Genomic DNA, 140723 nt, shown 5'->3' on the forward strand with positions numbered 1-140723 from the left:
AGCAGAGATTCCCCTGCCGCCCATGGTGAAGACCACGGTGAGGCAGGCTGTGACCCTGCACCCATGGAGGTCCACAGTGGAGCAGATATCCACCTGCAGCCCCTGGAGGACCCCACACCGGAGCAGGTGGATGCCCGAAGGAGGCTGTGACCCCGTGGGAAGCCCGCGCTGGAGCAGGCTCCTGGCAGGAGCTGTGTACCCATGGAGAGAGGAGCCCACGCTGGAGCAGGTTTGCTGGCAGGGCTTGTGACCCCACAGGGGACCCACGCTGGAGCAGTCTGTTCCTGAAGGACTGCACCCTGGGGAAAGCACCCATGCTGGAGCAGTTCGTGAAGGACTGTATCCCATGGGAGAGATCCCACGCTGCAGCAAGGGAAAAGCGTGAGGAGGAAGAAACGGCAGAGACAACGTGTGATGAACTCACCACAATCCCCATTCCTCGTCCTCCTGCACCACTCAGAGGGACGAGGTAGAAAAGTCGTGAGTGAAGTCAAGCCCGTGAAGAAGGGGGGGAGGTGTTTTTCAGATTTGTTCTTATTTCTCATTATCCTACTCTGATTAACTGGTAATAAATTAAATTAATTGTTTTGCCCATGATGGTAATTGGTAAGTGATCTCCCTGTCCTTATCTTGACCCACGAGCTTTTTGTTGTATTTTTGTCCCCCTGTTCTGTTGTGAAGGGGCAGTGTTAGAGCAGCTTGGTGGTCACCCAGCAGCCAGTGAAGGTCAACCCACCACATGGTTAAATGTGGTATTTAGTATGTGATGTGGACACCTACACCCCCTTTGGGGCAAGGTCTGAGCCTCGCCTATTTACTTCATGCAAGCCTTTGAATGATAACGTGGAAGAGAAATGCTTGTAGTCAGTAACCCCATGGTTTGTATTGGAATTAGTGTTTTCAAGAGGAAAAAGTCTCCAAAGTCTCCACATCCCTTTACCCAAACCCCTTACCCATCCCATCCCACTGACCTGGGCCTGGACTGCGATTGGTGTCCTAGGAATGAACAAAGAGAATCCATATGCTATTCTCCTTCTCAATGGTATCACTTACTGGCAACTGGACAGACTGCATGTAGAATGCTGCTGGCATCTGAGCCACAACTGGGGAGGAGGCTGGGCTCTTCACCATGTGGGCTGTGCCTTGAACTTGTGCCAAATTCACCCCTGTGGTGAGAGGAGGAGCTTCCTGTGAGGATGCTGGAGCTGAAGATGATGATGGGGAAGCAGCATGGGCTTGGGAAACAGGCTGGACCACGGCTGGCATTCCCCGGGATGTCGGCACTGCTGCAGCAATCTGAGCCAAACCCAGTGCTTGGGCTTGGCCTGAGCCCTGCTGCCGAGTACCCACCACCTGCACTGGGATGTGTGGTGGAGGCTGCTGCGTTGCTGACATTTTGGCAGGCCCAAGCTGAGGTGGTTTAATGGGGGTGACCAGAGATTTTGACTGAATCGGAACAGGTGACTTGGTGGCTGGCTGGCAAGGACTGTCCTGCTGGAGCTGCACAGGCTGTGGCTGGGACTGCAACATCGGTTGCACCACAAGGGTCTGAGCCTGCTGCTGGTTTTGAGATGCAGCCTGCTGCTGTGGAGGCTGAGCTTGCTGCTGCTGTTGGGTCAGAGATGGTGCCTGCTGCTGTTGCTGCTGTTGGGCCAGCTGAAGGTGGGTGGCTGTGTGGAGGAGCTGGGACTGGCGGTGCTGAAACTGCTGCTGGTGATGAATGGCGATCTGCTGCTGGATCACCACCTGCTTCTGCAGGTGGATCTGCTGCTGCTGCTGGATCAGCGAGTGTGGCTGGATCTGCGTATACGTGGCTGTACAAACACAGAGTGGGAAAAGAGGAGAGCACAAAAGTTAGCAACAGGGCAGCTGGGAACAATAAGAACAGAAAAAGGTAGGCAGCCGCTGCACTGGTTTGAGTCATTAAGCTCCAAAATGACTGATAGCTTACTGGCAGAGGACATGAGGGGCTACATCAACTTCCTTTGCTAATAGAGAGGGATAATCCCTAGAGACAAGCCTCCAGGAGCCCAGAGGCTGGGAGGCGTGTTGTTGGAAAACCTCTCACCACTGGGCTTTCAAATGGCCCTCCTGCAAAAACCCAGTGGGCTCGAAGAGAAGGAACAGGTCTGCACCTACCTGAGCTGATCAACGTCTGGCTGGGTGCTGGTGTAGCAGTCCTGGTCAGGTTCATGCCCACCGTTTGCTGTCCACCACTGTCCGTTTCACCCTTCTTTGTGGCTGCATTCTCTGTCTCAGTCTGGCTTCCCTGGCTGACAGTCACGGCCTGGGCAGCTGCTACCGGTAACGGCTGAACCACCCCCGTGCCTTTCCTTTGGCAACTGCCAGCGGCGCCGGCCGAGGTCTGGCTCAATCCTGTTGAGGTCTGGCTCCCACCACTTGCCACCACACCCCCAGAGACACCATTGCTGCCTGCTGCTCCCTGGCTCAAGTTGAGGGACTGGCCTGCGCTGCCAGAGGAGGCCTGAGCCACAGCCAGGGTCTGGCCCGTGCTGGTAGCCTGCGGTAAGCCCGAAGCCTGGGAGCTTCCTGGCAGAGCTGCCTTCTGAGCAGAGCCTTGGAGCTGGGCGTTAGCGGCTGAGGTCTGCTGGCTCCTCACAGCCAAGTTCTGCACCTAGAAACACATATACAAAACAGGATCTGTTTGCTTTACGTACGTTACTTGCTGGAAGTTTGGCAGAGAGCACATAAGCAACACGCTCTATTGGGATGCAGGCAAAGTTGATGCTCCACGTCTCACATGGGGAGCTGGCTAACACTGCAGGGCAAAGCTCAGGCACGGCCCTCCCCAGGAAACACATTATCCTGAACTCCCTCCTGTCCCCATCTCTGATGGAAGTTAAAGATCTCGTGGCACTTTCTGAACAGCACATGAGGACACTGTCATTCTCCGAGGCACGGGACAGCCTTCAGACCTGCCTGCCGTGCCTTTGCATCAGTAGGACCCAGTTTAGCACGGCTCTAAAAGCGCTGAGATACCCCTTTAAAGACCAGTCATTCCTTTTCAATTTTTGGGCCACCTGCCTCCTCCCCCTGTGCAGGGCTTTCCACTCAGCAGGCCCACAAATCTACTCATGGCCTGCAGCCCTTCTGATTTCACCAGCTCCTCTGCATTTTGGTGCTGCCATCCTCTGTATTTACTCCTCCTCCAAATGCAGTGTTATCTTCAAGTTTGATCATGGGTGATTTTCCTTCAACGAAAGTGCTCCAGACAAGAAAAATATGAAGTAGCTGGAAATCCCCAGAATGACTGGGATAGGACAAGGAAAACAGGAGGCCATGACAGCTCCCTGACCCAGAGAATTACTTATAGATGAACGCAGGAGCTAAGACCTTGTGGCCTGTTCAATCTTTACAACAACAAACCAACTGGGTGAAGAATTACTACCGCTGGCAAACACTCTTTATCGCAGAGCGACTGAAAACTGGACATAGAACTTGACAATTCTTTTCACGCAAGGACAAATCGAGAAACTGGGAAGACGGGATTGATCCAGCCTGTGGCTCACCCCAGAAACTTTAAGCAGCAATGAATCCCATCTCTGGAGGCAAAAAGCAAACATGAAAAAACAGTGGCAAGAGAGAACAGAATCTCCTGCCTGCACAGGGACACAGGTTGGGGATAAAATAGAGCTATTCTGCTATACAGGGATGGCTGGAGACAAAGACCAGAGTGTGGGGTGACGGAGAGCAGGGGAAGGGGAGGACTCTGGGAGGGTGTGTCACTGACCTGGTCTGTGTCTGCATGGACCCCAGGAGACTGAGTGGATGGTACCTCCTGCTGGACAGCGGCCACAGCCCCGTTGGGCATCAGGATGAGTTGGGAGGCAAGAGGCACATTGCGGCCCAAGGTCCGGTTTACCTGCAACAGGTTCCCCAGCTGTGGCTGTTGAGGGAGGGTCAGGTGATGTGGAGTGAAAGGAACGGAGGGGAAGAGAGAAAGAAAGACAGCGAACCACAAGCAAACAGATTACAAAGCAACACTGGGCTGCAATGTCACACATTGCAAAACCCCCAACCCTCCCTGCACTGTAACACTGAACATAACCCTCAGGAGCTGGAAACTCCAAAGCTTCCTTGTGGAAACAAGCAGTATTCTATGAAACATGGGCCTGGGCCAACTCCCACGGACTGCCCAAGACTGCCTAAAAGACTGGGGTATCATTGAATTTTCAGATGTATATCCGGGACTGGTTGAGAAACAGTGATAAAAGACATACATCCAAGACCCCGGTTGCTTGAAAAGAAGGGGATTACAATCTGTATCTAAAGTCAACTGAGGCACAGAAAATATTTTTCAAGTAGGTAGCCAAACCCCAGACTGACCATATAGTCAAGCCTAATGTTTTCTATTTAGCAGCACCTTGAAGCAATTAGAAGGATGACGTATTTGTTCATGTTGATTTAGTTTCCAGACTTAGGTGAATTCTGACTTACATCCCTGAGCTCAGCAGTGATAGAAGAGAGTAATTTACCATATATCTGTTCCAGCATTGAACCAGAAGAGTAGCTTTATTTCTGTGAGCTATGTCCTACAAGTCTATATATTTCACATTCACACTCTAGTGAGAAGTGCCATGGGATCTTTAACATCTATGCAGAGCAGAGACAAACACAGTTCTTAATGATCTCACCTGAGCCACACAACACAAAGCTCATCTACCCTCAAAAGCTGAGCCCAGAGTCAAACTTGTTTCAGGGACAAGAGCTTCCCCACCTGAATTTAAAATATAGCACATCATCCTTAAAGCTAGAGTTAGTCCAAAGGTGTTGGTAATGCCAAGCAGTGAAACACTGAAGTAGCTAGGAAGTGGGGTTCGTGGTCAGGACACGTTTTTTGTACATGTGTCTTACCCGGAGATACATCTGGGCCTGTGACTGGTTGAGAGGCGGCGAGGTGGTATTCCCAAGGAGCACAGACTGCGTCAAGGTTGTGGCGCTGGGGGAACTCACGCTCTGTGACCGACTGATCAGCTGAGCAGCTGATGTGGTGGCTAGGTTGATCTTAAAGCAGAGAAAAGCCCCAAATCATATATGAAGAGATGGAGGCAAAGTAATAAGTACAAATACACTTACTGGGGTACAGCCAGAAGAGACATTTTACAGTTTTTTTCCTGTATCCCCCAGGAGACCAAGAAGAAAAAAGTTCTTGTCTTAGAGGCTACGCAATCTAAACTAGCCAAAGCCCTGGATGCTAACCTCATTTGTATGCTGAGCCTGAGTATCGCTGTTAGCATGCAACTGCAATAAGAGATCCAAAAGAAATACATCATTTTCTCCAGCCTCTCAAGTAAAGAAAAAAAACCCTCAAAGTAATCTCTACCCTACCGACTCATCTACTTTCTGAATAAATCCCTGTTCCTCAATACTCACTACAAAACCAGACTTCCTCTCATTCAACAAACTACTACTCTGCCCAAGAGAAAAAAAAAAAGAGCATTCCCTTTCAGGCTGCTCATGACTCCTTCTTCTTAGAAGTCCTGATCCTTTTCTAATCCATGACAATGTATCCCCAAAGCCTCAGCAAAGAGAGATCAGTGTCTACCTTTCCAGCTAAGAGGCTTCTCCTACTCAGAAACCTTCTCTGGTCTCCTCAACCCCCACCAATAATGATAGCACCCCAAATCCTCAAAGTTGTGTGCATCTTGTGGATTCCCAGCATTCTTGGAAGCTGTGTTTCCCTGGCTGACTGCCTTCCTAAAAGACAAAGGGAAGAAAGAACAAGGCAGGGGGTGGGAGGGAGACTTCGCTATGTGTGTGAGGGAACAGTTACTTACAGAGGCCTGGGTGGTGGTGGTCTGTTGCGGGGTGCTGGTGTTGGGGGAGCTGGCCTGTCTACTGGCTGCAATTGTAGCCTGAAAGAGAGATTGACAGAGAAATGAGTACTGGGAACAAACTTTTCAATCCAGCCCAAATATTTAGCTTTGTCAGAACACCTAGTCCCATCATCATCTTCTCTCACTCCTGAGAACAGGAGCACAATCTAACCACTACGAATCTCTGCCGTGCCCTACAAATCAGGTGCAGCAACTCAGCAAGGTACCTCCTCTTCCCCAACCAGTTCAGTCCTATACACTACCCAAGGCAGTGGACAACAGACCCTTACAGTGGATGACCTCCAGTCCTTCCACCCATGGGTACGTAACCTACTGTTGCCCCAGGCTTGTCATACTACACACTGCAACCCTCATCCTGATGCTGCAATCCACTGATAACACCCAGATGTTCCCCACAATATTAGTAATTTACTGGGCTAGTTAGGCAGTTTAGTAACAATGCAGTGATAGCGCTCCAAGTAACAAATTTCAGATTACAGCACATACGGTTCGTGCAGGAATGTAAATATTGTTAGATCTTCTTTCCCCCCCCCTATGATCCCATGGGAATTCCACTGTACGAGTTTAGTTAGTTTTATAACAAAGATTTGTGCAAAACTGGTGAGAGGATTCTATTCCCTCTGTGCTATAAAACCGCAGTTAGGTATTTTGAGAACAACTAAATCCTGGACTAACAGCCAAGGAGTACAGCTACTGATGGACATATTGTTACACAGACAGAACTGTATTCACATCACACATAATCCATCTTCAACTGATGATAAAGTCTGGTAGGTGAGCAAAGTTGCTAAAGAAAAAAATACTCAACAATTACGCATGATAAAATATCTTGATTTGTATAAGCATATCTCAATTAGAGAAACACCCTCCTGGCTGAACAAGATCCACCCCAGATCCCTCTTGCTAGTAACTGGTAAAGAAAACATGGGCTACTAAGTTTCAGGACAGAAAATTTAGAGGATACCACCTGAAATTTCACACACACAAGACCATGTTTATTCTCAGAGAAGTAACAATCCATGGTTCATTTTAACACAGTTTTTAAACACAACTGCATCCACTGCTGATTTAACCACCCATCTTTTATTTAAAGAAGGTGCAGGAGCTAGTCATAGGCCTCTGAAGTGCAAGTTCCCTGATGGGCATGCCAAATGTTATCTTCCCCTGCTCTATACCTGAAAACCAAATGAATCTTTGCATCAGACTTCCAGTTTACTAGCTGTTTGTATCAGCTTTAAACAACGTGCTTATAAACTCATTGTCTCATCATGGATCAGGATGACCTTGGTGCATAAGTCTCTGTATAAAGAGAGAATCTCTGGATCTTCCCCAGAGAACAATCTAATTCCTCTCCTTCTGCCCCTCGGCAACTCACCTGCTGGACCGCAGCCAGGCTGTGAAGCTGGGCACTGTTAAGCTGCTGCTGGAGCATAAACTGATGAAAGTACTGGGCTGCATTGGGCTGTCTCTGGAGTGCCTGCAGGGCCTAGAGGAAGAGGAAAACCCAATTGTCAAAAATAGCATGCCCTTGAAATGCGATTAGAGAACAATGAAGAAATAAATAACAGCCAGGAGACCATCCCTAGACCCCATGAAAAAAAGCAAAGTCACTAGATTAGCACATCAAAATACATAGTACAGCTACAAATTTGGTAACAGACTGAATCACAGGTGTATTCCAGGACAGCGGGAAGCACACTTGCAAGACTTCAGTAAACTCCAGGAATTTGGCGATGCGCGTGCTCAGGCAGGCAGACAAGTGTTCCAGTACAGTATGTATATGGAGCATATACGCTATATAGAGTAAGTGGGATGATAAACTGGATGACTTGCTCAGAACACCAGGCTAAAATCAATCTATTGGATCACAGTACGGATTAAATCTAAGAGGCTGGACACCGGAGGAGTAACCTATAAAACACGAAACACAGTATCGGGCCACAGGAACTAAACATTGGGCCTAGCACAAGAATTTCTAAATCTGAAAACATGACAGTCCTTCGAGCATGCTCCCACCTTGACACACGACAGCTCAGAGGAACATGAAAGGGCTCACCACCACCTTCCACTGACGCACGTGCCATCCCGGAACATAACCGCGCCTCACCTGCACTGCCTGTCGCTCATAGAGAGACATCTGCGATATCTGAGGACGGGTGCTTCCTCCAGAACTGGAGCTCCCGCTGGTGGAGCTGGAGTTCTGCTCACTTTCCGTCTCCATGGTGACAGGATCCCAGGAGCTCCGGATGAGACGGACTTCAGATCTACATCCAGAGAATTGGAAACTAAGTCAGGCTAGAGAAAGAACCAAACTGTATTTCACTGCATTACGTAGCTTTTTTACTGGACTATCCCAGTACCAGGCTCCTTGCAGAGCTTTGCTACATCACAGGGGACCGGGGATGCTGGAGTTCTGAAATCACCCAGAAATTATACTCATGTTTTAAATCTTTTACTACCACAGTCAGAAATGTAATGCACACATTCTCATATTTTTATTGCCACGCTCCAGTTGGAAGCTACAGCATCCTGAGCTCTTAAAAAGGCAGCAGAGTGAAGGAGCAGCTGCAGCTCATTCAGACAACCATTTGGTTACAGACCTGACCACCTCTCCTTCAAGAGAGGCTACTGAACTGAGGCGAATTGCACCGGGCTTCCAGTCTCCCACTGTGCCTTGGCAACTCCTGATCCTCTCTTCCTCCAGTCCCACAAGAGGCATAATTATCCCACAACCCCGCTGCCCTACCGCAGATATACCAACTCGGTCCCTCCTTCTCCCAGTTTAGCCCCCAGCCCTCGACCGTTTCTTTCTGTCTCTGATCACGGGAGCTTCCTGCCCACTTCTTGTTCCTGACAGATCGTAACTTGAATATTCGACTGGAAGCTGGTATCTGTGGTGGCAAGTTGCTTTCAGGAGGAAGAGTCAGAAGCAGAGTGGATGAAGGGATCACTGGCAACGCTTGTGAGGGGAAAGCTGCTAAAGAGGTCATGCAGAGCCAGAGAGATCTTCCAGCAGCAGAAAGATGAGTTGCAGTGAACTGCAGGACTGAGAAAGGACTGGAGAAGGCCTTCATCAGCCAAGAGGAAGAGAAGTGAGACTGAAGAGAGTGCTTAGCAGAAGAGTAACACGCTGGGATGATCAGAGAGTTTCCTGCAGCAAGAAACATGGGCTACACAGGGAGTAATGGCAGGAGGGGTTAGAGTCAGAAAAGGGAAAGCACCAAAGTGATTATTCAACAGAATTCCACTGAAGAAAAATTGACTTTTTAGAAGGATATCATTCCATGTAAGATTAAAAAAAAAAAAGCTTCTGATAGTCTCAATATCACTGACAGCCTGTTTGTTTCCAAAACACCAGCTGGCTCCCCTGCAATGTATCTGAGAGCCCTCTAAATGAGACCCTTCAGGCTTCCAGGATGCCACAGCGCCAGCACAGCTCCCGAATCTAGACCTTTTCAAATCCAGAGATGTCGAGCTTCACAGCCTTCACCAAACACAACTTTTTCCAGGTGCGTAAACAAACAGACCGGCACAGCAGAAAAGGAGGTGCAACAATAGTCTCAACTAGGCAACTTTTTAAATTCTGGAATGGTGTTAAGGGCAGCAGATGACTTAAAAGTAGGGCAACAGCATTAACACTGCAGAGGACGGCTGGCTAAATCAGGGAACTGCTACTCCAAACCTGCTCCGCAAAATCTGGAAAATTCTATAATTGACAACCAGACAGCTGCTGCTCTGGTCCTGGCTTCCCCACGCATCTTTACCTCTGCCCTCAAGTCCTGCCCAGGCATCTCCCTGATAATCCAACACTGGCTTCCTGCACTGCTTCAGCAGTGGCCGTCATAATTCTGCCCGGCAGTCATCTTCTCCTCAGCTGAGACACACCACCTCCTAACTGGCCACTGCTCTCTTCAGGCACAACTCTATTACAGCTAGAAACACCTGGGCAATAAACCTATCTAGAATATAAAAGCTCTGGAGAAGACAATTGCCTTAAAGATCTTCCCCAGGGGACAGCACCACAAAAAGTAAATGAAGCCTGAAAATAAACAAATTGAGAAGGGAGAGAAGACAGACTTTTTGAAAGAAAGAAACTGGTAGATAAATGGGGTTAAAACGCAAGTCAGAGTGAAGCTATGCACATTCAACAAGTTATCTAGCAGCTCAGCTACCATCGGGAGACAATTTCTGTTCCCTTGCCCACCTTCAACCTCCCTGTGCAGGTTCCTCCCAGCATTTACCTCGCTTCTGGGGCTCACTAGATCAACTTCGTTAACTTTGCAGAAAAGCTACCCTAAACATCATTTTCTGCCAGATCAGTGAGTTGAATTAGCTCACTCGTGAAGCCACAAATGCCAGCGAGAGAGAAAAGAAGGTAACTATGGTTCAGCTTAGCTGCAGCACGTACCCTCACCCTGAACAGCTGATCCAGAAGGAGAAACCTGGCTTCTGACTTGCTGCTCTGCTCCACCAATCTGTGTTTCCTCAATAAACAGCACCACTGATTCTTAAGATTTCCAGCATTTTTAAGAGTTCCACATTGATCTAGATCTTCTTAAAATCAGGTCCTAGCACAAACAGAATCCTACCGAAACACCTCTGGGATGAGAGGCATCAAAAAATGTTGGTCTCTGTGTAAGCAGAAGGCTTTTGGGGGGGACAGGGATAGGGAAGCATACTCTCCCTTTGCAGAAGGGCGGTAAGGATGTCAAGTCACTCACAGCAAGCAGGGTTATCCAGCAAAACCCCTTCCAAACACAAAAGTGAAAAGGCACAGTATTTCCCCAGGCAAGTTCATCTAAGGATGCAGCTCCACGTTAGTGTAATCCGATCCAAACACAGGCTATTCCCACTCAAAATAGCAGGGATTACACCCTCTCCCCTCCTCCGAGCACATCTTCCAGCACCCTCCTGCTACAAAAACCCAGTGATCGCTGGGCTATCGGATCACTTGATGCAGCCAGCTGCTCCATGAGATGGATAACCTACTAAAAATGATTAAACTATGGGTTTTCCAAAAGATTGATTTAACCAACTCACCTTGCAAATGTAATCGGTAGCTCCCAAGCAAAAAAAAAAAAAAAAAAAAAAAAAAAAAAACCAACCCACAGTAACAATGTGGCCGTTACTGGAAATTAATCTTTGAACAACAGCTAGAATTGCACCCCTAAAAGGCAGACACGGAAGGGTACAAAGGCCTATTAACAGCACGGCAGGAATGACAGCAGAGCAGAAAGGAAGGGATGGAGAAGGGAGAAAACCAGCCTACGGAGCAGTACAAGGATGAGAGCAGAAAGGAAGGGATGGAGAAGGGAGAAAACCAGCCGGCGGAGCAGTACAAGGATGAGAGCAGAAAGGAAGGGATGGAGAAGGGAGAAAACCAGCCGGCGGAGCAGTACGAGGATGAGAGCAGAAAGGAAAGGATGAAGAAGGGAGAAAACCAGCCTGTGGAGCAGTACAAGGATGAGAACGTGGGCCGGGCCAGAGCCTAACATACGCTGCTGATCTCAGCGCAGACCAGGACCACCACAGATGGCCCGTCTGCAAGTTCCTCACCTTCCTCAAGCGCCAGAGCAGAAGAGTCAGGCCAAACATCTCCCAAGTCACTAAACACCAGGTAGGAGGTAGAAAAGTTTTCCTCGCTCACCCCATCCATTCCCCCTGGCACGCCACTGCTGCCTGCAGAACGTTTTCTAACCTTGTAACTGGTTTTGTCGCTTCACCCTTGAATTAGCGAACAAGTTAAGATTTGCACAGGTTCGCCCACAGGTTTTGGGGAGCAAAATGAGCAACCAGGACTACAGTACACCCCTCGCTCCGTCACCGTAGTTTTCTACGACACGCTCTCCAAGCTACGCGAGCGGAGGCGTGAAGCTGCCGGGACACGTTAGCTCGGGATGCTCCGGGATGCTCCGGGAGCAGCAGTTGGGTGCGACTTGCGGGACCCTCGCACCGCCCGCTCCCCCCGCCCCGCGGTGCCCGCCCCGCCACCCGCCTTTCCCCGCCAAGCGCCTCGCCGGGCCGGCGGGGCCGCAGGGGCCCGGGGGCGAAGCGGGGTCGGGGGGGGGGGGGACGGGCAGCGCGGCGGCAGCCCCCCCCCCCCCCCCCCCCGCCCCGGGCCGGCGGCAACTCCGGCAGCAAAGTTAAGGCGACAGAGAGTGTGCCGGCGCCGTGGCCGCAACACGCCTGTACCGTGCGGGCAGCCCCGCCGCGGCGGGAGGCGGGGAGCCGCCGCAGGATGCCCGCCGAGGGGAGCTAAAGAAAGGCGCGTGTTTCACGCCCGGCCACCGGCGGGAGGAGCGGCGGCTGCCCGGGAGGCGGGAGCGGGGCTGCGAGGAGGAGTTGTTGCCGGCCGCTGCTCCCGGGGCCGGGCCGGGCAGACAATGGCTGCTCCGCCGCCGCTGTCAACTTCCAGCCCGCCCCGGCCCCGGGGAACTCTCCCCGCCGCGGCCGCCCGCGCCCCGGGCCCGGCCTCACCTGCAGCCGCCGCGGCACTGCCCCGCTCCGCTCCCGCAGCAGCGGCGGCGGCAGCACGGCCCCCCGCCCCACCGGGAGCCCCTCCCCGGCCCCGCGCCCGCCCGAGGCACCCGCGCTGCCGGCGTTACCGGAGCCCCCGGGCCGCCGCCGCCGCCGCCTGACACGCCCCCCGCGCGCGGGCAGCCAGGCCGGGCCCCGGCCGGGCGGGGCGGGGCGGGGCGGGGCGGCGCCCGGGGGGCCCCGTTGTTGGGGGAGGGCGGGGCCGGGGGCGTTACCTCGCGGCGGCTCCCGGCGGGCCCGGCCCGGCCGCGGCCTGGCAGGGCAGCCCCGGGGGGGGGGGCCTGGCGCGGCCACGCGGGGCGGGGCGGCGGGGGCGGGGCGCGGCGCGCCCCGGCCGGTTCCGCCCCCCCTTTTTTTTCCTTTTTTTTTTTCTTTTTTATCTTTTTTTTTTTTTTTTAAATCTCGGCCTCTGGGGCTCCCCGCCGCTCCGTCACTTCCTCCCTCGAGGCGCTTCCGGGCACGTGACTCCCTTCCCCGGGCGCCGCTTGCCGTTGCCCTGGTGACGGCAGCCGGGGCCTGGCGGGACGCGGGTTCGGGAACACCGGGACCGGGGTCTCGCCTGGGGCCGGGGCCTGCCCCGCTCACCCGCCCGGCCCTGCCGGGGAGAGGGGCTCGGTACCGCGGTCGCGGCCTCCTGTCCGGGAAGGGGACGAAGGCATCAAGATGTTGATAAGCGTCGTCCCGCCCTGGGTGTACCGCGGGCGCGGAGTGCTCCTGGCCGTTCAGAGCAGCCGCCCTCCTTGCTGGAACACGCTTTGCGATCGGTCCTTCTGGAGGCTGGTTAACCGTGTTAAACATGAGTAGGTTTACGTAGGTTGCAAAATGTTTGTCTTGGTACCTGGAACAAGCTTTGATGAACAAATGGGACACAGCGGTCACAGAATCACTAAGGCTGGAAAAGACCTGTAAGATCATCAAGTCCAACCATCAACCCAACACCACCATGCCCACTAAACCATGTCCCACAGTGCCACGTCCACACGTTCCTTGAACACCTCCAGGGATGGTGACTCCACCACCTCCCTGGGCAGCCTCTTCCAATGCTTCACCACTCTCTCAGGAAAGACATTTTTCCTAATATCCAGCCTGAACCTCCCCTGGTGCAACTTGAGGCCATTTCCTCTTGTCCTGTCACTTGTCACTTGGGAGAAGAGACCAACACCCACCTCACCACAACCCCCTTTCAGGTAGTTGTAGAGAGCGATGAGGTCTCCCCTCAGCCTCCTCTTCTCCAGACTGAACAACCCCAGCTCCCTCAGCCGCTCCTCATCAGACTTGTGCTCCAGACCCCTCACCAGCTCCGTCGCCCTTCTCTGGACACGCTCCAGCACCTCAACGTCCTTCTTGGAGTGAGGGGCCCAAAACTGAACACAGCATTCGAGGTGCGGCCTCACCAGCACCGAGTACAGGGGCACGATCACCTCCCTGCTCCTGCTGGCCACACCATTTCTGATACAGGCCAGGATGCCGTTGGCCTTCTTGGCCACCTGGGCACACTGCTGGCTCATATTCAGCCGGCTGTCGACCAGCACCCCCAGGTCCTTTTCTGGGTCATAACGGCGCCGGGGAGGTTTTCTGACGAGGTCACATAGAGCGCAGGTGGAGGTGCACAGTGGAAACCTGCATAAACAGGGTGAAGAAACGACAGTGCCACAGCGTGCTGGCGGCCTTTAGAGGAGAAGCTGCACTGTGAGGGCAGTTGGGCCTTGCTTCCCTTGATGACTCTCGAAAAGCATCAGTTCTTCTGTCAGTTGCCTGGCTTAGGGTAAGAGTGGTAGATTAGGGTGAACTTACTCATTTTTAACAATAGTGGTGTCATCAGCGTGACTGCTTCTACGAAGAGGAGAAATGCACTGTCGGGTCAGCCCAGGGGCTCATCTTCACGAGAGCTGGTGAGTGTCCATCAAGGATGATGGCCCACTCACTGAGGACGGGTGGGAAGAAGCAAAAGACAAGCAGAAATGAACCGTGCTCTGTCCCCAGGTACAAGGTGCAGAAGCTGAAGCACCACTGAGGCGATGAGCATCATAAATGCTCCCACAAATGACACGTTTGAGCTTCGTGTTTGCAAGAGCATTGCATCTGGCTCAGTAATGAAAGTGCTGGACTATCTATTCACAGGAGATCCGTTGACTTAGAATCACAGAGTGACATTTGCTGCTGCCTGAAAAGCAGCAAAACACACTGTACAGGAGGGCGTTTGGGCTGTTACCAAACACACCTGCTCTAAATGCTGCTTTAATTCAGATGGAAAACTCTCTGGCTGATTCTCTTAAAAAAAAAAAAAGCTATAGGAGATATTTAAGGCTATTCAAAATACAAGGTCAGATAGTGATCAAAGGAACAATGACAAGGCAGGGAACCCAGCTCACGTAATCCCTGAGAATCAGCCACTCCTAAAACCCTCAAGGACTGGATGAATGACTAAACCATTTGTCCCTGTTGCAAAACCCACTGAAGTCGATTCAAGGGAGGAAACTCTCTGGAATCTATGCAAATGAAGGGGAACTACTGCAATAAAGAGGCTTTAGGACTTACTGGGGGGTGCTTCAGAGGGAGGGAAGTTGGAATCCATAAAGAGAATTTGAGGATTTACAAGACTACACCGGTATGTTTGGGGCAAGAATCCCAGGCGGGGAAATGGAGGGATTGAGGTGGATCAGAAACAAACCAGCCTGGGAAAACAGAGAAAAGAGAGGGATAAACTAAGCTGGTCAAACGCAATCAGGATGTGTGGACAAGTTTTGCACCTGATCACCACAGTCTGTACTGTATTCATTGCAAATTATTTTAATTATTTCCTGTGTGATTGTGCTCTCTGTTACACGCGTGTGTGTGTGATCCGATAACAAACTCAGGCCTGTCTAGCCAGCAAGCAGGACAAAAGGTTTGGGGGGCCAGAAACCCAAGAAACCTATGAAGGCGCATTTCTCTGAGCGCTGATCCTTAGAACAGGATCAGGCTACTAACGCTGTCTGTGTTTGTACGTGTGCCTTTGCAGTGCTGCCTCCCGTCAGTGTTAACCTGTGTGTGCACCGTCTGGTGTGAACTTGCACACCACCCTGCTACTGGTGGGATGTGAAACAGAAGTAAGAAGCTCCCGCTCGTCTCCATCATCCCGGGAAGGAAGGAAGCCTCTGGATCTTTCAGTCCACCAGATTCAGCTGCCCTTAATACTTTTCAGGGGGAGCAGGTGCACCTGGCCGGTATCTGCAGTCCATTCCCCTTGTTCTAGTCCCACATCCAAGCACGGTAGTAGGGATGGTGGAGGATACATCACAACCTGTTCCCTTTGGTACAGATTGGTTTTCCATTAGTTTGTCTATGAGCTTTTTGAACATGCTGGTATTATTGACTCCTGTAACTCCTGTACACTAGGTTTTTATAGCATGAAGTACCTTTTTTGTTTGGTTTAAATTGATTAGCAACTAGTTTTATCACATGCCCCCAAGTCTGCCATGGAAAGATTTGCTAAGAACGGTTTTCCATTCACTTTATCCACCACCTTCATTATTTTTGTAAATTCCAATCCCTCATCTGCTCACCAAATTCTGCTCACTCTGTTCACCAAATGGTGGAATCCCAGCCTTTTTAGTGTCTCCTGATGAAGCACTTGTTCCATCCCATAATTGTCACCGAGGCTCATGCTACAGTTTCTAAGACTGGCTTATAGCGTCTGGCTGGAAACTTGTCAAGCGCTATATCTAAATATAAGCCAGGATTCATTTCATAGGTCGCATCGCTTGCTCACATTTTAGGTGCAGATCTTCCCAGCTCTGGGCTTCTCAGCAAGAAGCAGCCCATTTTCATTCCAATTATATATTTTTTTTTTTTTCATTCCAACCCATTTTAGCAAAGGAGTTTTGCTGGAGAAACGGCATCTTGCAGAGCAAGCCACGGAGCGGTGGTGACACTCTGTGGCCCTGCAGGAAAAGTGCACCTTCTGAGTTCCCCGTTTTTCCAATTTATCAGGAAGGCGGTGGTAGCAAATGAACCCCATGCACAGGTGAGTAAACAGCTCTTTAGCATAAGGATGGGTCTGCATACGGTGCCCTACAGATTCATATAGTACAAGCACATAAATGGACACCTAGCCTACGAATCTGCATTTGCCTTCTTTCCCTTTCTCACACTCATTTACTCACTTCAGTCTGGAAGTGAGACCATCACCTTCAGGTACCTCAGAAGGAAAACTCTCTTGTGGTGGGGAAGACTGGAGTTTTCATATGCACTGTTAGGGAACATGGCAGCTTGTAATGTATTCAGCCCCAGCCACCAAGAGCTAATCCTTAGGTCTGTACTATGGAGGTGCAAGGGGACCCAGAAATCTGGTTCAGACCGACCTCCAAGCCTGGGATGCCTTCCTGCTCAGAGAAGAGGTTGACATTAGTCCCAATTTACCAGGACATATATGTGGAATAAGTCTACATTGCAGTTACTGCAATGTACTTCTTACAGGCTGCCCAGATCTCTGTTTTTGGTGTCCACACCTTCCCACACACAGACACCAGCCCATCCACAGCCTCACCACGACGCTGGATCTCCTCAACAACCTCCTGCTAGCCCTGGCCAGTCTGGCTGATCACCATCTCCAGAAGGAAGAAGCTGGACAGGAGATGATCATAGCAACCCCAGGGTCTAATTGCCATTCTGTCCTGTCTCTGAGCAAAAGCTCCTCTGACTGTGCTAGTTTCTAAGTCCTCCTCCGACCTGTCCAGCCCGGCATTTCAGACAAGCCTTTATATACCACCACCTCTCCCATATCCCTGCCCTACACGTTATTTCCTGCGTGACTGATCCTAGTGTGAATCTGCGCTTCCTACCTTTACAAGGTTTCTCCAAGTTTGCAAGCTGAGAAAGTAGAGAGACTGCAACCACATGTCTCCTCATCTTTGTTTCCCATCCCTCAGAAAACAGGTCAATGCATGCCAAACCACCTTCCTGCTCCCTGCAGAGGGTGGGAAGTTAGAACACATAAAGGGAAGATCAGAATGCTTTGTCTGTGGGTGAGGAGCCAGCACCAGGGGTCAGTTACCTGCAGTACCCTGAAGGCACCCAGCTCCTCACCACCACCTTTAAGATGTGAACTGCATATGAAAAGAAAGTCAGGTCAAAAAGCAAAAGCTCTTGAGTATGTCTACTTCCAAGTGTTACTGGGCCTGGCCATCAAGACAGTATCAACTACATTGCTTATCAACATAAGAGAGAGTGTGGGAATAAGCCCACTGTGTGGCAAACTGTACATCACAAGAAGTCACAAGTTTTAGAGTTTTTCTCAGGAAAGAAGCCACTTTGAATGTCAAAGGTAAGCCACATTCCAGGGCCTCTACCCTTAAGTTGAAACAAACCACATGAACAAAAGAAATCCAAGCATGCTTTAAAAATTACTTACTCATTTATTGCATGTCTTGGATTTAACTGAGGGTTGATACAAACACCTTGATGCAGCTATTTGACCTTGGTAGAAAACTAACCTATAGGATAAGATTAAAAATTAGCAAGCCATCACATGTGAGTCTACAGGTATGCTTACCTTGCACACAGAGACAGTACAGATCGTGAGATGGATCCATGGAGTTTCACATGGTTCTCAGTAGTAGCTACTTTAAAAGTCTGTTATTATCCTGCAGCTACAAGAGAAAAATCTAGGTCAATGTTCACCTCAAAAAGGAGGAAAAAAAACTTGGAATAAACCTTAGACTCTGTATACATTGTCAACAGTCCCCAGTAAGAAGCCTTACGATTTCAAACTACAGCTCTGCAGTTTTGTATTTCTTTCCTGTTTTGGGGCAAAAAATCAGAGAAATACGGAAGGCAGATTCACAAACCATTGCTCTGTCTCCAAACTGGAGCATGTCAGTTGAGCATACACTAATATGCATGAGTCAGGAAAGAAGGCATGTGTCCAAGCTTCCGGGAGAGTTTGCAACTGAGTGACAACAGACAACTCATTCATCCTGTGTCCTAACTTCTCTCTGGATGAGGGCTTCTTTCAGTTTTCCCTACGACCATTGCAGAGGCTCTGTGAAAGCCTACAAAGCTGATCTCTTCTGCACCCTCTAGAAGCAGTGTCGTCTTTCAGTCCTATTTGCACAGTACTGGCAGATAACCACAAAGGCCCAAATAAGCCATAGATATCAAACCTTTACAATTTATCAATGCTTCAGCAGATCCATACCTGTTTATTGTACAAACTGTCTTCTTCGAGTATAGATATTAAGTATGCTATATATTTTTTGTAATAGCATCCTAACAAGGTCAGAATCCATTTGGGGCCATCTCATGTTCTTACAGTCCTCCTCCTTTTAAGGGGCCTACTTCCCACTCCTTTTAAGAACTTTTCTTTGCAGAAAAATCCCTTGCTATCTGAGATGCTAGTTACCAGATTGCCTGTTAGCTGCCTCCTGTCCTCTTCAGGACTTTCTTTTTTGCAGGCTGAAGCTGCAAAACTTTGCAGGAAGTTTCTCAATTGCCTCCAGGCCATCCAGGCAACCAAGACCCACACAGCGGCTGTGATGAGGTGATGGGAGGAAGTCTCCCGGCCATCTGGCAGCTACTCATACCCCACTGTTGCTTACACATAGCAAAGGTTCCTTTCTTGCACTGGAAAATGTTTCCTATGGATGTCACCAAGGACAGGGAGCACCTTTCTACAGCCAGCAGAACTGAGCAAGCGTCAGATTGCGCACCCAGCACAGTCTAGCCACTTACTGCGCTCCCTAATGTTTGCTCCAAGAGGCGAAGACCTCACTGACTTCTACCGTACACTCCTATCTTAAGGAAGCTTGCCACACAGCAGCTCATTTTCAACCCTCTGCTTTTGCCAGCTTCCTTGGCCCCTCTCATAGGCAGCTGGACAACATCGATCTGATTTGAAACCACAGCCTGGAAACATCTGTTTGTATTCACATTTCACATGCTTCATTTCCTTACTTACCTACCCCACACAGGTACAAGATGGCAAGACTTCCTATCATCAGAAGGAGAGGAAGCTTGATGGGTCTGTTTCTATTTAGATCTAATTTCACGACCATCTGATGACATAGACTGTAAAACAGACCCTTGACACGTCCATTTAGAGGCAGGAGAGCCTGGCTCATGGGCACACTGAGTGCACTGGGTTACAGCCTTCGGTTTTTATTTATAACCTCCCTACCTGAAGTTCAACCAGATTAGAGGACCTTCCTCCTGAAGCTCCTTCAGTCCAGCCCAAATACCCAGAGGAAGAAACTTGCCAGGAAGGCAACGGGGAGATTGTAGGACCCACTTTGCTCCCTTGTCGTTTCCTGTATATTGGCAGAGCACCATCAAACAGTACCTATTGACTTTCACGATGTCTTGGGCAGGAGCAATGCTAGAGGAACGCTCCTTGGAGGCCTCTTCCAGTTGCTTCATATTTTTGCTTGCTTGAACTCAGCCGTGTCCTCTTTTTGTATCAGTTGTCCACAGAATGACTTGGTTCCTTGGGTATTCTACCTCCCCTAAATGCTTGTTAGGAACTGCTGTGAGACTTTTATTTTCCTTTTTTCCTGTCCCTTCTGGACAGCCCCAAGAACAATGATGAGGAGCGGAGGAAGGGCTGGGTCTGCCTACTTTATGGACATATCGCTTTGAATGGTCAGAGAAAAAATAGATTTACTGTCCTCTTGCAAGCTATGTTGATCAGGCAAAGGGCTGCTACACAGGGATCCCCCAAACAACCCTGGTCACATCATTTGCTTCACTTTAGATTCCTTTTTCCCCCTTTCTTCTCTCCTAGGTACTTCCTCTTTAGAAGCATTGCCACCTCCCAAACACACAGCCAGTCTTGTTCACTTTTTCTCCATTGGTCCTGGGCTTGTTGATGTCAAAGCCTTGTTTCATATCTATGGCGTGACTGTCCTGGTAACTTCTCCCTAATCAGCTCTATAAAACAAGTACCCATTTTTTCTTAGCTACTATCCCACCTTTTATGCGTGTGTATTGGGTTTGCATGGCAAGGTTTTGGTAGCGGAGCGGCTACGGGGGTGGCTTCTGTAAGAAACTGTTAGAAGCTGCCCCCATGTCTGATAGAGCCAATGCCAGCCGGCTCCAAGACAGACCTACTGCTGGCCAAGGCCAAGCCCATCAGCGACGGTGGTAGCACCTCTGTGATAACATATTTAAGAAAGGAGAAAAACAACTGCGCAACAGCAGCCGGGGAAGAGAGGAGTGAGAATATGTGAGAGAAACAGCTCTGCAGACACCCAGGTCAGTGAAGAAGGAGGGGAGGAGGTGCTCCAGGTGCTGGAGCAGACATTCTCCTGCAGCCCCTGGTGAAGACCACGGTGAGGCAGACTGTGCCCCTGCACCCATGGAGGTCCACAGTGGAGCAGATATCCACCTGCAGCCCCTGGAGGACCCCACACCGGAGCAGGTGGATGCCCGAAGGAGCCTGTGACCCTGTGGGAAGCCCACGCTGGAGCAGGCTCCTGGCAGGAGCTGTGTACCCGTGGAGAGAGGAGCCCACGCTGGAGCAGGTTTGCTGGCAGGGCTTGTGACCCCACGGGGGACCCGCGCTGGAGCAGTCTGTTCCTGAAGGACTGCACCCTGTGGAAGGGGCCCATGCTGGAGCAGTTCATGAAGAACTGCAGCCCGTGGGAAGAACCCACATTGGAGAAGTTCATGGAAAACTGTCTCCCGTGGGAGGGACCCGCTGGAGCAGGGGAAGAGTGTGGGGAGGAAGAAGTGGCAGAAACAACGTGTGATGAACTGACTGCAACCCCCATTCCCCATCCCCCTGTGCCACTTGCGGGGAGGAGGTAGAGAAAACTGGAGTGAAGTTGAGCCTGGGAAGAAGGGAGGGGTGGGGGGAAGGTGTTTTTAAGATTTGGTTTTATTTCTCATTATCCTACTCTGATTTTGATTGGCAATAAATTAAACTAATTTCCCCAAGTCGAGTCCGTTTTGCCCGCGATGGTAATGGTGAGTGATCTCCCTGTCCTTATCTGTCCCACGAGCCTTTTGCTGTATTTTCTCTGACCTGTCCAGCTGAGGAGGGGAGTGATAGAGTGGCTTTGGTGGGCACCTGGCATCCAGCCAGGGTCCACCCACCACAGTGTGCTGCCTTGCTCATGGCACTGCATATCCCAATGAGCCATCTGCATACACTCTACTCTCCTGTTGCGTGTGTTGCAACCTGAAATTCCTCAGATTGTTATTTTTTTTTTAGTAGTGCCACAGGTAAGGATTAGCCATTTGGGTTAAGGTCTTAACAGGATGGGACTGGGTGTTGCCAGAGTCTAAACAAGCACAGTGACTGAGGCTGTTGAATGATCCATCCAGAAGGCCTGGGCACAAGTAGTTGAAATGGGAAAACTAAACTCAGTTTTGTGGGAAGTGGTTATGTAAGTCGGAGTCCAAGACAGGGAGATGATGATCTCCAAAGAAAACAGGAAGGGCCTGTTACAGTCACTCTGCATTTTTTCCGAAAAGAAGCGGGGGGAAAAGGAAAGTGATACCACAAATCCCACCTATAAAGACAGTGATTTCTGATTGTTTACAGAAAAAGATGAACGTTGAGTAGTGGTGCAGGATATAAAAGATGATAGTAAAGAAGATGTAGTTAGGACTGAATATATAGTTCAATGTGGGATGCCTGGCAAACAAACAAAAGGGGACCATTACAATTCAGAGGGACAGATGACAATGAAAAGGACACCAACTGCAGAAACATACACTATGTGTGAAAATTTTCTTTGACTAAAGGGGACACAGAGACATGCAAAGTAAGAAATGAACTAAGAAAAGACAAAAGTAGAATAGAAAACAAGAGAAAGTGTAAGCAGGGGTCTTGGACAGATGGGAAAGAGGCATATACGGCAGACAGGAGGGTTAGGTCAACTAGGGAAATACACATTTGCTAACCACTAAAGTGAAGAGAGAAGAAACACCGGAGTGGACAGAATGCTTGGGCAGGCAGAGAATTTTGGAAGAGGCAGGGACCTCTTGGGGAGCAAAAGTGCTTGGGACAAGCAGCTCTGGCAGCAGTTTAGGCAGGCCACGTGGGCAATGGGGACTGGCAGTTGGGGTTACAGTGTGGGCAGTGGAGGAGCAGGGCAGTGTGAGGGGGAAGCGGAGAACCAGGAATCATTGCTCCTCGGCTGCATGTAGGGGTTGACAAGGAATACTGCTGGGCAGAGGAGAGAGTGTCCCAGGACCAGGGGGTGGGCTGGAGCCTTCGTGAGAGTGTTAGTGGGTCTCAGAGCAGGAGACACCCTGAGAGAGAGAGGATCGTGGCACAGGTGGTAGAGGGAAGGAGAAAATGAGGTATGTGAGAAGGGGAAGGAAGGGACTGGGGGAAGTGGGGGTGAAGGCACAGACACTAAGACCAGGCAGAGGTCTTAGGGCAGCTTGGCAACCAGAGAGGAGGAGACTAGCCACATTGGCAGGGTGTGGGGGAAGCAAGGTTTTGCCTTGCTCCTGGGTTCCCCAACACCTAGAGCTCCATCCCAATGTCCCTACTCACCCAAGAGGGCCCTGTCTCCCTTCCCCAACCTACGTACCCACACAGCCCACCTGACCCAAGTCCCCAACCTCTCCCTCTCCTCCTCTCTCCTCATTTCCCCCCTCTGCTGCAGGATCCCCACTTCCAAGAGGGAGGGAGAGAGGGAGAGGAGCAGTTGGAAAAGGTTTATTCCTGGGTCAGGGCTGGTTAGTTTTAGCCAGGTAAGGAGAATTTCCACTGTTGGGTTGTTGGGGGGTTTTTTTGCTTGGTTTATATGGTGCTGTTCAGACCCCTAAAAGTGTTATCAAGGTATGTCCTATTCTTTCTCAGCCTGTGATGCTGCTATCACGCTCTTTCACGGCCAGGGTACATAATGAGTTGTTATCTTTTTTGGATTCCAAGGCTATTTTCCAAGTATATCAGGAGTTGGTGTGTGCAGACGGAATTCACCCACACTGCAATTTTCAGGCACCAGCAGTAAAAGTGGTGGGCAAGCCCCCTACAAGGCAGAAAAGGTGAATTTGCAGGTACAGTCAACTGCATATGGGATTGCAATATCTTTTCTCTGCTGTCTCCAGCTGAGTTCAGGTCCACAGGTGGGATGTGGATTGAAAGGTCTCTGCCTGCCTCTGCCACTCCTCCTAGCTAGACTGTGTCAACCCCAAGGGCTCTTCTGCAACTCCTGGACCCTTTCAGACATGTAGGCCCTTTTTTCATCTTCCAGGCTCATATCTCCTGGGCATCATTTGTTGCTCAGTTTGTGTCTTGAGGGAAGAGCGCCCTTTTCTAGCCCCAGCTCCAGGACCACACCCGCAGTGCGGGACCTACGACGCCATTCAGGTACTACCCCAGTCCTGGCGTTAGAAGATGGTGACATGCAGCATCATTCACACAAGTGTTAGTCTACCCTATATCCATAGTATATGCACATGATCTTCATCTGCTAGCTTTCTGAGGTTGTCTTAGCTAGCTGCTTGATCCCCTTCCACAAGACAGGTATATAGAGGAAGGTGTAAGGACATCAATACCCATTTGCCATGTCATCAGGAAGGTAACTGTCATAACCTCAGGAAGATCATAGACAGTTCACTACATCGTAACATCTACTAATGTGTTCTGTTTGCATTAAACTTCTACAGCAGCTTTAGCTTTGCATGTCCTGCATGCACACAGAGTCCATCACTGCTTCATATTGCTATTTCTTCTTATGAAAGGTAACTGAATCACTAAAAGGAGATTACAAATATTTGCTTCCAAAAAAAAGGAAGCACAGGCCATATAAAACCAGCCCCACAAACACAACCAGATCTAACCCCTTTGGCATGGCTTGGCAGACTTGCTTTTAAAGCACTAGGCATTGAAAGAAAATCCTGGAGCCCTTGATCTAATGGAACTGGGATCTGAAAGTGAGATCTGCAGGATCATGCCCTTTTTGAGTTTCTAAAATACTCCTGCTTGACAAAGAAATGGAAACAAACAAGGGGCCACACAACATGTAATGAATTTGAAGGGGATGTTATTTTGGTCTCATGGCCTCCCCTCATAAGGCACTGTTATACAATCCTTTTCTGTCTGGAAGAACTGGTAAAGTAGTTCTCCCTTAGCCTCCCCTTGCCTGTTCCTACTCTTCAATTGTTACAGAAAGATGATTCACAGGGCTATGTAGTGAACCAGATCAGGGTTAAAAATGCCTTTTTTTTGCTTGGAGTTTGGTTGCAGACAAACTACTGGGTTAACTCGATTGAGAAGGTAGCCCAGAGATGGGACTCGGGAAGGAGAGGAAGACTTAAGCCACTATGGTGACCAAAAGCGAAGTATGTAACCATGACCTAAGTAATGCTTCTCTCTTTTTCAGACATTAAAATCTGTGCAGACTTCATCAGCTGTCAAGTCACTGCCTTCTTTCCAGGTTCCACATACTTTATTTCACTTGATCCCAAACTGCTGAGTATCAAGCCAGATTTCACATAGAAACTTAGGGCATAGATGAAAGGAAGTAGGGTGCGTCCAACACAGCAGGGAGGTGGAGAGCCAGAGCAATGAAGTTTTCCTCACGGAAGCAGAAAACTCAGATTATTGGTTGCAGACCCAGGGCATGCTAGTAGGAACCCTTCTTTGAGACATCTGTGGAAAGAGAGACCAAGAAAAGGCAAAGTGCCTGATGAATTTTTAGGAAGCTGTTTAAGGACTAGGGGATGAGTTGCAATATCTTTTTGTCATTGACATAGGCATTTCCAGTTGCATTCAGATTTGGGATGCTGTAAGGACTGCACATGTGAGGAATGGATGGAAATGGAATAAAAATAGATCCTTTTAACCTTCCATGGTATGCTTAAGCTTTGGTCTGCGTTGAGATTATACTTGGACTAGAAACTGTGCCCACAACTAGTACAGTAGATCCCAATTCAACCTGCAGTCCAAGAAAGCTCTACAGCACATGATAGAATTAAATACAGAGCAAGAGGTGGGCTGCTTTGCTTGCTTACCACCAGTCCTCTGCTCTGTTTCAGCTATTCCCACCCTGGAAGCCTGTTAACACTAACCTGAACTGCAAGGGAAAACATATTCTGTTGCTGTGTGGTCATCTGTAGAAACAAAAGAGAAAAGGTGGTGAGCTGCAGAATTGCATGGTAGGGTAAGGCCAAGCTTCTTTGTCTTTAACACAACCATCCCACTACCTTAATTTTTTACTCTTCACACTGTGAATGCAGGAACAGAAAAACGTCTACAGTGGGTCAGAGCAACAGTCTGTCTCCCCAGCATGTCTCCCATACCGCTGTAAAGACCCTCTTATGCATTGCAATACCTTCTAAAGCAAGGACATTTTTGTAAACAGAGAAGCTTTCAGTAGTGTGTCCTGATAGCCTTGCTTTTTTACTGATAATTAGTATTATCATGTCAGAAAACAATTTTTAAATTGTATGTACTAAGCACAGAAATTCTTGTACAGGATGGAATAGCAAAGAGAGAACATATTAGGTGACAATATTCAGCTCCGTAAAGGCTGGGTTAAGAAGTCTCCTCCTCTTCTTGACATGGTGTGGAAGGGGGAACGAGAATGGAATTCAGTATACAACATGTAGGCCTGTGGTGCTGCTTTCTAAATCTCTAGTGGCAGTTCATCATTTTGTTCTCAAATTTTTTTTTTTTAAATAATTCTTAATGTTCCATCTGCTGTTTTGGCTCGTACTGAGCATGGAATAATCAGAGAGACTCAAAATGACTCCAAGACCTCTCTTCTGTGTGCTCATAGTTCATTTAGAGCTTTAAAGAGTAAGAAATTATTTTCCTGTTATCATCTGAGACATGGAAGCACCCAATGGATGGTAGGATTATTACACTGTACACGAAAAGCATAGAACTAAATTCTGCCTTCTGGTGGATCAGGGTAGCAGTATGTAACACTGATTTTAAATAAGTGCCTAAGTATTTTCAAGAGAGCTAAGGAGCTGGAGGAGACATGGTAAATTGACAGAGAAGCTTTCTTTCCATAGAGACGTAACTTGAAGCTAAAGGAAGTCAAAAAACACAGTCACTTTGAACACATACACACCACAACATAATCATAGTGCCAGGCAGTCTCATCTCAAGAACAGAAAAGCAAGTGATTCTGCTACTTGAATGTAGAAGTTTTGTGCAGAGGAATCCCAAGCAGGAGGAAGTGCACTGGAATAAGGGAGATAAGGGAATAAGGGGCATAGACAGAACAGTGCCTGAGTGGGGGGTGTAATAGTTACTCTTTGCCTATGTCAGAGAAATCTCACCTGGCTTATAGTAGTCATAGACATGCACTGTTGCCGCTTTCAGGTTCTGCACTTCAACATCTTGTTCCACTGAGATATTAAGCTTCAGAGAAGTCTCACCCAGCTGGAGAGAAGAAGTGAGCAGAAATGTCCTGGCCATCTCAAAGTCATCTACATACCAACTTTATTTCCTCTGCATCAGAGATTTCTTTCTCTATCTTTCTAGGTTCTTCCACCCTCTACCTCTTTTGCCAAAATTTTAGCCTGCTTGACCAGCCTAGAGATTTGTATTTCTGATCTCTGAGAGTCCCAACGCAAAGTACTGCAGTTGCTACTACTTGAATGGGCAGCTCCCTGTGGTCTTCCTCTTACCTCTTCCAAGTAGATTGTGACTTTGTCTGGTTTTATCTCTGTCTTTTTCACCAGGGGTATCTTCTCCAGCTGTATAGGCAGACAAGAGATGAGCTTGGTTAACATCAGCTCATTGACCTTCCCTGTGGTCTCACACCAAGTTTGGTATTTGTCAGTGAACCACTGCTGACTAAAGCACTTAGCTGAGTCAGGGGAAGGCCTGTGCTCCCCAACTACAATGGCACTGAGATTGTTGGGAGTGCACAAAGCCTTAGAAAACACTTTTTCAGATTTGGAACAAGTGTCCTTGAGCCACGTTCCTACTTTCAGCACTTGTAGCAAAGAGGAAGATGGTTAGTAGGAGACTATGATGGATCTTCCTGGCTATCTCCTGAAACACTGGAGCATGTCATTGAACAACTCTATGGCATTCAACACCGCTTTATGGAGTATCCCTACAAATGGCACTGGCAATAGCAAAGGGTCTCAGTGCACCCCAGATTATTCTAACTAGGTGCTTTTCAGCTCCTCTCTGACCTCTTGCTGTGTGTGTGATCCTCACTACTGAACATGAAAAACTGTACAATCGGTTCTGCAAGTGGAAACTTGCCTTGTGAAGTAGCCCACTATATCTGCACTTGCTTAGTTTAGTTAATTTTTAGTAAGATAAGTAGCTACCATTCTGCAGCAGTTCTTAGGTGTTTGGATATTTCTGCCTGAGCTATGTCTGGAAAATAGATTTTCATATCTTCAGGGAAGGCCAGAGGAAAAAGTCTTACCGCTTTCACAGAGTTCTTCACAGGAATGAACCCTGACAGCATCTCCACATCCACCAGGGCCGTGTTACTGGTTTCACGGTCCCCTACGTAACTGAAAAAAGGCAGGAGAGAAGCACATTAGATGTGGAAGGCATCACAGCATTTCTAGGAGATACTAATGAACACTTCCAAACTCTGGCCTGCTCTACAGTGATGTGAAAGCTCAGCAGCGTGTCTAACTGATGGGAGAAAGGGACAAAAAGTCGCCCCCGTCTACTTGCTCAATATGGAGACAGATTGTGCCTCAAATGTGTTACGCTTAATCTTCATGCTTCCCACTCCAACAGCTGGAAGTGGTCTTTGATGTTAGAGGTTGAGAGTGGCAAGGTTGGCATCATTCTCTTTCAGGACAGTAGGGCATGGAGAATATGGACCAAGACACCCATTCTAGACAGATGCAAGCAAGTGAAATATGGATAGGGACTGGAGTTTCTGCTGTCTGGTTCCAGCAGAGGTTCACACTGCTGGAGAATGCACCTCAGGGCTGGTTCAGCCCAGGCTGCCAAGTCTCCCCCAAGGGAGGAGCTCTGGCTCTTGGGAATGCTGCCATCTCAGCTGCTGGTGCTCTGGGGACTGCGGAGCTTCTCCATGCTGACTGAGATAGTTGCTGTGGTTCTGCAAGCCGCTGCCAGTGCATTCCCATGCTGCTCTAGGCCTTAATTCCCAGTTCACAAGCCTCCTTGCCTTTCACTGTCATCTTTACATCTCTGATCTCCTGAGGAATCAGGGCTGCATACTGAGCAAGGGCCTGCAGGCTAACGACTGTGTCCTGAAGGTAGAGAGTCACTTTGCTGTGGAGCCACACAGTATAAGATCCAGCACACTAGGTCAGGCACTGCAGGAAGAACCACACTCCTCATAGCCCTGATTCACACTCCGACAGAAGTGGAGTCTATGCCACTAAGTGCATAGGTAGGGTCTATGCCACAGGCAGCAGGATGACTTCTGTTACCTGGAAAGGGTGGCTTCTGAGCCCTGGGGTTAGCAGTCCCAGGCCCTGGGTAATCCCAGTTACACCACACAGAAGAGGAGTTTCCCCAAGGCATTCCCCTTCCCAAGCAGGGCTCATGTATGCCTGTCTGCAAAGGGTGGATCTAGAGTGATATGAGCATGAAAGATGTGCACATCACTCCAGGCACAGTAACTCTCTCTTTCCCCCATGACTTTCCCCATCTTGTTACCTGTGTGGAGGCAAATCCACCAAAGGCATTTCTTTGTCCACTGAGCCAGTGCACAAGCTTGCTCACTGAGGCTTCATTGAGTGCCAAGTCTGGTTTGGAGACACGAGCCAGGAGGATGTAGGCTACTGTCTCAATCATAGAAGAAGAAGATTCTTCACTACTGGAGTGTGATGTCAGGAGCTCTGCTGATGAGGGGAGAAACATGTGGAAGAGAAGAACACTAGATCCCCGTGAATATCAGCTTCTCCTGCCCTGGCACCCTTCGAGGACTGGCAGTTTCCTGTACACCATGAGAAACGCATGTGCCTTGCTGGGGCACCTCAGAGTGCAGAAGCCAATCCTTCCTGTTGTTTTTGTACTCTGAAGGGCCAACCATCTATGATAGGCTCCATTTCTTCCTTTGAAACCACAGAGGGATCCAGGCCCCAAATCCTCAACCAGTTCCTCTAGGAAACAGTTCCCCTAGAAACTGATTGATCTGAACAGAGGCTTTTTGTTTGAAGTACAGTCCTAGTCTTACTCTACTCTGTGTATATTCAAAGTTATGTCCCCAGGCTACAGCATTTTTGCTGTTTCTGCATTTACCTAGGATAGTCTAACAGGGCTGCCTGCGCTGAAAAGCTCTAGGACTCATTTCCAGTCCGTTGTATCTATTGTACAAGAATCGGTCGCTCTTTGAGGGAGAATTGCTGGCAGGCTGCCGGAGGAGCAAGACTACCCAACTTACTTTGTTGGCATCCTCACTATGCCGTGCATAGGCTAGGACAATTTAAGCTAACACTGGGTTCTGACCTATGGTCCAAGCTCGCAGGCACTGAATGCATCTGAGTCTGGTTGAATATTTTGCTGCAGTGAGAGTAAGGGTGTAACCAAAATTCAGCTAAGAATTTAGCTTGATTGTGCCAGTGTAGACATCTTCTGCAATGGTACAAATGTGAAAACCTGAAATGCTTTTAAATTCAAAGTCAGTTTTCAGAACAAACTCTCAGTTTTGAAATAAGAATCACCAAATCACTCATTTGGTAAAACCAGCATAAAGACTTTAGAATTTAGCTCAGGGACTCTATGGACTGGTATTACTTCATTATGTTTGTCACAATGGAAGGTTTTTGCATAGGGATTTGTAATTTGTTATTTCTAAGGTGACATAAGCGGAACGATTTTTTCATGAAGTGGTAGAAGGTGTCCTGGAGATGCGGCTACAGATGACCTACAGATTAACCTGGACTCTTTAAAAAGCACCAAACTCCTGTTTGAGCTCCAAATGTAATCCTGTTAGTGAGGCTAACAGAATCCCAGCCACCAGGCCACGGAAGGTCTCTCTAGCCAGCAGAAGATAATCCTTTCCAGCAGAGATTCTCCAGCAGGCAAACTGGCTGCAGCTGGTGGCTGCAGTCACAGCCTCAGGCTCAGCAGGCAGAACACAGACACATTTAAATGTGTAGGACAACATCTTTCCCCCACTTACAACTCCATTGCTCTTGCCAAGTCATTGCTAACTATTATCAGTGGAAGCAAAAGCCAAAGAAAACTACCACTTGATCCATAGGCAGTTTGTAGTGCTCCATGCCCTAGGGCCTTAAGGGGACATTTTCCAAAGTGCTTGGTAAGTTAGAAGTGTCAGACTGACTGGACGTGGATGGGGATGTGCTTCAGTCACTTGTTCCATATGTACTATCTCAGAGGCAGCTCTGAATAAGTATTGCACTCAGTGTCTGCAAGTCTATTCCTTCCAGTTCGCCCACTAGCCACCCTGTGAAGCCAGCTGGGCAGCTTGAGTGGCTATGCAGTGAACTGTGCTCTGCACTGGTAGCTGGTCAGGCTGAAAAATCCTCTCTCGCTTCTTTCTTCTGTGTTATTTTTCAGTCCCCAGTGTAGTTCACCATACTGCCATACCAATGAACAGATGTGGGGAGGAACTTACTTAAGCCAAACCACGTAATATTGTCACTAACTGTTTAGCCATAGGCTTAGGTGCTTTGAAACCCCCACCTGGCATCCTCATTCAGGATAGAAGTCCAGTTTTTTCCAAGTTAAAGAGGCAAAAGGAAGAATCAAGCTCAGCAGCACAGTAGTAAAGACTCATCCACCCAAGGGCCCTGAGCTGAGTAGATGGGGAAGCAGTCAAAAGGTTTGAATTCTGCAAGTAAATGCCCTGACTAGCAGTTGAACAGACATGGTGAAGCAAGTTTCCTCTGCAAGATCTCTTGTACTATGTAGGAATTGCTGAAGAATGATGGGAGCACCACAACTCAAGTGAGTTCTTTGACCACATAAATTAAGCATGGATCACCTCTGCTGCTTTTGATTAGAAATTGTTTCCTGGGTCTGAGAAAACTAGAGACTTTCACAGCTTCAATAAATTACCATTTTCTGACATAAAAGCCAATCTGAGAATAGTTAAATTTCCCAAACCACTGCAGTTAAATCCTACAGATATCAGGCCTTAAACACAGTCATTCTCTCTAGAACCCAAAATCTTCTAAGCAGCAACAACCTACCAGTTTCCTTCTCTAACATATCCAGGAGCTGCTCTCTCATCTCCCTGTCCTTGCTCAGTGTGAAGACATAAGCCATCAAGGCCTTGACATAAAGGCTCGTCTTGTCAAGTGTTACGTTCTTGAGGCAATGTAAGGCATTATTCAGCATGGTGTCCTGAGAAAGGAATCCAAACTCAGTGAATTTCCTCTGGCCACTTTTTGTTGTGAAAATCTGTCCCCAACCCTCAAGCATCCCAGCTACATCCTTGATGTATTTCAGTGTTAGCATCTCTCTCGGAGCTGTGGAACATGAAGTAGAGTGGACAAAGCATCACTCACTCTGGGTTGAAAACAAAGATGTGACTGGACATATCACTGGGACAGGGGATTGTTAATACACTGGAGAACCCAGCTGTAGGACATGTCTGGTAAGACACTGGCTCCGAACTGTCAGATCTGCATGCTCTGGGTCTCGGCGCTCGAGGGGGTACGACGTTGTTTTCAGAACTGTACCAGTAAGGCTGGAATATCCGCCCATGGTGGCTATAACAGTCTACACTTGGCTTGAAGATCACTGCTTTTATTTCAGTTCTGAAGCAGGGCGGGGTTGCATACCTGAAAGGTAGTATATTTTTTTCTCCTTTAGCTATATTGGTCAGTTTAATTAAAACTATTGCCTCTCCCTGCAAGCCCTGAGCCATTTTCAGAGACAAGTGTTTCCCCTGAGATCAGTTGGCAATGGCAGACGCTCTGCTTTGCTGCAAATCAGGCCATTTCTACTAAGAACTTCTTACCAAGTTAAAAAGTTCCTATTGAGCTTGTTGTGTAGAAAGGTGGGACATGACAGAACCTTTCACCAATTCAAGCTGAGTACTCCCTGAAACTACAGACCTGGGGAGGAATGAAGGGTGGAGCACACTCCCAAGCCCGGCAAGAGTTCGGATGTGACTTACATTCTTCTCCAGATGGAGCTCCACCAGTGCAGCAGTGATATAGGCTGTTAATGAGATTGTATCATCCACACCACCCTGCAAGTCACACAGACAAACATCAGAAAGGGACAAAACCAACCATTGCTTGCCTGTCTTTGTATAGCCACTGAAACTGCCCATGGATGGCGTATCTGAGAGAGTACAGTAGCATGCCTCTGGGCATTCGTGGACATGTGGGGACTGAAGGAAAGGACTCCAGGCTCACTTACTGAATATCATGGAAGTCTGGTGTCGAGGGCAACCTCAGAGCCATATTGTGCGTACAGCCTAAGTGTGCCTTCTCATAGAAGGGCATGAAGCAAGCTGTTAAGTTATGTATTGTATTAAATATGTTACAACTGGACACTTGAACAAAGTTTTTATGATGCAGGATTTGCATACAAGAAGCAATGCAAGTTTACATACAATTCAGCTGACTGTGAGAAGCTACAGGTTGATATGGGTTAAACGTGGTCACAGGAGCCTCTTTTCCCATCAGAGGACATTGATTCTTGGGGAAGTTCTGCTTGTATCCTCAGACATGAGACAAGACTACATCTAAAATGAGGGAGGAAATTTGGGCTGAGATGCTGAAAAGCATTGTTCACACTGAATAGCAGAAACTGTGAAGTGTAAGGGGGTTGGGGGGGCAAAACCTATTCCAAAAAGTTCTGTTCAAATAGAAAACCCAAGATGAGAAATTAATGAAAGTCATACAAGGATGAACAGTCTACACGTATACTCTGGTTTTATTTTTTACTGCATCCAAATTTTAAGAAAAAGGGCGTAACCCTTTGCTTTGCTAAAATAGCAGCCTGTTTTCTTTCATAAACCTGCCTTGTATTTAATATGGGTGACTTTGCAGTCTGACCAATCTGGATTATTCTTACCTTTACAAAGACAATGAACCCAAGCATTGCCATACCGTACACTGTTTGGTACCTGAGCACTAGGGCATGTTCACCAAGAGTTTGGTACATTTCCAGCTACACTGCAGGGATCATTTTGGGGATGCCAGGCTCCAGGAGAAGTCATACTTTTTGGGCGGTGGAGGGACAACCGTGTCTTCAGATAATGCCATACTAGAGCACATAGTCAGGCCTATTTGGAGACTATTGTGCGTCATAAGGCATAAGAAGAGGGAGAATCCAGCCAGGGAATTCTAGACAAGCACTAAAATACAAAAATATTCCTCCCTGTGCCATTGAAGTGCCTTGGCACAATTATCCATGTGCCTTTTGGCTAGAGTAAAAATGAAGAAAGCCTAGCAGAGATTAAAAACTCACATAGAGGAAACACCTGCTGTTTTAGGCCATGTTTTTTCATTCTGCTCTGTGAAGCTGCCTTGGCTGTGCTAGGCCATGGGGACATTTTTTTGTGCTACTGTGCACAGTGGAAGAGCTTGGGTAAGCAACCCTGTGCCCCACGTTGTGTTCCTCCCACTCCCACTCCCACATCTGGCAGCCATACCTTCAAGTCATTGTTGAAGACCTTCCCCACACTCTGGAAGCAGCCACTGGGCAGCTGGTGCTTCTGCAGCCGGAGCAGAGCATTGTGCACGTGATCCTTATTGATATAAATGTGAGAGCTGGCTTGTCCAAAGGACCTGGCTACAAAAGCTGTCAGCCTGTGGTCAGAACACAAAGGAATCCCATGTCACAGCCGAGAGTCGAACCAGCAAGGATAATAGGTTTGGGATGACAGTGCCAACTCTGGTCACTCACCATGTGTTGCCCTGCTTGTCAGCTTTCCCAAAGGCGCTGTAGGAGCCATCATCGTGTTTGTAGAGCAGCTGATGCTGGTAACCTATGAAGGCAGGTGCCAGGACACAACTCTCAGTGTGAGGGCCTGTAGCATCTCAAACTGCATCCTTGCTGTGGGAAGAAGGCTTCACAGCAAAAGACTTCACCAGGTCTTACTGTCAGAGACATTGAGGCAAACCGACCACCTCGCAGTTCCCCATGCATCCCACAGCATCAGCGTGACAAGAAGCAGTCACACAGCATCACTGAAGTGTGCCATGTGGCTGCTTTACGTTAATAGAGCTGCTGTGTGCAAGTACTGTGGGTATCTGCCCTGCTGGTTTGCAGAATGGTGACGTGCTCACCCACCTCTCACGTCTGCCCGTGTCCCAGGGGACCCTCACAGAATGATAGAATGATAGGGGGCCGAGTGGCTGGAAAGCTGCCCAGTGGAAAAGGACCTGGGGGTGCTGATGACAGCCGGCTGAATATGAGCCAGCAGTGTGCCCAGGTGGCCAAGAAGGCCAACGCCATCCTGGCCTGTATCAGAAACAGTGTGGGCAGCAGGAGTAGGGAGGTGATGGTGCCCCTGTACTCGGTGCTGGTGAGGCCGCACCTCGAACGCTGTGTTCAGTTTTGGGCCCCTCACTACAAGAAGGACATTGAGGTGCTGGAGTGTGTCCAAGAGAAGGGCAACGAAGCTGGTGAGGGGTCTGGAGCATAAGTCTTGTGAGGAGCTGTTGAGACAGCTGGGGTTGTTCAGTCTGGAGAAGAGGAGGCTGAGGGGAGACCTCATCGCTCTCTACAACTACCTGAAAGGGGGCTGCAGAGAGGTGGGTGTTGGTCTCTTCTCCCAAGTGACTAGCGACAGGACAAGAGGAAATGGCCTCAAGTTGCACCAGGAGAGGTTCAGGCTGTATATTGGGAAAAATGTCTTTCCTGAGAGAGTGTTGAAGCATTGGAAGAGGCTGCCCCGGGAGGTGGTGGAGTCACCATCCCTGGAGGTGTTCAAGGAACGTGTGGACGTGGCACTGTGGGACATGGTTTAGTGGGCATGGTGGGGTTGGGTTGGTGGTTGGACTTGATGATCTTACAGGTCTTTTCTAGCCTTAATGATTCTGTGATTCTGTGGGTTGGAAAGGACCTCTGGAGATCATCTAGTCCAGCCCCCCCGCCAGAGCAGGGTCATCTAGAGCAGGTTGCACAGGAACGTGTCCAGGCGAGTTTTGAGTATCTCCAGAGGAGACTCCACAACCTCTCTGGGCAGCCTGTTCCAGTGCTCTGCCACCCTCAAAGGAAAGAAGTTCCTCCTCATGTTTAGATGGAACCTCCTATGACCAAGTTTGTGCCCGTTACCTCTCGTCCTGTCACTGGGCACCACTGAAAAAAGACTGGCTCCATCCTCCTGGAACCCACCCCTTAAGTATTTAAAAGCATTAATAAGATCCCTCCTCAGTCTTCTCTTCTCCAGACTAAAAAGACCCAAGTCCCTCAGCCTTTCCTCATAAGAAAGATGTTCCAGTCCCCTAATCATCTTCGCAGCCCTTTGCTGTACCCTCTCCAGCAGCTCCCTGTCCTTCTTGAACCAGGGAGCCCAGAACTGGACACAGCACTCCAGACGTGGCCCCACCAGGGCAGAGTAGAGGGGGAGGATAACCTCCCTCGCCCTGCTAGCCACACCCTCCGTGATGCACCCCAGGATGCCATTGGCCTTCTTGGCCCCAAGGGCACATTGCTGGCTCGTGGCCATCCTGTTGTCCCCCAGGACTCCCCGGTCCCTTTCCACAGAGCTGCTCTCCAGCAGGTCAGCCCCTCACCTGTACTGATGCAACCTGTACTGATACTGGTGTACTCACGGGCACCTTGGTGTGAATGCAAATAGCCGTAGGAGTGAGGAGAAAGGCTTTTCCTAGAGGGAGCCAATATGAAACCCTGTTTGTTTTTCAGCACTTCTGCTAGCCCTGTTGGGACTCAAAAAAGCACTTTTTATGGGACATACAGAAAGCAATAAGGCATTGAGGACAGAACACTGTCCGTATCTGTTTGCTTTTCCTCCACCCTCCACGCAGCCTCCCTGTTCACCCTGCACCTCGCCCCTCTGCTGCAAGCATTCTCTTGGGTATGCTCCCCTTTCCCAGATATCTGTCCTATCTCACAGTACAGGAGAGAAAGGAGGAAGAAAAGGGATTAAAATCCTATCCATGGGAGGCTGCTGAGCTTGCAGCGTAGCAGGAGAAGGAGACCGACAGGCTGGAATGTGAGGCACATTGCAAAATGGGACACAGACACTGGCACTGCCTTGAATTCAGATGATATTGGACAGAGCTGACATGCCCCCACAATACATGTCCTAAAACATAGAATCATAAAACACTAAGCTACCAAACTCTTATCTATCCCCGAAGGCCACTCTTTATTCCAATTAATAGCAGCTGATGCCCTGTTTCCACAAGGGACTTCGGTCTGCCTTGGACTGATAAGGGAACAAACCACAGGCATCACGTAATGATGGAGACCATTAATTACCCACACCCTTCTCAGAAAAGCAGGCTTAGCACCTCAATGACAGGCAGAGACAGAAGTCCTTCTTCAGAAACACGCTTTTCCTTCCATGACACATTTCCCTTATTCTCTGTGATATCTTCCTTTGTCACAGCTCCCACTCCTGCCCTGCACCTCCCCACCAGACCACTGCCCCACACTCTTGATTTATAGCACCTTCATTTTGCAGAAGGAAGAAGGACAATGTTTACCTGTTCTCAGGAATTTCAGTGCTTTATCTTCAATTTCTGGGTCCGGTTGTTTAGTCTTATTCAAATACTGGAGTATGAAGATGTTTGGTGCAAACTGAACCATGTTGTGTTCCCCACAGCCAAAGGGCATCTCTAGCAGCTGGTCTAAGTTTTGAAGTGCTGGGCCCATGATGTCCCCTTAAGTTTGAGGTGGAGAGGCAGGAGAAAGGGAGAGCACAGACATTCAGCAGTATGAATCAAAGGGACTGCTGCCTTCTCTAAACTCTGCTGGGATCCTGGAAAAGAGCCAGCCCCTCACTGAATGGAGATGATGACAATTTCTGCTGACCCCTCCTAGATTAGGCCAGCACAGAAAGGGAAGATGTCATGGTTCCGGGAGGAGGAAGGGAATGCGAAGATGAGGGGATCTGAAGAAAGGTGAAGAGAGCTGTCATTCCTGAGTGGATATCAAGGAGGGAAAAGAATTATAGAGGCAAACTAGGTGGAAACCTGCAGGGATGATTTTGCTTCACTCAGGTGGATGGCAGTGACAGAGGAGATACCCGCCACTTGGAGATCACCCAGGATCATTCCTTATGAGAGGAATAAATATTGAAAAAGATCACTTGAGCCACATTTCTGAGGCCGACATCACACCCTTACCATTTATCTCATGAGGAACTGAGTCGATGCATCGTTAAGGCCAAAGCATTGTGCAAACTCTTCCCACTAGGGACCCAAGAGCAGGGAAAGCCTTTCTCACCAATCGCAGAGAAAGTGGCTCGGCCAGATCCCTCCAGCACTTCCACAGGCAGCGTCAGGGAGAAGTCTTTGGAGATGGTGTTATCTGAGGAAGGCAGGACCCAGAAATTTATGCCGTGGAAGAAGTATCACACACGAGTGTAACATCCCAAGGAGACCCAGGTGAGGCTCAGTGTGACGTTGAGTCACAGCAGCTGAGACTTGCAAACAAATGCCTCGATACAGGCAACTTTGCCAGGTAGAAGACAGACATGGACAAACTGTAGTGGTTGTTCTCCCAGGCAGGGATGGTGCCACCAGCGCTTGCTCTCTGACAAATTCCCCCCACCTCTGGGTATTTGCAGTAGCCCTGTCCCTTCCATCCTGCTCTTATGAGCAATAGCAGTCAGGGATTTTTGTCCCATACCTGCGGCACAGAGAAAGGCGTTTTGGGTCTTCTCTTGTAGGACACCTCCTGGCTGCAGATGGAGAAAGAGTAGTTCAGATAGGGAAGGCAGGAAGGGAAGTCACCATGCCTCAGCAGGCCTGTCTGCTTCCAACAAGGGGCTAAACCTCCTCTTAGCATCTTGCTAACTGCCTCTGGGATGACCCACTACCCCCAGGTTTCTCCACCCCGAGGTGTGACTAACCTTCACAAGCAGAGGTTTTATCACCATGTCTCTCTCCCCTTGCAAAGGTGTCACAGCAATCCTGTTATCACACAAATCATGTGAATCTTCTGCCACGCTGCTCACAGTGACGTTCACTTTGCCTGCAGGGAGCACACGGGCAGGTCGCTGAGCGCTTGCAGCAGACAGCTCTGACGAGCATCGGAACCAGACGTGCAGAGGTAGGCAAATTCCACCCCTCCATTCCTCCCTCTGCTCAGCCTCACCCAGCCTGACAGCCGTCATGTTCCACTCAAAGGTTTTTACTTCGTTGGCACAGAGGCAGCTGGTGAACCGGCAGTCCGGACAGGCATCCACCTTTAGTTCTGGGGTCTCTGTGAGAGTGGTGCGCACCTGAGTGCGGTGGGGTGTGCAAGCACGCATTGGCATAATGTTAGTACCAGGCACAGCAGAAAGGAGCAAACACTATGGGTCATGAAGTGCGAGGCTGTGTTTTGTGGCCCAGGTGCCAGTATCTAGGGCTCCTGAGGAGCTCATAGCTTGCCTTTGGGCTCAAGGTTTTGCTCCAACAGAGGTGTGTAACTGGGGGAATACTGACCTGGATACAGTCCTTGAGGTAGTTGAAGACAGTGGCTTTTAGGCTGAAAGTCTCTCCTTGGATCACGGAGTACGGCAGTGACAGATCCACAAAGAAAGGCTGGAAGACCCTAAGAGTGGTCAGAGGCGAGAACCCAAAGCCAGTACCGGCAACACAGAAGGTTCCATTCTGTGATGGTGTCAGGTAGAGCAACTTGGAGAGACACTTGTCCCTCGTCCCTACAGCAGGAAGAGAGAGGAGAACTTGCTCAGAAGCAGTCAGAAGTCTCCAGGGGATCTCTCTGGGTAGGGCGGGTAGAGGCTGTTACCAACCCGACAGAGACCAAATCCCAAATCCAGGTCTCTGGGAAAAGTGTCCGTGGTTTTGGCTTCTTCGTGTTATCAGAGCGAGGTGCAGAATCACCATGGCCAACATGATTTTCTGCGGAAAAGCCAGCAATACCTCAGAAAACAGCACATGTAGCTACAGGTGAAATTAGTTCTTCATTCACAGGTGATCCAACACAAACCGTAAATGCTTTATGACACAGAACAGGAGTGGACAAAGTTGGCTTTTCAGTGAGAATCTGATCTGGTCTGGATCCAGGGGGAGACAGCATGCTCGAATGCAGTCGCACTCTTTCAAATTATCTGTGAAAGTGCTGGTGGAGAGCACGCTACATTTTCTGTGAAGAGCACAAAACACAGGGACAGCCAAGCATAGAGATCTGAGCTTTTATCTGTGATTTATAAACCGGGTCCACTGAGTTGGACACAAGCTCTGTTCCTCTCATACACAAACAAGAAACACAGCAAGATGGAAGTCAGCCGTCTCAGATGCAGGCAGGCCAGAACTGGGAGAGGAGAGCCCCTTCAGTCAAGGAGATGGACGTGTCCATTCCTTACCAACAACATTGACTTTTCCAGAATACATCTTTTTCTCGAAGCCTGGTCGCATACAGGAAACTGGTTTCTTGATTCTAGTATTGGTTAATATTTTCATGCGCAACATCTGGGAAAACAATGAAGAGAGTAAATCAATGATAAATAAAAGGGAACAAGAAATCTTGAAAATATCTCATGATAGCAGGTTTCATAAGGGGGCTGGTGGTAGCTGAAACACCTTAAAATGCTGCTTGTTTATATACATATGCGTAGACTTACAGGCTCAGACTCTGGGCAGTGCATGAGGAATGGAAACCAGCTTCTGGGGAATAGTGGGGCCAATTATTCCTTCTCAAAAAGTAAATTTCAACAAGATCCATCCTTCATATGCCTAACCCTAACAATGAGACAGTCAAACACCATATATCCCATGAAAAACTCCAGAGAAAAAAATTCTGAACTTTAAATCTCTGCACAGTTTTAGAATGGAAAGATCTGACCGGCTGTTCACGCACAACCGTTCTTACACAGGTTAGTACCAGTCCTGGCTTAGAAAACTGATGGACAACTCGGTCACAACTTAGTATGGATTCTGCTTTTGTCTGGGTGAGATTCAGACTCTCAGGGCTTGTGCTTCACAAGGTGGAAACACTGGATGGAATGCACCCTTGTGCATGGACTGAGAAGATGACATCATTGCACTGACAGAACGCATTTGATCCTGTGAGCAATCCTTGCTTTGATTTAATGGTCTGCAAGTCACTGAGAACTCTTCTGCCTTCCTGAAGTGCCAAAACCCTTCATGGAGAGTATGGGCCCTCACCCTTTCTGTGGAGGCTGTATATGCCTGCGGGCTTAGTCCTATGTTACAGGACAGTCCTCTGTTACAGGATCACTAATAGCTGAGAAGCAGTGGGATCTCTAACTAGCATCCAACACAGTCTAGCAGTAAGCATCCAGAATACAGCAGAGTACCGTGCCTTTGCGGGGAATTAGGCTCTGTATTTGAAAGCTAGAGTTCTGTCAGCCTGAGAAGCCCATGCAACTCAGAATCCATTTTGGTTTGTTTTCAGGGTGTTGTTACCCTCTTCTATTTTGAGGTGCTTTTACTTGCATGTAATTCTTTAACCAGCATTCTGTGAGAAGCAGCACTGCTTGGGTTTCAGTTAGCGGACATGTTGTTAATCTTTTTCTGGCTATTGCACTTGTTAGCAGATTAGCTTATTTCATCATTTGTCTTGACAGTCAGCTATAAAGCCAAATTGTGAAGGACTTCTTTTTATTAAAACTGCTTTGAGGAGAAGCAAGAAGCGACTCAGTGAAGCACAGAGTAAAGAAGTTTGCAAATAGTACTATAGCCAAACAGCAATGAGTCAAAATATGGTGAGGAGCTCAGGTCTTACTGGGATATTCTTGCCACCCCCTCTTTGTAGGTATGATGGCCTAAACTAAGTTTATTTTTTTACACTGTCTTTGCATTTTTACACTGTCTTTCTCTAATCAGGTGGTTTGCACTATGCTTACTCATGAGTTTCATCTTTCCCCATAGTCCTCAAATGAGTGTGACTACACTGAAGAACAAGGCAGCACAGATGACTTGTAGCAATGAAAGTCAGGGCAGCTGAGGTTTGCGAAGAGTAAATTCTTGTGGGCATTCAGGATGGCATAGTGACAACCTCTGGCTCAGGAAAAGTTTGGTGCAAGTGTAGAGACTCACCTTAAACAGATTAAAGACATCAGCATCACTTTGGTACCATGGTGCTCCCATCCGAGTCTTTTTGTGGAGACTGGGCTGCTGGGGCAGACAAGGGTACTCCTCAAAGTCTTCCAAGTGATAAGGGAACCCTCGTCCTCCAATTGTAAAGCTGTCATCAAAGACCTTCTCATAGAGCTGCAATGGGAAAACAAAGGTCTTCGTAAGGAACTGGCCAACAAACATGCGTATGGGTCAAATATTTGGATTGTAGCCCTCTATTATACTTCGTAAAGCTTCGCAGTTGAGGAAGTTGGCACTGGCTCAGCTTATACTAAAGGACACAAAGCCCAAGGAGTGGAAAGCAAGTAGCTTTTAGTCTGCAGACTTTCACCTCTGACAGTTCAAGCCTTTTAACTCTAGGGTGCAAGATTAGGATAAAATGCGTGATTCAGTTTGAGCACAAGGCATTGGCACATCTGACTTACTTACATGTTTAATGATTACTACTTTGTATACCTGTTAGCAGATGATGTAAGTGCTCTGCCCTAGAACAGCATTCCTGTGAAATGGAACACCAGACCACACTGTGGGTCCTATCTACAGGTGCAGCAAGTCCCCCTGGATTTGGTGAAACTTTTTGTAACAGGCTGGCCTGCTATAACTTACAACTTCGCATGAGGCATATACATGTGTATTATCTCTGGTATACATTGTGGAATTATGTTAGGATTTTCAGTTCTTGTAGTATTTTTGTTCTAAGTCTTAAATTCATTCCTCTGAAACACAGGACTGCTTTAAGGTAAGTTCCTTCAACCCTTCTAGATTCTCAAAATGCACCTGGATGCCGACAAAACCCTGACCACTTTCACCAGACACTGTGTGCACTGGGTGCTGACCTCTAGCTACTGTTTTGTAAAGAACTGCTCAGGTGCTCAGCCTGATCTGTCATACAGTTATAAGTCAGCAATGTTTGGGGCAGAGGGATGGGAGGACCCTACTGGGGCAAAATTCAGTTTCAAATGTTTAGCCTCACTGCCTGGTGGAAGATGAAACAGCAGAGAGACATGTGGATGTAAGGATGCCCAGGCTGCCAAGGGCGGTGGTGGAGTCACCATCACTGGAGGTGTTCAAGGAACGTGTAGACGTGGTACTGCGGGACATGGTTTAGTGGGCATGGTGGTGTTGGGTTGATGGTTGGACTTGATGATCTTACAGGTCTTTTCCAACCTTAATGATTCTGTGATTCTGTGAAAGCTGCCAAGCACTCTCCCTCCAGGCGGAAAGCACCAGCATCTCTCTGAAGCTGCTCTCCCCGCCTACCCCTGCAGTGCCGTGCAGCGTCCACCACTCCCCAGGCAGAGGCCCACAGTGCAGGGCTGATGCATGAGGAACATGATCACCACATAACTGCTCAGAAGAGGCCGAGGACGGGGAATGCCAGGGCAGCCACCTAACACTGCAGCCACATCCTGGGACAAACTATGGGCTTCCTCCCACCAGCGCAACGGAGACAGAAAGCAGAAGGCAGGCAGACACTAGTGGGTTGGTCACCACAGGCTGCACTCACTGCGTTTGCTGTTAGGGTATTGTTCTCCTTCAGGAGGACACTCTTGTCAACAGCTTGGACAGAGCACAAGGACCCTGGAGCAGCCTTGAGCTCCAGACTGACTTCTGATCCCCGGACTTCCTCCTTGTGTGAGAAGTCCAGTGCCACCTGCAAAAGAAGACAGGGTCAGGGGGCTTAGCATTGGAGAGTGGGACCCTGTGACTCTTAGATGTCTGGGCAGCAGAGGGAAAGACAGAGAATAAGGTAGGGAAGGGGGCTGAGATGCTGAGCCAGGCTCTCCTGGAAACCCATTGGGAAGGTTACAGGGGCTGCGATGCGCACCGCCCAGCCAGAATTCACCTACCACCACACATCCACCACCCTCTGATCCAGAGCTACCACAGGGAGGTAAGCAGGCAGGCTTCTCTTCTGTGTTAGGGAGAACATGGAGGACAGTGTGTTCCCAAGTCAGTCATGGGGAATGGGGGGAGAAAACAGAGTTCAAGGGGGCCTGGTTTACTCCTTGTGAAAGGCTTGCCGGTCGGTGTTGAGGAGGGCAAGACTAGGAATTCAGGGAAGAAGGAGGTTACCTGTTTTGTTTCCCAAACAAAAATACTGGGCACCTGTTTTGGTGTGTATCCAGCTTACACCACTTGGCTGAGGATAAAACAGGACCAGGAACCACAGCAGGCCAGAGCACATCAATGATGCTATCGCACTCCTTGTGTTTCTACTCACCTTGTGTCTAAAGCACTTTTCTACTTGAAACTCTTCCACATCAGCCACCACCTCTCCATCCAAGAAGACTGCATACACTAGAAGCTTGATGTCAGGCAGGAAGTCATTGCCAACAGTCAGAGTCAATGAGAAGGAGCCCTGCAGATCTGCACAAGATAGCAGCAAGGAAGAGAGGGAAAGCACTCAATTGCGTCAGCTCGTTGGGGTAGGACACGCAATAAGAATTGAACGAGGGAATTTAGTAATTCCTACCTGCAGATAAGAACATCCCACACAGACACTGTCACAGATTAACAATAAACCCAGGATACTGGCCACTTCTTTGGCTCAAGTTTGGCAAAAATATTCCTCTTCCCTATTCCACCTTAGATAAACAGGCAAGCTACACAAATTTTATATCTTCTCCAAAGGCACAAGCTAGCAGCAAAGTCATAAGGTTGGATATTAGATCGATTAGACAAGGCAGGAGAAGGACAATCGACTAGAAGGACACCGAACCAACATGAGAGGAGATTGTGTTGGTTTAATGAGGTGGACTACCACTAAGAACTCAGTTCAGTAGCTCCCACTTGTGGATAAGAATAACACCTGCAGAGATTGTCACTGGAGACAGGTCACAGTTTTCTGGTGTATGTTATGAGGCACGGCACTTCATGCATTTCTACTCACTCTCATGCTGTATAATTGGCACCTGCTTCTCTCCACTGAAAAGGATCTTGCCTTTTGCTATCACCTGAAGAGCAAAGAGAAGAGCCATTCAAGGGCCTGAATTCTGACAGCATGAGTGGGAAAAGAACAAAAGAAGAGAGAAGGAAGTCTGACAAATGTTGTCACAGAAGCTCCGCTGGCAGGACATGACCTAAAGAGCTCTGCAGCAGAGATGGTGATAGCATAGTTGAGAAGGGACTTGAGAGGTGTTGGTTAGGCAATGAGAAGACGTGGCCACTTGCAAAGCCAGAGGTACGTCTGGAGCTAGGAGCAGCTGCTCTTAAGCCCCAGTGAACTCTGATCTTCACATTACTAGGATATAGTACTTTTTGACCGTACGAATGAGCCCAATTCAGTAACCAAGATACTCGTAACCTCTCAGCTAGGCTGTAGTCACACTCTTGCTTTGGATGCACTTTTTTGAAAGTGGACTTCATCAAAACGTGATTATGTACCTCTGGAGTGCATCAAGGCCCTGTGCAATTTCAAGCCTTTTCCTGTAAATATACAGCCCAGAGGAGGTCAGCTGCCCCGGAGGTTGCCACTTAGTTCACAGACGGATTGCCCCAGACACAGATGGAAGTGTGGGGCATACCTGCTGGGCAGAAACCAGGCTAGCCTTCCACTGCCACCCATATGAACATAACAGAAAGTAGGGTGAATGGCAGGCATCTATCACCCAAGCTTAGGTCAAGGCACTCCTAACAAAGCAAAGCAGCTGGGGGTTTAGGAGCAGGTCCAGGAACTGGAAAACAGGAGGTTTGAGCAGAACAGAACTCACATACTGACTTATACTGGCCTGGGAGTAGCTTACCCTTTCCCGTCAGCATCTATGTGCTGTGAGAAAAGGGTAAAATGCCAGCAAGCATAATCTTGCCCTGAGATTCAGCTGTCTTCTGTGCTCACCAAGTAGTAGAAATCAATGTGGTCTGCTTCAGAGCTGAGTTTATTCCAGTCAAGGATATAATCCACTTGCACTTCCTGCTCTTGATCACAGGGCATCACATCATTCCATCATTCCTGGCCTTGATCTCAAGGAAGCTGTTGCTCTCAGAGTAGAAAGGTTTCAGCCAGTGGAAGCTATCCTCGACTCCTGCGTGATTGTCATTTCCAAGGTTGTAGGTACCCTTCAGAGCACAAAAACATGAGCTGGCAATCAGTATCAAGTGATACAAGGGAGCTTGTACACCTGCTGAAAACACTAAGTTATTACCTGAGCTGATGGCAGACCTCGCATCTGTATGCTTAAAATATTCTTTTGTTTAAATGTCATTTTAAAGTGTCTTATGAGACTTTCTCTTAGGAAGTTTTAGACTCGAGTCTCAGGGAAAAACACCTGGAACAATAGTTCCAGTCTCTGCGAACTGGATGGCAGTAGGAGATCGTACTGCTTGGGCATGAATCCCACATCAGCTGCAGGAATGCAGGTAGTGGGAAGATGGGTGTACTGCCAGGCTGGTAACAATGAGCTCCAGGTGTAGGATCAGAAGTTGTGAGGTGAAGAAGCCAAGTGCTTCAAGGTCTGGTATTGAAAGGGAGGTCAAGAGCAGCTACCTGCCAAGCTGAGCCTGGACAAGCTACGTACTGCTGCAGGGCAAGGGCAGCCCCTGGAAGTGGAGCTCAACGGAGACGGGTGTCAACTGCCGGTTTTGCTGAGCCACCTCCAACACATCCCGGAGTGGAGAAAAGGGAGATTTCCTCCAAGGAAGTATTCAGATTAACAGATGTTTTTAGTGGAGTCAAAGGAAGGTGAGGGGGGGGGGGGGGATACAAAAGATTAGGATCATGCTCCAGCTCAGGACAGCAGAGCACCTTTGGTGACTGTTTGGCTGAACTTTTGCAGCACAACCTCCATCTTCCCTGAGGAGATGGCACTGGAGAGTAATTAAAGACGCTTCTACAGATACAGTCAAATGAGATCAGATTTCTTCCTCAGATTTCTTCCACTTTCTTTCCCTTTCCTCAGTCTACCTTCACTTTATCCTCCTTTTTCTGCGGCTGATGCTCACCTTCAGAGAAACCAGCGCGCTGTTCCAGCTGGTGGTATCCAGTGAGAAGTGGACTTCCCCATTCTCATCTGTGAGGAATGACAGGTGTGTCTCCTCATCGTTGATGTCAACTGTTAGGTAGACCGTTTCATTTCTGAGGGGAGACTCATCACTGTGGCAGAACATCTGCAGAGAAGGGGAGGAAGTTAATACCCTGTTGTGCCACACTCTGAGGCACTGACAGTGCTTAATATTAATGGTTTCTATCATTGGGCTTCCTCAGCCCTTCTAGCTTTCAGGTTGGAAGGATCCAAACAAAAGTGTGATAAATACACAAAACCAACAATGTGCAGCTGTTCAGGACTAGAAATAAATGGTAGTGCAGACAAGTGAGACACCTATACTGGGGGAAAAAAAGGTGATTTCCTCAGATCCTGAGCTTTTTCTTGGACAATGCTGCAGGATCCTTGACAATCAGAAACAGTCTTGTCTCCAGCAACTTGACTCTTGCTGTTCCTTGCCCTCCTGAAGGGTTAGCACTGGCCCAGGTGAAAGAGTTTCTAGCTCCAATGGGACTGCAGTCCTAGCATCACCCAGGGGACTTGAGTCAGAAATGACTGCCACTAAACTGATATACAAGGCTTTAGTGATTTCTGCCAAGTTACCATGAGCATTTAATCCAAAGGGAATGTTAGTTCCCTGCCAACGCCACCCCCATCCCATATGCCTTTTATTGCACAGACTAGTTTTCAGGAGCTCCTGGGGAAGCCTCCAGAGACTGCAGCTGGTCCCAGAATTCCTGTCCAGGGAATATAATATGTTAGGGGGAGGAGAAGAAATAGCTTCTACAGGAGGCTTCACTCATAGTTCCTGGGTACCAGCAGAGCAGCACTTATTTTCCTGGAGATTGTTGCTTTCTGCCTACAGAAGATTAGACCTATGATGTATTCTCATCAGAGAGGGGATCCATGGGTGTTACCTTCCCTGTGTATGGTAGTCCACATTTGTAGAATGAATGGAGGTTGATAAACTCTATAGACTTCATTCTTGTCGCAATAGGAATTTCAGCCATTTCCATAGTCTTTGTTCCTGGGTGGAGAGATAAGAAATCTGTTAAACTCTAGCAGTGCTCTTAGGGAAGCAGAAGACAAGAAGATGCTTCAACAGTAGCTACAACATCTACAACCTCTAAATTTAGGAGAGAAAAATATATTTTTCTAGGATATGATTCCCTCAATGTTTCTGGGCCCTTTGTTTCGTGACATGATGCATCGTACCCTGCAAGTACTTATTTCTCTTTATTGATGATAAAGAGAAGCTGGGTGACTGTTTAGTTAGACAGCTACACTGTAGATGCCTAAAAGTGGCCTGAAGAACCCCACCCACAGTGTGACAGTTTGAACAATGGACACCTCCAGTTGCCAGAGCTAGGTGCACGTTAACACTGATACTGACAACCTACCTCCTTACAGTCAATATTGTGTCAGACTGAAAGGGAGTGGAATGACATTCCTCACAGCAAGAGTGTGTATAAGCAGCCATGCCTCAGGCTTAGGAAAAGAGAGGACGAGAGACTGTGGGACTACCTGCCAGGATGGTTCACTACAATTAGCAAGGACTGTAAGGGCTTGATGCAGACTTCTCCATAGCTCGCCAGGGCTTTGCAACTGGCTGAGGAAAACCTTGGTGTCCAGGCAATCACTAAAAATTGTATACGTGCTAGTGGAGGTGAAGGGTGGGGAAGCTTAGGAAATCTGATGATAATAGATGGAAGAGGTACTAGAATAGAGACCATGATCATGCCAGAAGACTTGGGAACCCTCAAGTTACTTTTTCAAAAGGAAATTAACTGCTGCAGAAAGGTCAAAACCAAAGATGTTGCCTGCAAGGAAGAGAACGCTTCACATATTCTCCAGTACCTGTTCCATCTTCCACCATTTCTCCTATCACAATTATGTAGCTGTCCATTTCATTTAATTCCAGAGTCTTTGCCTTCACTGTAAAAGTAGTGCAGCCATTCTTGTTTGTCTGCAGAAAGAGAGATGTGAACAGAGAGAAAGAGCATGGTGTGGAGGAAGATGAACTGTTCCATAGATGCTGGGCAATCCTGTATTTCCAAATACTTGTGGAACAGATGGAAGCTCAAAAACCTGTAACTGCAGAAACCCATCATGGATACCTTAGCCAGAGAAGAAAATCAACATGCTTGGATTAAACAGTCACCAAAAAAGTGGCAGAAAGTGGCTTCAGGCAAGTCACATGAGGGTTAATTATGTCACAGGCAAACTCGGGAGACTAGATTAAGCCCAGATCCTGCAGCTGAAAGAGCATGAGTGTCTTCACCTGAGCTAAAGCTAACCTCCTCCCTGAAACTGTATGGCCCTGATGAATAAAGCCTGACAGTGTGGCTTTCCAGTCATGACCATCTCTGTGACGTGGCCATGTGCACATCAGAGGTGCATCAAGGCAGGTTAAGGGGACAGACATACATTTCCAGCAGGTTATACTTTCCACTCTCCTATTTGTTCACCTACCCAGCTGTTTTGCTTCCTCATCTCAGTAGAACTCGATAAATTGCCTTCCAAGAACTGGGGTAATGTGATAAAAGTAATATATATTTCTCCTTGAGTGGGCTTCCCATAAGTGTACCTGTGTCAACGGGGAGAAACATTCACGTGAAGACTGGCTGCTTCAGCAGAAGTATTGATCCAGGCCACCCCCCACCCACATTGGGGGGAAGTGGAGCCTGGAAGAGTTTTGCACTTGTTTGCTCAGGAACTTCAGCTCGTCCCTTAAGATCTGTTTGCATCCCTCTCCACCCACTATACCCACCATCCTTAGTGTCTTTCAGCCTCACAGTAAATGACCAGGTATGAGAAGGAGCCCGTTCCAGAGAGTGGTCTGGCTCCCCCAACTACAGGGTAATCAAGAACATCACACTGGAAGGCCACTTCTTGGCTATGGGCAATCTGGAGGTGATTGTGGAGCCACAGGCCAGAGATCACAACGGTATCATGTACTCACTTGCCACAGACCTTCACCTGAAATTCCTCATCCACTGTAGTGATAAACAGAGGGTGCTCAATCTTTATTTCAAATTTTTTCAGCATTGCTTGGAAGTGAGGAAGACATGAAGGGAGAAAAAAAAGCAATACTGAGTATGACTGACTGTAAGTTCTGTTGTAGCTGCAGTCCAGACCGGGGCGGGGGGGGGGGGGGGGGGGGGGGGGGGAAGACAGTACTGTCCCCAGTGATTCATCGCTATGTTGCAATAGGTGTTACTCCCTTCAGCCACACCACCCTCTATTTGCTGCTACAATTGCATGCAGGACTGCTTTGCACTCCAGCTCAGTCAAGCATAAACATTTTAAACAGCACAGGGTTTTGTCCTTACCTACATCGCTGCAACTGGATGAGACTAAGGCATGATGCCATTGCTGTTATGACAGCTGGCTGGAGTGGGCAGTAAATTTAGCTTAGAAGAGGGTGACAATGAGTGACAATGAGCAGCAGAAAGTGCTCATCACAGGGCCCAGCCGCAGCTAGAACAAGACGTCAGACCTCGTACCCTATGCAGCTGCAGAACCTCCAGCCCAGCATGAGATGTGCACACAGACCCATCTGTCCCTGTCCCCAGTCCGCTGTTCTCCCAGGGCAAAAGGTCTGATGAACGTCGCCACATCGTCCTGCTCTCTTCTCCAGCTACCCACACTGCTTTTCCCTCACCTCTGTTGTCCACGTCTCACCATATTCATCAACACTGAAGGTTTTTTGAGCCATGTCTTGTTGCACTGAGATGGTATACTCCCCAAGGGGTGCTTCAGAGGCCAGGGGGAAGGACAGATCCGCAATGCCATGTCTTGACTTTACATTCAGCCACTCAGCAATACGGTTATATTCAGGATCCTTTTTGGGAAAGGACATGCAGAGCCACCAAGTCATACTTGGAGCATGGGTACCTGGTGGGCCCAGCCATACTCAGGCACAAGAAGGCACCATGAGGGCTTACCCTTGCCCCTGTAGAGAGGATGCCAGATCACCAGGCAAGATTCCTTCTCCTCCCTCCAGTATCTTTTTACTGAACTTTTGAATTGCAAAGGCTGCCAAGAACAGTAAAGCCACTGGGAAGTGGTAACACCATAACACCGTGGGAAAGAGAAGCAGCTGTGCTGCATCTACTGAGCACTTGGCCTTGTGCTTTGTGCTCTGTGCAGACAAGGTGTTGGGCAAAGGTTCATTACCACCCCGCCTCTAGCTCAGCTATGTGGCACCTCACAGAGATGCCGGTTTGAATGAAGAACCCAGGCTGACCAGGTAGAAAAGACCAGCTGAACCTGAACCATAACCGTAACCTTAGGAGATTACATTTTTGGCATAACTCTGTCCAGGAGTGAAAGGGGACAGTAGAAGAGACTGACATCTACCTTTGTTCAGTTCTTTGTCACTTACCTGCAGCCATATCTGGGAATACTGTAAAAACAAGAAAAACACAAGCTCAGTTTTGTACAGAGCAAAACAGCACCCATGTGAACCAGTATTAATAACACTGACTGACCTGGGCCCCTGACCAGAGAGTTCTGCCCCATCCAGACCCCACACTAGGTCTCCTCCCTCTGTGCTATCTTACAGTGCAGTCTTTCTCCAAGGGACCAGTGGATGAGTGGTTTCCCTTCAAAGATCATTTGTTCTCATGGTTTAACAGGCATAAAGGGAGATGTCTCTTTCATGAGCCTCTCAATGTGCCTCATGCGGGAGGCTCCTCCTTCTAGAAAAGCAGAACATGGTACTCACCTCATTTTTAATGACCTTAAGGTCTTCGTCGAGGTTCAGAATTCGAAATTTCACTGGAGATATAACAAAAAGGATAGTAAAGCATTCTGGCTGCACCATGTCCTTGTATAAATCTGCTTCTGCCTTTCTGTGCCCCAGTATTCATGTCTCTCTGCTTACTTCAGAGGTATTCAGGTCTTTCCCCAAACAGCCCTCCCCAGCATCTCCCATCCCAGAGGACTTTGTCTGGAAGGTTTACATGCAGCTGCAGGCTGAAGAAACTCACTGCCTTTACCGGGAAAGATTACAATGATGTGTTAAACAGTGGGTTGGTCTGTCTGCAGTTTGTTCATATTGTGAAGGCTGTGGAGTAACTCTCTGTATTTCTACAGCTTAGAACTGTCACTCTAGGATTTACTCAGATGTAATCAATGGTTTTCCAAAAACAAGAGATTGTCCAGTGTCTTGGAGAGTCCTGACTTTCCTTTTAGGTCTCACTAGAGTTACTTCACCAAAACAACACCGAGGAGCAGCAGGCTGGACATTTGGTGCAGCGCAGCCCGGAGGGGAACATCCTGACTCATACTGTTCCTGGAAACGTCTGATAATAGAGCTCTGCTCTCTTCCATCTCCAAAAAGCTTAGCTTGCTGCCCTTGGTGAAATCTTCCCCCCAAGACGTGGCTGCTACCTTGACTCTTCCCTCCCCATTTCCATATGCCATCTTCTTGCCTTACCTGTTTCTCCAGGTTTGTATAAGCCCTTGTCTGTCTCTACCAGAATTACATTCTTCTGGGGCTTCACCAGAACCTTCTTGCGACCCTCAAAGAGCACATTGTCCCCGCTGTGGATCAGGACATGCAGGAAAACCACCTACTCTGGCTGTCAGGTTAAAAAAAAATAAACTGCCTGAGACTACAAGTAGCTTGAAGGAGAAACAGAGGCACCTGCCTGAACAAAATCTCCAACTTCCCTCTCCTCCCTTCCCCTCCTTTGATCCAGCTCTCTTCTTTCCCTGGTCATAGTCTTCTCTGTGCTCCCCAGCTTCCTCATTTTCTTCTCTCTGCCTTTCTCCTTCTCATGTTTGCCCCTTTCCACATTTCTTTCTCCCCTTTACTATCTTTCCCACCCTGCATCTCCAACATTAACATGGCTCAGACACAGGAGAGGCCAAAGCCCTCTAGTTTGTAAAAGGAGAGGCAGCCAAGAGAGATGTCTTACATGTGACGTGGAATCATCTCTTTCCCTGGGAATGAACTCTGGCACCTAGGTTGATTGATACAAGGAAATGGAAAACAAATTCGTCAGAGACTTTGCATCTTATCCCAGATGTGAGACATCATCTCACTGTTAAAAAAATCCCTGAACTTCAGAGTCAAAATTCCACTGTATGTCTCTAACCTGCTTGTCATTATAGGGAGAAAAAGCAGTCACCGCCTGTCTCTTGTTCACGAATCTAAAAGCGAACCAACTGACATGTCATTCTCCCACTTCACATAAACATGAGATTTTTATGAAACCAAGAAAAACCATAGGGAAGTCAGATCTAGAGATGACCACGACAGTAAGGGGAGATGAGATACCGACCCGGCAAAAACAGGACATCTTAGTATCAGGAAGACCAAGCTCACCAGAAGAAAGGTTCTTTTTGCTAATGGCAGACTTCCTTGGCTTTCCAGAGCCAGGACTCGCTCTACCCTAAGGGCTGGCACCAAACACTTAGTTATTCATTGTCGTCTTGACGCAAGAACCAGAAGTGACTATAGCCCCTCCTTGAGTTCTGCTGAATCTGCAGGGCAATCAGGGCACAGGCACAGCGACTTAGTACCGTGCTGAGGAAGACAGGGGCAGTTCGTAGAGCTTCAGAACCAGACATGTCTCCGTGGCTCTCCAGAAACGTAACTGAAGGCCCTGTAGTCATGACCCAGCCTCGGTGTGTCTAGTTAGACTAACAAGAGCAAAGTTGCACTGACAGGAACTGAAGCCACCCAAGAAATACCCAGACCACCTAGGTGAAATTCAGTTCATTGTGGGTTCAGCGCCATCACCACCCATCAAAGCTAAATGAAAGCAAGCTCAATGTCTATACAGGCTGCAACTACACTTTGCAGTATGGATACAGCTTTAGAGCAGAACGCTCCTCTTGGAGCTGGAGGGCCAGGCTTCTGAGGAAGCAAGGATGAAAAGAAGATATTCCCTATGCATTGACTTGCACTGTGATATACAAGCATTTTTAGGGACTAAACACTGAGTAAACTGAAAGTCAATGTTTTCTAACAGGCTTTAAGTAGGATGAAGTGGACTGATACAGATCAAAACAACAGGTTTTTATCTACACAGGAAAGATTCCCTAGGCTCCGGGACATTGCTGTATTTTGCCTGGCACTGGTAGGGAAATACACTGAACCTGCTTGCAACCTATGGCAAGGCAAAGAACAGTGTGCCCAGAGACGTGCTGGGCTCCTGTCTGAAGTGAAAGTGAGTGCATTCACTGCCAAATCAGCAGCCACAGCTGCACTTACCTGGAAGGTGACACACCGAAAGGTCCCTGGCTTCTCCACCTCCTGTTCCACCAGTGTGTGATTCTGGGTTGTCACCTGCAAGGTGACAGCCACGTGGACGGCCTCAGGCAGGGAGCAGAGGTGAATGCAGAGCTTCTCCTCTTGGGAGTGGTGAATGACAGCAGGGAACACCACCATATAGTGACTAGAAGAGAGCAGGAGATGTTCAAAAACAATTCAGGCCAGAATCCATCTTTGCTGCTTTCATGAAGAGGTAGACCAGGGGTCAGAAATGTCTGGAGGCCTGCAGTGAAGTGACTATAGTGCAGCTCCCTTTCCAGACCAGAAAGAAGCAACATGCCCAGTGTGGAACCAGAGGGCTCCTGGTATATATCTGTCACCATCTTGCCACCAGCCAGGACACAGCTGCCCAGCGTACGGAACTCCAATCGCAAGCTCACAGGGCAAGGCTGTGTGAGGAATGGAGCCGAAGACCCGGTGGCTGAGGCATAAGGCTTCAGTCCTCACTCCAGATTTCACCCCCACCAGCACAGGATGAACAGGATGGCTTCTGTAGCTTTGCGCCTGCACAAGCAAACACGAGGGGCTTCACCTGCAGCGGTGCTTGACACCCAGCGCTCCAACGGGACGCAGTAGGAGCTGCTTCTGCTCAGCCTCCCTGAGAACAGGGTCCCCACCGTTCAGCTCTGTGACGCTAAACAGTGCAGCACCTCAGCACCACCCTTCAATGACAGTCCCTTCCACCAAGCACCCCGAAATCGAAAGGAGATATTCTCACGGTTCCAGGCTCGCTGCAGCTGTGACCGGGAATAGGGTCAGGGCTAAGAGGAGCACTGGTGCTCCCATTGCTTGGGCTGGGACAGAGAGCTGACAAGATCCACACAGGAGGAAAGAATTGCCTGTACTGATGGGCTGGATCGATCCTAAATACCCCCCTCAGATGCTCCTAAAGTCCAAAGAGTGGGGGAGTTGATATATGGAGAGAGTATCTCTTCCAGGCTAATGACATTAGCTAATATTTACTTGCGTCCCCCAACAGCAGAGTAAAGGCCACACAGCACAGTTCTCCACCCACATCTACATCCAGATGGCATTCCAGGCCATGGGGTGCCAGAGCGCTGGGGGGGAGATGTGGGGTGGGTCACCTCTAACCCAGGCTGAAGGGGACTTAAGAGAAACACTCATCTCAGCTGTGGCTGGTCTGGATCCTGGCTCTAGCATATGATGAGAGCCAAAGCTGCACACCAGCTCCTGTCCTCAGCTTCTAAAAGCATCCTCAGTACTCTCTCTGTGAATCATTAGTGAGCCTCCTCCCATCCAGTATTTAATCAGAGCTCAGAGTAAAAGCCTTGCAATTCACCTCCATCGCTACCGCTGTCCACCCGTCCATCCTAGCCGTGTCTGATCCTCCTGGGTACAGAACCTTCTCCAGGGCTGTTTCTGCCAGCTCCCCTCATAGCTCCGCTGTAAGGCCTTTCCAAATAAAGCAAGACATTTTAAGTACGCAGATATTTTAGCAAATCTCTGCTTTACATCCCCCCAAGCCAGACGTCCAGTTTTCTGCCAGCTTCCTCCAGCCATGAGGTAGTTCTACACTGACACCACCACGTTTCTCCTCCAGACTCTTCTCAGGCACTGTCACCTTCTATTTCCTTTTCCTGGGTGGCAGCAGGGAAGTCAACAGGGCTTGCATGTATTTGCCCTCTAGTTACAACCTCATTTGAAGGTGGATGTCCTCATCCTGCCCTGGCCCCAGCTGTGTTTCTGCAGAGCATAACCAAGGGTGCAAAATATAGAGTGAATTTGCCATCCACCCACTCTTTGCTCCCAGCTGAAGCAATCCCCTGGATTTACTTTGGCTCAGTCCCCATATGTGCGCTTAGCATCCACCCTCTTAGTGCACAGTCCGATGTAACAGGAACACACTAGCCTTTAACCCAGCACTGACATTGCAGATAATCTGCAGGTTTAAAGCACTGTATGTCACTGATCTGGGAGCGTATTTGATTCTCCGAAATCAACAGGGTTTTGAGTTCAAGCTTAAACTAGTGGGACAAAAAGCAATCCAAGTTCTGTCTGATTTCAGAAACCCTCCCCATGGCTCTGCATCTCTGAATGGTCATCAAGTTGGCTGCCTCTGAAGTTAAATGGGGACAGATAGACAATAAAAAGATAATAACAAACTAATGTTCTTCCCTTCTCCCAGGGAGGAGCGGGGGCACTGGCAGAGCTGTGTGTGAAGCCCTGGGCTGGGCTGGCTGCAGGCTGCAAGGCAGGAGTGAAATTTCAGTAAGAGGTAAATAACACATAAAAAAGAAGTTCTACAGAAGAAGAACCCTGAAGCAAAATCCACTGACATCACAAAGAATGAATTTGTCCCAGGATGTTTCTGATGAAAACCCAGTGAAGACACCTGTATAAAAATTGAGCCCCTGTAACAAATACAGTGACTGAACACTCCTGCTGCCATCAGCTGTGCTGCATAAGGCAGAGCAAGACGCCTCCCAGAGAAATATCAACAAGCCTTACAAAGCCTCTAGGCAAGTGCCTTTGGTGTGTAGGCAATAAACACTGTCTCCACCCCTTCACCCGCCCACATCCCAGCCCCAGCCATGCGCAACGTGATTTCCACCTTGGTTTCGAAGCCAAGAGAGAAACAGGCACCCTGTCAGGGCAGGAGCTGTGTAATCCTTCAGCTCTGGATGAAGGGAAGCGGGAAGAAGGAAGACAGCAGCAGCAGGGGCAAAGGGGGGACAGAGGAGAGGCTAAGTTTTCCGTGGAGGGATTTGACCTGCAATCAGCTATGTGGAGCATCGCTTTCCTGTGGGGCAGCATCCTTCTCCTGCCTAGCACGGCTGGAACGCCTGCAATGCTGTAAGAACCTCGGCTACTTCGCATACGCGCTCTGGTCTGTGGGGAATCCTGGGGGGGTGGCCATGGCATAAGTGCCACTGGGTGATAGCTGGGTTCCCTCCTGCCGTGTGTGGTGTGACATGTGCAAGTCTAGTTTTAAAAATCTTTTCCAGCGGGAGTTCAGCCTCTTCCTCCAGGACATGTTGCATAGGCTGACACAGCTCCCGCTCAAATGATGCTTTACTGCTACCTGTTTCCCACTGTTAACTTCAGCATGAAGCTTTGCTTTATGGAAATACTCTTGCTTCAGTAGGCTGTCTGCTGTCCCGCCTGTTTACCAATGTTTTTTGTAGATTCATGAGAAAGTAATCCAGCCTGGTTCTTGGGTTCCTTGAATGACAGACTCAGAGATGCTGTCTCGTACTTTTGTAGCTCAGAAGACAAGGGCAAGGGATAAATTGTCAAAGGGACGTAAGAAAATGTTCCAGAGTAAAGGGTCATTAGGAGCAAGGGGGGTATGGGAAGTTCAAGCAGTGAGTCTGTAGTGCTCATCCCATTCTTTGGCCCAGTGGCAGTGGGGAGGTGCTGTGAGTCAGCTTAAGCAGGAAAATCAAAAAGTTGTTGGCATCAGATCCCCTAATACTAGCAGCAGACAAGGTGCTGAAGGCAGCTTGACAGCACTCAAGTGTGAAAGCACTCAAGGCTCCTGGCCAGCAGGACTTTGACTCCCTCTTGCCAGGGTGCTGAGCTCCAGCTGAGAACTGCCACCAGGTCACGTCCCTGCCTCCTGCTGCTCTGATCTTTCCAGACCCTGCCCTCCTGCTGCTGCAAAACATGCCACTGGCTGAACCTGTCCAGAGGCGGTAAGCAGGAGTCGTCATTGATAAGTTTTCAAACCTGCTTGAACATTGGCTTTTCTTCGGTCTTGGTGTTGAGGGTAGCCACCGAGGTGTGAGATCTGGCATAAGAAAGCAAGGAGGACAGGGGTATCAGGAGTTCAAGAGAAGGTGCTCATGAGGGTCTGTGTCTGGGACACGAAGCCGGTCCCATGTGCATGGCATTGGTTGCGAGCCCAGAGGTAGCTGCTAGGACAGAAAGCAGATAACCAGCCCAGCAAACTGATGGTGATACGTAGCGTGGTTCAGTGAAAAGGCTGAAGTCTCAGGAAACCTGCAATGTAACCAAGCTCTGATGCTGATCCCTTGGGTGACATGGGGAGGTCTCTTCATGTTATTTTGACTTTCAGTGTTGGAAGCAGTGACTTTATCTTTTTACATGTGCATGCAGCATGTAGTGCAGACTCAGTGTTAATGGCTGCAGTACCCATAGATGAGAAGAACGATGTGATCTTGTCCCACTGGCATCGTGACAGTGGAATGAAGAGACTAGAAGTCTATCCTATGGTCAAAACATGTCCTCTTAGAAAAACAGTTTCACCTGACTTTTTTTTTTCCTTTTTTAATAGAAATTATGCTGTGGCTTTACCATCGCAGCTCTACCACCCCTTCTCAGAAACCGTGTGCCTCCAGCTCAGCAGAAAGCAAGCAGTCCCCATCCATGTGACAGTAACCTTGCAAAGCAGAGCTGGGAATGAGACTCTGATCACTCAGTCCGTCTCTCAGCTCACCTTCTTTCATTGCACAAGCTTCCAGGTGAGGAAGGCATTTTCAAGGGTTGTCAGTAGGGTGGATAGTGTGTGAGTTCTGCTCTTGCTGAGCAGGAAGGCAAAGAATTGTGTCTTCCCATGGGGATATCTCAGTCGCGCACTGAATCTTCTGCTTCAGCCTGTATAGGTCTGCCAGTGTCCTTCCTGCTGTGTAGCCCCACTGCTATTTTACTCTTCCAGAAAACATTCTGAAAAGTACTGTGAGGTCTTTCAGGGCAAGAAGAACTGGAGTAATATAAAACGAGTATCATAGTGATTATTCCAAAAGCCTGGGAATCCGTGAATGGGATCCACCCTGAACGATGGTTACAACTATCCCTGCAGGTCCCTCCTCCTGTTGGAAACCCCGATGAAGTGGCTTTTATTGTTATCACAGTCCTGGAAGCCAACTCAGAGTTTCAGAAGAAACAGAAAGTCCTAATCAAACACGCAGACAAGAAGACTTTTATCCAGACAGACAAACCTGTGTACAAACCTGGACAAATTGGTATGGACAGAATGCCATGTCTTGTGAGAAAAAGAGTGGTCCTCAGGCCACAAAATACGGGGTAGCCTCTAGTGCTTGGAGCTTCTGCTCTGCAAGGGAGATGGGTCACAGGCTTCATCTCCCTTGAAGGCTTTGAGGGATTTGGGGATACCTCTCTCCTACGTCAGCATGGCGCATGTTTTCTCCAGTACTAGCCACACTCAGACAGCATGCCAGTGTGAACTGGGCTTGTGTGTTTTGGCTGGTGCGTGAGAAAAGGTTCAGACGCCACTGTGTTATATTCACGATTGCTCCAGTCAAAGCCACAATAGTCTGCCAGTGCCTTAAATCCCTCTCTCTCCCACAGACTTCCTCAGACGAGGATCATCACTGCCCTAGCACAGCTCAGACCACCACAGGGTACAGCTGTTTGCCCCATGCTTCTCCACCCTTTCCACTGGCATGACCTTCACTGCAGACAAGACTGAGTGCCCCACCGCAGGTCCAATGTCCAGAAAAATGCTGTTTCTCACCAGCACGGCCAACCTTCCCAGAAACCCCACACCGACTCTCCTACCACTTTTTTTCTAGCAGGCTGCCAGCTTGTAGCAGGGCTTTGAGCATAGGCCCAGGAGTGGATGGCTGTAGCTGCTACCCACACCCTCTCGGTGAAGCACATGGGCACGTCTCTCTTAGCCATCCATTCTTATTATTATTAACAGACTTGATTTCATTTCATCCAGTCCTGTTTTTCTTTTGCTCTATAGTCAAGTTGCGAATTGTAACCTTGGATCAGAACTTTATTGCCAGCAATGAAACGGTAAGTCAAGAGGGAAGAAACCTTAATAAGTCTGAAAATGCTATGGGCTGCCTCCATGACTTCTGGATCAGTTCTTGGCCCAGCTAGGTGATCTCTCTGTGGACAGCTAGTCTCAGTGTTGCTTTTGGTGCTTTCAAACAGCGTTGGGCACCACCTGCAACACAGGAGCTGCTCATGATGTTGGGTGACAGGCAGTCCCTGGGAATTGCTAAGGGAAGACTCATGGGTGGTTGGGGGATAAAAAAAAATGCCAGGGAGGTGGATGGTAATTTACCTGAAAGCATCCCACCAGTAACTGTTATTTCCTCTCCACAGCACCGTCTTGTGGAACTGAAGGTAAAGCACCTACTTTATTGAAAATGGTGATCCCTTCTCAGCTTGGGGAAGACACAGGTTTGGAGATGATGGTGGGGAAATATGGATGCAGAAAGCCAGTTACCTCAGAATGAATGGGAACAGTCCTCAACTTCTTGCCCTTCCTTCTTTTGGTATCCACATAAGTTTGGCAGTGCAGTGTCATGATACCCATCACAGAGGGGTCCCTGCAGTAAATAATGGGTACCACTAAAAACCAGTCCAGCAAACTTTTCTAGAGTGGTCACAGGACTTTTAGTCCCTCTAGCCTGTGAATTGCAGATTTGTGAAAATCCTGGATTTTCTTTAAGGAGACTTTTATATTTAACATACAGAAAGTAAAAGTTTGACCAGTGTTGTGGCTACACAGCTAGAGAAGCCTCCTAAAGCAGCTTTCAGGATATTGTTCTGAAAATCTGGTAGTTCAGTTTCAATATTATAGGTAAAATAAAGACTGCAATCACCTGAGCTGAGGAAGGATGCCTGAAAGCAGTGGGGAGTTTGTAATAACCCATGCAGACAGGTCACAGTTCCATCCAGCAATTGGCAGTAGCTAATGTACATTTGCATGCCATACCCACCAAGCAATCCATACATAAATACATGGTTTCTGAGACACCTATGCAATGCTTTATGCCAGTTTATACAAACGCAGTACTCTGATCCATCTTCACCCTTTCAGACAACAGCTCCCACTTGTTCCATATGTTTATAAAGCAACCATCAACTCATTGCTAAATCCTTCCTGGCTGGGCAGTGTGACTGTAGCAAGTGTTCTGCATCTTGCCCTCCCAAGAACCAGCAGTGGGAGAACACTGTCCATCATGGACTGACCGTGACAGTCAACGAAGCCTCCAAATGCCCTTGCGTCCCAGGTCTTTACATCCTCCTTTGTATACTGCGCCTCATGGTCCCCTGCATGAAATCCTGGACTCATTTCCTGGACTTCCCTGGGGATTCAAGACATCAGACTCCCCAGTAATGACTCCCAAGTAGCTCATGCCTGAGGCAGCCTGTGCTGTCAGGATTGACCCTCTCCACGGTGACCAAGGGGCTATGCCAGCTCAGATCACCACAGGGGTCTCTAAGAGGGACCACCTCTATCTCTTAGTGAGACAGGCAGGCAGTAAACCATAGTTCTGCTGCAGTCAGTGAGGTGGCGGTGCCACCAGAGGCAATAAGATGATAGATTGACTTTGTCGATGAGACAGGGAGAAAAGCCCTACCCTCTTCGAGCTCAGACTCACCTGAGCACTGTAAGTGTGTCATAGACCTGGCCTCTCAGGACAAGAGGATACGTGCTCAGACCATGCTGTGGTAGCTTGGACATCCTGTAAAAGAGTCTCTTTTTGCACTGGGAAATAACTACTCTCTACTACTGCCTATGCAGGACCCCAAAGGGAACCGAATCGCACAGTGGCTGAATGTTACACCTGTGGGAGGCATTGTGGATCTGTCCTTCCCCCTGGCTGCGGAAGCACTGGTTGGAGAGTACACCATCAAAATTCCTGACCGCACACATACCTTCAGGGTAGAGGAGTATGGTAAGAGTCTCAGGGAGCTGAAGGCAGCAGAGAAAGATGTATTGCCTCCAGCCCTCTCTCACACAGAGTTGAATGGGCCATGCAGCTGTGAACAGCTGTGCTAGTTGTAGCTAGTAGCACCTGAGATGTCCAGCTGCTCCCCATTAGGTGTAATCACTGACTTTCACTCAGGCTTTCTCCTCCCCCATGTCCTGAGGATGGACTGAGGTACTGTCCCACAGCTGTGCTCTGGGGAGGAGACTAAGGCTGTCTACCTCCCACCACGCTCTCCTGGCTGGGCTGCTGGTGCGTTGCTACCGGGCCCTGTGGTGGTAGTCAGGGAATTAAAGGAGAGATTTCTTTTCTGTGACCAACCATCTGATGAGGGTTGGCACAAATGAGCTCTCTCTATTCTCACTGAATTATATTTCTCTTGCTTTCATACAGTGCTGCCCAAGTTCAGTGTCTCCATACAGATGCCTCAGGTGGTCACCATCTTGGAGGAGAATTTCCATCTCCACGTCTGTGGCATGTGAGCTGACTTACCGTGGCAGAAGGTGCATTCTTACTGGTTTGGAAACTGCACAGCTGTCAATAACTGAGCTCAAAATGGTCTCTGCCAACCCTACCCCCCCCCCCCCCCCCCCCCCGCCCCAAAGTCTGGTAACCTGGCATCCTTTGCTCAGGAATTCTCCTGGACTCCCACCTTTCTCCATATTCTCTCTCCCTACTTCTTTCTCTGTGAGTTTGAAAGTGTGGCAGTGGATCCCCTCAGTGGGGTAAGTGCCCTACAATACGGTACCTCTGCTGCATTGATTAGTGCCAGTGTAGAAGGAATAAAGACTCAACTTGTGGCCAGCACAATGTCCCCTAGCCCTGCCTGGTGGGATTAGTGTTGACTTGGAGGCAACTCTCCCACCACTGCCTTCTGTCTCCACCTGATGAAGTCATTTTAACTTCTTGGCCTCTGCCGAGCTCATGAACCGTGAAGGTACTGCAGGCTGCTGGGTTGTATGGCTGCAAATCACAGGCTAAATCTGATATTATTCACCCTTGAGCCAGTGTTTCTGTATGTGACTGTAAGTCCTCTCTGCTATGTTTCCCAGGTACACCTATGGGAAGCCAGTCCAAGGTACTGTGAAGGCTGTGGTGTGCCGTAAACATATCCGCTATAATCGGAAGTCTTCCAAAGCCAAGCGCAGTATTTGTAAGGATTACACTGGTGAGGTGAGCACATGGGACATCCACTCCTCTTGCAAAAGAGAGGAACAGGGGCAAAGAGGGGGAAAAGGAGTGGGACAGACAGCAGGTATTGAAGCAGCATGCTCTTTGCTTGGGGATGAATGACTGATATGTCCTTAACTCCCCAGAGTAGCAATCTTAGCCCCTCTCAGTGATTTCTCAGACTGCACTTAGATGTACTCAAAGGAAGAAGCATCTATTCTGCAAGCTAACTATTGCAGATTCGCCTACAAAACAGGTATTACAACAGGACAATAAAAAATACAAACACCATCCTCATTGATTCACTTCCACTGGATGCTTTTTAGCACCACCTTTTAATCTGGTGTAAACACCTATGTGCTGTTTCCCAGAAACAGCTGTTTTGGAGACACAGAAATTACCTCTTGCATCTAAGCCAGCAATTGCAGTTCAGCACAGACTTTACTCATTCACCTCTAGGGTTGAATGAAAGTATCTATATTTGTTTACATATTTTTAGGTAACCCAGCACATACCTTAAAGATAAGTCCTGCCGTAGTACAAGAAATCATGTTGTCAGGGAGAAATGACAACTCAAATTTGCTACTGGCACATGAGTAAATGTGTAAAGATGAGACACGCGCGAAATAGCATCTCCTTTTAGTGACTACTCCACAGAAAAGAAGTACGTTTCATGCCAGTATGGGAGTCGCTCCTTTAACTCAAGTCATGTACTTTTAGACTTCGGGGCCTTGGGTTTGATCTGCACTTCAGAAGGGATTAGTGCATTCATGATTGGTTAACAGCTACAATTTCACATCCCCAGACAAACAAAGATGGCTGCTTTGCTACTGAGGTGAATATTAAGAACTACCACCAGAAGCGTGGTGACAATTATGATTTCAACCTGGAAGCTGTGGCTTTTCTGAAAGAAAGTGGAACAGGTAGCAAAAACAGATTCTACACTTTGTGGAAAATCTTTTACTTTACCCTCATATAACATGGTTGTCTTTGGGTTTTCATCTGTAAGACTCCTTATGGATCCTCATGTCTTCCCATCAAACCACTGGAGCTTTCTGCACTGGCTCCCATGGGGTCAAGTGGTCAGAGGGTTGTCTTCCCTGGGAGGACCATGGCAGCACGGATGTTCTCGTGTACGATACCACCCAGGTCTGACTCACATAGGACATGTGAGTTCTCCCAGTTGCAGGATGGGCTTCATGAGTACGCTTGCTCCGCCACAAGCTGTTGTGGCCAGTCCAGCTCTGACAGTCACCTTGGTTTGGCAGAGATGGGCAAGAGCTGCTTTTTCTTATCTTCTAGTCACAGTAGAAATGTGCACAGAGGTGGGCCAGGCCAGGTTCTTTTGTTCTTAAACCATACTTTAGGAAAGTCCATTGGAATGAGGAGAGACTTAGAGCAACCAGCGTAACCAAGGCCCTGACTGGGTACTGTTAATAGCTCCTCATCAGATTTATGTCCACATCCCAGACAGGGGGATGAGGCTACTTGTCCCGAGCTACTGTTGAATATCCCATCCTGTAAGGTTTCCTCTCTTACAAAATTTTACAAGCCCTTCCTTACAAGAAAATGTTTTGCAGCCCCTTGCTGAAAGCAGTGACACACATCCACTTAGCAAACAACTGCAGTGATTTCAGATGGGCACCACATGACAAGACAGCAGACTGTAAACTAACGTGGTGAAGGCAAGGAAAAAATGTTGCCTTCTAGTGACTCTGCCGTGAGAATGCGAGGAGAATGGAAGTGGACAATTATGAGTAGGACCATCTTAAACAAAGTCAGAAACAGCATTTGAGAACCATCTGGCAGAGACCTCCCGGTAGACTGCTGTCATTCTAGCAGGTCAGAATGTAGGAGGTACTATTGCTGACTGTGTGTGTTAAATGACTCCTGAATTTACATGGAGAAACTACAATCCCCAATGAGTGACAGTCCATCCCTTACCTCAGTCCATCCAATCTTGCTGCCTTTGCTCAGACGCATGATACTCACCTGCATGCACCTCCTGTCTTCCCTAGGGCTGGAGTTCAACACCACTGAAAACTGCAAGGTCACTTTTGATATCACAACTCTCCAGTTCTGGGGGACAAGCTACTACTATCAGCAAGGAGCTCCCTACTATGGAAAAGTAAGTGAACAGGGCAGAAACATGGAAAGCCCAGCAGCTGGGCCTAAGGGGATGACAGGCACAGAAGTATTGAGGGGTTCCCTTGCTCTGAGCTGCCCAAAGCTGCTAGCACAGTCCTCTGACCCAGTCTCTCCTTTGACAGCTCTACCAAGAAATAGTCTAAAGGTGTGGCCACAGGATAGGCACATGGCTTTGCCAGATGAGATGGCTGCTGCCTTAATGGGATGTGACTGGAGGAGTTAGAGCTCATGCTGAGAGTCCCTTTGCAGAGAGGGGAACTGGGACTTCCACTGAGAGACAGATTTTCAATCCTGAGGCCTCCAATTCTCTGACTGTTCTCTGCATTGTTACAGCTGGAACTCAAAAGTGCCAACGGGACACACCTGAAGAACAAGGAGGTGATTCTTACAGTGTCCTATGGTAGCAGGAAGCAGACCAGGACCTACTTCACGGATGACACTGGGATGGCCTCTTTCACGTTAGAGACATCAGCATGGGACAACAGCAGTAAAGTTCTACTACAGGTTAAGCCCTGTTGTTACACTGGATTTGGCTAGCACTAAGCAATGCCTCCCTCAGACCTATAGTCTATGTCATTGCCTCAGTATAGGCAGGGAGATGGAAGCACGGAGCAGTGAAATGACAGCTCTAGGGCAAGAGGAACAGCCCATAGCAGAGCCAGCGTGGCCCCTGGTGCCACACACAGTCCCTGAGCAAGTCAGAAGACATGATGAGAGATGGGGCAGTGGACAGAGGCCCCATGAAGTTGTGACTGAGGTCTACCTACATAGCACCTCCGTCTGAGGTGGAAAGGGCTTTGTGGGGCTGGGCAGGGACAGAGAGCAAAAGATGAACTCCCCCATGATGTTGGAACAGGAAGATAGGAAAGGAGCTAGGGAAGAAACATCTGAAAATACATGTGGAGAAGAAAATGTCAGTGGCCAGTTTGCATTATGTTTCCTTATAGCATAAGAGTTAGGAGAAACCCGGGATATAAGAGGCAGAAAACTTAGGAGAGAAAGAAGGAAGGCTAGTAAGGAACCAGTTGCTGCAAGCCAATCTGGAGCAGAGCAGGTAACCAGGATGTAAGGAGCTAAACAGGGATGCCACCGACGGGGAATTGACAGAGAAAATTTGCGTCTGCTTTCCCATGAACAAGGAAGGCTCTCTTGTCTGGTTATAGGGGTATGTTTCTAATACCTGTCCTATCTAAATTTCAAGGTCAAGGCACTTTGAGGCAAGCCCTGGCTCTTTATCAGAGTGCATACAGTATCTTAGATGATGGATCTTGACCTTGCTGGAAACCCAGAAGATGTTGATATCATAGTCTCAGTGCAGATAGGACATAGGTCAAAGATGAGCAAGGCTATTGATCTTCAGTTGTCCCCTGCCACCTCTACCCTATGGATCAGGGAAAATGCTTAAAGAAATACAGTGTGCAAGTGGAATAACACTGAACAGTGAAATACATTATCAGGGCAGATCCATGCTGATACTTTCCCCACACGTACCAAACAGAAGCAAAGGGTTCAGTGGTTTGTTCCAGGGACTAATAAGCCACTCCACAGAGTCTAACGATCCGGCTTGCTCACGGGGTAGCAGCAGCACTGCAGAAGTTCAGGCTCTAGCCCAAGCCCCAGTAGTATACAGCTCCCTGCCTCATGTTTAGGTGCTGGTTATCCCAGAGCGTGGTGGAGCGGGCAATGCCAAGCTTCACAGAAAGGGCCCAACCGAGCTTGACTTAGGTGGAAATAGACACCTTACGCTGGGAGGGTTCAGAGCCCGCTGTCCAGTCAGTCTTGGTTTTGGCATGGGGAGAACTGTAAGAAATCTTCAGAGACTGAGCCACCTTTTCTGTGCCACAGGCAAAGACCCAGCCGGAGGACTTAAGCGGTCGAAATGTGAGGGTGTCTTACGGCACTGCATCCCTCACACTGAGGGCCTTCTACTCCTCCAGCCGCAGCTCTGTGAGGATCCAGCCGGTGCAGGCAATGCTGCCCTGCAGGGAGGTGCAGCAGGTCACCGTGCACTATCGCATCCTAGCCACAGAGCTGGGGGCCGGGGCTGCCAGAGCAGACTTCTACCACCTGGTGAGTGCAGGGCAGCACCGGCAACGAGGTCAGCTTTGCGACGGGTCTGTGTCAGCACAGGGCCCTTTGCTGGCCCAGAGACATGGAGCAGAGGCACTATCAACCCTTTGCTCTCTTCATTACCCTTTAGGTTTTGGCTAGAGGATCTCTTGTACATCATGGCCAAACAACAGTGCTTCTTGATCCACCATTAGGTAAGAGCTTCTAAATACCAGGAGCAGATTAAGGACACAACAGGAAATCCCTTCCAGCCTAAATGGGGAAGGAGAGAAAAGAGATCTGAGACCAACAGGAAACAACAGAGCTGACACCAAACAATCAAGAGGAAATGGCAAATATGCTCTCTCTCTTCTGTCTTTTAATTTCCCTAAATTTTTTCTGATCAAATGATGAAATTGTCAGAGTTTATCTGCCAAATAAGAATTATCAGACAACGCCAAGAAAATTCACAGACTCTTTGCTGGACTCAGGTGGAAAGTAATTTCTCTTCCAAGCGCACACTGTTGCCAAGATCCCTCATGACTTAAGGTCACTGGTACAAAATGGCACTAACCTACATCCTGGTCTAGCTGTGGACTCCCCAGAAGCAAGACAGAATAGTTTTTATCCAAGTAACTGTACAAAAGTATTATAGAAAAGGAGCATGTTGCTGCTGTGATCCTTGGAGGTGGACATCCTTGCCTCTTCCTATACTTTTCCTATTTCTCCTTCTTCCTTTAGGTCAGTATAGTGGGACTTTCAATGTCACTCTGCCAATTGACCTCATTTCACCCATGGCTACCCTCTTTGTTTACACCGCCTTCCCTGAGGGACAAGTGGCGGCTGACACCTTCAGTCTGAAAGTCTCCAAGTGCTTCAGGAACCATGTAAGTCATGCGAAAAACGTAAGGGGACAGGTAGGCTGGAGGGTACCTAATTAACTGCAAATTGGCAATAGATGTCCAGCAGAACCCAGTAGCCAGAGTCTCCGCTTTCCTTCCTCTACCAATGTCTTCAGTCCCTCTTTCTTCTGCTGTTTCAGGTGAAGCTTGGCTTCTCAGACACAGTGGCTCTCCCAGGATCGGCTGTCCGTCTCCATTTGCAGGCTGCACCAGGCTCCCTATGTAGCATCCGTGCTGTAGACCAGAGCGTCCTTCTCCTGAGGCCAGAGGCTGAGCTATCCAGGGATAGTGTGAGTCACTTTAGTGCTGAGCCTTGCTAATATCAGAGAGATGCCTTTTGAGGATCTGGTTGCAGGCACTGGTTAATAAGGCACAGTGGTATACCAACAAGTACTTGAATGGGGACAGGACATGGCTTAATGAGAAAAAATGAAGGCCAACATCGAACACCAGTCAAAATTTCCCATCTCTACAGAGGGATCTAATAGAATAATCCACTGTCATCCCCAAGTACAGCCCAAAGTCACATCCATGTTAAACTTAGACTGCTTTGCCACAGTGACAACCAGATGGCAAGAGACTTCCATCTCCTGAACCAATTCATGACAGTGCTCTGAAAAAAAGAGTTATGTTAAAAAAAATGCCCAGTGTGTGATAGGCTCCATGTCTTTGTTCCAGCTCACGCGAACCAGACAGTCCTTCCATTCACAGGCTGGATTGTAAGTGGTGCCTTGGCAGTGGAAGGGTCCAATTTCTCCTCTAGACCTGGGATGCATTGGGTCTAAGGACCCTTGAATTGCCTCTTGACACTGTCTTGGTGGATCCAGGACGTGCCTTCAGTCAGACAAGAAGCTATCTAATGACTTTTACAGGGAAGGTGTCCTCACTGTATGCGTTGAGCTCACAGGTACAATCTATGAGCTAGAAGGGGCCACAGCTGTGCAGCCATACCCCAGAGGGGTTCGTATTCAACTCCGGTGCTATGCATCTAAAACTTGTGGAGGTTCTCCATGAGGTTCAAAAACCTTTGGGGCTGGGCTTTTGTGGCAGGCAGGATCTGAGCTCTGCCTCTGCGGTCACAGAATATCTCTGGATAGAAATGAAAGACTTCCCACCTTTCACACTGACCTGTACTGTTTTCTTTCTCTGTCTACAGGTGTACAATATGTTCAGCTATTCTCAGGAGCACCCCAGCACCCTCACAGACTCTTACAGTGACTATTGTACTACGCACAAGAGCCCAGGAATCATTGGTTCCCCCCAGACCACCCTTCCACCAGAAACAATGTCACCATTCATGTACGACAGATACTCTTACGCAGTGTCCCAACCAGATATTTATGAACTTCTGAAGGTAAATCTGATTTCCAGAAAACCTGAAATATCAGAGCTGAGCCCTTTTATATCCCAGGTCAGCACTGGGTAGCTTCACAGATTGTCTTTCCTCTAAACACTGGCAACTTCAGGTTCTGGATTTGCTAAGCTTCTGAACTAAGAGATCTCTGACACTCCATGCTCCCAGCTTGATGAACACCCATTGATCAGGCAGATCCCTAGAACCCAGCTCCCCATTTATCCCAAGCTCGAGACTCTCAGGCTTTCTAGGGGTTGGAAGGAGAGGGGAGTGTCACCCTGAGTCAGAGAAAATTTGAGGCTGGAAAAGCAAAACACCTGAGAGAAAAGGGGGAGTGGGGAAAGGAGGGAAAGAATAGTAGAAAGGGATAGCAGGTGAGAGATGAGAACAAGTCTGTGTTGGTGTGGGCAGCAAACTGTGGTGCCAAAATAATGACTTTGTGTGTGGGCATGCATATGCGAGTGGTCACCTCCACAATCCTGACTGGAGACAGCCTCTGTTGGTGTGAGTGGCCAGGACCGGGCTTTGGTAGCAGGGTGGTCCTGCATTCTCTCTCTGTATAAATTTGCAAGTCAGACACACCACCCTCTCCACTGAAATCTACCTTCTTTTTTTCCCCTTCTTTCCTCCAGAATTCAGGTCTAACATTTCTAACCAGCCTTAAAATCAAGTCTCCAATTGAGTGCCGCACCCAGACCGCTTTCTACTACGACTACATGTGTACATCTCGATTTATCCTGTTTCTTTGGAAATCACGGGTAACATACAGGCTGCACAAGGGCAGCTGAACATGCGGTGTGCTGAGGAACTGGGGATGGCTTCCAGAGATGAGTGGGAGGTTGCACAGATGTGCACCACAGGAAGAGGGAAAGGGTCCTGACGTGTGTGTGTGTGTGTGTGCATGTGTTCATTGCACTGGAGGGGCGAAGGGGTGGCTGCATGGGAAGAACCTGCTTGGAAGCTTCTGCTGGCAGGCAGGAAGATAATATGGTCAAGGGGGGAAAAGAGGCAGCAGGAAGGAACATCTGTTCGTAAGACTAGGAAAGGTCTTGCTGGAAAGCAGAGAATGAGCCAAGATTGGCACTGGGCAGTATCTAGCCCTTTCTGCAGGGGCTGAGAGCAAAAGTGGGGGGAGGTAGAGTGCCTCATGGGGGAGCACACACATACTGGAATCCACATGGTATCTGGGGGTGTCTTGTGGAAGACAATAATGAAGTAGGTTGAAGGCATCTTGGAGAGGACAGGGGGAATCGGAGTGGGAGTGGGAGGGATGGAGAGCTGAGCTTTTCCCAGCTGAACTCTATCCTGATTTCACAGTTGCTCTGCCTTTGAATCAATGCTTGTATTCCCAATAGCTTATGGCGAGCTGGCAGACTTGGACGACTTGGACCCAGAAACAGATGCTGCTGTTGAACGTGCTGAGTCAGAGCACATTGAGCTGGGTAGCGAGGCAGGGCCAGTACGTACCTGGTTTCCAGAGACATTCATCTGGACTCTGGTTCCCATCAAGTGAGTAGTTATGGGCTGTGGCCCCACATGGATCCAGACCTCCTACCAGCCTCAGCAGAGAGGGAATGGGCAGAAGTAGAGCCAGGGCATTATTGTCTTCTGTGCCCACAAAGAAAAGGGAGGTATGAAAAAGTGGATAAAGACAATGGAGGTTTGGTTCAGTTCCTGGCTCTGCTTGAGGTTTTCCAGATGATCCTGGGGAACTTAAAATCACAGACTCCTGTAGGACGGAAGAGGCCTCCAAAGATCTGTAGCTCAACATCCTGCACAAGGCAGGTTCAGCCAGATCAAGTTGTAGTCAAATTCTCTGTATCTCCAAGGATGGAGATTCCACAAATTATCTGGGCACCTGTTCCAGTGTTTGACCATCCTCACGGTATTTTTTTTTTTCTTATCTCAGGTCAGAATTTCCCATGTTCCAACTTGTGTCTGTTACCTTTCATCTTATCAATATGCACCTCAGAAGAGACTGGCTCCATTGTCTCTACACCTTCCCAATAAGTAGCTTTAGAAAGCTGAAAGATCTCCCCCTAGCCTTTCCCTCTTACATTTGCAAACCCCAGTTCTTTCAGGCATTCCTTGTACATCAAATGTCCCAGCCCTCTGACCATTTTGGTAATCCTCCACTGGATGCATTCGAGTATGTCAGTATCTTTCTTATACTGGAAGGCAAAAAAGGGACACAGTACTGCAGATGTGGTCCCACGTGGAGGAATACAGGGGAAAAATAACTTTTCTCAGCCCAGTGGTGCAGTCTTCTTAATACAGTCCAGAAGTAGATGGCCTTCATTGTTGTAAGGGCACATGAGATGTCTTATGCTCAACTTGTTACCCACCAGGACACCCACCTCTTTTTCTGCAAAGTTGCTTACTAGCTAGTTACTGCCTAGCCTGTACTGTTGCATGGTATTATTCCATCCCAGATACAGAATTTACCCATTTTCAAGCCCATTTTTCCAGCTTGTCAAGATTCCTCTTAATAGCAACCTTTCCCTTCAGCATATCAGGAACGCCTACCCAATGAAGCATAGTCTGCTAATACATAGCAAGATTAGTCTGCTAATCTTGCTGAGGATGTCCTTTCTCCTATTATCCAGGTCATTAATTAAGCCATTACGCAGTATTGGCCCAAGTATTAGTCCCTGAGAGATGCCACGAGTAAACAGCCACCAGTTGGACTTTGTGTCACCAATAACCATCCTTTGTCCCCAGTGCTCCAGCAAATTTTCTGCTCACCCTATCATCCACTTGTCCAGTCCACACTAATGTGGCTACAAGGATACTGTGGGAGACCATGTCAAAGGCCTTGCTAAAGTCACATTATGCAGCATCCACCACTCTCCCCTTATTCACATATCTCAGCTTTCTTAATTCTCCCATGTGCCAGTGTTCTCCATCTGTAAAATAGGATCTCGACCTCTCCATCTCATTTGGCTGGATTATGCCCATTTCAGGGCAGGGACCATCTTCCGTTTTGTGTATGCAGATCTGTAAGTGACACTTATAGTGATGACTGCCGAGCTGTGGTTGGGAGTTTGGGTGGTAATGTGGTGGAAGTGTCACCCTGGCACAGGCTGGGTGTATAACATGGACGCCTGGGAGCCCTGTGTGCCCATACAAAACAAGAATTTCAGGTGCAACACTGTCCAGAAGCAAATTTTGGTTTCATTTGCATCTCAGGTCTTCCTTGCCCACCAATTTGCTATCCTTCCCATGCCTCTGTCCTACTTCCTAGGAATGCCCACACCTTCACACACACTTCCAGTTCGTAGTCCTTCTGCATTTGTCTTCCCAAGAGAAATCTTTACAGGGATGGGGACAGCCCCTTCTGCTCTGTTTTCTCCTCAGTGATTCAGGGGCTGCTGAGCTAGCCATCACAGTACCCGACAGTATCACAGACTGGAGAGCCATGACCTTCTGCACGTCAGAGAGCCATGGGTTGGGAATCTCAGAGACCACCAGCCTGCGGAGCTTCAAGCCCTTCTTCGTGGAACCCACCTTGCCCTACTCTGTCTTCCGGGGAGAGTCATTTCCCCTGAAAGTCAAAGTCTTCAGCTACCTGAAGCAGTGCATGGTGGTGAGTGGCTCCCTCCAGGATGGTTTTTGGGCAGGGGGATGTGTGGTAACAGTACTTCACTGACAGAGACCCAGACAAGGGGCTGCCTCCTCAGGCACTGGGCAAAAGACACCAAGGAAGCTCTTCCCCATGCAGAGCCATCTCTGTCCAGCTTATCCCTCCCCAAAAGCTCAACCCTACAGGACTGCGATGTCCACGGGCTGTTGGTGTCCCACAGATATTGCAACAGGGCCATCATCATACTCACCCTGTTGACTGACATTTGGATCAAGGAACTGAAAGGAAAAACACAGCAGCAGCTCTGTAACCCAAAATCCCTTTTGTTTCATCTCTAGCTCCAGCTTAGCCTGATGGACTCCAGGGATTTAGAATTCGTGCATGCAAATGTCAGGTTCACTATTTGTCTGTGTCCTGATTCGGCAAAAACATTTTTCTGGGATGTGAAGGCTACAAAATTAGGTAAGGGGACGAGGGAGGGGCAGGAGTGGGAGCGGGGTTGTTCAGTCTGGAGAAGAGGAGGCTGAGGGGAGACCTCATCGCTCTCTACAACTACCTGAAAGGGGGTTGTAGTGAGGTGGGTGTTGGTCTTCCCTCCCAAGCGACAAGTGACAGGACAAGAGGAAATGGCCTCAAGTTGCACCAGGGGAGGTTTAGACTGAATATTATGAAAAATGTCTTTCCTGAGAGGGTGGTGAAGCATTGGAACAGGCTGCCCAGGGAGGTGGTGGAGTCACCATCCCTGGAGGTGTTCAAGGAACGTGTGGACGTGGCACTGCGGGACATGGTTTAGTGGGCATGGTGGTGTTGGGTTGATGGTTGGACTTGATGATCTTACAGGTCTTTTCCAACCTTAGTGATTCTGTGATTCTGTGACTGGCAGAGCTGCTTGAGGAATCCAGAGCTGGGCTAGAAGGGAGAGAGGCCTATTATAGGAAGCATGACTGAGCAGCCTTAGGCTGAGCAAACTAAAAGGCAGGCATGGATGTGCCAACCAGCCTCTTGATGTTTTGTTCTTTAGGGAAGGTGAATTTCACTGTCACTGCTGAAGTGATGGAGCAGGAAGATGTTTGCACTGAGAGTACCGCCGTTGTGCCAGAGTCTGGAGGGAAGGACACGGTGGTTAAACACTTGCTGGTGAAGGTCAGAGTATGCTTCAGGGTCCTGGCGAGGTCAGAACTGGGTCAGGCTCAAAACAGCCCGATGGGTGGCTCTGGGAAGGGAGAGCCGGCTGGGCGGGCAAGCATATTTCTCAGGGAGGCTGGTCAAGGAGTAATTCTAAGGGTAGGTTGGGTCGGGGCATGAGCTGAGCACCTCCACTCAATGGGACAGAAGCATCAGAACTGCTGGCTAGCCAGGCAATGAGGGCAAAGGCCATGTAGCAGCTTAGAAACCTGCTTCGCAGTGAAACTTGCCTGTCGGCACGCGTATCCCGGCTGTCTGCGTGAGGCCCCTTGCACGGCCCATGAAGACGGAAAAGGTGGTTGCAGAAAGGCGGGGTGCTGCACAGCTGCTATCTCATTTTACTGCTCGCCCTTCAGAGCTGACCAGCCTTTTCCCTACCAGGCAGAGGGGCTGCTGGAGGAAAAGACCCACACCTCACTCCTGTGCCCTAAAGGTAGGTGCAGGTACCCCAGAGACCAGGACTGTCTTACTGCTGGGGCTGTACATGTGCGCAGAGCAAGGAGACCGAATGGAAGCAGTGTGGTGTGTGAACAACTCTAGGACTATCTGGAGGTGCATGGGAAGGGGAAAGTCAGGGATTTTGGAGCTTTTATGGGGAGGCAAAGCCATTCAGCTCTACCCAGTCCTACAAGCTCCTGGCAGCACCAAGCTACTGCCTAACCACACCACAGTCACTCATCAGTGGACGGCCTGATCTCTGTGCCATCCTCTCTTTTGAACGCTGACTTCACCAACTGATGAGGTGATCCCAGGCCTGTTTACACCATCTCCTGGGGATGCCTGTGGGTCTGCCATCTCCCTCCTGCCTGTTGTTGTTCTGATGCTTTTGCCATTTGCAGAAACTTCAGCTTCAGAGACAATCACTTTCACTATGCCAGAGAACGTGGTCCTTGGGTCGGAGAGAGCCCACATCTCTTTCTTAGGTGAGATTTAGGAGGGTCTTGGAAAGTAAGATTTTTCCCTGCAGGAGTCTTTTCTTCTAGTCCTACCATGTCTGCTTTGGCAAACAGAGTAACAAGAGGGAATGTGTGCAGTGAGGTGTGATACCGGGCCCTTATGTCTTCCAGAGAAGCATCCCACCTCTCTTCTACAAGTGACACTGGGCCAGACGGACGTATAATTTCACCCAGCCAAGGGAAAGATAGACAAGTACCATCTCACTGTTCCCACAGGGTTCTATAGACATTAAACTCACCCTAGTGTGAGCAGGGGGGGACTGAGACCAGTCTTAGCAGGTTATCTGAAGAATCGGTGAGATCAGAAGTTTTTTAAATGCAAGAAAGCTCCCAAAGCTGTGGTTCTGTCCTACAGGTGACATTTTGGGGACAGCACTGGACAACATAGATGAGCTCCTCCAGATGTCCAGTGGCTGTGGTGAGCAGAACATGGTTCATTTTGCCCCCAATGTCTTTATCACACGATACCTTGAAGAAACAGGACAACTGACTCCAGAAATCAAACAGAAGGCAATTGGCTATCTGGAAAGCGGTGAGTGGATTTCTGCTCATGTTGGGTTATTAAGCTGGTGATGTCCACTACAGTAAGTTGTGCAGTGGGGACCTCAGCAGAGGCTTGGTGCTGAACAGGATTTCTGCAGCATCACTTGCCTGATACCATGGGAATTACAGCAGTGTAAATCAGGCTGCTGTGTCTCAGCTGAACAAGGGGTACACGGCACGCCTCTGAAAGCCCTTTGCTGAATTCCTCAGAGACAATGCTCTCTGTAATGATCAGCAGGATTGGCGGGGCAGGTTGTCACCTTGAGACCATGGCAGACACAAACCATCTTCACTATCCCCAGCCTCTTCCCACAGGATATCAGCGGCAACTCCTGTACAAGCACACAGACGGCTCATACAGTGCCTTTGGGGAAGGAAGTGAGCCAGGGAACACATGGTAAGCAGAGATATCCAGACACAGTTGAGGAACAACAGCTTGACCTGGTCAGGCTCCAGCTGGCTTGGATTTTGGTCTGGAGAAACTGAGGGAGTCTGGAGGTGTGGAGTTTTGAACAGAAACTGCTCCTGAGACTTTTTGGAAGAGAACTGTGCCATTGAACTGATTTGAGGTACCCCTGTTTGATTGTTTGTGCTTGGGCACACCAGCTGAGGCTGATTCTCAAAACTTGGCTTCAAAAACACCTTCTTTCCAGGTTTTCCAGAGTGCTTTGTACCCAAACAGGACTGTGGAAGGGGCTGAGTGAGCTCACTAAATATCAGCCCCCCTGGCTTTAACTCACACAAGTGCACCCTGTTGGAATTGGCAGAGCTCTGGGGGAAGCACTGAACTGTGTGTGAATTTTTTCTCTCTTGCTGCAAATGGATCTGATCTCAAGCTTCATGAGCATCTAATTCATGTGCATTGCTTCCAATTCCCTGTCTGCACAGAGGCTCTGGCCTGCTGGTATTTCTCCAGGGATGAGATAGTGGAAGACACAGAGACTCCTGTCTCCCACTGGAGATGGGCATCAGTGACTGGTTCAATTTTATTTTCTTCTCCTTTCCTTGGCTCTAGGCTTACTGCCCTTGTCCTCAAGACCTTCAGCCAAGCCCGGGACTTCATCCACATAGATGAGCAGAATATAAAGGATGCTGCCAATGCCCTCATTAAAAGTCAGATTCCATCTGGCTGCTTCAAGAGTGTGGGGAAGCTCTTCAACAACGGTCTGATGGTATGACATGTCCTGGCTGTTCATTAGGTACCTCAGAGCTCCTTCACTTTCTAGCCCAGTTTGGGTGCCAAGAATAAATGAACCCTACTAGGTCACCCTTGCGTGACACTCAGTGTTGTGCTTAGTCCTGGTGGCACTTTTTCAAGTTATAAATGACGGAGGTTTGCATTCGATGATAGGTGCATTGGAACTGAACCAGTGCCCTGCCCTAGCCCCACCTCAAAAGTAAGACATGCCTCAAAAAAAAAAAAAAAAAAAAAGGTTTTCAAGCTCTGCGTTATTCCCTTGGTAAACTGCTTTAGCTTCCTTTCCCGTTATAGAGCTGCTGTTTTTTCCTTCAGTCTGAGCTCCCCCCTGTAGAGAGAGAGTCAGAAATGGAGTGAATGCAGATTGATGGCAGCCACTCGTGAGATTCACCTTGCCAGGCATGTGCCCTGTACTCATAAACACAGCACTCGTGCATGTACAGACACACACAGAGTACCACCAAAGTAGAGGCAGCAGCAGTTCTGCAAACAGGACCTCAGATAATTAATCCTCTAAGGGAACAGAACGGTATATTTCACTTCCCCTTGCAAAAGATACTTTTTCTTTTGCTCCTCCATACCCTTGCCACTGTCCTGACCCTCAAGTGAGGTGCCGCCTCGCAGTGGGGTTGTGGGAACATCTCTTTCCCCTGACACTGAAACCTGCTACTGAAAACCTTTTGCGGAGGAGGGGAAGGAGGAATGTGCGCTGCGGGAGGAGGGAATCAGCTACCCAGAGGAGCTTGAGACCCTGTGGCTGAGAAGTGCTCTGGTAAGCAGGACCTGCAAGAATAGCCACCAGCCCTGGCACCTCTTAGCAGAATGAATAGGACCAGCGCTGTTGCCTGCGCTGGCTTTTGCTCAGGGAGCAGAAAGCACTGGGAGACTTCTCCCCTCCCTTCTCACAGCATCCTTCCTCTTCTCAGAATCACAGAATCACACAATCACTGAGGTTGGAAAAGACCTGTAAGATCATCAAGTCCAACCACCAACCCAACCCCACCATGCCCACTAAACCATGTTCTCTGTTTTGTGCTGGCTGCAGGGTGCAGTAGAGGAAGGACTGGGGCTGAGCTCTGCGATCATCACAGCTCTCATACACGCAGGGATCCCACGCTCTGTGAGTACGGGCCGTGGGGACGGGCTGTGTGCGCAGCCCCTCGGCAGGCAGTGCGCTGGCGCTCTGCCTTCGTGCGCACAGGGGTACGTCATCGGTTTTCTCCCTGTGTGTCCTGTCCCTGTTTCCACCCTCCTCTGCACACATCAAGGCTGCATTCCCTCCCCGTACACCCTGCCAGCAACCAGCTTTCAATTCTATCCTAGGACCCAGTTGTGTGGAAAGCTCTGAAATGTGTAAAGGACCTGGTCAATGCTGATACTGGCAGTTCCAACCTCTACGGCCTGGCACTAGCCGCAAATGCCTTTGCAGTAGCAGGTGATAAGGCCCTCAGGCAGAAAATCCTTGAAAGATTGGATAAGGCCGCCATAATATCAGGTACAAAAGATTGTGGGGCAGGAGAGAGGGCCATTGGCAGAATTGTGTCTGTGGAGATCCCAGGGCTGAACGACCAAGGGGGTGGAGGGCAGGGGTGGGGGGCACTGGCAGAGCTCTGCGGGGAGCCCAAGGCTGGGATAGCCTCTGTTTGTCCATACTATGAGACAGACTTTCTCTGTGGATGATCTCACAGTCCTGGTCTCCCAGTCATCCAAACCAGGGGAGCTTCATGGATGTTGTATAGCTCCTTCCCAGCCTGCAGGCCTAGATTTTTACTGGGAAAAGCAGGGCGTGGAGGGCAAATAGGGAGATATGCACCCATACTTGTCCCAATGTACATGTTCACTCAGTACCTAGGCACTGGGGCTGAGTAGGACTCCAAGATCATTAGATCCAGCTACGCACTCCATAAGTGTTCCCACTCCACCTCTAGATGACCAAATATTCTGGAGTCAACAGTCCAAACAGGAAGAAGACTCCCTATATTGGTATCGGGCTCCATCTGTTGATGTGGAATTGACGTCTAGTATCCTCATCGCTCACCTTTCAAAGTCAAGTTTGTCTTCAGATGAAATCAGAAAGGCATCCCAGATTGTGTCTTGGCTCATCAAGCAGCAAAACCCTTACGGAGGCTTTGCTTCAACCCAGGTAATCCCCTTGAGCCATCATCAGCGGAGAACCTGCACTCAGCTATGGTTTGTAAGAGCAATGGGTTCTAGCACAGCCCATAGTAAAAAAGAAAGAAAGAAAAAAAGAAGATGTATGGATTTACAGCTCCTGGGAGTTGGGGAAAGGTGAATATTTGTATTCCTCTGAGCTAATTCCATGCTAAAAGTCCAAGGTGAAAGCTCAACCCTCATTGTCCTGTAGCTGCAGTATGACGGAGCGAAAGGCCAAGGACTGGGCATGCACAGGAAGCATGTGCCTCTTTCCTCAGGCATGTGCCTCTTTCCTCAGGACACGGTGGTTGCTCTGGAAGCTCTAGCCCTGTATGCAACCAAGACCTTCAGCAAGGATGGCCCTGATCTTCAGGCTTCTCTCTCCTCTGAGGGGTTCAACCAAAACATCCGCGTAGACAACACCAATCGCCTCCTGCTGCAGACAGTGGAGCTGCCAGCCATTCCCCGAGATTATACTGTGCATGTGCAGGGCCATGGGTGCCTCTTCCTGCAGGTAAGCCCAGGCAGGGAGAAAAGGTCTGTCTGGGGAAAAGCCTTGAATGCCAGCGGACTTCTCACTTTGCTACTCAGCCAACGCTGAAAACAGATTGCTGCAGTGACTTGCAAGAATCTGGCCTTCAGGGCTGGTAGGAGTAGCTGGGATCCAACAGGAAGGGAATAGCAATTTCCCCAAATGAAATCTGGATCATGTCCACCCAGTCAGAGCTGCACCTCTCCTCCAAGAAGTACAATGAACACCAGCAGCAGTGCACTAGCAGGACCCCTGCTTCCGCCACATAGTTTTCTCTTACACCAGTGCAAGACAGCAAACAGCAGCCAAATGCTAGACAAGGATACTCTTCAGCAAAAATACCCCTGCTATTCTCCGCCAACTAGCTTCTTTCTGTCCTGGCAGGCCATTCTGCGCTACCACATCCCTCCACCAAGGAGCGACGTCACCTTTGCCGTATCTGTGCAGACGGAGTGCACCGCACCCAACGCCACCCAGTTCCCTGTCACCATTCATGCTCGGTAGGAGACACTCAGTTGCCCTTTGCCTCCCCTGTGCTAAGAGGCTTCTGGCACCACACCAGTCTCTTGATGGCCAGGATTCCCCTTCACTCATGAGGTCCAAGTGCTAAGATGTCCCCATTCATTTAACTCAGCTGGGTGAAAGGTACAAGAGGGATGGCTCAGGCTATAGTCCTATCTCGTTATCATGCCGGTCACCGCAAGTTCTCCCAAGGTCTATGGGTCTCACCCCCTTCTAGGATTAGGTCTCAAAACACTAGTGTTGTGAAGGTCCTGTGGGACTGACTGCTGACGCTTATTCCTAAGTCTTCCCTCCTCTGCTCCTGGTTGACTGTCACACCAGTCTCCTCTGCTGTACCCCTGCCTGACTTGGGACAGAACTGCCAAGAGAGCAGGCGGAGGATGTGATACTCCCTGCCATGCCTAGAGAAGGTAACTCCAGAAGCCCTCCAAGGAATTTATGCTCCTTGGCTCCACACAATTGAAAGAGAGATCAGGGGAAGCACAAAGATTTATTACAGTACAGGAACAGGTATGCTTACAGGAGAAACACTGGAAGGAAAGGCAGATTCCTCCACCTGAGTACCAAAGCTGGGCTGGAGTATCTGGAGATCATGGCTCAGAAAGTAACATTAGTGCTGTCCCCTGGGTTCCTGCTGCAGCTACACAGGGAACCGTGTGTCCACCAACATGGTCCTGATCCAAGTGGAGCTGCTGTCTGGATACAGCCCCGTGGCAGGTTCACTGGAAGAGGTGAGACCGCGAGTTTGTGTCCGGCTGGGATGGGAACAGTGATGAATGTCCATCATGCAGGATTGTATGCAGAACTGGGATCATTCCTGTGGGCAGAGAAACACAGTTCTTTTCTTCCCAGGAAATCTTTATACCCAAAGTCTCTTCCAGGCCCACCTTGCCTTCCCATACCTCAAGGGCTTCCTTGGCCATGTGAACATTTTGCCCATGCTCTCACAAGGACAAATATCCCTGAATATTTCTGCTTTCTGTTAGAGTCTTTCTGACATTTTTTCCCCTAATTTCAGCTAAAGAAAATGCCTTTAGTGAAGAAAGTTGAAAGCGAAGCTGACCGAGTCATTCTCTACCTGGAGGAAGTGAGTGGAATTTAGGCTAATATCATCATTAAAAGGACTACGGACTGGCAGATAGCTTTTAGCTTACTCTTGTCTCTTGGTTCCATTAGTATTTTAAGTATCCAGAGCTGTTGTTCCTGCATACCAGCCACATTTGCTGACCTGGAGAAGTGTGTTGTGTCAGCCTGCAGTAGTTCAGCTGTAGAGCCTGTATACAGGGCCACTTAACTTGAGTGAAATGAGGCTAACTCTGATATTAAGCCTACATCTGTTGGCACTGTTCAGAGCCTGTTGAAAGTCCATACACAGTGTCTGATCAGGATTGGGGAGTAGTAGTAGAATCCATCTAGTAAATTCAAGCAAGCCTGAATTCTTAGAAAGCCCTTAAGCAGCCTGAATGTAGTAGGGAGCATCCAAGATTGTACATGGAGTTTGCCAAGATCACTCAAAATTAAACCAGATGGTTGTGTGAGCAGTAGTGCTCGCTCCACAGCCTCATTAATCAACAGATTAACAACCACTCCAGCTTTTCTCTAGCTACATGCATACCTAAACAGCACCAGAAACAAGACCTGGCATGAATTTAAAAACTTCAGAATTTCCAAGGAGCACTTCTACATTTCTGTGATTCGTCATCTCCGGTTGTCAATAAGCTGAGCTGAGCTAAGCTAGCCTCATAGCAAGCAGGTTATTGTTGTGTGGATGCATTAGACTTGCAGAGATGCTGCTTTCATTACATCTACAGCACAGAGAAGAAAGGCAGCACAGAGGAAGATGTCAGCTCAGGCTGCCAGGTAGCACAAGGTGGAACCCAATCAACAGCAGGTCATGTAACTACTACCATCCAGCAGATGTTCATCCACACCTCGCATTTGTCTGCTTAATGATGAGGGTTGCGTGAGACTGGAGGATAAGAGATGATATAATGGGACTGTGTTTAAGAAAGTAGCCACTGAGGTGAGATGCATGAAGGAGCTCAGAGCAGAGCTGGGTGGGAAGGTGGGATTGGCTGGGAACACTCGTGCTACGTTTAGATACCTAATGCACATTGACGCTGTGGGTTTGATGTCTCTCATGTGCTAATCTGGTGACCAAAAATGGGAGATGGCCACAGAATGTGAAGTAAAAAATATTTCTGAGATGGATGGGAAAGCAATGGAGCCTGAGTGAGAGCAGGTGGAAGGGATTGTCTTACAGGACTTTGGTTCTGGCTGTAATCCTTGCATCTCTTGGTCTTAGCTGACTAGACAGCCTCACACCTACACTTTGCTGGTGCAGCAGGACATGCAAGTGAAGGATCGTAAGCCAGCTAATATCAAGGTCTACGATTACTACATGCCAGGTGAGCTCAGATGCTGTACTGCAGAAACCACCCAAATGTACTACTGGAAAGTCATTTTCTGAAGTTGTCAAGGCTAAGACAGTACCATCTCTGACATGTTTATCTAACTGCCCCTTAGAAGCTCTCTAGTGATGGACTTACTCTCTTGGGTTTCAAAATGGTAGATCCTTCTTTCTCTGGTCCCAGAATGTGCAAGCTTGAAGTTGGCATGTAGATCCACTTAGGGTATAACTATCCCAACAAGAGGGGAGCAAGGAGCTTGGAGCTGTGCTTTTGCACGCTCATTTAGTGGGAGACAGCAGAGGCAGAGGGACCATAATGAGGGGATGGCTTAGAAGAGTGATGGCCCCCTTAGAAGAATGACACTGAAAATAACTTGTCTTCTGTTCTCTGGGGTCCCTAGTGGGAGAAAAAGCTAGAAATGTGTTGGGGATTGCTATTGCTCCAGAAAGTGAGGAAACCATAACTGCAATGAAGCTGTTTGGGACTTAGAGCTTCAAAAGATCGCAAGCCCCATGACTTGGGTGAATCTGGACTAGCTGCACACAGAGTCTTTGGCACATACCAGTGGTTTCAAGCGTCACAGCGGAGGGGAGTCATGGCCTGCAAGCTGAGGGAACGCCTCTCCTAGAAACAGAGGCACGATGCTGGGTTTCTTTAGTGAGTTTTTGGCAAGTGTATCTCACCAGCACTTTTTTTCTCATCTTCCAGAAGAAACTACAGTGATGAGCTACAGTGCCCCGTGCGAGTGAGGTGAGGGTGCAACACCTCTTTTGTCAACACAGGCATGGTCCTGAAGAGTGTGGAGAGGGAGGGAGATGCAGGCAAGGGCCCTTGGTCAAGAAACTTGCCAGACTGCAGGGTAGGAAGTGATTAGCAATGCTAAGTAAGGGTGAGTTCCTCTACACCAGTGGTTAAACAAAGGGAAGGGGAGAACTGAAATGGAAGATTTGAGGTGCCCAGCTCATGATAGAGTTGGAGGTATGTTACAGAAAACAAGGGCTGCCTGTTCCGAGTCCTACCACCAGTCCTGGCATTTTGCATCAAATGTACTTTCCTCAAGTCAACACTGTTCCTTTTCCTGGCACTTTCCCTGCAGTTCCACAGCCCTCCAGCCCCGTGCACGCAACATGCCATGTTCTCCTTTACTGCGGGGCCTGACTCCTTTTCAGTGCCCAGCCTTTCACAGTCTCAGCCAGGGTTCTGATCCATGCTAGGGAATGGGCACCTGCCTGTCGTCTTTCCAGGCTGGGCAAAGGCAAAGCTTGAACTTGACCAGTGCCTGCTCCTGTTCTAAACTTTGCTTGTGTCCGCATGCTTCCTTGCCCGCAGCCCATGAGATGGAGAAAAACACCTGCTTCATGAATCACCTGTGGGAGGCACACAGCCCTGCCCTGGGATGCCTGCCACGAGCCCCACACTTAGTGGAGATTCTGCCATAGGCTTTGTAGAGGTAGAGTCAGAGAGACCCCTGTCCTTGATGGCTTGGCAGTCCCATTTGGTCATGAGGTGCAAAAAAAAAGCCCTGAGTTCCCAATGGTTAGTTTTAATACTTCAGAAACACATTTTTTTTTGTCCTTTGTTGTATTCACAGGAACAGACCCATCCTCTGCAGTCTCTGTCCGTCAGTCCTTTGTCACCCCTGACAACAGCCACCACATGGAGATGAGAAGCAAAGAGAAAATACTTGGAATTTCCTGCTGAGCAGTTAGTTTCTGAAATGCTCCTACTGTGCTTGGCATCTTATTAAAAGTCAGGAGACTAGAACTGTCTGATTGAGTGATTATTCAGGATTACTCTTTTTCTCCCAAACCAGGAAAATTGCATTTAAGGGCACCTGGGAAAAATAAACTTCTTCACCTCTGCTCTGCATATGCATGTACAGGTACCTGTGCAAAACTCCGCCCCTCCAGTAGTAGACTTGCAGGGGAGGAGGTTGAGCACGCACCAAGGCAGACTTGGTACCTGGGGGAGGTGACCATCACACAAGCTGGAGCTGAATGCAAGGGAGGGCTGGGATATGTTCAACAGTTCCTTTGGCCAACAGTTGCGTTTAGAGACCTTTATCAAGAGCAACTGGCAAGGCTGTACCGCTGACGGGGGCTGAGGGGCCAGAGTCTCAATGCACTGCATTACTATCTGGAGACTAATTCAAAGAAGAGCTGATGGCACAGGAGCTTGCAGGAAGGGCGCAGGAGATACAGCTGTCACAGCATGTTCAGCTGCATCTTGTACTCCAAAGCTGCCTGAGTCCTACCGCAGGAAGTATTAGGAGAAACCATGGGAAGCATGAGGAGAGAGCAATAGAGGAGCTAGAGGGTTTGTACACTGGCAATGGAAGAAATGGCATCTTCATGGGCTAAGCCTGTAGTTCATCAACGACTGGCACAGTGTCGGCAAGGTCATGCTTACTTTAATTCAGTGCCCAACCTGAAATATTGGGCAAAGGCGGGAGTCACGGTGTGGCAGTTCCTCTCCTTTCCTTTATCACAAATCCAGAAGCTCCTCCATCCTTTTCTGAGGAACCATGTGTGATTGTGGGGACAGAAAGTAAGACAAACAGGAAGGGCATGATCCAGTCCCTCCATGGCTATCGTCAGGCTGTGCCTTGTCTTGGCTAGTAGTGGGGGTGGCTTTCTAGGTAGGTGCCTAGGCAGCACTCTCTCTGTGGGATGGTGCAGCATGTACTGTGTCAAGATCCATCTTATCCTTCCAGAAGGAACTTCTCCAGACCTGTCCTGTCTTCAGGCTACTACTAACAAGCCATCCTGCTTCTGGCAGTGGGGTATGTCACAAAATACTACATCTTCCCAGATTCAGCTTGCTCCTTTGGCTCCCTGAATCCCCCTTTCCTACCCTCCAATGAATATAGTGTGGAGTGGACGGAATGAAGCCGTGTCCGGATCTGAGGGCCCTTGTTAGCACAGGCTGCTATAGCTCTGCATTCTCACTCCATGTGATGCTCAGACCTTCCTTCCTCACTCTCATTTTGAGAAACACTGTCCCTGTCTCCGCCTTCCACCAGAGCCTTCCAGCTGCCTCCCTGGCTGCAAAAGAGCCCCCATGCTAGCTCCACATGCCTAGCCACAGGCAACTGCCAGTTCCTCTTTCTAGCAGGATATATGCTCCCCACTATCACCCTCCTTCCCGTCTTTTATTGCTAACTTTCCCTTTCTCCCACTCAAGACCCATCGTTTCCTGATGCCACTGTTTGTGTCACACAGGGACTCGCTGCCTACCTCAACTGCAGACAGCACTGTAGTCAGCCAAGGCTCGCTCCTCTGCAAAAGAAAATGAGGAAGTCGATTACACACGCGTGCGTGCACGCAGGGGAGAGTGCACAACGTCTTTTCCCAGCCAGAGAACTAGGAACCCATCTCCCAACCCCAGAGTAGGAGGGAATCTGCAACCCACCTGGCTGGTAGTAATCGTAGACTTTGATGCTGGCCGGTTTCAGGTTCTTCATCTGAATTACTTGTTCCAGTTGCAGAATAAAAGTCTGAGATTCATCATTGAGCTTGTGGAGGTAGAAAGAAATTAGCAAGGAAGGGGAGAAAGAAGTCATTGTTTCTTCACCTTCTCTAGTGTGAATGTTTTCCTGCACTAAATCTCTCTAATCCATTAGAGATTCTGGCTTTTAGAAATGGAGTATGTGTGAGGAATAGCAAATGCTAACCCGGTGACAATAAATTGGGCAAGCCTTCTCTGCCCACAGTTCTACCAGTGCTCTTTCCCCAAGCCTGGCCCAGCCTTGGGCTTCTCACACAGCTCCTTGTCCTCTGGCCTCTTGCTCTCACTGTGCCAAACCAAATGCTTTTGTTCCCACTCACCTTCTCCAGATAAATGTAGACCACATCAGCTTTCACTTCTGTTTTCTTAACTATCGTTCCGTGCTCCAGCTGGGATAGGAAACAACACCACAAAGAAATTTGTGAGCACTTTCCTTAGGGCTTCCTGACCCGAGGGACCCACTGTTGTACTGAAGGGATGGTGTGGAGCTGGACTCTGTGTGGAACTATGTCTTTCTCACGCATCAGGGTTATATCTTTGGTAGTCCCTCCAAAGTATCTCACGCGTATAGTGGTTATACCTTTGGTAGTCCCTCCTGGACATCCCTTGTGAGCGTCTTGGGGACGAACTATGCTGTCCCTGCTCAGTTAGAGGCATCTCCCACTTTGGGGACAAAAGGCCATGTGGATAGTACATAGGACTGATGCGTTGGTCAGCAAACAGGTGCAGGAATCAGTAAAGGTTCTTGTTATCTCATCTCACTGACGGCTAGACTGCTCTAAAAGACCTGCCTGCGGGCCGTACAAACAATTAATATTTCAGTTTTATGGCTTAATTGGAAAAAAATCATCTTTTTGGCTAGAACTAGACAAAATCTTGTCTTAGAATTTCTGGCAAATAAATCCTGGTGTTTAGCACACCCAGCAGCATATTTTGTTCCTGGCCCGAGGCAGAATAGTGTCAGTGGGAGAAGCTGAACCACCTCTGATCTCCTGCAGCCAACTTTTGTGCGCCCTGCGTGGAAATGAGAGATTTTGGTTCAATTACAACAGCAAAGGGCCCCTGATAATTTAATTACCTCATGGCCTGAAATGAACAGTTCTCAACAGGAGCAAGCAGGTGGGACCCATTCACCACAGCCACTTTTATTTTTATTCTAAAGTCCTTACCAACATCCTGGATCTGGGAGTCAGGATGAATCCGGACAGCAGGGAGACCTCCACGATCACCATGTTGGATGTTACTCTGCTCCCGATGTAGCTGAAGAAGAAGAAAGAGTCAGAGGGTCTGACTCTGTGCGAATAGTGCCCTCGCAGCCCCCCCTTCCCTCCACCACCAGACCCTGTGTGCAGGACCCTGAGCCAGGTAGCCCAGCCGGCAATGGGGACACGGCAGCCACTGCTCCCTCTTGCAGGAGGTAGCCAGCACCTTCCTTCCCCACCCCTTCCACCTACCAAATTCACCCTCTGTCCTCTCCGCCCCAAGTGCCGGGTCCCTCCATTGCAGCCCTGAGGCTTTCCCGGCTGCAGTCCCCAAGCACAGCAGGTCTTGCTGGAGGAGGAAACAACCCTTGGGGTCACCTGGCAAGGATGCGGATGGTGAGGACACGCGCATTGGCCTGGCTACAGTTGGTCAGCTCTGTGTTGACACGCAGAGTGAAGGTTACAGCAGCCCGCGGGGGAGGCTCGTGGTACCTCAGCACCGTCTGCGGGGCGAGGGCCAGGAGGGGAAAAGACAGGCCAGGCATGTTCTCATACAGGGAGAAGAGGCTGAGTCCTCCAGCTCTCCTCTCTCCCACGCTCATCCCACCACCTCACCTGAGCAAAGACACAGCTGCTACCGTGGACCTGCAGCAGAAACTGCCCCGGGACCTCTGTCAGTGCTGCCTGCTGCACCAGCAGCCGCTTCTGGCGGTTGACTTGGAAAGCCTTCCCAAAGCCCCTCTGGGACTTCACCCGCACGAGTGCCTGGCCTGATGTGCTGAACGTCCTTGCTGCATATTTTGCTAAGGCTTGCAAGGCTACAACTGTGTCCTAGAGAGGGAGAGACAGTCACCCCTCTGAAAACATCAGCTCTAGTGAAGCCAGCTTGAAGCAGGAAGACCTCAAGAGGACTTGCCCTGCCAACCTCGGGTGCAAAAGTATATCAATCCACAGGGAGCTACTTGTTACCTGGGTGGAGGCAAAGCCCCCGTAAGCATTCTGCTGCCGGGTCAGCCACGCCACAATACCGGCTGCAGTTGTCATGTCACCTGCATGCACCCGCAGCTTAGAGAGGTACGCCAGGAGCACGTAGGCTGTCAACTCTATGTCCACTGACTGAGTACCAGGCCAGAAGTCTGTGGAAGCCGGAGAGCTTGGCTTGGGGCTCCAGTGGATTTGTCCTCCTGCAGAAGGAAAAGGAGCATGCAGGCTGTCTGGAGAGGATGTAATTGGGGGTTCACAGGAAACAAAACCCAGAGTGCTTTCAGGGCTCCTCCAGCTCATTCCCTGTACTCAGGCCAGGATCGCTTTCTTCAGTTTATTCTCCAGGGCTTCATCTGGTCTTCGCTCACAGATTCCTACCTCCTCCCTCAAGAGGATCTTGAAATCCTCCAGGCTGAGGAAACTCTTTCTGATAAGTCACCCTCACAGCTTGTGAAATAACTTACTGTATTTTCAGCCACATGCTGCAGTTACTGCACAAATACAAGGAATATGTATAAATACATATATCAATTTTAACCGCTCTACCTGGGCATACGTTACTGCAGATCCCAGCTGGTGAACGAGAAGCATTAGCCCAACCAGCAGTCAGTACCTGATTTGATGGCCTGTTCCTCTAGTTTGTACAGCAGCTCCTGGGTTGTCTCATAGTCCCCAGCCAGGGCAAAGGCGTAGGCCAGCACGGCTTCTGTGTAGGTGTTGGTGATGTTGTGGACCGCCTGCTGCAGGCAGCGGAGGGTAGTCTGCATCAGCTTGCCCTGCGTTGGGAGAAGAGACACATGCCAAACTCTGCTGGGGTAAAAGAGAGGGCAGGGGAGCTCATTCCAGGGAGCCAGACTATATCTTCCTGATGTAGCTCCAGAGAAACCCATTAAATTACACAATCTCTTGAGAAAACAGGCAGTGCAGCCCCTGCGTGCACTAGGAGCCACAGCCACCAAACACTATTGCACCGTGTCGGTTTTACAGCACGGTCTCCTTTGAGGAATGACTTCACAGTTTGGCCAAACATTGGATCCCTCCCAGCAGCTGTTCCCAGCCCGGATAATGCCCGCATTACGAGCTGATGTATCCCCGTAGCGGTGCGCAGGCGTGGGAGCATACAGCGTGCTCACCTTCAGCGGCTGACCCAGCTCCAGCAGTGCCGCAGCGACATATGCCCCCAGGGATATTTCATCGTCCACGCTGCCCTGTGAAGGCAATGCAACTTTCACTCTCTAAGTGGTGTTTGGAGGGTGCAGGCAGTGACTCCCCAGAAGGAAAAGCATTCCTTTCGCGTTCCCTGCCCCATACCCTGCTCTCTTTAAGGCTGGTTTTATGGGTTGCAGGAGTGACTTTCCAGGATCCTTTGGGATCCCACAATCTTTCACTGTCACAACATCTGTCCAGCCATTCCCCAGCTGTGCTGCCTGGCTTGGCCCCCATTTACCTTTAGGGAGGAGTGAAAGAGGCTCCCTTTGGTGGCAAAGCAGCCACTGGGGAGCTGGTTTTGCTCTAGCCAGCGTAGGGCATCCTGGATGTTCTTGTCATCTATGTAGATGTATTTTCTGGCTTGGCCGAAACTCTTGACTACAAAAGCTGTCAGCCTAGGAAGAGGATGAGTTGTGAGAGAAAGAGAAACACAAAAAAGGCAAAGAGAAAGTCAAAGGCCTCCTGGTGCTTGTCCCTGTAGTTAACACTGACAGAATGGGGTGCCAAAAAAGAGTCATTTTCATACAGAAAGGCAAGCTAAAAGTGGAAACGGTCCACAGGACCCAAGTGGCTCCTCTCCCTCAGCCTGGCTCCACAAATGTGCTACTCATGTACTACTGCTTTACCCAGTCATTTCACAGGTGAAAAACCTCTTACATCTTCTACTTTTACCTGTCGCACTTCATCTCCCCCAAATACCTAGAGACAATCTTAAATTCCCCATTTTCTTCCTCCCTTCTTTTCTCCATTTCTCCCAGCTCAGACACCACTGGGTCAAGCTGGGCCAACACAGCTCTTTCAAACTCTCCCAAGCAACGCCTTCCCCGGGGAGTCAATTTTTTATTGTTCTTCCCTGATCTACCTCCAGTCAGTGTGTACCCCTCTTGGCTGCCGGGACACCACCAGCAGTACCTGGTGTTGTCTGTGGGGCAACAGCAGGGCCATAGAGACAAAAAGGGACCTCCCACCTCCTGGGACCACATCCTTGTTGTTCCATCTTCCCAGAAACTCTGCTGCTCTGCCTCACTGCTTTTTCAAGTGGCTCAAGTCCCTCAATCTGCCTCCCTGTCAGAGAGCTCCTGGGGTCTCCATCCAAAAGAAGGAACACACGTCCTATCAGTTTTCCCAGGCACATCAGCTGCTCTGGCCCAGACAGGAAAAATCAGGAGTGAGGGATATTTGCAGTGCTTACCAAGTGTTCCCTTCCCCATCCTGCTGCCCAAAGACACTGTAGGACCCATCCCTGTGCCTATAAAGAAGCTGGGTCTGGTACCCTGGGGAGATGGGAACAGTGATTAATACAGCACAGCAACACAGAGGGGCCAACACTGACGGAGTGAGCGCAAGAGCAAGAGCTATCGGTAGGTTGGACACAGGGGAAGGCAGAGGAGCAAGGCGGGTCTGTTGCACTTGCCATTGCGCAGGAATCCTGCCGCCCTCTCCTTGATCTCCGGGGTCAGCTGCCTCGTCTTCTCCAGGTACTGCAGCACATAGACAATGGGGGCAAACATCACCATGTTCTGCTCCCCGCAGCCGTGGGGCATCTGCACCAGGCGGTCCAGGTTCTGCAGTGCCATAGCCATGAGGTCACCTACGCAAGAGCGTAAGTATGGTTTGAGGTGCTTCTCAGCCAGGCAGAGGATAATAGTGCTTTATCTCAGCACCAGAGGAGAACACCGGAGACAGGAGGAAAGAGAAGTAAACAACAGGGTGCAGGATGGAGAGTGGTAACTGTTTTGCCTCTTCCCAGTCCGGCATCGTGATGCAGGGTGACCACACTATGGAGTCCCTGAGGAACTTTCCCTCATCAGCTTTTGCAGTCTGAAGGGCTCCAACCATAACAAGTGCTATTTGTAAAAGGCTATCAGCACAGCTGCAGTTGCTCAGTGTGTGTCAGACAGACAGACAAATATAAAAGCACTTAGGGAAAGGTTGAGATGGTTTTGGTCTTTAGCCAGGCCTGTTCTACCTGGCCATATGTCAAGCATCAGAATGTCAGAAAGCCTGCATGGGTGCTAGTCAGGGGGTGTGAAGGTGTCCATATGTCCTCTAGCCAACCAAAAAAAGCTTTGTATTTGGTTTCCTCCTTTGGGGCTCCATTGCATAATACCCTGTATTATGCTATAACCAGTATAACAGCTACTTATGCCAGGCCTGGCTTCACACCAATTCTGGCACAGGGGCAAATGAGCCCCGTGCAAAGTAGTGTATTGAATGGTAGGTATGTCTGGTCCCAGCAGCCTCTCCAAAGTAAGCATTGCAACTTAGCAATGCTGAGAAGGATTTCTTCTCTCCAGGAACTTCTGTTGTAAAAGTGAAACTTAACAGGGAGACAAGATGGTTATGAGCTTTGCTGACTGTATCTACACAGAACTAGCCAAGGTCCCAAAGTCCCAGTAAAAATAATGGCCTACAGTCTCTGCACCAAAGTCCTAGCTAGAAAAATAAGGATTATTCTCCTCTGCGGATTACTTTTCCCACGAAAGCCTAAGTGCTAATACAAAAATCTGAAAAATCTGGCAAACCTTGCAGAGAACAGAAACACAGGATCCTCTCTTTTGAGCAGTTTCATGTCAAATGGATCCCCTGAGACCATCATGAAGTTAAGACTTGCTCGTCTGTAACAGCAGCTGGTGAGCCCACAATAGAAATCACTTACCTGAGATGGAAATGGAAGCCCTGGCAGATCCCTTTACTACGCTGTCAGGGAGGTGAAGGGACACAGGTTCTTCAGCCATGTTTCCTGATAACGACAAGATAGATAAAGGTGTAGCATGAAAGATCAGGCCAAATGCATCTAACCAGAAGAACAAGACTGGCACGGATAAATGGGACACTGCCTACATCCCGCTCACACAGGCTGCTCCCTACAGTCATCACACCAAGATCCATTGCCTGGAAGCTTTTTGGATTAGAAGAGAGGTGAGAGCTGCTGGCCAGGCTGAGGGCTCACCAAGCTTCACAACTCAATTCACTACGCTTCACAAGACTCACAGTTGGTCATCACTCGGCAAGGGGACATCCTGGAGAGATTTGCGATGCTGCAGGGACAGGGTGGGAGGGTTGGAGCAGCTCTCACTGGTGACTATCAAGCCCCAGGAACCCCCCCGGGGGCTGCAGTGTGGGAAGAAGACCACAGGGCAGGATTTTGCCACCTATACTCAGTGGCAAATTCAGTAGGACAGCACATGTGGAAGTAATATTTCTTATTCTTCCCTGTCTAATAGGAAGTGAAACTTCCTATGTGAAAAATCATTTGAAAACATTCATTCATCAGACCTCCCACAGTTTAGTCCTACTCTCAGGTCTAGTTATTTCAGGCTGCAGGACCCATTTGGGCTGTCTACATACCTCCTCTCAGGCACAGAAGGGAGCCGTAAGACTTCTCCACTAACACACCTTCTGGCTGCCAGGGCAGGAACATGAATGTGGGACAGGAGAAACAAAGATCACACACAGAATTCCCAAACAGCAGCAAAATTTCAGAGCAAGTTCAGGTCTGAATTCAGTGGTTAGTCCCCAGGCTGTCAGGGACTCCATCCTCCTCTCCTTTGGCAGGTCTGCACTGAAGCTGCCTGCTTCGCTGCTCAAGAGAGCAAGAGCAAGCCTGAGGGACGGGGCTTTCTGGTCAGTGAGCATATACAAAAGTTCATGTACAATGGGTGATTGAGCGGGGAAAGGTACAGGGAGAAACACAGACATGGTGTATGAATGTAGCTCAAGAAAGAGTACTGCAAGAAGGGAATAGGCTTGGCTGGGTCCTGCGGGGAGCAAAGCAAACTGAGCCACAGCCTTGGTATGCTAATGCTGGCCAAAAAATGAGGAGAGAAAACCATTTCGCCCAGCTCAGCCTCCCTTCCCCCAGGGGCTGGGATACTCAGAGAGAGAAGCGAGCCTGCTCTCATACTGACCCGGACCAGCAAGCGTCTGACCAGCGTATGCCTCCGCCTCATGGTAGCTGGCAAGGGCTTCCTGCCCCCACACCGTGTCGTGGTGTCCAGTACCTCTATCCTCACTGTGATATTCAGAGTCCCTAGCAAATAAATTAAACAGAGCCTGTTTCTTATACCTGTGGCCAAATGGAGTCAACTTGCTTTAAGTGATAGTGGTCTGAGATGCTTCGGGTGGCTGGTCTTCATAGCCTCAGCAGTTTGGCCGGTAAAGGTGAGCCAGCCAGTACCGATGGCTTGTTCCGACACCCTAAGCATGAGGGAACTAGGTAATGCCTCACCAACAGTGACCACATTGCACTACATATGACTGTAACAACAGAAGGTCCAGCAGCTGCTTGGACCCCAGTGTCCCCTTCCCATTGCATATGAAGCACAGCACCAGCAATCCAAGGTTCCCCCACCCACATCCATGCAGCTCCTTCCTCCCCAGCTGGTCCCATAGCCCTCTCTTCAAGTGTTCTCCATGCCACCCATTCAGTTCCTGCCCTCTTTGATGACACTGTCTAAGAAGAAAGAAAGAAAGCAGACACGATGGATCACGTGCTTGAACTGATAAGAGCAAACTTTGGGATCCAGCGGAGGCCAGGCTCTGCCAACTTCTCTGGACCTCCCACTCCCTCTCACTTCAGTTTTAGGGTTCCCCATCACCGCTCCCATTTTTGCTGCTGTACCCAGCTGGACTGCTGTCACATTCCATGTGAAGGTCTTGGACTCCTCTGCACACAGACACTCCTTGTCCCTGCAGGTCCGGCATGGCTCCACCTGGAAGTCTGAGGATTTAGCCAGGACCATGTGGATCTGAGGGAATGAGAGATGCAGGCAAGTGACCGGGCATCTCAGGAGAGATGGCTTGGCACAATGCGCTCTAAAACTGGAGGGCACGGTAGGTCTGTCCTACACAGTGTTACCTGTGGCACAGGCACACACCTGTACGCACTGCTGCAGGTAGTTGAAGACAGTAGCTTTCAGCACGAAGGTCTCTCCTTGGATGACGGAATATGGCAGCGTCACATCCACATAGAAGGGCTGGACCGTTCGGAGGCTGGTGGTTGGGGCAAGGCCAAATCCCTTCCCAGCCAAGCAGAACATTGTGACTTTCCACTCTGCAGCAACAGCAGGTGCTGTGACCGGGACACTCCTGCTGCCGTCGGACCTGAGAGGAAAAGAGCACTTGCATGAAGAAATTCATCCCACTCCGCCACAACGGGGTGGGCTCATGGCCCTGGGTGAGGGAGGCTATGCAGGTCCTCATGCTTGGATCAACCTCTGCTGTATTACCAATGACTTCTGCTCCAGTGGCTCACAGCAAGGCAGCTCTCAGCAATTTGTTCCCTAAAGCCATAAACCCTGCTTAAATGCCATCAGTAATGGCTTTAAACCCTTCTCCTGAGCAAGACACTGCCCGAGCCTTCCAGCTCTGTACACTCAGTCAACAGCATGATGTTCTGGAAAGCAGCAGCACCACATCCTCCTGAGTGCTGATTCATCAGTCTTAATCTAAGCACTGTGGCAACAAGGGCTACAAACTGAGCTGGTGCTGCACCCACCAAATTGAGAAGTTAGTAGAGTATACCCCAATGTGTGAAGAGAGGATACTTGATGGTTTGGTCTTGAAGTGTATTGCTGTTCTCTAAACCTGTGTAGACTTCAGTTCCGCACCTCAAACTCCGCTAGTTCTTCGGTTTGATGCAGTATAAATGCAGGGAAGAGCCACAAAATTCACATGCAGACCTCTCTTTACACCCATGGCTGGACTTTTGCACAAATGAAGTCAGCCAAGACTCAGTAACAAAGGGATCATCCTTCTGTCCATTTGTAAAGTCTGGCATCACTTACCCAACAGAGAACAGATTCCAGATCCAAGTTTCAGGGAAATACTGGTGACGTCTTCCCTGGGTTGTAAATTGGGGTTGTTCCTTAGTGATTCTGTGGTCTTCTGTAGAAGGCCCCCCTGAAAGAAAGAATAAGGAGTCCCACCGGAGTGGGAGAGGCGAATTCTGCCAATGACAGACAGCCTAGCACTGGGGCAAGAGGCAGAGCAAGCAGTAAGGGAGATGTGGGAAGAGTCTGGCAGAGGAAAACACAAGGAAGTGGGCTGATTTGGTAGGAGAGGAAAAACAGGAAGGGAAAAGAGAGTGGTAACAGGAGAACCAGCTTGTAGTGAGCTGGTTGCAAGTTTTCTGAGACTTGGTTAGACAAAGGCCCTGCTGACCTGACACAGCGTTGGTGCTAAAGAGATTGGGGAGCTTCAGAGAACCATTTTAACCAATGCTTCTGTAATTCTGTGAATAACAATACTGTTTGCTTGGCTGCAGAAAACTCACAGCTCTCTGCAAGCAATGGTTTAAATATCAGCAGGCGTGTGAGTCAGCTTAGTATGATTATCTAATGCAAACTGAGACATAGAGGGAGGAAGTGACTGTCCCTGCAGCCACAGATGGGGACAGAAGCCAGGTCTCAGCACAGCCTGAGGGGTAGTCACTGGGAAACAGATCCTGGCCCGTGCTTGGGTTTGCCCATTCTTGGGTTTGTCCCTGCCAGGAAAGGGAATACCGTCCTTTAATGTCAGGGAACATCCAGGTAGAACATCCACAGTCTTCAGAGCCCTTTTTAGAGGGACTGGGTCATTCCTGCTGAGGCTGGTGGACCGGGCAGCTAGGCTGTGGCAGCAGCACCCGTTACTCCTCAGAGAGCCAGTATCGACCACCAGCAAACCCGGGAGATCAGAGGGCTCTTCCATCTGGGTGACCTCATGTCCCAGGTAGGCTGAAAGTGCAGCTCACCCATGGTCGGCTTCCTATCCGCCCAATGAAAGCACTGAGACGGCTTCTTGATTACAAGGTTTGAGAAGATTTTCAGCCCCATGTTCTGTTAGGAAAAGAAGGAGGGCGGGGGAGGCAGAAAAGCATCTGTGAATGGGGAAGAGCAGCCGCCGCTCTTCAAAATGGCTCTGAAAACCATCGGGGCCAGGACAGCCCGGTGCCCAGGCAGCCCAGAGCAGCACTGGCCCAAGCAGACACAGTGCTGAGGGAGGCACGGCACAGCCTCCCCGATCCCTTCTTTCTCAAGGAGGTCACTAAACCACCACCTCTCTTTTGGGGGACACCAGGGTGTCTTGCTCCTCTCAACGCATTTCCAGTGGCAAGGGCACAGAGGAGAGGTGTCAGTGTCCTGCCCCGTCCCGTCATGCATGCTGGAGGGAATAGCTGGACAAAATCTGCCCTCTGAAGGCATACAGAGGTGTGACAGGGAGCACAGCCCCCGGGGCTGTGACGTGGACCTGTCCACAAACACAAGAGATGTCCCTATGCTGTGAAAGAGCCTCCTAGGATGTGTCTCTATTGCTAAATAAAAGAGGACAGGGTCTGATCTCCTGGTCCAAGGCCAAATGGCACTGCCTGTCTTGTGTCCATGCTGCTTAAGGCTAGTCCTTTCTAGAGGAGATCTGCCTTAAAGACACCAAGAGATCTGCCTGGGAAGAGCCCAGAACAGTGCCAGAGAGCAGGCTAACAACTAAGCCATGTCAATGATCTGTGGTCTAATGCTTGGGATCACTCCCTGTCTCTCTTTTCTCTAATACCATCGACAAGCAGTACACAGCCCAGGACCTCATTCCCAAGCCCAAAAAGCCGGGTTTTGCTGGTCCAGGATCTCATCATCCACCTTTCTGCATCTGTGGAGGGGAATACAGGTGGTCACACTCATAAGGGGATTGTAAGTCTCTTGAGACAGCACAGCTAGGTCTGGACAGACAGGGCAAGGTCTTCTCAGAGTGCTTGGGGAGAAAGAGATCTCACATGCTCATAATTGCAACAGCTCTGGGAAAAGTCACGAGGTGATTACCCGGAAGAGGTTAAAGATGTCAGGCTGAAAGGAATGCGGTGGTTTCCCTCGTAGCAGAGGTGATGTGGACTGGGGCTGAACACAGCGATCTGGGTGCTCTTCTACTTGGGCAGGGTATCCATGTCGGTAGGCAGCAGGGAACAAACCGTAGACCTAGGGCAACTCACAAGCAGGGAGTAATCAGGCAAGGAGCAGATAGATACCTCCAGATGCTTTGCTCCACCCTCCCCTAGCATACATATCTGTTCCTGCCCATCTCCCTAGGCAGACCCCGCTTTCTCCTCCACACGCAGACCTCCTCATCCATTAGCCTCCGGCTCGCTTCCCTTGCCACAGCCCCTGCCTCCCGCCCCCAGCTCATCCAACACTCCTGGTTTTTTGCCTGCTTGCACAGACACTCACCATTTGGCTTGTCAGCTCGCTCGCCGGTCTCACGAAGAACATATTTTCATCCACTGCCTGCACTGCACACAGGGAGCCAGGGGCTGCCTGCAGTCGGAGCTGCACTGTTGACCCGGGGTGGGCTTCTTTAGCTGGGAATCCTACCTTGACCTTGAGCAACACACCAGGAAAGGAAATATGAAAAAGAGAGAAAGAGGGTGAGGAGGCTGGCAGACAGGCGGCACAGACGGGAAGAGGGAGACCAGCTGGAGTCTTCCCTGCTCAGCCACTGCTATGAACAGAAGTCACTGCTGAAGCTTTCCTGGTCCCTGGGCACCGTGCTGCAGACATCCCCTTCCTCTCTTCTCCCCAGTTCTCTCCTTGAAGCGTCTGAGGGTCTCCGTCCCTCAGGCCTGCTGACTCCTGCTTCTCAGCTCTCCCTCAGCCACAGGAGTGAGTCTCACCTGGTTTTCAAAGCACAAGGCCACATCAAAGCGGATGCTGTCAGCTGTTACCCCTCCATTGGGGAAGATGGCGTACACCACTAAGGAAGGTGATGGGGTGAAGTCAGCAGTGAAGGTCAAAGGGATGGAGAAGGAGCCCTTCAACACTGAGGAAGGAAAGGCAGTGTTTTCATCACAGCTCCACCGAGATCTCCTTCTGCCCTCCTTCTTTTTTCTGCTTTATAATCCCACAATGTCAAACCAATTTCTGCTGCTGCTCTGTCTGCCCTCTCCCTCCATTCTCTGACCCCATGTGCTCCATCTTCCCACAGGTCCTCCCCGTCTCTCTTCCCATCACTGTTTCCCTCATTCTGTCTTATCAGCCTCTTCCAGCTGACACAATTGCTTCCTCAGCCTCCTTCCGTCCTGTTCGCTGCCTGCTCAGGACGTATAGATTCACGAATTTGGGAGAAGTTCTGGCAACTCTCACTGTCCAACCTAGAAACGCACCGGGCGCAAATGCTGCCTGTCGTCCGGCTGCCGCAGACTTACTGTTCAGCTTCCCGACCTGGACACGCCTCTGGCCCCTGACAAGAATTCCAGCCTTCCCAGTAACCTGTGGGAAGAGGGACACGGGATGAGCAGACTGCTGTTTGCCACCGGAGCACAGTGACACTCACCCGTGTGCATCTTGCTCTTCTAAGCAACCTCAGAAATAAACTGTGGGTCCAATCCAACCCCACACCTGGGGTCCAGCAGATTTACAGACATCACAGTGTGGGAGAAGAAGCTTTAAGACGTGAGATTCTGGTCTGGTCTGTCCAGTTAGGACAATGGATGTGTAGTGGGTTCACTGGAGACAAGCGAGAGACAGCTAAGGTATTTCCCCTCTAGTAGGCAGGTCTCCAGACCAGACCAAAAGCCATTTCCACTGAGTAGCTGTTTGATAACCAGAGTGAAAAAGTGATCCCCCAACCAGTTTTAAAGGGAGAAGAGTCTGACAGCAGACTCTGCACAGACGCTTCCTGCTGCAGCCTTGCAGAGGCTGAGGGGGCGATGGGCTGCAAAGGGAGAAGCCTTCTCCCACCCGTGGAGGTGACTGGGGGCTCGATAGCAGGATCACACTGCGGCCAGGCTGAGCTCTACCAGGTGCAGTGTTCACCCAGTTCTCCAAGAAGAAGTTTTCCTGTCATCCCTCCAGGGATGATCTAAATTACACCCTCAACGTTTCATTGGGGTCTGGTCCCATCAGTGCAGCCTTTCCCCCCAGGTTCTCTACTACCCTTACTCACATAATATGCAAAACCTATACGGCTGGTGCCTTCTCCCAGGTCATCCCGACTGAGCGTGAAGGTCACCTGGACGTTCTGCTTCAGCCCGCAAGGCAGTGTTTCTGTCAGCGGGTGTATGTCCAGGAAGCTCTTGGTTGTGACGTGGAAGGGCTGCAGGTGATGGTAAGCGTTTGTGTAACTGAAGTCAGTTTTTCGAGGCGTGTGCGTGAGATCCTCCAGTGTGAACCTTCCCTGAGAGGGGACCAGAGAGACACAGAAATCAAGAGTTGCATGCTTCAGTGCTTTGTTAGGACGTCATCAGCTTGGTTCGAGAAAGGCTGCTGCTTGGTGCCTTCCTGCTGGCTCTGCACAGGCTGTGCGGGGAGCCCGGGGGGGTTGAGCTGGCAGGGGGCTGCAGGGCAGGAGTGGGGACCACTGGCAGAGTTCAAGGATTCTCACTCTCCTGCATGCAGAGGTGGGATTTACCTCCAAAGAGACTGACGAGCTGTTCCAGGCAGTTGTGTCCAGGTTGAATGATGCTATTCCACTGCCATCTGTGATGTATGTTTTGATAAACCGACGCCTCATGAATTTTATCACAAGGTAAACTTTTCTGTTTTTCATACCATTTCCATAGTGATCCTGAAGTTTAATCTGGTGACAACAGAGTGAGGCAAAAAAGCCAAAGTCAGATATTTTTTCCAGTGTCATACCCAAAACCTTCCTCCCTCTGACAAATATAGAGCCTCTGGTGTAGGCGGCCTTAACTTCAGTCTGGCCCCAAGAAGACAGGAGACCTATAAAACTCCCTCATCGCTAAAGCTAAGCTGAGAGTGATTAAAACCCGTCTGCTCCAAAAGGTGTGTGTGCTAGAGCTTGAGGAGCTCAGCTCCTAGCCAACAGCTGAGACTTCCTTGCATCCCAGCATCCCTGCTGAGACATCGCTCATCGCTCTCAGCAGAAGCTGGAGGTGTAAACACATCAGGGAATCTGAAATGCAGAAACTGGAGCCGCACTGTCAAGTAATATGACACACTGCAAGGTAAAGTACTCTGAGGAACAGAAAATGGTTTGGGTCAGCAAAGTATACTAGACACTAAATTCCTTGGCAAACGATGGGGAGGGAAGAAGCAAGGGAAAAAATCACCTTCCCCCTGTAGGGTACTCCAGGGATGTAATATGCATTTGGTGTCTCAAACACTGCCCTTGCAGCTGTCCTGGAGATGAGGATTTGGCTGGAAGTGTTGATCTGCACCCCTGTTGGAACGCAGAGTGCAAGGGAAGCAGGATCAGTATCGAAGGTGACTACTGTTATTCCCAGCAGAGTGTCTCAAACCTCCTTCCCAACACCAGCACCCTTAGAGGTTTGGAGGCTGTTCCTGTGGCAGCTCCTTCTTTAGTTAAGATGTCTCCAAGCCCCTTTGTGGCCTCACGGACCACGCTCCCAGCCACACCACATCTGCCTGCTGCTGGCAGAGCAGCTCTCCATGGGCACAGCGAGTTCCTCGGCCAGGACCGCTCTCCGTGTCCTGTGACGGTCCCAGCACCGGGTGGAGGAGAGGGGCGGGTGTGCCCACGCTGTCCCTCACACCCCCAGAATGGTCCCTCTCGCCCTTGCACCTTCTCTGCTGAGCCCCTGGGTACCTGTGCGCGTCTCCAGGAGAGAGGCTTCTGCATAGAGCTTGCCGTCTTCCTCGCTGGGAGCCAGGTTGAAGGCTGACGTGCTTACAGAAGGGGTGAAGCATCCCTTGCTCATGGTCTGCAGTAGGAAGTGGTAGATATTATTTTGGGGCTGGGGAGAAGGGAAGGAGTCAGAAGTACAAGGTGTTAACCATTCTGTCATAACTGTTGACTGCAACAAGTAATAATGCAGACTCACAGATAGATAGATATGGCTCACATTTTAAATTCTGTATTTTCTATTTTATATGCATGAACAGGCGTAATTCATATTATAGAAATAGAAAACCAAACACGCATCACAGTTTTATCAAAGTTACAATGTTGGCAACTTTCCAGCTTTAGTAGAAAACTGAAGACTGCACTAACTGGATCACAGAGCAAATATATGAGTATTTTAATAGATCTAGCTAGAGGAATTGCAGAATCAAATGAAAATTAAAAGTAGTGAATTATTTCCAGAGCTGGAAGATTACAACTACCGTAACAAGTGATAACGACAAATCATAAAGCATGAAAAGTTTTCAACCATGTATGTACAAGGGAAGAGCCCAGGTATGAAATACTTTTTTAGGAATGGAAAGATGTAATAAGGAAAATATTAAAATATGCAATATATAAATATATAAAAAGAGAAAATAAAGTATAAAAGCCACTGTGTGATTTGGCTATGGAATTAAGCATGTTTCCACCATACATTAGTGTCCTTGTACAGCTCCAGGATAGGTTCACCTTAACACAGTAGCTTTGCACCCGAGAAAGCTCTATTAATTGTTGTTTCTTACACTGCATCAATTTCTGGCAAGTTATGCTTCTTTCCAGAAAAGAATAGAAGTCTAAATCTTTCTGTGAAATTCCTCTTTTCTAGTCCCTATCATTAATAAGCAAAGTTACAAAGAAGAACTTCTGGGGGTAAAGGCTTCTCAGTTGGTCTGGGCAACAATAATTGCATTAATTGAATAAAAACAATTACCTATTAGTCTACATATACTTTACAAAGGTTGGTAAACCTTGCCTGCACAGCAGTTCATTCTTTTCACTCAGCCCTTGACACTTAGTCCCGTATGGTACGTCTTCACTCTACCCATGTTATCTTCCAGGATTTTACTCACCGGACCGCTGTATTCCCTACAGATGTCCTTGCTGGCATTTTGAGGTCGCCTCCTTGCCCTCTGGCACAAAGTCACACGCATGGTCCCTTGCACTGCTTTCCCATAGCTGTACCTGCATGGAGAACACCAGAGGAGCTGCCGAGCTGAGGGGCTGTGCCTTTTGCTGAGCACGTTGCTCCGCACAGGTGGCCTTCCTGATGAAGGTCTTAAGGCAGCTGGTAAGCAGGCAGGCAGAAATGAAAATACAGCACATCGTGTACTTGGGGAGTCCAACAGCACGGTCCACGTCCAACAGAGGCAGAAACAAAGCACAGACAGGAAAGCACCCACACTCTCCAAACATCTCCCACTTGCTGTCCTGGGATTGCAGGCAGGCACGGAGAGCTGACCTGAGCTGTTGCGTCCACGCAGCACGGAGCAGCACCCAGTGGAGCCATTAGCTCAGGTGTGAAAGCAGCAGAAACCCGTGTCCCTGCAGACAGCAACAGCAAGTGCATGGTATGGCAGTAATAGAGCTACAGAGTGACCTCAGACCTGCCTCACGATGGGCTTATTTCATGGTCTGGACTCTTGTTTCCACCATCAGACCCGCTCTGCTGTTTTTCGCAAGGTACAGCAGAAGTGTGCCCTTGTCAGTGCAGATATTTCCCCCGCCTGCCTTGCTGCCTTTCCCTGCTCTGACTCCTCTCTGGCTTTCCCTTTGGAGCAATGCTCCTGACAGTATTGGTAACAGGAAGACATCTACAACCCATGCTGGGGATGCAGGGTGCTGCACTGTTTTCTGCTAGAGCTTCATATGATCTAATTTTAAATGTCCCATTTAATGAGAAATTATGTCAGACCAGCAGCAAAGAGACACCAGAAGTCTCCGGACAACCTAGCCCCAATACAAATGAGCTCACCTCCTTTATCTGTCTACAAAGTGCTTTCTAGATTATTCTCCTTCCTCCTTTGCGCTTATACCGTCTGAGGTCGTGCCTTCCTTGACACCCTCATCTGCTCAGTTTTTGTTAATGACAACATAACTAGAGAAACCCACTTGCTGTCTCTAAGAAGGGAATAAGTTCAGCAGCATGTAAGTGAGAAGGAACAGCATAAACTTCTAAAGAAACCCTCGTTCCTGCTCCTTTACCTCAGCAGATCAGTCCCATATCGGATAAGCGGTTTTCCCCACATAATGTCTTTCAAGGCTGGACACACACAGTTTCCAGAGTAGGGTATCACTTGCCGAGGACAAGTCTCCCTATAGCTGGATGGTCTCTCCCAAGTGTGGCTCGTGTACCTCTTCCCCAAGGAAGAACCCATCAGTTTGACTCTTGCACTATTTGCGATTCTTCAAAGGGAGCAACTGTGTTTGGCCCTTCTCGAGCCACTTCTTGATGGATTCAGGAAACAGGAGACGTACGGAAGGAGAGACACAAGTTTTGATGAGCTCTTTCCTTTCCCCTGAACACCCTCCTTACCTGCCACACACACGCAGTGGGAAAGTTTTATCTGAAGCATAAATGTGAGCTGGTCCCTCGAAGAAAACATCAAACTTTTGCAACACTGGAACAAAAACTACAGAGTTACTCCATGAAAGACAACAGACTCTCTAGACATGGGATCACAAAAGGGAAGAGTGTGTTCATGTAAGGCTGGAGTCCCATGAAGGAACATGTTCATGAGGTAAAAGCAAGGACTAATTAAAAACAGGGAAACCAAAGAAAGAATCCCCTTTTTTTCTCCCAACATATGAACAGTCTCGCAGAGGTCTTTCTTTAGTGTATTCTCACTCTGTGCCAACCTAGTTGTTAGCGATACCTTCTCCAGGAATCTCCAGCACAATCTCCCTTGTGTTCATTTCTGATATTGCCCACTCTGTATAGATTTGTGTTTAATCCTAGCTCTCAGACAGTAAATCTTAGTTTACAATCTTTGGCTATATATTGTTATACAGACAGAACCAAGCAACTTTTTCCATTCCATTCTTTGTTCTCCATACTCCATCTTACCGCGTTCCTCCACCTTAAAAGTACTGGACACTTTTGGGTTCACCACACTGATGGTGTAAGTCCCCAGAGAGAGTTCAGCAGCTAACTGGAAAGAGAGATCTGCAATGCCCTGTTTCGGTCTCACATCCAGCCACTGGCCAATGCGGTTTTGGTTTGGGTCCTGCAGTCCGAGGGAAGTAAAGAAGAGGTAGCCGTCAGCAATATCTGCTATTTTCTACCCAGAGCCTACTGGATACAAAAGCATTTCAGAGATTCCAGAGGCTTTCACAGGTTCCTGTTGGTTTTTCCCCAGATGGTGCTGAAGTGACCTGAGTGCTGGAGCACCAACAGAGGTGAACCCAACCCACCCCACATTACTCTACTCTGTACTGCCATCGAAAAAGAAAGCATGAAAGGTCCTGACGTTTAGATTCTCCAAACTTATGCAAAGATGAACTGTAAAAGTTAGCTAAAGCCTGGCATTCCTGAATGTAGAAATGGGTAGAACCTGAACCATTTGGATCATCAATGCTTGTTAACAAGAAGCATGAGGACAGAGTATGCACGTGCATGTGTATACACGGACCCTAAGAAAAGTAACTTGACTCAGTAAGACAGCAGCCTAGGTATTACCTATACTGAAGTACCTTTCCTCATAACACCTGAGGAGTCTGAAACACCCACCTGGATTTCCACCACGGAGTACTGCAAAGCAAACAGACAGCAATGTCAAAAAATGGCATGACATAGCAACCTGCGTATAAACATATCTTCCCCACCTAGCCCGTGTGCTGTGACAACACCGCCAGTCCCAAACATTACAATACAAGGAGCTTGATCCTACCAAAACCAGAGGAATGGCTTTGAAATAGTAACGAAAATACGTAACATAAAAATCTGTGCTATTCTTTGGATTTGCTTTTTTGATCCCTGAATTTTTAAGATGCACTTTGGTAGATACTCTACAGCTGTGAAAACTAGAATTTACTATAAAAAAGAGGAGAAAAGTAGAGAAACTCACCAATGTCATCATCCCAAGTTCACAAATATTAAAAGGCATCGATTTTGTAACATAAAATCCAAGAATTAGCAAAAACTGCATCACCTACAGGAAGAATACACCCCACATTTTCCTGTAAAATCCCTGGCCTGGGAGGTAAGGCTTGGAGATACGAATTTCTGCTGACTGCAGCTGATAGTACTAGGGAGGGACAAAGAAGGACATACTTCAGCCCTTCTAGGCCTATTAATTCTCTGTTCTTATATCACTGCAGCTATCAGCCAGGAGGCCATAGTGGTGAAGGACGTGTGATTTGGGAGCACGAGGCATAAGAAGGGCTTGGGAGAGTAACTGGTCTGTAAACAGAAAGCCACATGTAATTCACATTATTCATCATTCTAAGCTTTCATGCAAATTATCATAGGCAGCTTTGTTTTCACTGAAACAAAAAAAAAATGTGCAGGTTAACTATTTTCATAACTTGAATCTAACGTCAATGCTAAAACAAAACATGCTGGTGAACGACACCCGTGTTATCTTCAACCCATCTAATTTACAAACTAGGTACCATAGCTTTAATTCTGCAGTGCATTTAAGCCCCATAATAGCTTTAGTTAAGCATAACCTCTTTTGAATTTTCATCACAGCATTATTAACAGTTATAATGCTAATTTACTTATGCTCACACATAGACATCAAGCATTTATGGTCAAATATCTTAATGAACCAATTGTAGGCATGGAAGCAAATGTATTGATCACTCTATTATCTAACTAATATAAGAGATATGACTTCTCTGCTGGGAGAATAAAGGACTGCGTGATCCTAGGCCCTCACCAATAGCCCGAAAAAGAGGAAATGAAGTCAGCAACGAAGAAGCCAGAAGGCTCTCTCCCTTTATTTCAGTCTAGAGGGATTTGATCCAACTTTCTGCTCACGTGTGCCCTTCAGTATTTATCTGTCATGGCATGAACTCCTGTTGGCTCTCCTTAAATTGCTTGAGAACAGGGGAGTGTGAAATAGCTATAGCTGCTGGCTGCAGGTGTAATTGCTTACCGTAGAAAGATGCTAGTCTTGCAGTTTTCTGGCTGGCACATACGCAAGTCTCTGGCAACTTCTCACTCCCTTGACACGGGGAGAATGAGCTGCTGCCAGCAGCAACTCAGTATTGGTTATACTGCTTTCTTTCCTTTCTTTTTTTAGGATCACTTCATGCGTATCCTTTCCCATATCAATTAATTTTTCTTAAAACTTTGCAGATGCGTCACAGCTTGCTTCAGACCCTCCTGCCACCCTTAGGTGCAACATGCTCCACAAAGCACTGAGCTTTCCAGAGCTGCGGGAGGGGAGCTTCGGGTCTGGCTGTGTCTGTACTCAACTTGTCTGGTAATTTAGCCCATGGCCAGCAGCCCACGGATGTCCCCAGAAGCCCTGCCTGTTTTTTTGGCACTTAGAAGGGCTTTACCTTGCTGTTAACGGGAGCAAAATCTTCGGTCAATGTCACAATCCGGAATTTCACTGAAGGGAGAAAATGGAGAAGAGTACATCATAGAGATGGAGTGCACTTGCCTCACCCCAAAATCACAGCTCCCCACACAGCCCTATCAACAGCCCCACGCCTGCCCTGCAGAACCCCTTACCCCTTGCTCAGCCCTGCTCATCGCCTCTTCCCCCCAAACGATTCTTCCAGGAGATGACTCGGAGGGTCCCACACCCTCTCCCTGCTATCCTGGCCCCTCCCTCAGCATCACAACTATCAATCACTAGATTTTTAAATGGCACTTACGGTTCTGCCACTATGCCACCAAATATGTGGCAGCAGCATGGCAGCCTCACAATTTAGGGTCTGGGCTACACCCAGAGGTACCCCTATGTTTCCTCATCTTGCAGTGTGAGCTGACCAGTCCTACCTGGCCCCGGCCGAGAAGACCACGTTCAGGTCTGCTCCCTCTTCCAGAAGATGACTTCGAGTCATCTCCTGGAAGACCGTTCAAGCCTGCTCCCTCTTCCAAGCCAGCTCTGCTCCTAGAGCGTGTGAGACCGACCCTCCCAGTCCCCTCCCGCCCCTAAAACGTGGTGCATGGATACATCACTCCAGAAGGCAGCAGATAGCTTCTCCCTCCATCCCCATGGAGGCTGCATGGCACAAAGCACTTGGCACGCCATTCATGGGAAATTGGGAACAAAGTCCAGGCGGGTCAAGGCAGGGGAACTGTCGGGGTGCTCCATGCAGTGCTCACCTGTCTGTCCTGGATTATAGATGGGTTTATCCATCTGGATGAAGGTGCCTGTGCCAGCCCTGCGGATCAGGACTTGTTTCTCTTGATTTACGCTGAAGTAGTGGCCATTGGAGATGCGCAGGTGGACAGTGCCCACCTCCTGGCTGCCTGCAGGTTGGGGGACCTAGGACACAAAAGGGGAGCCACCAGGTTAGCAGGCAGTTGAAGAGGACAAGACGGCATCACTGCAGTGCTCTTCTCCTCGCTCCTGCTGCACTGAGAGGCCAGCCTCTTCTCCACCGTACTCTGAAGGCCAGCACAGGGTGACCCCTCAGTGGCTGAGGGCTGTGTCTATGGAAGCGCAGGGGACAACACCTTTGCACTTGGGACAGACCTCAGACAAGAGGAAAAAGGAGCCTGTTCTGGCAGAGAAATTGTGTCTGCCGCTTCACCGGGCCACTGTTAGAGCCTGCATGGAGCAGGATGGAGACGACTTAACCCAAGGGAAGAAAAGGTCTATGTTGATGAGAAATCTGTTTCCTAGAGCGCGTGGGTCACGGAGGCTGCAAACCAAGAAAATAAGGTTCGTGAGTTTGGCAGATCAGAAAGACTTGTGCTGAGCTTGTGTGCACACCCTCCCATGTCTTTCCTAGTCCTCCAGCACATTTTCTAACCCTTAAAGAGAAGCTTGGAGGGAAGCAGACGTGAGGGGAGGCTATCTGAGACGAAAGGCCTGGCTCTTCCCGCATCACGATTCACAAACAACACCCTGCGACAGTGCATCCTTCTCAGAGGAGAGAATGAGCTTCACAGCTGCCATTTGGGTGCTTCTAAGCGCCTCCATCCTCCTGTCCTTTGGTGCTTGGCCAGGTAGCCCTCCCTTGGTGTGCCACCGGCGTGGACTGTGAGATACCCAGCAGGAACAGCGTCATGCAGACAGACAAAGGCAGGGAGCAAAGACACCACGCTCCCGCTAAACCCTCTCCCTGACTTTGCATTCACTCTTTCCCATGCCCTCTCTCCTCCCGTCATCCTCATTCTCTATTTCTTTGGTGAGAGGAGTCATGAGCCAAAAGAGCACACTGGGAGCTGCCAGCTAGAGGTCCCTGCCAAGAATGATCCTGACCTGAAATTTGGAGCACTCGAAGATCCAGTTGTTCCGGACGACCTTGCGGTAGAGGCTGAGGTTGCCAGATGGGTGCACAAGAGTTAAGGCCACACGAATAGGCTTCTCCACCCCACGGAGGTCCAAGCACACCCTCTGGGAAGAGGGGTAGGGCAGTGCAGCTGGAACGATGATCAGGTACCTCCTGCAGTGGGGAAACAAGACTTCGCATCCTGGGAGTACTCTCACCCGCTCTTGGCACTGATACTCTATGGTCTGAGGAAGTGGGGGGGTTTACCACCTCTCTGGGGGCAGGAGGTGCGGCTCTGCTGGAGTGAGAGGGACAGATTAACAATGAGAGTGTGAACGTCTCACAGGGGTGATGGAAGGTATACAGTTAATTTCAGATAAATACAAGATAAGTGCTTTCAGGTGACCTCAGTTCACACTGGTGTGTACACGGTTTTGGAGGACGCTACAGTAGTGCAGAGTAACATACACAGTAGAGATCATCTCTGCTTCTGCAAAGGGCACCATTCTTAGGTGTTCCCAGTACACATGGAAAACACAACCATCCAGCCCCTCAACAGGAAAGGATTCGCCCTTCTTGCTTTGAAACGGCTCCTCAACTGCCTTGGCACCAGACTGGTTCCTGCTAACCATCCCCAGCCCTGCAGTCCTTTTCATTTGCCATTCACTTTATCCTACACCTTTTCCTTCAGCCTGCCTCAGACTGCAGTCCCTCACTTTTCTTGTTCCCACCACCAGTCCTCACCTAGTTCTTGTCCTGCAGCGATATGCGCAAGAGAGGTTCCCACCTTCGGAAGGATCCTGTATTCATAACAAGGCTTGTGGCACGCTGCGTACCACCCCGTCTCTATCCCTTCCAGGGAGGGTCCCACACCCTCTCCCTGCTACCCTGGCCCCTCCCTCAGCATCACAACTATCAATCACCAGATTTTTAAATGGCACTTACGGTTCTGCCACTATCCCCAGGGTGTAGAGCAGGCAGCTCAGGAGGAAGGGAGTCCACATTTTCATGGGAGACCCCCAGAGAGGTGGATTCCTCTGGAGGGCCGGTCAGCAGAGAAGGTAGGGTGCAGCTCCTCTCCTTCCGAGGTCTCCAGGCCACCCGCTGTTGTTGCCGTTTCTCCCAGGAAGCAGACAAGAAGCCCCAAAGTTTCCGTCCTTCTGCCTCATTCCTGTGTTTATAGTGCTGCGGACACAGGGTTGTACCATTCAGGATGTTCCCCAGCCAATCCAAGTCTTTTTGGACTCCAGCCTCGCTGCTCTCCTACTCCCCTGTGGATGGACCAGCATCATTCAAATTTGCTTTTTATTTTGCTAAGCAGCAACAGCCTGTTTCCCGTTCACTGCGCTGACCCTGCTCCCTGTGCCAGTTGCGGCCCCAGTCCCATTGTTTTGCCTCTGGATTGTCCCACGACCCCTTGGCACGTGCGCCCAGCCGGAGCTCAGGGTGAGCTCTTGTGGTCACGCTGTCCCCAGGCTTTGAGAGTCTGTAGTTCCCGAGGCAGGTCTCAGTCTTGAGCCGGAGACCAGGCTTTGCACAAAATAAGTATATATGCATCGTGCTCTGCTCCCTCACAGAGCGCTGCCTTGCCCAGGAGGCGAGCACAGAGAGCAGGCAGAGCCGGAGTCCTCACCTTAACTCTGCCCAACAGGTATTTCAGTTTGAAGAGGACATCTAGCAGCTGCAGTTCACTCCAGCTATATCACACAGTCCTCCTTGGGCCAGTTCAGAGCCAACTTACACCCTCACCAGTGGAAATGAGGGTTGAACATCGGTCAGGCAGGTCAAAAAACACATAGCTTGAGTCCTGCGGGGTTTTCTCTAGCTACCAAGAGGCTGTGGCTCCAGCCCTAGGTGATGGGAACACACACTATCTAGTTTGGGAGCTTCTTGCCACATGCTAATTTTATACCTGATAGTCTACTGATTATACTGAACTTTTCCCTGAGTATCTTACCATAATTGAAAAGAAAATCTGGTTCTTGAAACTACTCATTTTTAAAATAAGGAAGTTCTTCTATTTCAGTGTAATGGCCATTTCATATCAAAATGCAGCACTAATTTATCCTCCTGTACCAAACTGAGCCTTTAAATACGTAGTGCCTAGTAATATTTTCTTTTTCTTTAGGAAAGACTGATCCATAACAAGGAAACTAGGGTTTGGGGCTTTTTTTTTTAACCCGCACCCCCCCCCCCACCCATGGTGGGCAGACACAAATCCTCTCTCTCCTTTTTCTGCCCCGCCCCGGGCTTTGTTCAGCTCAGAGCTGCTGGTGCCAACGGCTGAGAAAAAGGTTTAAGTGCAGCTGGATAAACAAGCAAACAGGAACCGGAGCAAGAACGTGAATCACTCTCCGACACCAGGCCGCCCTTCGTTTCTTTCCACGAGTCTTAAAAAGTACAGGCAGTGCCTGCTGAACAATCCCAGCTGGCATTTGTTTGTTCAGGGTAGATCCACAGCAGTTGCAGGGGACAGCCAGATCCCTCATAACAGCACAGGGGCTCACAATGGCAAAGGTATTGAGAGTCCTGGCTCCTACTGACTCCGGCAGCTGTTTCGTGAGAGCGGACACATAAACACCACTGAAGTTCTGCACTTAGCACTGATTGGAAACCTACATCCTGAGCAATCAACCCCATCCAACTCCCAGACAATGAAGCAGAATGAAATAAATGTTGGAGCAGCAAAAACAAAGTCGCAGGCTTGGTGGCCATGAATCTTCTGACTCAGCCCCATCTCCATCGCCCATTACCGGCTCGGTGACCAGCTACTGGTGGCCAGGAGGCTCTCGGGGAGCGAGCACCTCTTAGCAGGGCTCTGCACCCGCTGGGACCTGTGGCAGGGCACAGGGTACCTGGCTGCTGTCTTGCGCTGAGATCCTTCCCCAGCCCACAGACCCATTGACCGCTTGGCCCGGAGATGGGCAAGAGGCACCCAAGGAGTTGAGGCTGGATTCGTGTCCCTGGGGGCAGGCAGTCCTTGGGGCCCAAGCAGCGGAGCTGATCACCAGCTAGATGGAAGCACACGCACCACCAAGGCTCCAGGTTGAATCACTGCAATCCCTCAATTTTGCGAAGGATAAACAAACGAGTGTGACGTTTGACACCTCCCACTCTAAGCAGAGAGGGGGATGTTTAGGCCACAGAGAAATCGGTGTGTTTTGTAGAAAAGTGGTTTTCTTCCTGTCTTTAAATTCTCCTGGAAGACAGCCACCACCCTCCGAATGCTCTCTATTAGCCAGACACCACAGGTACTACAGTTTAAGTCCGAGAAAGAATATTTTGAAGGACCCGGAAGAGATGTTAGGAAAGTGGGCATAGAAACTGCAATGGATATTGAGTCCAAAATGTCACTACGTGCAATTTTTACACAGAATGTGTGTACACATACGCATACGAGTGGGGTTTTTTTGTGTGCATGTGCAATCCTGCAATAATGGGCTCATGCATGAGCTACCTCTCCCGGGGTCAGTAAGGAGTAGGTAGAATACACGTGTGCGTATGACCACCGCAGCAGTTGCTTTCCCAATAAACCTCTATTCACAGGACTTTTATCAGACCTGTTGCCTGTGCTTTGCTAAGCACCGCGGAAGGGGTGATGAGAACGTGGTGGCATTGGCAGTGATAAGTGGGGTGCCTCCCTCTCTGCGAGAGCCCGTGGTGTTCTCTAAGTACCGAGACCAGGTGCAGGCCTGACTAGGTCCAGTTCTGCTTTTTGATATCAGCAAGGACAGGCATTGTCAAAGGTAAAGGCAAGGGGGGAGAGGAGACATTTGCAAAGAAAGTTGCGGTGTCTGCAAAGTTGTTTTAAAAAAGTTTCAGAGAAAGTAGTATTCTGGCAAAAATCCCGTTCTGCAGAGTTGGACTCTGCATTGCTCATGGACTGCTGAGGAAACTGAATAAAGAGAAGGGAAAAGCACCTGCTCAAACAAAGGTGCAGGAGGAGGGAGAAAGTCACACCTGGAATGAAGCCAGCCTCAGCGCAGCCACTTCTGGCACTGCACCAGGCACCGGTAACACCTCACCGCTGTGCTTAATTCATGCATTCATTCTGGTCCTCTTAACCTGCACACAAAGCACGGAGCGGGCTTTCAGCAGCCTGCCTTGCTGGCAGATCTCCTCGCTGCGTTATGGGGAGCGTTCGCCTTAACCAAGAGAACTTGCAATGCTCATGTCTTTGCCTCACAGAGGGGCCTTGCTGAGACTAAAGGGTTACTCTGGAACCTCAAAGTTGAAAATGAAACACGCTTTCCAAATCCCTCCCTTTAAACCACCACAAATCCCAGCCTCGCTGCAGGGTCGGGTCTGGAGAACTTCCAGGGCTCAGCCCTGACCCCCCTCCCAGACCTTCCCCTCCTAAGCCTGACTTTGCACTTAGCCATCACACTCTCACAGCCAGCTCTAGCGAGGGGCTGTGGGGACCTACCTGTCTGTACAGGGACATAGCACTGCCAAGCTTGAAGATCCCAGATCACGAGCTGGGGTTCCTTAAATCATGAACTTTGATTTTAAAAAGCAGTGATAGATGTTGAATTTTCACATACGTTTCGGTTGTTGAATTGCCCTTGCATCTTATTGCCATGTGACAAAGACCCTGTTCACTCTCCAGTAGCTCATTAGGGTGGAGGGTTCAACCCTGGGGCATGATCCCTGCCTGACTATTCACATTTGAATCATCCTGTGCAAGATCCAGCTGCACAGGACGTGCAGAAACTAAAATTGCTTCCCTCCCTCTTTCTACACCAGGAGGACAGATGCTAATCTGTGAGACAACACAGATTTACTTTACATCCGTGTAAAGTACAGAATCAGCCAAGGCCTTATTACTCAGCTACATCTGTGGGCGGTAGGTGATACTCAGTGGGATCAGTCTCCATACAGGGCTGGGAGTCCTCACCCCATACTGGTGGCTGCACGATGCTGCTGGAGAGGAATCCAGTGCTGGAAGAAATGAACACCAGATGCACGGTTCAGCTACACTCTCTCTATGAGAGTTTGCTTCTGCTCTCTCCTCCATGGTAATCCTCTGTCACAGAGTCCAAACACACACCACAGTACCCAGATTTGTGATTTATATTTTATTTTCATTCTTTTTACAAGCAAGAAAATCCCTGGATTAAACCAATCAGAATTAATCAGGCACCCCAAAGAATTCACCAAGAAATGGCTGTCAGGATGGCTTGGGCTGGGTTTAGTCCTGAAATCCAACTTGAGATTTGTCCCAGCCCACTGAGATGTGACTTCCCAGGTGACTCATGCCCCATCACACCAGAAGCAATAATGCAGCAGCCCTGCTGTCCTAGGGCATCTCGTGCTAGTGGGATCCCTGTGGGCTGGAACAGCGGATGGTAATGGAGCAGACCAAGTCCTTGGAGAAACGAGAGCAGGAAAAGGCAGTAACCCAGAGAGCAAATAATACGACTCAAATTATTAACTCTGGGATGCTAACAGGTAGGGAGCCCAGGCTCTTAACCAAGGGCTCTAAAGGGAAGTGTTTCTCTGGTTTGATTTAGTGCCCTTGTTTTATCTCAGCCCATCCCCAGGAAGAGGTGGGACTCTCCATACCCAAACAGCATAAGCTGAAACTAGTACCATGAATTCTGCTTAGAAGTTCTTCTAGAACAGTGCAAACCATCTATGAGCACTGTCACTCAGCGGGCAGGCAGTCCCGTGCACCATACCAGCCCCGCAGAGAGTCCCAGAAAATGCACGTGACTTGTCCTTCACAGCATGGCCATGTGTTAATCTCTTCATGTCCTGGCTACAGGGCAATCCAGTAAAGACTACGTTACAATGTCCAGAAAACAGAGGGCAGAGACTAACGTCCCTGGAGGCCTAGAGAATTCCAGATATAGTCCTAGATGAAGGGAACATGCTGAACCAGAGATACACCGGGCTCCTCTGGGACAGAGAGAGGTGGCTGGCTTTCAGAGGGAACACCACAGGGCTGCTAGGTCTGTGCAGGGGCTGAGGCAGGGACTCACACCTACCTCAGATGCAGAAGACGTTATAATCAGCCAGGGCCTGCTCCTCTGCAACAGGACAGGAGACACCTGAGTTATCCTTGCGCAGAGCCAAGTGCAAACACCCAGACAGCCCTGGCACCCCGTGGTTCCACACTCACCTGGACGGTAGTAGTCATAGACCCTGACATGGCCTGGCTTCAGGTTGGTCACCCCAATCTCCCGCTCCAGATGCAGGACGTATGTCTCAGACTTATGGCTCAGCTGGGGAAGAAGAGCAAATTACAGGTCACTTACAAGCTGTTCTTCTTATTCCTCACCTAAATTTGATCCTGCTGATAAGCAATAACAACTCTGCAGAGTCAAAGGCAGGACTTCAAGATGAATCTTGAGTATCTTGCTCTGCTAGCCCAGCCCTGGATTCCCCCCACAACTCTGCCATTGTCCTCCGCTCCTGCAGCTTCTCTAGTAGCAGACACATACCTTGTCCAAGTAGATGGCAACACCTCCTTGTGTTCTCTCAGTTCTTCTCACAGGGTGCCAATGCTGCAGCTAGGACAGGAGACCAGAGGAAGCAATTTAGTTGGGTCTTTTGAAAAGCAAGTGAGAGACATCCCAACAAGGTTTATCTAAGCTTGAGTGGGCAGGTTCTCATTCACTCACTTCCAAACTTATTTTGGGCTCTTAGCCCTTCAGACTAATCTCCCTGCAGGGCCACTCAGCTCTTGCAAAACCCAAGGACAAGAACCTACGCTACTTAGCTGTCAAGGATACGCTGAGCAAATTGGGCCAGAAGGATCACCATCCTCAAGGCACAAAGAGAGAGTTGACAGTATGTGTTCATGTTTGTTGTGTGGCAGAGTGGAAGGGATGGTGAGATTGCTCAAGAGAGAGACAGGTGACAACTTCCTATGCAACCTCCCCCTCTCCTTGGGCATGGATGGTCCCACTGACACCACATCACCATCCCGATTCCAGGCTTCTTACAGACATCCCAGATCCTGGAGCCAGGACGAATCCGGACAGTAGGGACACCTCCACAATCACCATGTTGGAAGTGGATCTCTTCCCAGTGTACCTGGGGGAGAAGATCAAGAAGAGAGTCTCTCCTAGCTTCCCCCTCCCTCCACCACCACACCCTGTGTGCAGGACCCTGAGCCAGGCAGCCCAGCCAGGACCGGGGCCAAGGCAGTCACTGCTCCCTCTCGCAGGGGGCAGATGATGGCTGCACTGCTCTGAGCAGCCCCAATCCAAGGTGACTACTTGCACTCCTCTCCCTAGCAAGAATCAAAGCCCTCGGAAACATTCCCCTTCCCCAGAGACACTTGTATCTTTCCTCCTCTATCTTCCATCTGGACCCTTCTGCTGAAACTGCCTGGTGCCTCCACTGCAGCCAAGGAGCACCCCTCAGCTCTCCACCCATGCCTGACTTTCCTTCCCAAGTGGAGATGTGTCTTTAGAGTCACCTGACATGGACATAGACAGTAACAGAGTATGTATCATCCTCGGTGCAATTGACTGGCTCCGTTTTCACTCGCAAGGCAAAGGACGTGGAGACCTGTGGGGAGGGCGTGTTGTACCTCAGCACCATCTGCAGGGAGAGACAAAAAGACAGAATAAGACATGGATAACTAGTTCAATATCATCTATCATTCCTTTTTTTCCACTGACTGCTCTAGTCCTCAAGATATGGACCCCAGACAGTGACTGGATAAACCATACACGGTGAGCACACTCACAGAATCACAGAATCATTAAGGTTGGAAAAGACCTGTAAGACCATCGAGTCCAACCATCACCCCAACACCACCATGCCCACTAAACCATATCCCGCAGTGCCACGTCCACACGTTCCTTAAACACCTCCAGGGATAGTGACTCCACCACCTCCCTGGGCAGCCTCTTCCAGTGTCTCACCACTCTCCCAGTAAAGACATTTTTCCTAATATCCAGCCTAAACCTCCCCTGGTGCAACTTGAGGCCATTTCCTCTCATTCCATCATTAGTTACATGGGAGAAGAGAACTCATCGCAGTACCCAAAATAAAGGTCACTCGGATTGGAAACCTTCCATGATCCTTCCAGATGGGGCTCCTTCTGCTCACCCTTCCCCTGTGTGCAAGTCAGACTCACAGCAGTAGGACCACTATACAACATTTCCATCCTCCAATATCCTGAGAGCCATGGAAGCATCACTGCCCTCACATCTGGACACATTCTGTCTCTGAGTCTCCTACAGCTCACAGGTTTATTGCATTGGCAAACAGCTGGGATTAAAGCCCAGTTAATGCACATTTCCTTGCACAGAGCTGCAACGGAGACTCTTGGTTTTGGTAAGGTGATGAGCAGAGGGTTGTCACAGCGGGGTCTGTGGGAACCTACCCGGGTAAAGACACAACAGCTGCCGTGGACCTGCACCGAGAACTTTCCTGGGACTTCTGTCAGTGCTGCCTCCTGCACCAATAGCCGGTTCTGGTAGGAGACTTGGAACTTCCTCCCAAAGCCTCTCTGGGACCTCACTCTCACTTCTGCAACGCCTTTCGTGCTGTACGTCAGTGCTGCGTACTTAGCCAAGGCCTGCAAGGCAACTACTGTGTCCTGAAAAGGAAGAAACAATTACATTTGCAGCTCTGAGACCCAAAGACACTTGAACTCGCTGTCCTGAGGACCTCCATATACAAGGTCTCCTCTCCTCAAAGTGTTCGCACTTGCATAACTTGTGCATAGATTGTGCAGAGGTTCTTTCTCAAGCAACATCCCCTTCCCCGGCCACGAGTTACCTGTGTTGAGGCAAACCCTCCATAGGCATTCTGCTGCCTGCTGAGCCAGGCCACGATGCCAGAGGCTGTGGTAAGATCAGACCCTGTGACGTTTGGCTTGGAGAGCAGAGCCAAGAGGACATAGGCTGTCAACTCCACATCCACAGAGAGTGGCTGTGACCAAGGGCTGGCGCTGGCTCTGGGCTTGGCTGAGGTCTGACTCCAGTGGATCTGCCCACCTGGGAAAGGAAGGGAGCAGATGACACTGAGGGATGCCAGGAAAGAAATCCTGAAGCCTAGGAGGCACCGTGGCTTGTGTCTGCAAAGACCATCATGTAAATACCTCTTGGCTGGGTCATCACGTCGCTGGGTGAACTGCAATCCACGTATTTTGCAATACCCAACACTTCATATTACGCACCAAGGTGATACACAGAAACTAATATGCCAATAATCTGCATACACAGTACCTCCCAGCCATCCAACTTCTCCATTGTCCTGTTTGCCAGGTCCGCTAACCATCTGATACTAGCTAGCTACCCACTAGCCAGTCCTGGGGGTCAGGGACTAACAAGAAGCGGGGCAGCCTGCCAGCTTGCTTCCCTCTCTGGCGCTTTGCTGTCCTGCATAAGAAAGCCCACTTCTCTCAGAGCCCACCTTCCACTGTGGGTACCAGAAAAGGATGAGATGTTTGAAGGAGATCAGCGCCCACCCCACAGTATTGCCAGCACATACCTTGAGTTTGTAGGCTGGCTGTCTAAAAACTCTCTTTGGTGAAGGACCTGAAGGGTAAGGCTGCGGTCCTTCCAGGTTGCATGTAACCAAGGGCTCAGAAAGGTCACTTGTCCCTTCTCTGATGTCCACCTGGCACTGAGGTTCCCATACCTGCTCTGATTGCCTTTTGATCAAGCGTATCAAGTAGCTCTTGCGTGCGTTGAGAGTCCTTAGCCAGGGCGAAGGTGTAGGCCAGCAGGGCCTGGGTGTAGGTGCTGGCAGCTTTGGGAAGGGAAGGAGCGATGCAGCCCAGAGCCTTGCGCACCACCGTACTCTACAGAGAAGGGTTACATGGGTGTTGGTCACACGCAAACACACATGAGGCAGGCAGACGCTGAGGTATATAAGCAGAAGGATGCATTAGCATATGCCGGCACAGAAAGCACCCCATACATTCCCCCAGGTGCCTCTGCTCAAGCCTGCACTCCTCTCTGTATCAGTGCAGCACCAGCAAGCAGTGTCTCCAGCCCTTGGCAAAAGGTGCTTGGCAGACCCTCCCCGAGTTGGTGATGCGTTTCAGCAGTGCTCTCGCAGTGAAATGAACGCCTTACTGCTGGAACACCACCACCACGTCTTAACTTTCCGAGTCCAAACACAACAAGAGTGACAATGGACAATTGTAAATGCTTGCACCCAGCCTGCTGACCAAGATTACTGTGTTTGGTTCACCTCTACAGTGCCTTAAGAGGTCACTGGGATTTCCAGTTTCCCCTGGAACACCGGTACTGCTGTTGGCAGGAGGCAGCAAACCCACTGGCCTCAGCAGCATTGTATTCCAGCATTCAGCTCTGCTATTCCAAACGTGGAATAGCATTTGATGGTTGGACTTGATGATCTTAAAGGTCTTTTCCAACCTTAATGATTCTGTGATTCTGTGAACATGAGTCAAAGGCTCGCAGTGGTTGCCTGTCCCATATGTGTGCATCTACAGCACTTTGTGGTTTCCCCTCTTCTCTTCCAGTGGCCTCTTGGTTAAGTACAGCAAGGATCACACAAGGGCTACATTTAAGATTTATTCTGACATGTGACATGCTCCTCACCTCTTTCCCTTCTAGGAAAGAGAAAAGGTAATGTCTGTGTCATCTTTGTGCTCTCTAGATGGTGGAGTAGTATTGCTGGATGCAGCCACCAATTCTCAGAAACGCTGATAATATCTACTCATGGAGTACCAAAAGTTTCCAGGATCCAACCGATGCTTTTTGTTTGCTCTCTCTTGTTAAAGCCCAAGCAGAAGCGGTAAGCTAAGCTCCCATCATTTCAAAAGTCCTACTTTTGTATTTGCCCTTAAATATAACAACTGCAAGCAGCACAGTAGCCTTGGTATTCTGTACCTGAATAGACCTAAGTGGGAATTACATCGCATTCATGGATTTGTTCAGAGGCTCCTTTATTATTCCTTTTCCTTCTTAAATCTCTCACTTTCCCAGACAGTTAAAATGGAGGTAACGGCACTAGTGTTTGTACAACTACCAAACTTCAAGCGAAAACACTTGATGTACCACCTGGGAAGCGCTGACTGTTATCACACATCTTAATACCTTGTCTAGGAACAGTCTGACATGTATTCTAACCCATCTGGCTCTGGTGTCTTCTGGTGAAACTAACACAAGAACCGAGAGTGCCACTCTGCTGAAAGAGTTTTCACACTCATCCTGGTGCTCATCCTGGTGTTGACAACAGCAGTCCTAAGCGCACACTGCACAGAAGCATTTAGCTTTCCTGGGAGCAGTCACGTGCCAGCTAAGAAACTGCTCCTCTACAATTTGTTTCTCCATTGGTTTCTTCAGTCAACATAAACAATCTGTTTGTATCTGCCTAGATTTTTTGTCATACAAACCAGGCTTTAATATCAGTTCGTTCAGGACAGTGTAAAATATCCCCAACCTTTTCCCTGCATTTTAACCCCTAATGACTTTCATGAGCCTTTTACATATGCTTGTAAGGGGCAGTAGGATCTGTTCTGAACATCTTCTGACCATTAGCCTTTGCAGGACATCCTCAAACTCTTTCTCAGAATTTTGACCTCCACTGGTTGTGTATTCTTTGTAAAAGCATTTATAACCCACTCAAGGACACTCTTTTCCTGGGTGCTATGGCAAGCTTTGTGTTTCCCACTTCATTTACCCACAGACCTACTCAGCAAGTTCCTTCACTGGGGCTAGGATAACTACTGCGAGACTTGTATTTTTACTTATTTGTTGATACTTTTGAGTCTCTTTCATTGTCACAACCATTTTTTTTTTTTTTTAAAACAATGATTTATGCATGTATATCCAATTGAATAACTGTCTGGTTACTTTCACATCAACGAATCTGCTTCTACAACAAACCATTCTTCACTCCATGGACAATCCTTTCTGGGCTAATAATACTGTTGTTATCTTCTCTGGAGTATGAGGAATTCCATGAGGTCTCCTACCTTGTGGTAGCCTAGATTTTCCTATCACCACTATCTGAGCACTAAGTCACCCTCTGGATTCATTCAGGACAGGGGGGTTTCCACTAGCTCATCACGCAAATTGCTTTGAGGTCCTGTTTGTCTCCCTTTCAGGATTTTACTCATAGATTTGTAGCACAGTCTGGTCTCTTCTTAGTAACTCTTTGCTTTCCTTCCCAAATGACAAAACTGGTTCTTAAGACCTCCAACACAATCTTTGTTAGTTTTCTACCAGGGTGAAGGTCCTTGCCCTTTCATTTCATTCTGCTGCAGAGCACAGTACGTGTCAAATATTTGTCATCCAGTTTCATGAAAAGCCTCCTCCACAAAAGTCAGCCAAAACTCAGACAGTTCATAGAATTACCAAATGATAGAATAATTCAGATTGGGAGGGACCTCAGAAGGTCTCTAATCCAACCTCCTCTTCAAAACAGAGTTAGCTGTGAAATCAGACCAGGTTGCTCAGGGTTTTATCCAGTCAGGTCTTGAAAACCTCCAATGATGGAGAAAACTGAACCTCTGCAGGCAACCTGTTCCAACACTTAATTTTCTTTATGGTGAAAAAAGGTGACCTGAAGAACATCTCTTGCCAGAAAGAAGGTTAATTTCCATCTGTCTCACTTTTTTCCCTAAGCCCATTGCTTTCAGTTGCAATGGAAAGCACTGCTCTTTCACTTACTTTTCTTATTTCCAGAGAATTTTGCTTCTCAAAGTCTACAGCAATAGCATTTCTCCATCAAGTTGACTATATTTTTTTTAGCTGTCACAGAGTAATTTTTTTAGTGCCACAGAGTAATTGCTTATGATCTTTAGCACTTGTAAGATTTCCCTCTTGTTACTACTTAGGTGTGCAATTCCAACTGCCCTACTTCACAACATGTATCTCCCTACAGCACTCCCTTCCCAGACTTCCACTTTCTGGGAAGCTAAAAGACATTAGACATGTCATTATGGCTATTCATTTGCCTGTGGGAGCAGCTACACCAACCTCTCCTCCCTAACTCACCACTAGCTCTCAGCTGTGTATAGTACAAAGGGAGCAAGGGGGTGGGAATATGGGCAGGGAGGAGCAGGAATGAGCAGCCAAAGCCTGGGAAATGGGCATAGTATCTAGCCATGCACTCCAGTGGCTCTCTGTAGTCTAACCTCACCTTCTCCCCTGCCAGCGATGTCCTCCTCAAGGGATAGTTGAGGCTTTTTCCTGAGAAATGTAAGTTCTTACTCCCCCACCCTATTACTTTGTCCACAAGCCTCTCCAAGATGCTCTGTTGCCTGCCTCAGTGACACCACTAAGCTCTTCAGGATTCAGATCTTAAGGCAAGAACATGGCAAAGAATCCCAATATTTACCTCTGGTGTCTCTCCTGCCTCCAAGTATGCAGCAGTGATATAGGCAGCCAAGGGGATTTCCCCATCCACACCTCCCTACAAAAAGCATAAACATCCAAAAAGCTGGGAAAGTTAATACACAAAGACCTGAAGCTTTTCAGTAAAGGTCCCACCTATCCCTGGCTCGCTCCCATGCAAGAAAGCAGAACAATACAGGAAAGTGAACTAAACAATTACCAGTACACTTGGCAAGAACTCTGGCTCCTACCTTCATGGCTGTGTGGAAAAGTTGGCCCACATTTCTGAAGCAACCGTTGGGAAGCTGATGGAACTCCAGCCAGGTGAGAGCGGCTTGGATGATCCTGTTGTCCAGAAAAATGTATGGCTTGGCTTGGACAAAGCATTTAACCACAAACGCAGTCAGCCTGGTTGGGTAGAAAACAGAAAAAAAGGCATGAGAGAGGGAAGAGAGAAGTAGAAAGAGATGGAGTGAATGAGAGAGGGAAGAATGAGCGGAAAGAAAGAATCTAAGCAGAAATTGAGGAAAAAGAAAAAAAAAGTGGGAGTTTGAAACTGGTGGGTCTCTCCTCACCTATTTTTCTGCTATTTCTTATTTGCTGGTCCAAGGACAGTTCACCCCAAGGACAGCTGCATACCCCTGGGATGCCCTAGCCCACAAAGTGTCTGGAACACTTTGGGTCCAATAGGATGGAAAGGATTCAATGCCGGAAGCAGAAAGCTGCCCACCTCCAGGCTGTCAGACAGCAGGGAGAGAGCCCAGGGCTTACCAAGTATTGCCATAATCATCCTTGGTACCAAATTCACTGTAAGAACCATCAGGGTGTTGATACTGCAGCTGTATCTGGTACCCTGGGAAGCAGGATAGGACATTAGTGCTCAGAATGGTATCTGCAGTGAGATCACTGGGCAGGGAGTGGGGTGGTGCTGACATTATAAGTGGTTGAGCGCTCCGAGGGGAATGGGAGCAAGCAACCATGAGTAGGTTGGACACGGGGGAAGGCAGAGGAGCAAGGCGGGTCTGTTGCACTTGCCATTGCGCAGGAATCCTGCTGCCCTCTCCTTGATCTCCGGGGTCAGCTGCCTCGTCTTCTCCAGGTACTGCAGCACATAGACAATGGGGGCAAACAGCACCATGTTCTGCTCCCCGCAGCCGTGGGGCATCTGCACCAGGCGGTCCAGGTTCTGCAGTGCCGTCCCCATGAGGTCACCTGGAACAAAGCATGGGCACCCTGACCACCTCCTGGGCAGGAGGTTTGGGGATTCACCTCCTCCTACCTGTGACCCCTTCCCAGCAGAGCACCAGGCAAGACAGCCCCAGCACAGCAGTGCGGGGGGCACCTCTGTCCAGCCAGCTTATCAGTTCCACTGTGCCCTCCATATCGGCTGTATACATCCCATCCTGGCAGGGGACACCCATAAACAGACCACCCTTTCCCTTGCTGAGTGTTTTAGGTTATGTGGATCCAGGAAACACAGCCAGGCACATGGGAAGAACAAGGCAATGGAGCCTCGGAAACCTCGGGGGGGAGAGTCAGGGTTCTGGGTTTGGGCTTTCCTAAGGCTAAACTCAGAGATATGGGATTTGGAAAGGTATTATCACAGCTGAATTCCTTACCGGTGACCGAGATGGTGGCTCTGACTGAACCTTCAACCACATTTAGAGGCAACATCAGGGACACAGACTCCTGTGCCGGATTCCCTGACACCAGCGGGGTAAGGTGAGTGAGGAGGACAAGAAGAAAGAGATTCTGATGAAAACAGCCTTCAAAATCCCCAGAGACTGTTCGAGACTGTTCTGTGCTAACATCCTATTTTTCTGTCACAGAGGTTGCAGATCACCCCAAAAACCCTGTCCCATTCCACCCTCAGCTCCCTCCATCAACCTCATTGTGACTGTGCTATCCTAACAGCCTTCTTTCTAAAGAGGTTGAGAGGATCTTCTCCCGGAAACCCTCTGTGGTCAAAGCCACCTTCCTGCTTTTCTTTACATAAGTTACTCCATCTCGTTTCAGATTTCAGTTGCAAGTATGTCTGCTCAATGCACCTTCTGCTCTCAAAATCTGCTCGTGGCCCCGTCATACACCATAAAATTCAAGACAGGAGCAGCTATCCCAAGTCACGTCCTCCAGCCTCGCCATGTTCAGTAGTCTGGTTTTATTACCACAGGTGAAAAAGGCCTCAAGCTATCACATTAGTATCAGGGACGTCGATGCTAAAAGATGGACCTCCCCGCATCCTTACCCAGGGGAAGCTCTAGCTGGCACCACAATTAGAGTATGCTTCTGTAGCTTGGTTGTGTTGAGAGAGAAAATATTTCAACAAGTGGAAAGTCCCAGGAGGTGGTTAGGCAGGAAGGGAAGCATGAGCAGGGTGAAAGCAGAAAACAATTTCTCTACCTTTTTTGGGACACAGGATGGAGCTGTGAGCTTTTTCTACCAAGACTCCCTCTGGCTGTTGGAGCACATAAAAGTAGGATTATAATGAGCACACAGGAGAGAGACAGGATTACAAGTGGATTAGAAATAGGTATGGACAAAATCCTGGTTCAGGCTGGACAGTCAGCCTGAACATTTACATGAAAATGTAAATTATTGTCAATCATTTCAATTTCAGATAAGAAAACAGCACGCATTTTCAGAATAACTTCTGAATGACTGTGAAACTGATGCTGTAAGACTCAGCAGAGACTCCTCAGCTCCTCAGGAGCGAGGACATAAAAGACCGTACATATTTAATGTTTTCCATGGTATGAAGTGGAGGACACCCTTCTACCTCCCACATCCATCAGCCCTCATGTTTGGGTCCAGCTCAGGCCCTGAGATTCCAATTAGACACCTTTAACAGCAAGGGGTAACTCCCAAAATTAACCTGCACAAAATCTGGGAACTGCACAAAGCCCACTTTTAGGTTGAGGTAACAGAAGCGCTTGTCTGACCTGGACTATAAGGAGTTTGGTGATCGTGTCTTTCTGTCCTTGGTTTGGGACAAATGGTATCTCTTCGCCACAGAGCTCTTCGGTGGCCACAGCCTCTGTGCTGAGGGTGATGTTCATGAGCCCTGAAAATAACACACGTTTAGGTGTATAAAACACCCTCTGAGGAAGCACTTCCCATTAATACAATAGAAGTCACCTGTTGACAACAAAAAATTGGATCAGAGCCCTATAGGATTCTGTACCTCCTAGCACAGACGTACGAGTAATCATGACCTTAGGACGAATGCTAACAAGGACTCTCTGGTTAACAGGGCAAACAACTCCTCCCTCCATGCCAGCTCTTACAAAACAGCCCCACCTCGGCCCCATCCCTTCCCAATTCCACCACCCCACCTCCCTGTTCTTCTCACCCAGTTGCTCGGCTGTGACACTCCACTGAAAGGTCTTCGCTTCATCGGCACATAAGCAGCTGCTGTAGACACAGCCTTTGCACGGCTTCAGCTGGAAGTGTGTGAACTCCTCCAGGGTCACTTGGATCTGAAGGGGCAGCAGCGATGGCGAGTGGTAACACAAACATCACCAGCCGTAGATTTCAGCCATCTCCTACCTACCCATACCCTGCTTTTCTTGCAGGGCCTATCAGGGCTCACCTACCCTCATGCATCGCTGCAGGTAGTTGAAGACTGTGGCCTTCAAGATGAAGGTCTCACCCTGGATCACAGAAGATGGCAGTGTGAGCTCCACAAGAAAGGGCTTGAAAACAAGCAGGCTGGAGGGTGGAGCAAGTCCAAAGCCATCACGTCCTGTGCAGAACATCCCTGCTTTCCATTCTGTGATGGTGTTAGGCACAGTGACAGTGACGTTCTTGTTCCCACTGGGACTGAGGAGAAGTAGACAGCAACAGAAGCATTTAACTGAATCTTGCTGTACGCAGCCCCAGGCAACCTGGTCTGCACCATTTTCTCCAGTGCACCCCATCCCCTAACCTCAGTCTAACCCCTAACCTCTGGCTTGTAGCCCTTGTAGGGTTACAAGTAGGTCCTTGCAGAAGTAGGGACCCCTATATATCAACAGAACATTTTTGAGAATAGGTTACATGGCTGCAAGATGCTGTCAATCACACCCAGTGCTTTTCTCAGACCGTGCTTGCCCTTTGCAGGTCTGAAAATGCTTTACAGATGTCAGCAGTTTTATTCTTCTTGGCCGAGGGATGGAGAACCAGACACCAGAAGAGCAACAAGACTGGTTCAACATCAGCAGAAGAGACAGATCCAGCCATTCACCTTCCTGTGCGACACTGACAGCTTCAAGTCCAACATGAAGACAGGGCAGAGACTTGGCTTGTGCCCACATCACAACTTCTGAGAGCAGCAAACCATTCTGTGGCTGCGACCACAGCAGACATAAAAACAGCCCTAGCTAAAGCTGATGATATTATTTGACTCCAATAACTGGAGACATTCATTTTTGCCAGGCACGTACAGGAAGGCAACACGTACAACATAGAGACCTTTGGCTGCTCAGATCAACCTGACCTGGTGGGTAAATCACAAAGGAGATATTGGCTGCTAGAGAGTGAAGAGAGGGATGTAGCTGGAAGGACAGTGGAGGTGGGAGAGGGCAACATGGGGGCATCTGGCCTGAGCAGACTCTAGTCTCCAGGCACCAGACAAGAAATTTGTAAAGTCAGAGATGAAAAATCTCCAAAAGCTCCCTCAGTGGACCCAGTGTTCTCACTGAGCCTTTCTCACAGGACACAACTCCCAGTCCCGTGAAGGACTTCTGTGGAGATCAGCTTCCCCTGCATCCCCGGATACATCCTGTGAGCACAGTTTGGGAAACGCTGGCCCACAGGGCTACCACAAGCAGAGTGCAGGCAGTAAAGCAAGCTGTTTTGCTGCACCGCACCTGCTTTCCTATCTTCCCATGCCAGCCACCTCCCATGGATGGACAATACTTCTGTATGATCATCTAGTACCGGAAAATGCATTCGATGCAGACATCAGCTCCAATGAGAAACAGCCTGACAGATATGAGCCCCATGACATAGGTCCTCAGACGTCTTCCTCAGCAGCTTACGATCTAAACCCAGTTGTTTCTGCTGCCATTCCCAGTCACACTAAGCCACCCAGACTAGACCCCCACTGCTCAGTTTACTCACCCCACAGAATACAAATCCCATATCCAGGTTTTGGGGAAATGCTTGTGTACTTTCTCTTTAGCTGAAGACACAAGTGAAAACATAGTGGGCTGATAGGTAGATGTTGTCAGATGCTCTGCTGGAAATAACAAAGACCCAGTCACCACAGGGTCCTCAGGCCCTGGTTTAGAGCCGAGGGGCTCCAGCCCAGCTCAGGCTCCAGGTCATCCAGTCAGCTCTTGGGAAGCACGGCACTGGAACAGACGGTGCTATCCCAAATTTTAGAATCTCTTGCCTCATTTCTAACAACAGAGGTGCTGTGGGCCTTACTTGCATTTGTAGGCACCAAGGGAAAGGCAACCATTCCCTCGCCTCAGAGATAAGAGTTGGGGTCCAGGCAGCTCACTAACGTTTCAGAGCTGGAAGCTGTGAGCCCCAGGCAGCCTCACACTAGCACAACAGGTTTAGAGCCAGGGAACACGCTCGGTCCTCCATTTGCAATTACAGCAAGTACTGCCTCTTAGCTCAAACCCAGGATCGCTTTCACCTGAAAGACTGAGCATCCCAAGTAAGAAGAAACAGTTGGCAAATGCTTACTGTTATATGCCTTATGGGGCTGGGCAAACATCAACATGGGCCTGGAAGTAAACATTGCTGTTTCCTGTAGCATAGTTGTCGACGCAGTGGTTGAACACACTCTGGGTTTCCTGATATTGGTGTTGGACATAATTTTCAACCCCATTTCCTGTAGGAAAAAAAAAAAGTGATGCACCAGAAGCTTGTCCTCTTCTCTCTGCTCTCTACCCTGTGCCTTCTTGTCCCCTCACGCAGTGGGGATTTGGCTGTCCTCTGACTTGGCAAAGTATTCTCTTGCTTCATTTTAAAAGGGAGTTATTCAGACCCTCAGCAATAGGCAAACAAGGTCTTCTGAGACAATTCATCTGGCCTGAGTCAGTCAAATTTATTCTTTTTCAAACACATGGTCATTTAGGTACTATGCCTTCTCAGCCTGCAGAGTGCAATTGCTCATGCTATGGAGATTAAACATACGATGTGAAATCTGGTTAAAGTAACCAATCATCCTTGGCATCCCAAATCACACGACCAAAGTACAGTAACCACACAACAACTTCTTGATCCACAGTTCCAAGTCACTTATTCAAATAACAAGTGAGTTAACAACGGCCTAAACTGGACCTGTTCCCTGTACCGTCTGTAACAGCATTACATACTGTTAAAGTCAGGGTGCCACACTTCCCTCAGTTCATGAATTATCCCAACCCACCAAATCAACCGCTTTTACCCTGAATGCTGTAAACACATCAGGCTCATCAGAATTTTGGAACCCGCATGAATGATCATCTTCAGACACTTGGCGAGGATACCTGGAGTCATAAACAGATGGAAACAGCCCATAGATCTGGGAAAGCGAGAAAAAGCAAAAAAAAAAATCAGCACAAATAAAACCTGGCATTCCCTTCCTGTCATACATCCAAAGCCTGTTTGAATTGCTCCTGGCTACTGTGCAGGAATGCATGCCAGAAAGCCCAGGCTCACTGTCACTCTTCCCTGGCTCTCCTCTGATAGAGCCAGCACAACCGGAGCTGAGCACGAGACAGAACAACAGAAGCTCATTTTCCATCGGCGCACCGAGTGATGTTCAACCTCTTTCTTAACGCATGGCCCCTAATCCCTACCCATGCCACACTGAGAGCGCTGCTGATCCTTCCGGGCAGCGCTTTGAGTTGCTTGGGAGGTAAGCTCTGCACGGACGCAATGGCCTGTCTGTCTGTCCCCCTCCCTCTTCATGCCGTCCCCCTCCCTCTTCATGCCAGTACAAGGGAAGGGAAGACATTGGAGCAGGCTCACTCACCATGGAGCTGCTGAGCTCTTTTCCTGGCTTCAGCGAAAGGATGCTCTGATCCACAGCCCAGACAGCACACGTGGACCCAGGAGCTGCCAGCAGCTGGAGACCAACCTCGGAGTCCGGAAGGGTCTCAGGCGCTGAGAAGCCCAGCTCCACCTGGGTGGGAAGAACACAGGCAATAGGTGAGCGACACTTCTGCTGCTGGCCACCATACCACTTCCTAGGCAGGGAAGGGACCTACGTGAAGAGAGTTTCCAAGGACTAGCCTTGGATGGAAACCCGAGGGAATCTCCCAAGGACCCCCAGAAGGTATTTAAAAAAACAGCGCGTTGAGGTTCCAACAGGAAATATGTCAGAGGGGGAACCATCAGCGTGCGCAGCTCACAGTACTGGAGACATTCCTGCGTCAGGACACAGCGCTCTCTCAAGAGTACAAGTCTGATGAGGAGCGGCTGAGGGAGCTGGGGTTGTTCAGTCTGGAGAAGAGGAGGCTGAGGGGAGACCTCATCGCTCTCTACAATTACCTGAAAGGGGGTTGTGGTGAGGTGGGTGTTGGTCTCTTCTCCCAAGTGACAAGTGATAGGACAAGAGGAAATGGCCTCAAGTTGCACCAGGGGAGGTTCAGATTGGATATTAGGAAAAATTTCTTTACTGAGAGAGTGGTGAGACACTGGAATAAGCTGCCCAGGGAGGTGGTGGAGTCACCATCCCTGGAGGTGTTCAAGGAACATGTGGACGAGGCATTGTGGGACATGGTTTAGTGGGCATGGTGGTGTTTGTTGGTTGATGGTTAGACTTGATGATCTTACAGGTCTTTTCCAACCTTAGTGATTCTGTGATTCTTTACCCAGCAAACCAGCCAGCCATGGTCACACACCTCACACAGCTCTCTTTCTGCTCCTGTCGGAGCCCCAGATCAAAAATAAGCCTGGTCCTTATCTCCAGGCTCTTTGTGGGGCTGGCCTCAGTTTCCTGAAGCACCTTCTGTTCTTGTCCAAGGCAGATAACCAGCTGTGGAGCAGAGGTAATGGCCAGTCCTCAGAAGTTCATCTTTGAAGTACGAGACACAGCCAAGAAAGCAGCTTCCCATGGATGTCACAATGACCACAAGTGCTCAACCCTTTCTGGACGGCCAGTAAAATCCACTTCTTCCATTGGCCACTTTCAGCTGCCTTCCCAACACCACATTCCAACAAGTTTAAGGGTCTGCTTCAGCAGCAGAGCAGCCTTGAGCTCACCTGGGAATCACACTAATTACCTGTGCTGGGCTGCGATCCTACAGGGTTGCAGTTGCTACACAAGCCTATGGAGATAGACCCAGCGGTTCTCAGCCTTTCCCAAACGGGGCAGGAGCCCCCACAATGCTCAGCACGTACTTGCTCCACACATCACAGCACACTTCACCATTCACATACTGCAGCGCACGTGACAGCATCCCACACAGTATCAGCCACTCACAGGTACACGTCACGGATTCCTCAGCCTCTTCTTTCATTGCAGCAGACACATATACTCTCACACATTTAGTCATGGCCTCAGGCGCAAATCCTACCTTATTTCTGAAACACGTGGAGACACTGAAGATGGCAGAATCAGCGATGATTTTTCCATTAGGGAAGATAACATAAACAACAAGTCTTGGAGCTGGGGCATAGATCAAGCTGAAGGTAAGAGGGATGGAGAAGAAGCCTTTCAGCACTAGATGGAGGAGAGAAGGGAGAAAGTAGATTTGGTAGTGAAAATGGACTCTGATCAGCTTTTGCCATTCTGCATGTGCCTGTTTAATTCCTTTCCTCTAGTCTTTCAGGACCAGGAGATTTCTGGAGACCACTGGAACAATCAGCACATCTCTGGATCTGGTATTCAAGACCAACAAATGACAATTCCTGGTTCTGTTCATTGCCTCAAGAAGATGAAACAGCTCTTTGGAGTTCAAGCCTAGCTCCACAAAGAGTAAGAGTCTCAGAAATCTTTCAAAGCCTCCCATCACCAGACATCTCCCATCCCATCACCAACAAAGAGGTGACTTTTGTCCCAAAGCACCTATAATTTAGACTTCAAAAAAAGAGCTGGAGAAGTAGACAACAGTGAGTCATCACCCATCAAAATGATAAGCTGTGGCATACTAACTACTCAAAGATTATTTTTAGACACAATTGCAAAATAAAGCAGGAGAGTTTTGATAGAGGGTAAGGCTATAATTTCATGCTGCTTGCAAGGGGAGCAAAAGGACAATTCTTTGAAAATGAAGAAAACAGAGGATGAGCCTATCGGCTGGGAAATGCTGAGTATTGTTCTCTCGGTACCAAGCAAGAGGGTAAAGGAAACAAAAAAGCTGGGAAGGCACGCTGCTCTGATGCAACAGAAAAGTGGTGAGCCAGCTCTGAATTGCAAAGAGGCTTATGCCACATAGCCAAATAAGATGGGATGCCACAGACCACTGAGTGCTCGCTAGACATGAAACAGGGGAGTGCACTTACTTCTTGGCAGACCAACCCAAACAGTCTTCTGACCTGCATGGACTATCCCGCTTTTCCCTGTGACCTAGGGAAGAATACAGAAAGGGAAGGGAATGCCAGTTACACAGTCTTTGAGACCACTGTGCAGATCAAAGTAACCCTGAAATTGGAGATTAAATGGGGGATACGAGCTTTACTCGCTCTCAGGTAGCAGGGAGAGCTCAGGGGATCAAGAAACTTGGGGGAGGACAGGTAAGGCCAACACCTGCCCTGCACCTTTGCAGAGCCCAAAGGAAACGTGCTGCCTTTATTGTTATTACTGCAGCCCCAGGATTGAAACCAGGATCCAGCCCCATGATGGCTGGATGAGCTATCTGTCCTGGGCTGAGCCAAACCTATCCAATATCAGGCTTGAATCTGTAGGGGATGCTGATCTTGTGCCTTGAGCCATCACCCACTAGCACTTGCCCAGAAACTCACAAAGTAGGAGAAAATGACACGCTTGGGCCCATGTTCCAGGTCCTCCGGGTAAATTCTGAAGTCCACCTGGACAGCCTGCTTTTTACCACAGGGCATCGTTTCGGGCACACGGACAATAGAGAGATAACTCCTGCTGGTGCTGTAGAATGGACGTATGAAATGAGAGGCTCGCTGGTAACTCAAATCAACTGTCCCAGGCTCTTTATCCAAATCTTGACGCAGGACACTTGCCTGGTGAGACAAAAAAAAACAAAAAACAAAAACACCACAGTTAATTACTCTAATTAAGCAAGTCAGCTGCAAATCACCCTAGCTGTGGCTTGGTAGGAAGCTCAGATTGGGTCTGAGCAACACCGCAGCACAGGTCTCTGTGCAGACAGTTCGTGAAGAGAGCAACTGGGGTCCGGAGAATAAGCTTTCAGAGGGAGCCAAGATCCAGACCATGCTGAGGTGTTTCAGGTTTGAATTCCCATCCTTCGAGAAGGAACGGGGGAGATGTCTGTGGGGCAGTAAATAGCTCTGAGATGCACACATTCTCCTGCCAACAAGACAGACCCTTCCTCACTTACCTCCAGGGAGGCTGAGGTGCTGTTCCAAGCAGTCGTGTTCAGGCTAAATGAAGCTGTCCCAGAGTCCCCAGTGATGTACTTCTGCTTAAACTGCTGCTGACCACAGCTTACTAAGAGGAGGACTTTTTTGTGCTTCAGTGCCTTGCCTTGGTAGTCGATGACTTTAATCTGAGAACATCGTGGTAAGCAAGAGAAGTGCAGAAGAGTCTAATCAGGGGACAGAATCTGCTGCTTCTCCGAGTCAGGAGCAGCATTTCCAAAGACAGCAAGGTGACCCTTCCAGTCCCTACAATATTATCAACACTGCTACTGGTCACCTCCTTTTATCACTTGCGCTACCGTGTTCATTCACGCCCATGCTCCCTATCCCTTCACAGCAGAAGATCTCCCGGCTGCCGAAATTCCAAATGTTTGGGTTTGCACCCCACATATGGATCCCCATAGCTGCTACTACTCAAGGCTTATTTGGCAAATGGCAGTCTTGGATGTTTTTCTCACTTTTGACAATCCAAGAGTTTTGTCTCTGGGAGTCATTTACGCCCTCCCAAGCCCCTGGCTGGAGGTGAGGTCGGACGAGACGCTAGGTAACAGTCGCTGTGAAGGCATTGCTCACGGTCTCCCCTCCAAAGGACTGTAACTGGGAATTACCTTCCCCCTGTACATCTCTCCAGTGTGGTAGTAAAAATTCACATCGTCAAACAAGGCCATCCCGCCAATCTTGGAGATGAGTAATTTGTGGGAAGCATTGACGCGTGTCTCTGAATGAAAGCAGCAACACAGAAACGTAAGGGAGGGAGCAAGGAAGCCAAGCACCCCTCAGCAATTTCCCTGCAGAGTGACCCACTGGTATTGCTGATGCACATGTTCAGCTGCACACACATTTGATACCAGGGAGATGATCTGCCCAGGGCTCTGGGTGTCTAGTCTTCCTCTCACTTACTTCTAGCCCTTAGAGAGGTCCCTAAGCTTCACCATCTGAGACCGCAGGCACTCGGAGTGAACGCATCATGCCATCAGAACTGGTGGCCCTGTCTCTGTCTGTGAGGTTAGATGGCAGGCCCCGACAGGCTCAGAAAGCTGAGAGCTCTTGCTAGCCTGAAAGTCTCCAGCATTCTCGGTAAGATTTGTGCATCTTCACATGCCTCTTCCCAGCCACCAGAGACGTTCCCAGTTACCTGTGCCATCCTCCACCAGCGAGGCCTCTGCAACCATCCTGTCCTGATAGTACCGAAAGTCTCGACTGAAGGAGGACAGACTCACATTTGCGAAGAAGCAACCCGTCTCATCCGTCTGAAAGTACAGAGAGAGGAAAGAAGGTCTGAGCAAGGCACTTAACGTTAGAAGTTACCCAAATGGCACGGAAATGGCAGTGAAAATCCCTGCTCTCGGGGAGCTTGCCTTTTGACGGAGCAGTCCCGGATGCGGAGCAGGCGCAGGATGCACACCCAGTCGTGGTCACCAGGCACAGTTACTAAGAGGCAGCACCAGTAGAGCACTGGCCAAGCAGCCAAAACCACCGCGTAACATCACCGTTATTTCAGCTAAAGCCTCCAGCGGCCCTGCCTTACCCTGGGGCTGAGCACAAATGTCTCTGAATAAGGCTCAGCTCCTGCTAAGCATCTCACCTGGTTGTTGAATTCCTGACAGAGATCAGGTTTTGAAGCACTGGGCAGGAACGGGGCTATCCTCTGACAAAGGCTCACATGAACCCTCCCCTGGACGCCTTTCCCATAGGTGTATCTGTTTGTGGGAGCAGGGAAAGGAAGAGACAGTCACACGCAGTGCCAGAACACAGGGCTTGCTTTGCACAGCCCTGGAGACCACCTACTCATGGGTATTCACAACATAGCACAGGAGTGGCAGCCATACAGCTGGTCCGGGAGCCCTGACCCAGTAAGCAGGGTCAGGATAGGGCACTGCAGTGATGGGAGATCAAGGGCTCTGTGATATAATTAGTGCCAAACTCATCTATTCTGGGAAAGCAGCGTGCTGCGGGTGCTCACTCAGCACAGAGCTCTGCACTTTACATCAGCATCACCTGCAGTAACCCCAGGGTATGCTGAAGGCATGCGTCGTCTTATGAGTGGAAGCACGGGTGATTAAGAAAGGGCCTTTCATTAAGAAAGCACCTTTACATGAGGCTGTTAATCCTAGCATTGTCCTTGGACTGTACCTGGGGCAATTCCTTTTTGCCTCTCTCTAGTTTCCAGTTTTCCTGGAAAAGCTTCCCTTCATTCCCCATGAGTTTGTTCTGCAGGGAGATGACCACCAAACATCTGCCATGTTCTGCCCCACAAACGGCTGCTCATCAAAGGGTAGGTTGTTCCCCCAGGCTTTGTGTGTAGAAGCTCATCGAGGACTTTTAGAAAAGGGGCATTAGTTACAAGAAGGAGAGTTACAGGAATGTTTTGTGTTGCATCAGGGTGCAAAGAGCTGCCGGGGAAGATTCTGGCCTCCTGTAACTGAAGGGTAGTAATTTCCCCCTGAGCTCCTCACGGTTACCTAGCCATCTTGTGCTCATCAGGCCAGAAATGAACGGGGCCATCCCTCCAAGCAGAATCCTCACCTGCCACATACCCGGAGCGGGAAGGTTTTATCTAGCGCATAAATCTGATTTGGCGCCTCAAAGATCACTTCGAATTTTGGCAGGACTGGAAGGAAAAAACAGAGAACTGTAGGAAACGGTGGCCAACGACAGCCTTTCCAGAGAATCAACATGAAGATAGACTATGGTGGAATAAGAGCCAGGAAATGAAGAAGGAAGGTGGTGAGAAGGGGAAAGGTAGATTTCCATTGTTTCTTTAACATATTTGTGCGTAGTCCCTGGTTGATTGCTCCTTCCCAAACTAAAACGCAAACACATCCAGGTCCCAGCTCTTCTGACAGCTATTTGCACTGGGACAAGACTAGCCTCCCAACACAGTTAATTAGGGGATGAAAGAGAAGTGGTATGGCAGTGGACTTCATACTCTCTGGAAAAGCCCGTCCCAAATGACCTTGTTTTGTCTGATGCAGAGATCTGCAGGAATCAGCTATGTCAGCAGTCTGGGGCCATGCACAACATTCCCCCCACATGCTGACCCAAGATCCCAAAGTGGTCTCTCTCCCGAGCCTCAGCTCAGACTCTTTTTCTCCCATTTCTCCCATTTGTTCCCAGGATGGTTATCATGGAATAAACACCCAGCTTCCTGGATCAAGAGTGCAAGGTCCTCTCTGCAGCTCAGACATATCCCGCACATGCTCATACCATACTCCTCAACGGAGAAGCTGCCGTACGCTTTCGCATTGGTTACGTTGATGACATATGTCCCCAGCAGAGGCTCGTCGCTTAGCTGGAAAGACAGATCTGCAATGCCGTCTTGGGGGACCACATTCAGCCACTGCTCTATCCGGTTGTTCTTAGGGTCCTACACCCACAAGAAAGGAAGAAACAGTTGTTCCAGCATCTCACTGATCCACACCCCATAGAAATCAAGCCTCGGGATTTCAGTGCTGCAGACTACCAGGTTCTATAGCTAAGGAATGAGGTTTGGTACAGGCTAGTCAAGAAATGTTGAAGACAATATAATGCTCAGATTCTGCTCCCAGCATCTGAGTCTCCTTCTACACTTATCTAAATTCTGATCTCAAGGAAAGATCCTTCTCAGTTCTAACTTTTTTCATAAAGGTCTAAGTTGATCTGTGTATACTCTTGCAAATCTAGAACAATTCATATTTCTACTGAAGTTACTGGGAGCATAACCTCAAGTAAGGGCATAAAAAAGAAGCTGTAAGGAGTATGTTAAAGAAATCTTGAAGTTCTACTATTCTACTCAGAGGTCTGTAAAATCTACCAGGAACTGAATACGAATAGCCCACTGAAATGGCTGCCATCAACATGACTGTAACACTAGATTTCAGCATCACTCACCTGGAGAAACAGGGAAATCTGAGGGGGAAAAAAAGGCAAAAACATTAGAACACACAAACACACGCCAGCAACATACACAAGGTACTTCAGATGCAGAGCCCTCTCTGAAGGATGTGCAACTAGTGATTTGGAAATTTAGAGCACTGACAACAATATAAAGTAAAAAAAAAAGTCACAAAAAAGGAGAAATACCTGGTGGGTCCATTACAGTATGGTCTGGAGAAATGGAAAGGAAAAGCCAATCTGGAGGTCACCCAGCACTTGCTAATGACTTCCTGGCAGAGTCCTCCATCAGGAAAACTCACTACCCAAACAGACCTAGCTCTGGCTCAGCTGCAGTCTTAAGGAGGTTACAGAGGTAGAGGATCACATAGTTCGGAAGGAATTTCTGGAGGTCATCTAGTCCAACACCCTGCTGAAGTATGTCGTCTTAGAGCAGATTGCTCATAGCCTTCTCCAGCTGAGTTTTGAACACCTCCAAGGATGAAACTGCTTTCTCTGGGCACCTGTTTCAATAGCTGATCATCACTGACATGGAAAAGTTTGTCCTAATACCTAATCAGAATTTCCCGTGTTCCAACCTGTAGGAGCCAGATTAAGAGCACCCCTCCCCACCACACGTCCAGGAAAACCTGACTTGCAAACTATTCACTCCCCACATGACACCATCACATCAGGAATCAGTAGGTCCCATGCTTGTGCTTGCATGACCATTTTACCAAGACGAGCAAGAGACGTACACCTCTGCCATCTTCCTGAGTTACCAGCTTTTACTTGAGTTACTATTCTCCTCTGGACACTCATCAAGCCTGGCCCAGGGATGAATGTGGAAAAGTTGGAGCTTTGGCAGATGACCAGGGTAGAAAGGAAGTAGGATCCATGCACGGAACAAGGCAGCCTTTTCCACGGCCCCCCCAAGGCTGGCTTACCGAATCGTTGAGTGCAATGAATTCCTCATCCAGAGTCACGATGCGAAATTTCACTGAAGGCAAGAAAATCAGGGAGTATATTTATCAGATCTCAGTCCTTCCCTACAGACCCCTGCTCTATCTGTTTCCCCAGCTCCTGTCTCTATTCTGCACACGTTTGTGATAACATCTGACATGGACATTCCCACATGTAAGATACCATGGACAATGCCCTACTGCCTCCTGCAACTTCACAGTCACCACAAGCTGGACGTTACAGCCACTGAAAACATCACATCAACAAAAGACACTGTCTCAAAGCCTTCTTCTAGGGCTGTCCATGAATTTCAGGCAATCGCAGGCTTTCCATATGGTGTTACCAGCAGAAAGCCTAGGGCCCACGGTTGCTCCCGTTTGCAGCTCTCACCTGTCTGCCCTGGTTGATAGATGGGCTTGTCTGTTTGGATGAAGGTGCCGCTGCTGGCCTTGCGGATCAGGACCTTTTTCTTCTCCTCAGTACTGACCCCTTCGCCTGTGATGATCAGTTTGACGGTGGCAATCTCCTCTGTGCCATCAGCTGGAGGTGCAACCTATACAGAGAGAGAGAGAAGAGCATGCAGCTCCCAGGTAATCTTCTGGGGAGCCTGAGCAGGAACTGAGAGTAAAGTGGAAGAGCTAACCAGTTCCCCTCCACCTGTCCCAGGACATGCCCTCCAATATCTGGATCTAGATCCCACCCAGCTCTCACTCAATCCTACATGACAGCAGGAAGCCCTGCATGTCATGGAATCTGTCCTTCTTCCCACTGGTTAAGGAATTTTGCCTCTGGTGAGAAGCAGGTGCCTGACACCTTCGAGTCTTCAGACTTGGTCAGGATGATGGGCAGATGTCAGAAAGGCGGGAGATGGTAGCAGAGAATCAAAGGAGAGAGAATGAGCTATAGCACAGCCTCAGGTGCTAGGGCTTCAGAACTACCCAGCATGTACAAGAAAGCCAGATTAGAAAAGACAACCAGAGGGTCCAGCAGCCTCAGCACAAAATATACTGTATAATAGAAGGGATACTGTTTAGGCATGTCTTGCCTTATCCTAGATCTTTACTAAATTCTCACCAACAATGAATCAGCTCTAAGATGCTGTTTAAAAATAACAAGCACATCCATTTCCATCCAACTGCTCTTCAGTAGCTCCTAAGAGCTGAGATGCTGCCTGACTTCAGGTCCTACAGAAACTGCAGCATGTCATGCAAACCACCGTTTCCCCAAGCTTTAGCCATGGAGCTGCGCAAGTCCTTCAGAGAAGAGCTAAAGCTGCTTCATCTGGTCTGGGATGGAAAAGCAGGAAACAGGTGGGTTCTTCTTATGCATCCAGAAGTGTGGTAGATTTTAACAAATGTAACTTCCATTTAAAAATTAGATTCAGAAGGGGAATTCAGTGCTGACCGACAGATACTGTGCTGGGCTACACATCCCTAGACATCACCCACTCCCCTACCTAGCAGGCTCACTCGAAGTAGACCCTGTCCATGCCATCCCCGGTTAGGGAGTAACAGAAGGGATTTACAGTTCCTGAAGGGAAAAATCAGTGATGGCATTTGCCTAGGGTGGCTCACCCAGAACTTAGTGCACATGAAAGTCTTCTCCTTCTGGATGGTTTCTTGCACTAAGAGCTCACGTCCTGCAGAGCGCTCCAGGACCAGATTCACTTGAAGCTTTGCTTCATAACAGGTGATATGGAGGCAGGCAACTTGGGTGGATGGGTAGCGGAGATCTGCAGGGATCACCACCAGGTAATGTCTGGGGCAGGGGAAAGAAGACATCAGAGGTGGCATCAGGTTGAGGGCTCAGAAATGCAAAAGAGCTTCCCTGCAGCAGCCCACCAACTGCAGAATTCCTCAGCCATGTGCCACCGCTGCAGTCAACATTCAAAAGCAACAGTGAGCCCAGCAAACTGATTGCTTCACTGATAACTTGAGAAATAGTTTCTGCTTGATTAGCTTAATTACAGCCCTATAATCTTTTTCAAACCCCTTACTCCAGCCATCTCCTGAACTCCCCAAAACCATCCCTTGCAGTCTTCAGAAGTGGCCTCATAACCTTGCAGTCTAGACACCAGGGATTTGATCTGGCATGGCAACTGGAGAAGCAAACATCCCTGGGTCCAAGGTCTGACTTGGAAGCCCCCCCAAAAAGATGGCTTGCATTTTAACTCACAGGAGTCAATATCTAATGCATGGGAGGCAAGGTAAACGACTCAGCTAGGCAAGGTAAATGACTCAGCTACCCTTTGGGGTGATCTGATAGAGCAGGAAGCATGAGAGCTGACAGCATGGAACACGGTCCATCTACCTAGACTGATGCCTTCATGAAAGAGAGCAGAACAGAAGTTCAGCATCACTCACAGTTGGTGAAAAGCAGCTGCCATGTGGAACAGAAGGCTGAGGAGGATGGCTATCCTCATCTTGGGGGCTCTTGCTGCCCAATCTCCAATGGCCCTCTTCCTCTGAAATCACTGAGGCTCTTTTTAGGGGGGTAATTTCTTTCCAGCACAGCCTAAATGAAGAGGTGGGATGGGGGGAGGAGCCAGCCTCTCCCCACCTCTTCCTCTCTCCTGAGATTATCCACAGGCAGCAGTAGGGATGGGTGTACTGTACCAACTGCCCCTTGGCCAATAGCAGCCGCTTTGGCTGCCATCCACCAGTTCAGAACATCCCCTCCTTCAAGGCTGCCATGGAGACATCTGACCAAATGGACTTTTCATAGGAAAAAAAAAAAAAACAGCGAGACCTTTGCTGATCAGTGACCCAGGCCAGGTCCTGATCACTTGTCACTTGTGTCCCTTTGTTTTAGCTGGAGATGGATTGCTGCTGTGCGGCCAGCAGCAAGAGCTCACCGCAGCACAACTGCGGGCAGTGTTGTCATTCGGGACAGAGGCTCAGTAGCTCTGGGTCAGATTATGGCGATGTGGATCTCCTTAGGCTGTTCAGCTTGAGAATGGGAGCAAATCCTTGCACGTGCGTAAGGAAGCACTGTAGCAACACTACCACCAGCCAGCAACCACTAATGAGCTAACGACTTTGCCTTTTCCTTCCCTGCATACCATGAGGGAAATTGAAATATATATTGGCCAAGAGAGGTCTCCACCAGCTGCCTGCAACACCCATTAGCAATGGCACCGTCTGCAAGGAGGGGGCCTCAGGAACTGGTTCCAGTTCCTCATTGTTCATGTCTGGGTCTAAAAGGTCTAGGGTACAAGGATACAGCCTTTCGGTTCTGTTTTTGAACCTGAGGGTCAGGTTAAAACTCAGAAATTAAACATGTGAGACACTTTCTAGCACTGATGACAACCTGTACAGAAGGGTAGACAATTGTGCTGTTTAACCAGCCTGGCTTCCAGAATAGCACGGTCACCACGTAAACTGCCTGTAGTGAGCGGTACAGATTGCACTAACTCACAAAATACATCAGAGACTTGTGTGAGACAGCATTAGTTAGCCCAGGCTGAAATGGACCAGGGACTGTCCGAATAATACAGACAGCTACAGTTCTGTGCCTGGAAATATTTCCCAGCGCTGTTTAATAGTGCTGATGGAGCCTAAGCTTTCCATATCTGGGTCCCAAGATGGTGTTACTCAAGCAGGCAGTTGGGATATCTTTGTCGGTTCCAGGATGCCCAGAAATTTCCAGCTAACTTGGGATCCCTGTTCCCAATACTCTCTATACTCTTTTTCCAGATGGGGTTGGGAAGACTGATCTCCATTGTACCTCTATCACTGGGCCACTGTAGAACAAGCATGCATCATGGGGGCTATACATTATGCAGAGGAGCTGTTAGTGCTAGCACTGCCTTTGTCTCAAGTGAGTATTTCGCTGCTCAACTGATTGAGATAACTGGCCTGAGGCCAGGTATCCCAACTGATTTCAGAAATCAGCTTTGAGTTGGTCTAAATCAGCATTACGCTCCTAGGCAAGGAAGACTGGACACTTTATTTTGATGGACACATTCTCCCCATTCTTGTCTCTTTGTGAAGGAAGGTCATGTTACTGAGAATGGCAGGCAAACTTACAAATTTTTGTCTAAAACCTGAGATTCTCCTACAGAAAGCACCAGCCAGATCTGTCATAAATCAACAAACCATAGCCAG

General features: G+C 49.0%; 5 protein-coding genes across 16 annotated transcripts in view; 1 reads left to right on the top strand and 4 right to left on the bottom strand.

The window, feature by feature from the left end:
* PHC1 (polyhomeotic homolog 1) overlaps window positions 1–8079 on the bottom strand; it is a 13184-nt gene extending 5105 nt beyond the window's left edge. The window contains exons 1-9 of one of the 12 annotated variants that reach the window (XM_059817136.1): window positions 7966–8079; window positions 7234–7344; window positions 5799–5876; window positions 4876–5025; window positions 3752–3907; window positions 2140–2635; window positions 1583–1814; window positions 1466–1494; window positions 1054–1148 (exon numbers count right to left, since the gene is read on the bottom strand). In XM_059817136.1, coding sequence (XP_059673119.1) covers window positions 1054–1148; window positions 1466–1494; window positions 1583–1814; window positions 2140–2635; window positions 3752–3907; window positions 4876–5025; window positions 5799–5876; window positions 7234–7344; window positions 7966–8079 — 1461 coding nt within the window. Of the gene's footprint in view, window positions 1–1053; window positions 1815–2139; window positions 2636–3751; window positions 3908–4875; window positions 5026–5798; window positions 5877–7233; window positions 7345–7965 lie in introns of all 12 variants that reach the window. The other 11 variants (XM_059817135.1, XM_059817134.1, XM_059817138.1 and 8 more) reach the window with 11 other exon arrangements.
* Window positions 8080–16684: 8605 nt separating this feature from the next.
* On the bottom strand, window positions 16685–54521 carry LOC104257245 (alpha-2-macroglobulin-like protein 1). Its single transcript, XM_059816732.1, is given in 41 exon segments — window positions 16685–16759; window positions 17431–17482; window positions 19714–19774; window positions 25404–25445; window positions 26625–26727; window positions 26976–27044; window positions 27734–27824; window positions 27899–27951; window positions 28428–28541; window positions 28954–29138; window positions 31455–31608; window positions 32387–32461; window positions 33875–34031; window positions 34129–34210; window positions 36900–37076; window positions 37642–37725; window positions 38047–38098; window positions 38270–38391; window positions 38515–38641; window positions 38847–39006; window positions 39008–39064; window positions 39158–39266; window positions 39731–39836; window positions 41427–41600; window positions 42973–43119; window positions 43690–43835; window positions 44359–44422; window positions 45304–45408; window positions 45411–45524; window positions 46407–46571; window positions 47365–47474; window positions 48305–48413; window positions 48920–49034; window positions 49410–49497; window positions 50132–50291; window positions 50835–50855; window positions 51177–51229; window positions 51891–52035; window positions 52375–52419; window positions 53676–53859; window positions 54454–54521. Coding segments are annotated over 41 exon segments (4320 nt in total).
* A 1957-nt stretch (window positions 54522–56478) lies between these two features.
* LOC104257246 (alpha-2-macroglobulin-like protein 1) lies at window positions 56479–82867 on the top strand. The gene is made up of 35 exons (XM_059817124.1): window positions 56479–56549; window positions 57994–58180; window positions 58519–58681; window positions 59428–59480; window positions 59796–59816; window positions 61225–61378; window positions 61805–61889; window positions 62464–62584; window positions 63387–63504; window positions 64600–64709; window positions 65063–65233; window positions 66575–66799; window positions 66930–66993; window positions 67520–67665; window positions 67821–67970; window positions 68837–69034; window positions 69667–69754; window positions 70390–70543; window positions 72392–72620; window positions 72956–73079; window positions 73639–73760; window positions 74184–74235; window positions 74642–74725; window positions 75114–75290; window positions 75617–75698; window positions 76317–76473; window positions 77545–77619; window positions 77823–77994; window positions 78428–78642; window positions 78952–79167; window positions 79570–79685; window positions 80348–80438; window positions 80726–80794; window positions 82013–82115; window positions 82827–82867. The coding sequence occupies exons 1-35, from the start codon at window positions 56479–56481 to the stop codon at window positions 82865–82867; spliced, it is 4404 nt and encodes a 1467-aa protein (XP_059673107.1).
* Window positions 82868–85355: 2488 nt separating this feature from the next.
* On the bottom strand, window positions 85356–109035 carry LOC104257244 (alpha-2-macroglobulin-like protein 1). The gene is made up of 34 exons (XM_059817126.1): window positions 108977–109035; window positions 108022–108205; window positions 106917–107079; window positions 106142–106194; window positions 104361–104381; window positions 103698–103857; window positions 103167–103251; window positions 101704–101815; window positions 100556–100670; window positions 100059–100168; window positions 99398–99565; window positions 98151–98256; window positions 97662–97807; window positions 97219–97368; window positions 96817–96969; window positions 95757–95841; window positions 94810–94924; window positions 93901–94126; window positions 93645–93771; window positions 92932–93053; window positions 92372–92426; window positions 91680–91763; window positions 90435–90611; window positions 90213–90294; window positions 89259–89415; window positions 88945–89019; window positions 88425–88587; window positions 87797–88011; window positions 87443–87658; window positions 87206–87330; window positions 86795–86885; window positions 85946–86014; window positions 85530–85632; window positions 85356–85396 (listed from the first exon to the last, which is right to left on the bottom strand). Exons 1-34 carry the CDS (start codon window positions 109033–109035, stop codon window positions 85356–85358), a joined length of 4113 nt encoding a protein of 1370 aa, XP_059673109.1.
* Window positions 109036–114022: 4987 nt separating this feature from the next.
* LOC104257243 (alpha-2-macroglobulin-like protein 1) overlaps window positions 114023–140723 on the bottom strand; it is a 29315-nt gene continuing 2614 nt past the window's right edge. Inside the window, exons 2-35 of the mRNA XM_059817125.1 lie at window positions 138192–138375; window positions 137008–137170; window positions 136602–136654; window positions 135673–135690; window positions 135010–135169; window positions 134329–134413; window positions 133388–133502; window positions 132938–133052; window positions 132411–132520; window positions 131763–131930; window positions 131194–131424; window positions 130735–130798; window positions 129807–129952; window positions 128261–128410; window positions 127691–127807; window positions 126985–127132; window positions 126409–126526; window positions 124902–125127; window positions 124658–124784; window positions 124248–124369; window positions 123709–123763; window positions 122928–123011; window positions 122344–122520; window positions 122080–122161; window positions 121560–121716; window positions 121313–121387; window positions 117638–117800; window positions 116774–116991; window positions 116376–116591; window positions 115461–115585; window positions 114982–115072; window positions 114478–114546; window positions 114156–114258; window positions 114023–114063 (exon numbers count right to left, since the gene is read on the bottom strand). Of these exons, the coding sequence (XP_059673108.1) occupies window positions 114023–114063; window positions 114156–114258; window positions 114478–114546; window positions 114982–115072; window positions 115461–115585; window positions 116376–116591; window positions 116774–116991; window positions 117638–117800; window positions 121313–121387; window positions 121560–121716; window positions 122080–122161; window positions 122344–122520; window positions 122928–123011; window positions 123709–123763; window positions 124248–124369; window positions 124658–124784; window positions 124902–125127; window positions 126409–126526; window positions 126985–127132; window positions 127691–127807; window positions 128261–128410; window positions 129807–129952; window positions 130735–130798; window positions 131194–131424; window positions 131763–131930; window positions 132411–132520; window positions 132938–133052; window positions 133388–133502; window positions 134329–134413; window positions 135010–135169; window positions 135673–135690; window positions 136602–136654; window positions 137008–137170; window positions 138192–138375 (4276 nt within the window). The remainder of the gene's footprint in view (window positions 114064–114155; window positions 114259–114477; window positions 114547–114981; window positions 115073–115460; window positions 115586–116375; window positions 116592–116773; window positions 116992–117637; window positions 117801–121312; window positions 121388–121559; window positions 121717–122079; window positions 122162–122343; window positions 122521–122927; window positions 123012–123708; window positions 123764–124247; window positions 124370–124657; window positions 124785–124901; window positions 125128–126408; window positions 126527–126984; window positions 127133–127690; window positions 127808–128260; window positions 128411–129806; window positions 129953–130734; window positions 130799–131193; window positions 131425–131762; window positions 131931–132410; window positions 132521–132937; window positions 133053–133387; window positions 133503–134328; window positions 134414–135009; window positions 135170–135672; window positions 135691–136601; window positions 136655–137007; window positions 137171–138191; window positions 138376–140723) is intronic.

Source organism: Gavia stellata, chromosome 4, assembly GCF_030936135.1.
Source record: "Gavia stellata isolate bGavSte3 chromosome 4, bGavSte3.hap2, whole genome shotgun sequence".
Classification (NCBI taxonomy): domain Eukaryota; kingdom Metazoa; phylum Chordata; class Aves; order Gaviiformes; family Gaviidae; genus Gavia; species Gavia stellata.

Excerpts from the sequence above, each read along its gene's own strand:
- LOC104257246 (XM_059817124.1), top strand. The coding sequence starts at position 56,479 with ATGTGGAGCATCGCTTTCCTGTGGGGCAGCATCCTTCTCCTGCCTAGC. Across the intron at positions 65,234-66,574 it reads GCAGTAAAGTTCTACTACAG|GCAAAGACCCAGCCGGAGGA; the intron begins GTTAAGCCCTGT and ends TCTGTGCCACAG. Across the intron at positions 77,620-77,822 it reads ACGCAGGGATCCCACGCTCT|GACCCAGTTGTGTGGAAAGC; the intron begins GTGAGTACGGGC and ends ATTCTATCCTAG.
- LOC104257244 (XM_059817126.1), bottom strand. The coding sequence starts at position 109,035 with ATGTGGACTCCCTTCCTCCTGAGCTGCCTGCTCTACACCCTGGGGATA. Across the intron at positions 94,925-95,756 it reads GGATAGGAAGCCGACCATGG|GGGGGCCTTCTACAGAAGAC; the intron begins GTGAGCTGCACT and ends TCTTTCTTTCAG. Across the intron at positions 88,012-88,424 it reads GGAACAGGCCATCAAATCAG|GAGGACAAATCCACTGGAGC; the intron begins GTACTGACTGCT and ends TTCCTTCTGCAG.